This window comes from Sylvia atricapilla, chromosome 3, assembly GCF_009819655.1.
Source record: "Sylvia atricapilla isolate bSylAtr1 chromosome 3, bSylAtr1.pri, whole genome shotgun sequence".
In the NCBI taxonomy this organism is placed as follows: Eukaryota; Metazoa; Chordata; class Aves; order Passeriformes; family Sylviidae; genus Sylvia; species Sylvia atricapilla.
This window is the reverse complement of record NC_089142.1, coordinates 29,245,329-29,389,507: the sequence shown is the minus strand read 5'-3', so window position 1 is coordinate 29,389,507 and position 144,179 is coordinate 29,245,329. Positions and strand designations below refer to the sequence as shown.

The 144,179-nt window shown below is 39.7% G+C and overlaps 2 protein-coding genes across 9 annotated transcripts; one reads left to right on the top strand and one right to left on the bottom strand.

The window, feature by feature from the left end:
- The first annotated feature begins 31,895 nt into the window (after positions 1-31,895).
- Positions 31,896-50,731, top strand: B3GAT2 (beta-1,3-glucuronyltransferase 2). Its single transcript, XM_066315014.1, has 4 exons — positions 31,896-32,450; positions 43,493-43,637; positions 50,079-50,227; positions 50,307-50,731. The coding sequence occupies exons 1-4, from the start codon at positions 31,911-31,913 to the stop codon at positions 50,391-50,393; spliced, it is 921 nt and encodes a 306-aa protein (XP_066171111.1). The 5' UTR covers positions 31,896-31,910; the 3' UTR covers positions 50,394-50,731.
- A 129-nt stretch (positions 50,732-50,860) lies between these two features.
- Positions 50,861-143,967, bottom strand: SMAP1 (small ArfGAP 1). Of its 8 annotated transcripts, none has more exons than XM_066315008.1 (11): positions 143,522-143,967; positions 116,208-116,341; positions 115,426-115,511; positions 112,340-112,415; positions 99,321-99,395; positions 95,120-95,200; positions 73,235-73,313; positions 63,899-64,026; positions 55,182-55,350; positions 54,215-54,546; positions 50,861-51,845 (listed from the first exon to the last, which is right to left on the bottom strand). In XM_066315008.1, exons 1-11 carry the CDS (start codon positions 143,637-143,639, stop codon positions 51,711-51,713), a joined length of 1,413 nt encoding a protein of 470 aa, XP_066171105.1. In that variant the 5' UTR covers positions 143,640-143,967; the 3' UTR covers positions 50,861-51,710. The 8 variants fall into 8 exon arrangements, with proteins under 8 accessions (XP_066171105.1, XP_066171104.1, XP_066171103.1 ...); XM_066315007.1 differs by having other exon boundaries at positions 95,120-95,203; positions 143,522-143,964; XM_066315006.1 differs by having other exon boundaries at positions 73,235-73,319; positions 143,522-143,765.
- Positions 143,968-144,179: the final 212 nt, after the last annotated feature.

Below are 144,179 nucleotides of genomic sequence, written 5' to 3'. Positions count from 1 at the left end.
CACTTTTTTTTAGTACAAATTCTCCACACTGGTCTTTAAAGGACATTGCCCTTCATTCCACTGATGTTTATCACACTGTTTGCCTCTTTGGGTCAGGCATTTTCTTCTGCCCAATATCCTTATCTTCTCATATCGAGGATGCCTCCCCACCTTCTTGTCACTCACAAACTTCAGAAAAAACTCTCTTACTATTAGTTTTAAGGATCGTTCATGAACCACTCTCACAACTTCATATCACTATAGTACATATGTTTTGCCATGTTAATTGACACTTTATTTAGTTAGATATTTCCTAATTTTTTTAAGAAAAGCATCAATATTTTATTCTGTTCCTTAAAGAGTGATAATTGCTTTATGTCTGAGGTTATTTTATATCTAGGTCAATACAGCAGTTTATCCTCCCTGTTCTCCTTAGCATTAGCACTTTCCCTCTTTATACTGTCCAGCCTCTCATCTTCTGTACTTCCATTACAGATTGTCACACTGTTGTTTATGTGATTTTTCCCTATTTTTTACATTAGCTCCTCAGGCGTGGAGATAAAATAAGTCCCTTCCAGCTCCCTTCTTTTCCAAGTTAAAATTCTTATCATCATTTATGCCAGCCTTGAGCCAAGAGGATAGTGCCTCAACTAACAGGCAGCTTTCTAGTGATACACACTCAGCATATTTTTGTGAGTAAAAGACATAAAAATGGACCCAAGTGAAGTGGGGTTTTTTGTTTGGTCGTTTGTTGTTTTTTGGTTGGTTTTTTTTCAATTCTGGGCACACACCCTAGGAAGACTTTGAAATCTGTACCATTCCCCTGTGTAGCACTGTAAACATGACAACACTACAGTATTTAATTCGCCTATGAATCAAGTGACTCTCAGTCCTGATAAAGCTTTTTTGCGACAGCATTAAAGGGAGTTTGAGGGGATGCAAGAAGAGAGGAGCAGTATTTATAACACTCATAAAATCAAAAGAAACCCTTTGAATTTTCAGACAGATGAACAAGACCCCTGTGAAACTCTAGGGTTACCCATGTGTCAGTGGTGGGGCTGGCCCAGGCTGCCAACACCAAGTAAAATGGGTGTGAATGTGGATGGCAAAGAGAGAGGAGCCAGCCTTGGGTGACAGCATCAAGTCCTGCACAGCTGCATGTGCCAGGGAGTAAGAGGCTCTGGCCAAACCTGGTGGGCGGAAGCAAAGTAGCACCTTTGCCTCTGTTATTTGCCTTAAGTAACTACTATGCTATCCCATCACTGCGACTATTGAGAGAAGAGAGAGAATATGTGAAAGAACCATAAACCTCACATGCTGTGTTGCAGACACAACTGCCTTTTGTTTGTACATATAGCCACTGTTACTCTTCAGCTAACAAATTTGATTTGTGGCCCTTAATATCTTCAAAGTAATGCTCTTGCTAATGGTAGTCATGTTATTGATTTTCATAGGGGCATTTTACTCCATATGAATCCATTGCTTTTAAGATAATTAATCACGCATCGCTAACTTAACTGCAATGGCAGTTTTAATGTGAATGTTCAAGTAGTGCTTCACTTCAGGGTTTGTCAACAGCTACCATCTGAAGACAATTTCAAAGCCTTAAGAAACTGCTTAATATAGTTATTGGATGCTTACCAGTTCATAAGAGCCTGCCCCAGCTGCCTTATATATTTTATGCAGAACAAAATCTTCTAATTAAGTAGATGAAAGAAAAGAATTAACATCCCACCTAGGGGACTGAACATACATGATTATTAAGCACTATAAAAAAAATTAAAAAGGCTTGCCCAGCTCAGGAAAAAAGGGATTAAAAATGAGCTGAATTGGAGAGCAAACCATCACTACACTGCAATAGGGAAATGAAAGAGTTCAGACAGACCTAATACCACAAGTGATACTGCACGGATGTGCTGAAAGTGAGATATAAGATTTTTTTTTTTTTGAAGCAACTCTGTGTGCTTTTTAATTTCCTGAATCCACTTTCATTTCCCTTTTTGGGATACCATTATGTAGATTTTGTCAAAGGGCCCCACACAGCTTCCTATGGGTGCGGTGATCCCACATCCCACCCCCACGTCTGACTTCTCCAATCCCCATTAGAAAAAAAGGCCTCCATTGTAAGTCCAGGTCCAACAACTAAACAGGGCAAATGTGTGTTCCCCTGACCTTCTACAAAGAGTCTTAGCAGCTCCTGCTCTGAGCCTCTGAGACTTCTACTGCTTCAACAGCAATGTTTGCTGTTTCATCAGTGGTAGGCATGTTGCCTGCACCATCACACCGACCTCCACCCTTCTCCCAAGCCCTGTGCATAGGCTGTATGGCTGGGAAGCAGAGGGGTGATGAACAGAAACACAGCAGTGTCTGCAACCAAACATAGGCACACTTATAAAAGAGCTACCTGCCAATGCCTTTGGGATGGGGACCACTGGAAAGAGGTATTTTCATTTCATGTTTAATGTGACGAACTTAATGACAGAAATTACAGATGTGGTTTGTCCATCCCAACTTCCATTACCTCCAGCTTTCATGGCCTGCCTGCAGAAAGAGTTACCTTCATCAGGGTTTTTTCCAGCTTCTCCACAAACAAATATAAGTCTTTGGCCACACCAAGAGGCTTGCTTGTTTTTTGATGGGCAACACGCACATGAGGGATGTGCTCTTGCATACTCAAACTCACACACAGGGAGGGAAGTAGCTGTCATTTCAGTATCAGAAGGATAGTCAGAACCAGAGTTAGTCCATGCTAGACTGGGCTGAGACACTCACAAGTTTGAGAGTAGAGATCTTCAACAAACTTAAACAAAAGAGGCAAAAACTTGGAATAATTTTTGAAGAAAAACTAATTAAATCTTTGAAGATGGATGGAAGAGCAATGCAACATATGTGTCAGATGAGCCTAACATCTTTCTTAGAAACTTTAATTGATATTCTTAACTATTATTACTATGCAATACTAAGACCAAAATTTAATTTATCTAAACATCTGTGAAACATCTGCTATACAGCCACACATGAGATAATTTTATTTTGAGCAAAACAAGTACAAGCCATGTAGTGTAAGGATGCTTGAAGGGAGGATGTCAACGTGATGGGCTGGAAGAAGATGATGAGCAAAGTTTTTCAGGAACTGGATCTGTTTAATTTTAGCAATACTAATAGTATGAAAGATGGACAACTGGTAACAAAACTTGCTGAGTATACTGTCCTCAGTATGGAGGAAACTGAGAGAGGGGAGGGAGTTACAAGGACAGAAGGAATCCCAATGGAGTAACACAACACACAAGGACATGCACTTCAGCAGTAGTAATAAAAATGTGCACTGCAATCTGAGAGTTCCTTGGCTGGCAACAAACACACAAGACAATCTGTGGATGTGTGTGGATGCACATGAGTACTTACATAAACATGTACACTTGTACATAAACACAAGCACATGTGTATTCACACGTCTCCACCACTTGCAGTCATGAAAAAGGCAAGGGAAAGATTGTAGTGACTCCAGCAAAACACGCACTAGCCTTGGGGTCTCACACAGTTCCAGCCACCTACACACAAGAAGCTGAATTTAAAGTGGACTAGCCATAGGAGAGAGATTTTAGGATGAACAGAGATACTCACTGTGTTTAGTAGAGAGGACTAGGACAACTTGGTTTGTTTCACTGAGCAAGACCTGCACGAAGGACAAGGCTCCTCTACCTCAGATGAGTGAACTCTGGAAAGGGAAAAGCTATTTCAGATAAAATACAACATTGGTACAACAAAACAACAAAAGACACAAACTAAACAGGAAAAAATAAGATTGGAAATCAGGAGGTTGTTTCTGACCACTGGAGCCAGCAAAAGCCACAAAGTGAAGTCAAGGCAGACTCAAGGGAGGAGACAATGCAGAGAACCTATCTGGATTGTACACATAGGAATGTCATGGGCTCAGCAGCCCACTGCAGATGATTTAGTGGTTATAGCTGGTAATGTCTAGGTGAAGAGTGCTTCATTCTGTGATGATACCAAGGTAAATTTCAAGTGACCCCAATTCCATTGCAAACATCTCATGCAGGTCTATCATCCATAAATCAGTTAGCATATTAAAATACATTACAGGAAGAAATCTGTTGCCTGGGGCCTTGAATAAGGCTTTTAAATGTACTCTCTTTAGTCTTGTTGCTGCCTGTTTGAAATATACAAACAAATAATCAGTATATTGATTATTTCTATTTTATAGTCAAAATGTAAAATACCTCTTTCAAGTACCCTTGTTTATTAATTTCTATTAATTTCTATTCTCTAAAGAGAATTAGATAACTAATAAAATCTATACTTACTATTTAACAATTGTATTTAAGAAAAGTCTTGAGGACTCCACAGCAAACACTACATAAAATTACAAAGAGATAAAGGAAGCATAAATAGCACTCTGTTGTAAGGGGCACTAGTGTTTTCTTCAATATTAGGGAAATAATTAGGGTATCTTACCCAACTCTTTATCAGTGTGGATAATAGTACAATATCCCTGTTGTATTTGAAGCACATAAAGTCATCCAGAAACCGCAAACTCTTCTTTCAGATCAACCTTCTTGGACAGAAAGAGCTGTACAAGAATAACACTAAGGACTGTTTATCACACTGAGTGTGTCTAGCCCTCTAAAATATTTTCCTTCTGTTGTGAGCATGAGTGACCTAATTCTTTTAGCAATTCTTATTTATTATGATTTAGTACTGTTTTAGCAGGGTTGGTGAAGAAGCTCCAGTTTTACTTCCAAGAATGGGAATATAATCAGAACCACTATTTTCAACAGAAAAAAAAATCAAATCAAGTCTGTTTCCTTCATGTGAGTTATCCGTGACTGGATTCAAATGTCATTCTTTCACCTTTATTCAAAATTTTCTAGGGATTTCAGTAGATCTGTTTCAGATCAAGGAATTCTGAGTGGTAATTTCACCTCTTTCATGGGGGCGTCTTGACACAAAACAATGGCAGTATTCTTCTGCAGGCAGAGGAATAAATGGTACCTTCTAAATGCAGAAGGAGTACCTAAAAAGTCTTTATGCCAATAAAAGCCTAAACACACCCTTACACAACTATTTAACTATTTATTCCTAAATTACATTATTCTTCTCATTCTTATTCTTCTTATCATTATCATTATATTCACAGAAAATAAAATATTTTTTAAAAGAGGAAATTATTTTCATTTAATAACCACACTTTTATATACATATATATATATATATATATATATATATATATATATGTGAGTGTGTGCATGTGTGTGTGTTCAGTATCTTCCCAGTGTGTGTAGAGATGCATGATTCAATGGAGTCAATTTTCCCTGAGAGGTAACTTCTGGCTCTGTGGCAGCTAGTAACAACACTGTGTTCTGGAGTGTTACTACAATTACAGCTCTGAAGAAATCATGATAAAGAAAGTTAAGATTTTTGTATATATTTACAAAATCTACTTATCTCTGTGGGTAACATATCCTCAGGTACAGAAGGAAATGTCTTCAGTGCATTAATATTGATAGTATAATTTGTGTCTTAGAATTATGAATGCAGGATGTTAAAAAAAAATCTTTAGTACTAGGATGTGGTATGTTGCTTCAAAGATAATCCTCCAGGGATAAATCCCAAATGTCAGCTTTATAAAGCTTCACACAGCACATAAACATAAGAGCAGGAGGGCTGCAGGGAGTGGGGTAAAGAAGTTGCATTGTAATATAAGTTTGTATTGCATTGTAATATATGTCTGCAAACATTAGTCTTACCTAATTTTGTTGATTTATTTAGACTTTGCATTTTGCATTTATTTAGACTTTTACATCTTTTAAAGTGTTGAAGAAGTTGACACAAGACTTGGTTCCATCTGGTTTGGTCTATAAAACTGGAAATGTGAGTGCACATGAAATATAACAAGGGACCCAAAAGAGATTGTTTTCCATCCTCAACCTTTTTTTTTTTTTTTCTCTCTCTAAAGGACAATTCAATGCTGTCTGAGCTGGAGAACAGTGAACTCCTGCAGTCATAAGGATCTTCTCACATCCAAAAATATCACTACTGCTACTTATTTTTCTCTACAATTCCCTGTTTTCCTGTTGATCAAGCTGTGCTGCAGAGCCACCGGAGAAAAGTGCCACAGCTGGCTAAATTTGGACCACTTGCTGTTCTTCAGATGGTAAAAAAAAAGGGAAAAATGTGCTCCCAAATTACTGTTTCTTTTTCCATGTCCTGGTCAAATGCAAACAGCTGCACACTGAGAGTCACAACATTATTGTGCACTATTATAGACTAACAGGAGATGCTGAGATCAGCTCCAGCATAGCCCCAAGGAGGCTCACTCGGCAGCACACAGGGTGTGACTGCACAAAGCACTCCATCCCCCAGCATCACTGGGAACACTCTTGGCTGTTTTTGGGCAGAGACTCAGACCCAACAGCTGAAATCTCTAAGAATGAAGTAAAAAAACCCTCAAAATATCAATATATAATATCAAGCTGAAGAGGCACTGACACAGTTTGGAAAGCAGCAGAGGAGGAAAGCATTTCAGAGAAACTGCATGGAAAAAAATGATAGACAAAAGCAGAACACTGTCCTGAAAACGTTTTGGGGGAAAAAATTAAGAATACAAAGAGGAGAAAAGGCACAGAAATATTAGATTGAAAGCAAATAAGCATATCTAGAAATAAAGATTAATACTATCTAAACAGCAAGTATATCACCACAGGGGAGAGAAACAGTCACAACAAACCCCCAGTTTTCTAGGAAGCTGCATTCAGAGAGGATCTGAAGCTTATATAGCCTTCCAGGCCAGGGCCTTATAACAAACCACCAGCTGAACATTTTAGCTGTATTGCAAACTCTTCTAACAGAGCAAATCAAAGGATCCATATCTCTAAAGGTTTTGCCATCGGTAAGTCAACTGGGAGGACTCTGGGCTGGAGCAGACAGGGAGACCTGCTCAGCACCCCCTGCCAGAAGTAGAGCCCCTCCTAGCAGAGGCAGCAGGCCAGGAAAGCAAGGAGTATCAGCTGATGAGCCTCCAGCACTCAGAAACAAGGGCAGTGTCAGCCGTGAGCTGCTCCAGTTCACACAGGGACAAGCAGCCATGGAAGCCCAGGGGCACATCCCCAGCTGGGGTGCCCCACAGCACCCCCATTTAAGTAGCTTTTTTGGATACCGAAAACCACCTGAGCTTGAGTAGCTGATGCTGGTAGCACTAACCAGGGCAATGACTATGCGGATTCATCAATAACGAAGGAATGACAAAGAGACCCCAGGTAGATGACTTGGAGCAAGGGGAGGAAGAGTGACCTTGTTGGGGCACTGCCAGGCATCACCCCACAGCATTCCCAGCAGCACACAGCCCATGTCCCAGAGCATGGGGTGGCACAGGGGGTACTCCTCAGGGTGCACATGGGGCCATATGGGACACTGCCCTGGGCAGGGTGAGGCTGCAGCTCTGGTGTGGGCACGGCAGGTGCACCCTCTGCTCCACATGGGCACCTGCATCCACACACAAAGCATGGGGATGTGATGCACGCTGCTTGGGAGGGGGGCTCTTAAATGTTGGGGCTATAAGGGCATGCTTAGAAATCTGCAGGCATTTATTAACATTTTGTAAGTGTCTAGTGCTGTGGTTTATATGACATGCCACTGACAACAGGTTAAATATGCACTGCCATTAAATCAATAAATTGCTTTAATTTCAGTTGAGCTTAAACCACATAAGCTGACCAGTTTTTCCATGCAGTAGGGCTGCATGTGCCACCGGTGCTATATGAAGCCAGGACTGTTTTCACCATAGTAGGAGCACTAATTGTGACACTGGGAACACCAACTTCCACATGCAATTTTAGCATCTAACCTACCTTCCAATGTTCTCCTGATGGTGATGACTAGAACGGAGCTGTGCACAGTGCTCTTCATGTCATGTTCAAGGGTAATTCTTTCATAGCTTAGGTTTCAAAGAGACATTTTGTCTCTTTCCAGTTTCCTGGAGCAGCTGCACAGTATTGGATTATTTCAGATAAAAGTTTCAGTAGTGAGTAAATGAACTTGTGATTCTTAATGACAGCTGAGAGAGCTCACATCTTTGCTACTGTCATCGTGTTGCTGGACCGTGACTGAAGAAACAACCACAGTTTGATCTGTTGGCGAAATGCAGTGAAATGTAGAGTAACAGGGACTCTGTGCATATTGTCAAGGTACCTAAAATAGATGTGAGGCAGCCCTCACTCTCTGCTGACTGCTGGACAGCTAAAACTCTGATCCAAAGCAGGACATCTTCTAGATCATGAAATTATAATTTTCATACCCAAAAGTGTGAAAGAACACTGCCCGGTTCCCATTATGCAGCTCTATAGACTGCTGATGATGACACTCTCCTGGGTAAATGTCAGTGTAAGCTCTGCATTGTGGACATATTTCAATGATGTTCTTGAGTATATTACTTAGGGAATTTAGGAAAAAGATAACAAAAGAAGAATTTCAGGTCTCACAATGTTATGTTTCTGGTCAGGTTTCAGAAAAAGAATCCCAAATCCCAGTAGCTGGTGATGAAAATCTCCACTACACACCTAAATAAAATAAACAGGCAAAATCTGTGCTCCAGATCTGCACATGTTTGTCTGAGCAAACCATCACAATTGATCTACACATAGAAAAACAGCAATCAGAAGACTATATCTCATTGAATACCTTATGAATATTTCTACTGCATTAAAAAAAAAAAAAAAAAAAAAAAAAAAAAAAAAAAAAAAAAGAGAGAGAGAAGCTTGTTTTGCTAACTGAATTCTATCAGAGGAAAATTATGTATTTCTCAGGGCCACTATGAATTGACTGGAAAACTACCAGCATCCACCCAACATACGGTTTTATGTGGAATTGAAAAGTATGCCACATTCTCCATTCTGCTTCCCAGTTCAACAGTGAATTGCCCTAGTCTGTTAACTACAAACACGAAATGTACTTCCATGTCTCTTGTGAATTGGGAGCTGCTCTTTTTGAGCGGTGACCCCAGAACACCCCACATGGTCCCAGCATGGATCGACTGGCTCCTTTGGACCAGAGGTGCTCCCGGTGGCATTTCACAGATCAAAGCTTGCCAGCTGCAACGGCTGACTTCCTATTCTATGGAAAGAGCAGTTGGAAAATCAATAGTTCTTTGCTGATTAATAACCGATTTTTCCACTGACCAAAACGTAGCATTGGCCCCACTGTAGCAGGCAGCACAGGTCACGCATGGCTGCAGCTCCACTTTTAATGTGATGGAACTGAAAATTCCTTCCTTCCTTCCTTCCTTCCTTCCTTCCTTCCTTCCTTCCTTCCTTCCTTCCTTCCTTCCTTCCTTCCTTCCTTCCTTCCTTCCTTCCTTCCTTCCTTCCTTCCTTCCTTCCTTCCTTCCTTCCTTCCTTCCTTCCTTCCTTCCTTCCTTCCTTCCTTCCTTCCTTCCTTCCTTCCTTCCTTCCTTCCTTCCTTCCCTTCCTTATTTCCTAACTTCCTAACTTCCTCCTTTCCTCCCTTCCTCACCTCGCCACTTCCATTCCCGCAACAGGGTTCCAGGAGCGCGGGGATTGCAGGACTTGCAGGACTTGCAGGAATTGCAGGACTTGCAGGACTTGCAGGAATTGCAGGAAATGCAGGAATTGCAGGAATGCCGCAGCTCCCCCGCCCCGCCGGCCCCGCCGCAGCCGCCAGGTGGCGCTGCCGCCCGCCCTTTGCGGCGCGCCCCGGGGCTGAGGGAGCCCGGTTCGGCCCGGCCCGGTTCGGCCGCTCGCTGCAGGGCCCCTCCATGGTGCCCTTGCAGACAGCGTTTTACTTCGAGCCATTTTATTTATGTTCCCATCTGTTTCATCTCGCTGCAGGCATCTCGCGGTCAGGCCGCCGGGGAGGTGGCCAAGGGAAGAGGATGGTGCGGCAGATAGTGCTGAAGACCTCGGGTCTGGCGATGCGGGCTCTGACGCTCCGTGTACTGTCTGAAAAGTGGGGACTGGTGCTTCTCTTTGATCACAGCAGCCCCAAGGGCCTGGCAAGGACTCTCCAAGAGCTCCGGCGGCCCGCGGCTCGGGGCTGGTGTGCTCAGGGGCCAGAGACTCCTCGGGCAGGGGCCGTACGGAGCTCCGCGCTCGGCAGGGCTCCTGGCAGCGTTTCCCTCGCCCGCTTTAGGAGCAGCCTGCCGCGCTCACACAGCCGGGCACACCGAGGCCGAGGGCTGCACTCACCGCCGCTCCGTCCGGCTCCAGGGCGTCCGGCCGTGATGGGCAGCCGGGGCAAATGGCTCACAGGGGTTAAAGGCTGTTAGAACATCTAGTCGAATATTTATTTGTTATGAGCTCTTTAATTTGCTGAGGGTTTCTTCTTCTGAACTCTAAATATGTCCCTTGCTAAAGTATGTTTTCTTGCAAGGTATCCCAGCATGGACAACCAGAAATGGAGTGTTGTCAACCCACATTTATCAATCCACATCAACGTAAGCTTATTCAGCTTTGCCATTTCAGACATGCTTCATTTTCCATTGATTTTGTTAAATTTTATCCACCTGCCCGTAGTTCCTATAACACCTTTTCCCAGTAGTTCAAAGACCTCTTTAGCACCCGGATTTTTCTTCTCATGAAGGTGTTTATACGACAGTCTGGATCTTTCTCATAACCCCATCAGCTGGAAGGCTTGTCCTGTGCTAAGACACAAGGCCTGTCCTTCTCGAGCCTTGTTTCGGCTTCATGAGGCCTTCTCCACTTCTTACAATTTTTCAGTAAAAATGAATGTGACTGCCCTCACTTCTTGCAAACATTGTTAGCATGTAATATGCCAAAAGGAAACATACACCGGGATGTAAAATCAAAGGTCCTGATTCCTGTTTACACTGGACATTCGAGACCTTTAACTAACTCTGGCAAATTACTTTTCCTTTAGATCCAATGTACAGCTCCTCTAAAATGTTGGTGTTGGAAAGGGGCCAGGCTGTAAATAAGAGTCGACTCTCAATTATTTTTATTGACTGAATACCAAACGACTGACCGTAGCTCTAGGGTTACTGCACTTTTGCTCCTTTGCAGTATTAGACTGACACTCACATACCAAGAGTCATCTGTGCACACATCTTAGAATTTTTATAGTGAAATACAAAGATTTATTTCCGTCTTGTCTTATTTAGTGAGAGCAAAGGTGCAGTTCCTGAGGGAGCTGCTGCTCTGTGTTAGATTGGGTATGGGAGACCTGACCGACTTCTCTCCAGCTCTACCTTGGCATAACTTCTTTCACCCCTTCAGTGTATACACAGGCCTGATTTATGTCAGCATTAATAAAATAAGAATCAGATCTGCTGCTTGTGCCCTAAATTTCCATTACCCCGACCACCTGCTAAGACATCCTTGCTTCTGCATTCAGAAATTTCCTTTGTTCCCTTTCAATACGCCATTAGTAACAGCTAAATAGGGGGGCTGAAAGGCGATAAATACATCTGCATTTCTAAGCATGGCTGATGCTTTCTTTCCTTAAAATTACTAACATGTGGCATCCATTTGCCTGAGTCATTAATTCCCCTTTTACGGAGACTGCCTCTGTTATTTTTATGCTTTGTCCTTGATGTTTGCTTACACTGTCCCTGTTTTCCATGTCAGAGAGCACAAGGTGCTGTACCCCATTAAGGATGACTAATACACAGAGAGAGAGGAAAAAAGAGAAAGATTAAACTAGAAAGAAATACATACTAAAACCATCACAGAGTACTTAACTGAAAAACCCTGCTGCTCACATGAAAGTAGTCTGGGAAAGAAGACTATTAGAAAATGAATGCACATGACTGAGGTGGAAATACAATTAAACCACCAGAGTAAAATAACAGAAAATGTAGTAGTAAGGTTAATAATAAACTCACATCATGAAAGCACGAAGTGTAGAGGGGAAATTGCACTGCCAGTCATCATCTCTTTATTAGGAAACTCATTAAAACCAGAGCAGTACCACTCCTTTTAATGGAAAATTTGGATGGGCATGAGCAACACACGACTGGTAAGAAGCAGCCATGTCCATGAGAGCTCTACACAGATGTAAAGAAAGGATGATCCTGCTGCAGATGCTAATGCAATATTTTCATTAATTGGTTTATGTACTTATGGTGCATGTGCATCAGAAGCACAGCTTATTGCTCACTACTACTCCCTTGGCTTCCTTTTATCTCATTCTGCCTCACCTACCTTGAAATTTAAAGCCCTATATTTCAATTTCATGACACGACAATCTGTAGCAAAATCTTTGCTCCTCTCTGCTTCAATCATCCCAGCTCATCTGATTCCTGCTTCACCAGTACTCAGCTCTCTTCATATTGCCTGTCCCAGTTTCATGGTTGGCACTCCAAAATCCTCTCCTTAAATTTATTTTCCCCTGCCTCTGCCTTTACTTAGAAGCTAACCCCATGCACTTGGCTCCTTGTGTGGCTGGTTCACCTTGTGTCAGGAGTTGGGGATGTTAATAGACTGGAGAAATCAGGAATCTTGTGGTGGGCAAGAAGGGGATTAGGGATGGGAATATGCATAAATGTGGCTGCCTGCATAGCTTTTCCCCAATATAAAAGTCAACAACAGTGAAATAAAAATTTTGATGAAGACAACACATTTATGAAAACATTTCAGGTCTGTTTTTTATTAAAAGCGAAAGCTCTGTCAATACAATTTGCTGAGGCTCAGAGACCTTTAAATAATTAGAATAACTCTTCTGCATCTAATTTGAAAAGTGCAATGGTTGCCAAAATAGATGTTGTTTTTGTGTATTCCTCTGTGGGTATATATTATAAGCACACATCAAATATGCATTCATATTGGGAGCTTGTAATCCTTAGCTGTAATTCTCCAACTACAAATTCCCAAGCTAAGGATACCAGTGCAAAATTTCACGATATTTTTTTTTTAAATTTTTTACCATTATAGTGTTTTAAAACAATATAGCTACAGTGCCAAATGACAAGTCATCTTCAAATTGCTTTAAACCCAAATGTAAGGCAACCAGGGAGGCTTAAAAATACAGAGTTGAGGCTGAGCGCACCATTTCCAATGACCTTCCTAGCCCTTCCAAAACCTTGTTCAATGCTGTGAAAAACTGCATCTGCTTTGAGTAGATTCTCACATTCTATGCACTTTCTAGATGTAGAAAACTACTGTCTCCATATTTATCTGCTGTACCGTTCTGTACTTTCAGATGGTGAATAATGACATGAGCTTATCCATGGCCACATGCTTTGAAGTGTTCAAGCATGACCTCACTGGTTACAGCCAGCTACACTCCGAGGTGTATCTTCTCCAGTGTGGCCTCATCCCTAGCCCACATCCCTTCAAAGGTGCAACTGCTGCAGCACAGATATTTCGGGTGTCCTGTTCCCACATTGGCTCATGCAGCGGTCAGTCTCTTCAACTCAAGCTCTCACCGAATTCCAGTCTGTCCAGTACAGCAGCACAGAAACAAAAATGATGCCCTGGCTATCAGCCAGCCCAGGCTGTTATCAAAATGTTCCCAAGCACAGCAGAATAAGATGATAAGCAGCACAGCAGCACAGCAAGCAGTGGAAGCAGAAAGCAGCCACTAACGAGCACTCAGCTCTGATACACAGTCAGGCATGTGAGCCTCATGGCAAGCACAGAAGCCTGCCCATTAATAGCTAAACGGCAAGAACAGCTACAAATTCAATCCAGCACATTCTAATCAAATATGTCATTATCGTGGGCACTTTGAGCCCCATGTTGGGCACCAAAAAGAAATGTTGTGGTTTAAGCCCCAGCCAGCAACTAAGTTCCACACAGCTGCTCAGTCTGCCCCCTCACCTCAGTGGGATGGGGGAAACAATTGGAAGAGTAGAAATGAGAAAAGTCATGGGTTGAGATAATGACAGTTTAACAGGTAAAGCAAAAGCCACACACGGCAAAGCAAAACCAGGAATTCATCCACCACTTCCCATGGGCAGGCAGGTGTTCAGACATCCCCAGGAATCAGGGCTCCATCATGTGTAACAGTGACTTTGGAAGATAAACCCCCATCCCTCTAAAAGTCCTCTCACACCTTTTTCTTTCCACTTTATATATAATGGAATATATATATATATATTTTTCTTTCCAGCTTTATATACTACTTCATATATAGCATGACATCTTGTGTAGGGTATGGAATATCCCTTTGGTATATTCTAACTTTTTATGCACTCCCAGCGTCCTCACTGCTGGGGTGGAGTCAGAAAAGGCCTCGACACTGTGCAAGCACCACTTGGCACTAATGAAAACATCCCTGTTTTGTCAACTCTGATTTCAGCACAAATCCAAAACATAGCCCTATTACAGGCTGCTGTAAAGAAAATGAACTCTACCCCAGCCAAAACCAGCACAACACTTTGAAGAGGGGTCCCATTTATATATATATATATATATATGCAGGTACTATCTATATGTGAATGGAACACTGCATTCAATATGAAAATGGGTAACTTAACAATGGACAGCGGGGTTGAATGCACCCTCAGCAAGTTTGAAGATGATGCCATGTTGAGTAGTGCAGTTGGCTCACTGCATGGAAGGATGGCACCAGAGGGACCTTGACAGGCTTGAGAGGTAGCCCATGGAAACCTCATGAAGTTCAACAACAGCAACTACAAGGATGTTTCATCATTGGAATTGCTCAAGGCCAGGCTGCATGGGGCTTTGAGCAATGCAGTCTAGTGGAAGGTGTCCCTTTTCATAGCAGGAGGGCTGGATCCTTGAAGATCCCTTCCAACCCAAACCATTCTATGAACAGCAGATGTGTAATACTCTCCAGTTGCATTTCCTGTCCTGAAGAGTGACAGAATCTGAGTATAAGGATGCGGAAATCCAGCTGGAGCTGTGACCTCCCCAGTGCTTTCACCTCCATCCCTGAGCAGGCTGCTGAGGGAGCATGGACTTGCACACCCCACTGGTGGCCCAGCCCCAGCACAACAGGTCTGGTGAGGCGGCTGCCAAAGGTTAAAAAAACAGCCAGAGCCAAGAGAAAAATGAGGGAGAAGAAATTAATGAAAGTGGAACTGTCTAATGTTTCATAGTATCTTATTTTTCATGTGGGGGATACTTATACAGGAGGGGTGAGGGTAAGCGGCAGCTTTGTTTCCAAGAGCTGCCTTTTGCTCCAGCTGTTTTTTGGACCTGCCACTGGCAGGATTTGGTCTTGCATGCTGTTTTCTCTTTTGATTTTAACTCGCTGTGCCCTGGGGGAGCCTTGGAGAGCTGCATCCCTTCCCCCTGCCTGCCTTTATTGCTGATTTTCTCTGTTTTCCTTCAAATTGTTTTCTCTGCTGCTGCAATGGGTTTTCACACTTTGAATTTCTTTCTAAGGTTTTCAAGGCTGCGATGGCCTCCAGTAAGAGATCCCTGAAAGCAAATGAGTTTGTGTCAACCAAATGAGTTTTTATCAATCAAACCTGGACAAAAGGAAGTGTAATTAACACTTAAAGTCATCAACACACAGTTCATAGCCTGTGGTGGTAAAGCCAGGCTTTTGGTCTTCAGATCATCATAGGGCTTTGCTGTAGGGCTGACCTAAATGAGCCCCCTCACAGAGTACATAGATGCCATCAAGTTGTGTTCACCACGAGGGTCCTGGTACCAGCAGTGGCCCCTGCAGTTAGGGCTGTGGTCACACTCCTCTGCTGTGCTCCTGGCCAGCCTGGCCCCTCAAAAGGCTGGTCACAGAGAAATGGGCAGGGATGTGAAGGCACAGGGTGCAAGTGAATGATACCTCCTCTTAAACACACTGGAGACATGTGGGCTGTCTCCCAAGAGAAACACTAGAAATATTCGTTCATAAACTAAGGGAAAGAACTAAAATGGCTGGAGAAAGCAGACTCCATATTTTATTTAATACCTTATTTATCAGTGAAATCTCAGTTTTAGAAAGAGAGAAATGCAAAGTCAGCATCTCCACAGCCTGGGAGAGGTCTGGACAACAGTTCCCATCCTACCAGATGGGAGCACCAGATGATAAGAAACCCCTTTCTCTTCCCTCTCTGGCGCTGTGATTCCTGCCATCACTGCCATCCACCCACTGGCATGACTACAGTCAGCCTATAGAAATCTCAATTTCTTTCCTCCCTTTCAGTCCTCCCTGGCATGACTTGTATGTGTCCTCATGGACAGGACATGCTTCTGGAAGGTGACAAAGGTAGACTTAAGGCATCTCAGCTAGGTTTGGACTGGAGGAGCTATTCAAAGAGATGCAAGAGCAAAACAGGTTCATTGAATCCTGGAACTGGCACATGGGCATGCATCCCCACTTTAGGTGTCAGCAAGGTGGTGCTGAAGCTCTAGAGAAAGGTTTGTGGGTGGCACTGGGTAACAAAATTGAGGTTAGGAGAATCAGACCTTCCATAAATGCTAACAGTAAAAAAAGGGGAAGAATCCCTAGTGTGCATTTCAATTGACTGTATGGTAGCATAGCCTCTACATTTATTTCTCCTTCAGTTAAGCTTCAGTTTTAGGAGAAACACTTAAAAACATGTAAATAAGAAGTGACAGAATGCAGACCTTAAGCACGTACTCTGATAACCTAAAATAAGCTTTTAATAGAGGGGAAAGTAATCCTCTGACAGAGAATAAACCTTAGGGAGAAAAGATATGCAAAAACTGACATTCAATGGAGACAGAAAAGGGTATTCCTTTGGGATTGAAATAGGATCCAGAAATTATACTTTAGACAAACAAACAACAACAACAACAACAAAAAAAAAACAACAAACGAGCACCTCCCAAACCTAAATTGTGCTACTATTTGCAGTCCCTGAACAGCCCCATCTTCCCTCTCCTGCGGTGGGTGAAGTTCTCACTGTATAGCCTTCTTAACTATGAAATTTAAATTACTTAACTATAAATTGCTTTCCAAACAGTAGCACCTTGTATTTTAGTCAAAGTCACTGGTGATATTTCTAGGTTTCCTAGAAATGCATTCAGAAAGGCTTCTATTGATTCAGACCTTCACACAGATCTATTATTCTCAGCAAAATTCTCCAGGGAGTGAAATTTATTTTTCAGTCCATGCTCATGCCAAACAATCCTGCACCAGTCAGATAGGGCATTTGACGAAAGTGGCTTGGAGAAGATAGAGACATAGAGAAATTAATGTAAGAAAATTGTGTTATTCTGGATGTTTAATTTGATTTTATTCCTCCTGGTTTCACCCCTAGACCTTTTTCTGCTGCAAGGCTGGAATGAGTAACTGAGCCTGACTATGGCACACAGTGGAGATGTGAATTATTCCGGCCCCAGCCAAGCAGTGAACCTGGTGCAGGTGTAGAAGTCTGTCTGCATTTATGGACTAACAAATCATGTAAGGCCAAACCCTCTGCAAGTTGATGCAGGTAGTCTCTCAATTACTTGAGAGAGGTCTCAGCTGTTGGAGGAAAGAGTAGAGTTCCGAGGAGCTGCAGGGGACAGAAGGACCTACAGAAGAGGGAGCTCTTTGCCAGATTCTGCTGAAGCTGGGGGAGAAGAAAATGGGCTTGCTCAGGACCCACTTGCCTGTTTGTTTTTTTTTTTGTAAGGCTGGTAGGACTGTTCTTGCTTAGGTGCAGATGGATTTTAAATTTGGGGTTAATAAAATTCTATTGTCCTTTTATGCTCTGCACTAAACAAGAGCACTGAGCACCACTTTCTTTTGGGAAGGTTTGATAATGATTTTCTCAGGAAAACAAGAACACGGAATTGCAAAGGATGAAGCTTCCCCTTGGGAAGGTGTCCCTTAAGCAAGGCTGTGTGTCTGTCTGAGTGCTCTGCACTCAGGTATCACCTCTTGGGTCACCAGCAATGACAAAGCAAAGGGCAGCACAGCTGGGACCAGCACTCCAGCCCTGTCTGAGGAACACCCCTTGGGCATGGGCTCACTGAAGGACGTGAGAGGCAAGAAGAAGGCAAACTTTTGGGGTTTATCTCTGAATGTTTCGTTTTTCTATGTCTGGGGAAGAGTTGCTTATCAAGGGGAGGCAGTTAAATAATTTGGTCTCCTGGGTTTCTGGGCTGTACTCTGAGCCAGTGCTGTATAATCCTTTTAGGGGTTACCAGGTAGGTAATTTAACCTCATGCAATCTTCTGCAAAGAAGCCTCCTGTCAGAAAAGTGGTATCACTGTCCTGAAACTTACTTTACTTAATTTTTAAGCTTTGAAATCTGAGAGACTGGACAACCTTTATTTCTGGGGTTCTTTATCTGCTTATTAAATATTTCATGTGTTCCTTATATCATCTTAGTGTCTGCTTCTTTTTTCTTTGTTTTCTTTAAATTCTGATGGTAAGAAATCACACAAGTTTTATTTCCAGAAAGCCATAAGCAGCTGAAGAAAAGGTTTAATAATCAAAATGCCTGGTTTATTGCATTTCTGTCTAGAGCAGCAGTCTCTAGAAGGTATATAAAGCACGCAGCTCCTTTTTTGAGGAGAAAAGGTCTGTTAAACACACACACGAAAGAAGCCTATTTAGCATTGAGGGAAGTATCTTAGTTTTCTGTAAGAGCTTAAAAACTTCTCAAGCTTCTACTAGTTTTCTACCTCTGTGCTGAAGTCACTTATTGTCTCTGAAATTTGATAATGCTGTGACTGAAGCTTCTTTATGTGCAACCAATGCTGTGAGACCTTCATCCTGGTGCATTCTGTGCCTTCTTGTTTCCTGAAAAGAAATAGTGAGCAAGTGAGGACAAATGCCTGTATTTACCCTGTAGTTGTATGAATGACACAATAGGAATGTTACATGGAAGGCTTTGCACAAACAGTGGCTGAGAGTCTGACACAGTTAAAGTCAGTGGAAATGCCTCCACCAAGCTACCAAATAGCAAAAATTTCATTTAGAAATTAAAATTACTCTTGGCATCTGACCTGACATTGTGAATATGCACCTGTATGGAGAGCCTGTGCATGAACAAAAGGAGCATGCCCAGGTGGTGTTTTGCATCTATCAGAGAAAAAACCTCTGGCATATGAAGGAGGATCTTTGTTTCAAAATAAAAAAATACTGCATAAAAAAAATGTAGAAGACTAATATTTACACCAGTCACAAAAAACCTTGCAAGAACATGACGAATCTGGGAAAAATAGGGATGACCATTGCTATGTGATGCATCCAAGAAGAAATATTAACTGATTTTCAAAAGTATTTTAATTTTGCTTTCTGCCTGGGCAAACTTCATTCATGCACACTATAAATACAGGTAGAAGTGAAGGCAATGAATTATGAGGAGAGAAAGGACTAGCAAACTCAGCTCTTAAAATAATATATATAATTTAATACTTAATCCTTTGAAGGATTCTGAGAAAGAGAAATAATTCAAACTTTAAATAGTGATCTAAAAAAACTATTCTCATGGAATGAATTTGGTGACTGTGACTCCATCTCTACATTGCAATCTAGTTATAATAGTGAAATGAACATATTTATCAGACAGAGCTCAGGGTGGAATTCAAAATCACTGAATTGTGTTTGTTCATGGGGGTCTGCATTGTACATGAGGTTTTACTGAAAAATCTACTTTAATATGCATACTATTTTAAAAGCAGTATGACTGATGGACACTCCATGGAGTTTCTTTTTTTCCTTTATTAATCACAAAATGAAGTTAATTTTGACCAGGTACATCCATGAAGTTAATTTCAACAAGAGCACAGAATAGATTAGCTATACAGGCTAGCTGCATTCATGTGAGCTGGTTCTGAGGAAATTTCTCCAGGAGTATTTCAGGATTTATCCTGAGCAACCTCTCAGCTGTTAATGATCATTTCTGAAAAGTGAAGGTGGACAGGGAGTTTTTTTACTGTGAAAAGTGAAAAAAACCCCTATATTTAGAGCAAGGCTAGAAAGAAATCTATGGGACATACAGTGATGGATGAGTTTACCTTCAGTACCTAGAAATGCTCTCACTGAGAAGTCACTTAATAACCAACAAAACAGAAAATATACAGGTTTTTAAAGAGCAAATCACACGATACCATCCTAAAAAATCTAAAACACGGATAGAAATCTAGCAAAACCTTGAGGAACCACAGACAGAACAGGCTTTTGACAATTCCACACAATGTTTTCAGAAGCAAGCTGAAGAAAAATGATCCAGATAAAATTATGAGGTGTATGTACAGCTGATTGCAAATTACTGTTTGAGTTTGTCATTCGGTGCATTATTTTAAATGTGATGAGTTAAGAGGTAGGGCCCTGTAGAATTTTGTCCTGATGTGTTCATTCTTTTTTGCTGCAGAAAAAGATTCAGAAGATGACAATAGATTGCAACTGGTGCTAAATATAGTGCTGCTGCAAGACATTCAAATGCCCTTTTGGGATGCATTAACAGGTATAAAATATAAGAACTTGTTCTTTTACTCAGCTTGGCATTAGTGACCTCAGCTGGAAAACGGTGTCCATTTTTGGGTTGGGTATTTTTAGAAGAATGTAGCTCCATGGATCACAGAGCTCAGAGGTGAGCAACATGTATCATAAGGCATGTGACTTCTTGGGAATGGCTAAAAGAATTGAACCTGTAGTCTAGAAAGACAAGGATGGTGTGAATTTTCATGTGCATGAAATATGTGCTCTTTCTCCAAAATCATCAGGAAAACAAGTAATCTCATTTGCTGAGGGAAGGTAATATCTATTAGACCTTGTCCTTTTAATTGATAGGGCAGCTGAGCATCGGTTACTGCAGAGGTGACCAGCATCCTCTACACTGAATGTTTTCAAGAGCAGGGGAGGATGGTGTGCATCTGTTCAATTTTGCCTTCAGGACGGAGATAGACTAAATGAGGGATGCTTGTTCTGATGACCATCCATAGATTGCTAGGATAGTTTTCCCAGTGTGTTACCAGAAGCTAGAAGCCAGTGAGACCTGGCTGAACCTTTGGGAGTGCCAGCTTCTGACCAGCTCACAGTTGTATGAAAAGAGCTCTGATATGGTGGGTAAATGTCAAATTCCCTGACCAAGGAAGGACCAGAGCCATTTAAGAAGGGTGATGGTTGGGAGCAGGCTATGGCCAGTGCTGCTTGTCTGCACAGAGCTCATTCTTTCCTCAAGGATCACCTTGAATGAGTCACAAAGCTGGCAGCAGAATACACCTAAATCTGCAAGAGGAGGTGATAAGCAGATGTTCCTGGTCTCAAGATATTTATACTGAGATCTTGGGATACCTGGTGGCACATGAGCCTAGAGTTCAGTTGTCCATAGCAGGCTATAGAATTGAGATCAATTTATCCCCCACTAGCTAAAACCATGTGGGAATCACTAGATGAAACGATTTCTTGAGGTCCTTTTCAACCTTACACTGCAGAGAAATCTATGAAGTAGTGGAATAATTTCACTCCTCTTTGGAATAACAACAGGACTAAACATGGAATAACAACAACAACAACAAAAAAAAATAGATTAAAAATTATCCAGTATTGATAGAGCAAGACTTTTCTTTTTAGACTATACATAACAGAATATCAATGGAGATTTGGAAGAGCTGGTATGCTAAACTCAGCCATTTGAGAATTATACTGTACATCTCTTCTTTAGTGAAGAATTCAGTCAAATAGCTGAACTATGTTAAGCTGGATTACTTGAGAACTACAAACAGTAATTTGAGAGGAAGGTTGTGACAGATACAACTTTGCTTTGTTTTCACAAAAAGGAGGAAATGCTTTTTTCTGCTCAAATGCCAAAACTGGTTAAGGATTTCTGAAAGAACAATATTCCTTAAAACATAAAATTCCACCTGCCAGGGAAGAAAAAAAAAACTCCAAAGTTTCTGCATATAGTATCTCAGTGATATGTACTGAATTGCAAGCTGCAGGGCAAGAAATCTGTTTGGAAATAGCTGATTTTCATGCTTTGGGACTTCACGTCTCTGAACGCTTTGGTATCATTATACTGGCATGTAGGATTGGATGAGGGTATATTTTTATTTGGGACTGGCTTCTTGTGCCTATCAGAGAAGTCCCCTAGCATGCCAACATCTGGCACAGACCTGTGCTCTGAAGGAGTGTGGCATAAAGGAGGAACTGATCTGTCTGACAATATGCCCCAAGTGCCGTCTAAAGTTACAGCCCTACGTGCAAGTCCTGCAGAGCACAGCAGGGGTGGCCCATCCCTAAGGCAGGATTGTGCTTTCCAGCCCCAATAAATTGCTCCAACTGCTACCACATTCCTTTATACAGTACTCGCCCTTAAAAAGATAAGAAATCAAAGTGTTCGAACATGGTGAATAGGAGTGTAAGCTGTTTACATAATCACTGTTTACATTCTGTTAGAGGTGACAAAATCATCATGCAAAAAAACTGTCAGTGTTGATAAAGACCATATCAGTAAACAGCAGATTAAGCAGGACACAGAGAGCCTTACAGACCAATTATACATAATTTGCCATGGACATGGTTTGAGAAAGAAATGCACACAATGACTTAGAGAAAATTGCTTAGCTTGGCCGCATCCTTATTAACAAAACAAAAGTGCCTGAGGGCAAATTGTCCTTGGAAAAATAACTCCTGGGAATAATAGCTTGTCCTCATCCTTTGCCTAGTGATGAAGAAGAGCCTTTTCTTCCCATTCCCCACCCCCTGAAGCTATCCTGACCCTTTTCATGTTTACCTGAGCCACAGTTTCTGAGAAATCCTTTCATCCTTGGAAATCCAGAATCTGCATCACCAATCTTCAGGCCTTCAGCAGCTCTTATGGGGGATCTGTGCAGGAATTTTCTCCTACAGTTCATCCCAGGTACCACAGGCTTGGGAGATTGTGAGAGCTCTTCCATCCCTGGTCTGCTGTTTCTTCCAGTGCACATTCCTGCATGCTGACTAAAGTATTACTCTCACTTTTCCTGCACTGATGCATCAACTGCAGGCCCAAAGGCAAATCGAATCATCAGGGAAGTGAGTGTATGAGCATATCAGCAGCCTACAGAAAATGTCTCTGCTGCTGTATTTTATCCTAGCTTTTCGTGAAAAATGTTCCACCACACCTTCTGTGGTGATCCTGTGGGGAATTTGTTGAACACATTGCATATGTTTATTTCATATGTTTATGAAATACATTTATCATATTTTATAAATGCATTTCATATATTTAAGATGGTCAGCTTACAACAAGTTTTCAAAATCAGAACTTTTTGAGGAGGAGAAAGGTGATTACTTGTTTTCCACAGTTTGCAGGTACTGAAAAGGGGAGTTTAGAAAACCTTTAAAATTCCATTAAATTAACACAAATATTAAAGATAGATTTTCAAAAATTATAGCCTAAATAGGACTGAATTAATCTTTCCTAAAGATATTAACTATGATCTATTGGCTAACAGTCTTTAAAATTAATAAGAAAAGAACAGGCCAGGAATAGGAAAAAATCTTTTAAGGAGTAGTTGGATGTGCTGAAATTACTTAAATTGCTCTTCCTGTTAAAACATCGCAGAAATCACTGAACATTTTGTGAGTCTGTGAGGAAAGAAGAAAAGTCTAAGGAAAAAGGACATGAACAAGAACAACCCTGAGAAACACCTTGGAAAGGAGGGAGTAGGATTACTACAGAACACCTGGCTGTAGAAGAGTACCATAGAAATGGACCAAAAACAGATAACAAAAAGAATGTAACTCTTCCAAATATCATATGAAAGGCATGGATGCTAAATATTGTCCTTGACATGGCAATGGTAAGATCTTGATCAGAGCAATATTTATTGTATTGAAGTCCACATTTTAAGAAATACACAGATGTGGCAAAAAGACCTTTACTGATTGTGAATTTAAAAAATAATTTGAGGGGAAAAAAAGCAGAAATGAAGGGGAGGTATTGGTGCAAGTTATCTAACATGTTGCTACAAATGGGAGAGTGGTCAGCTATTTTTGATTTGCAAGGAGACAGTAACCAATGAACATGCAGTAGCAGTAAGGCTTGTGTAAAATATTAGAACTTTCTTACCATCAGCACAGTTAGGTACTGCAGCAGGGTATGGCTGGATTATCATCATGGGAAGTTTAGACAGTTGCTCCTGGCTTGAGACCAGTGATTGGTCTACATTCCCTTTTGTGTCTGGCATCTTTACAATTTGTTTCTTCCTAGCAACATACCTTGATTTTTAAAGCAATTCAGTGTGTGCCACATTCAAATTCCAGCTGCAAGCTCTTTGGGTTTTTTTGGCCATATGCTTTCAAGCACAGAGCAGTGTGTTGTGCTTGACAAGCTGGAATGCTCCAGGGACATCCTGCTGGGACGAAAAGAAATACTGGGAAGGTGAGTGAAGGGGGAAGAAACAATATATTATTTCTGTGGCTCGGAGGCAGTGCTACAAATACCACCAACACCAAGCCTGTTCCTCAGTGCTGCTAAGCCCCGCTAATCTGGAGCTGTGTGTGAGCTCAGTGCAAGGCTACTGTGCAACTTTTATATTTACAGTACCATGGCCATTGCTATAGGGTTCAATGAGAATGTCAGCGTGGGAGAAGATGCCATGAACAGATGGAAAGGCAGCAGTAATCCACAGACATATTGACAAGGCATGCAGGCCAACTGGGTGCTGACCAAGACCAGCTGGCCTTCTTTTTCATCTAGAGTATTTGAGAGGAAAAAAGAGGCAGAGTTTCAAGTAACAGTCCCAGCTCATGACTTTCTTGGTGTTGACATAGTGTGATCCTTTTTTCATGGCCTTTCTTATCAAAGAAAAGGATGCCATCTTCACTGCCTTAGAAGCACCACCATTCACCATCTGCACCAGGAGGCAGCAAAATCCTTTTTCTTTTTTGTATTAGATCTGTACAGGCAAGCCTGTCTAGAGGAGAAAAATGTGAGCTTAGGGAGGAGATGATTTGAAAAGGTACCTGTTCTTCCCTAGCCATAATAAATCCTTGGCTGTTTTGGGACTGTGGGGTTTTTGGACAAAGATCACACCTTGGTATATGCCTCTTCACATTGCCTGCCTAATGTCTCCCAGGATCTGATACAATTACTTATACAACTCACATAAGAGTATAAGATAAAGAGATATCCCCAGTTTTGCCAGCAAGCTCCCCAAACTTCAGGTTTGGGGAGGCAGGTGTATGCCCTAGGTCTTTGAAATGCTGTGACAGCGTCCAACTGCTCAAACATTACAGTGCCATAAATCACTCAGAGATGCCATAAATCAGTTATCACCTCAGAGATACATCCTTAACACCCATTTTTAACATACATCTTTATAAAAAACAGAGCAGTGTCAGCCAGTTATTTCTGTATGAGAAGGGCCAACCCAGAATTAAATATTATGTTATGAAATCTAACCAAGACAAGAAACTTTCCTATCTGCGGGTTCACAATATGAGGTGTCACCCGGCTGCCTTGCAAGAGAGTTTGCAAGCCCTGTCATATAATACCCACTTACCATGGTGATTGCAGGCTGTCTCAGAGTTACTGCTGTCAGCCCAGATCCGGTTTTGAACAGCGAGATAGAAGATAACAGGTTCATGCAGCACTGATTTAGTCTTCAGGTAGGGAGAATCACACTTGCTGAGAAGTTTGCTTGCATCTGGCAGTACTGGTTTAAGTCCGTGCCTGGTTATGCCAAAACTATTCATTCTGTTAATAAAGCCTCAAGTACATCTGAAACATAAAGACATGGGAGGTTCCTTTATGATTTCAAGAGAAACTGGAGCAGAATCTTTGACTTCTCAAGGTCAAAAAACAAATTAAACCAAGCCAAAACACAAATCATCAACTTGAGGTCCTTAGAAAAAATCACAACACGCTGAAGGAAAACATTTTCTTCATTAGTAGTTCCATAGTTTATCCTGAAACTGTTCCTCCTTTGAGGGCATTTCAGTAAGTTGCTCTTTGAAACCCAAAGAAAAATTTGTATGCCTAAACACTCGTCTGCTTGCATTGTTTTTTACTGTATCATGTAGTCCACCAGAAGATATGTCTCCTTACAAGCTCGCTTGAGATGCACTAGGACACTGGTGCTACAACAACATTACCTCATTAATATAACATTACATTGCAAACAAAACATGGAATAAAACATTCAACCCTCTTCATACGAAGACCAAGGGTCAAGTAGCCCTTTTCACCCATACAGCTTTTAACTTTCATCTCTTCATACCCAGGGGCTACTCAAAATATAAGCAAACTGAGTAGGTACCAGGACACAAGGAGAGCTCAGGGGCTTCTGATAGGAGTTATGTGAACAGAGGGGAGGGGAAGACAAACAGCATAAGAATGGTCCTCTTCAATATTATCAAAAAAGGCAGACTTAAAAGAAGATGAAAAGTTTGCATTTCTGCTAATATTCTTATAGCCTTGGGGAGAGGAGAGGGAGGGAACATTGGGGGGATGGGTTGTGCATTAATTTTCGAGGTTGGAAATACTTTATTTTTTGTGTAATTATGTTGCCCCTGAGGATCATCTCTGGGCATCACATTTTGCTCAGCCCCACGAACCTTTGCCACTTGAACAAATGCTGCAGTTGTGAGATGTCACCTGGATTGTGGCTCAGTGCCAGCTAGAAGGTCACTGGCACAGGTTTCAAACGTGTTTGCTGTCAGCAGATGTTTGGTGAGAGCACTGATTTCCATCCATACCTATGCCTGCAGGACCACCTCTGAGCAGGTTATTTGTACATCCATTTCTCACCTCTTCCCGTCCTCATCACCAGAGCCCATGTCACAGAAGGATAATTGAATCTTTTCAGTTCAGGATTCAGCTCTGCACTTCAAACTTACTTTTCATTGTGTATAAAAGGTTTATTTTCATTTAAACCAAAAATGTTTAGTTTTGTGATGGCTTCCCTCAAGCTGTGCTTAGCCCTGTTCACTCTGCACATGCCCCTAACAGTGTGTCACACCCTGTCCTGCCTGCCTCACCCTGCTCTTTCCCTGCATGGCATTTCAGAGCTCGGGGTGGGGGGGGGGGGCAGGTGTGGCACCTTGCTCGTACCAACCACACAGATCCAAACGGGCATTTGCAGCTCTTCTTTCCAGGAATCTGTCACTGGTTGCTATAGTGATAAACAAGTTGGCTTATTAGGAAAAGGAACAAAGAACTAGAGAGAATTATTTCAAAATGGCCTACATGCATAGATAAACATGCAGTCTGATTTCTCATTGTCAGCTTGGGCAGTTGGCTTCCTGTTTCTGGAGCAACATGGACCACTTATATGTTATTTTAGCAAGTCCAGCCCAGTCTCCACTGCCTGTGTTTTCTGACACATGGTGTCCTGTGTGAGGGTGTGGGGCTTTCTCTTCTGAGCTGGATGATTAAACTTCTCAGGGCTCCCAGAACTGGATAGTATAGGAAAATGTGCTCTCTTAGAAAAACTGTTAGGTGGTCTAATGAGGCTGAAATAAGTGTAAAGGAGCAGAAGAGGACAGAAGAAATTATGCTTTTGCTGTATCTGTGCTGCATCTTCATTTTTTTGTACCTTTTTTGCCCCTTGCTGATGCCAAGATATCTCTATGCACACACTTAGAGTGGTGATCTGTGCCTGTCAGATGGCAGAACATCACCTTCTCTGTAGGATGCCTGGCTTAGACATTGGTCTTTTGGGCCTTCACTAATGTGTAATAAATCTGTTCTCATTTGGATCCCTGGACACACTGTGTTATCCACTATGATTCCACTGAGATCAGGCTTGTGCCCTTGAGTGTGTAGTACACAGTGGATGCTCTCTGATACTCCTGTGGGATGCAGCCTCAATGCCTTTTTTTTTTTTTTTTTTTTTTTTTTTTTTTTTTTGGCTACTTACACTTTTTGATTGACTGAGCAATGCCAACAGGTGTAACTGCAAACACTAGAAACTACACTGCCTATATTTCATTCAGACAGGCAGGCTACTCTTTTGCCTGCTGTGATTTGAGTCACCTGGCATCTGGATTTACCCATCACAGAAACCAGGTTGATGAGTGCCCTTTGCATGCCAGAGCTAATTACCCACCTCCAGTCACAAGCAGTCACTGCTTTTGAAAGAAAAATATGAAACAGCCCAATGAAATGAACCATCCTTGGGTTTAATCTATTCAATTACAGCCATGTGAAATAGAAACTATTTCTCTGCGGTGTTTCATCCACTAGGTAAAAATAATTGCACATTTTTATACGTTTATCCAACTGATTTTGCTTCTGCTTCCCACGGCACTGTAATAGTTGTATCAGCTGCAGAACCTATGAAACAATAAATTTTAATAGCTTTATTTCAAATGCTATCTTATAACTCAGACCAACTTTCCAATAAATTGGAAAAAAAAAGCCCCGAACAACACAGTTTTTAATATACCTAGCTTTAGCAAATCCTGGTGTTCAGAAACTGGGGAAATTCAAATGGAGCAAGCAAAATGCTTGGCCAGCTTGTCTCTTGCCAGGCACACCCAGCTGAGAGGCTGGATGGGAGTGCTGGGTTGCAGAAGTCTCTACACAGAGCTGCCTGATGGGTGGATGGATGACCCTGAGCCAGGAGGGGGAGAAAGGCAAAAAGAGCTGAATTGCTTTAAGAATGGTGGAAAGCTACACCTACTGCACAGCTAAAGCAACTCTCCTGCCACGTCTATCCTTGTCTACAGACATTGGAAAGACTGAAAGCAATGAAGAAGAAAGGAGCCAGGGCACACAATTGGTGGCTAGCATTACACAACCCCTTGTGACTGCATCCAGTCAGCATCTGCTGTGTGCTCCTGTTTGAAACAGGAAGCCTCCGTGGGCCTGTAGAGAGCGTTCCTAGGGATGGGATTTCTTTTGTATGAGTGTGCATATGCACACTTGCACACATGGGCTGCTTTCTATTACTCTTAAGCATTCTCCTGGCAGAGTCAGGCATCCTCTGCTCATAAGAAGCTCAAGAAACTGAGGCAGAGGCAGCTCTTTTTGAAAACAACTGAAAAATTACTTGCCAAGTCCTGACACATCTCTGAAAAAAAATCTTTGGAGAACGGGGGCAGCAATCACAACACCATAATAGATGAGCCAAGCCATAAACTACTGCAAACAAACAATTCTGGACCAGACCCTAAAGAGAAATGCCAGCCCACACACTCTGATACTACCCAGAATATGCACTGTGCTGCATACTACGTGTGAAACCATAGGAACAGCCTGAGTCACACAGTGATTGGTACCATCCATCACAAGTTAGAAACTCGTCCTTTGTTTCAGAGTTGCACCTGAGGCCTCAAATCAAATGTGACAATTTTTATAATAACCAGTGCTAAGGTGCTCAGCTGAAAAAACTATCTCTGTAGAAAGTTTGCTCCCACCAATGGAGTGGTAATTTGATTGGGTTCTCCCAATTTCCAGAGGAAGATCATTCTGCTTTGCTTATCAAGAACCAAATAATATTTAATAAATAGCAGTTGGCTTGTATGTAGTGCCTTCACTATATTTTACCATTCCATCTAAAATAATCTGCACATGAAGCTAACAGAAAACGCTGCTGCATTATTTGGTATCACACCTGATGTATCTGGCTCGTGACCTCCGAGCCTCTTCTGTGGCACCTGAAAATGTTACAATGGTTCTGAGGGGAAAATGAAGTCGTTGCAATTTGTTATCGAATAACCACCTGTCTCATATTGCTGTTACAGCAGCAGTGATAGGAGTAAAGGCAGTAAGTGTTTGTTGGCAAATGTAGAGAGACAGAGTTACCAGCTTTCAGGAACACAATTAAAGAGATGGAAGATCACCAGACAGTTCATTGGGATACCTCCCTGGTGCTTACTGTTTGTGCTTCTTCCTAAACTGCTGCAATTACATTCAGCCATTCCTGTTGCTGCCTTTACTAAGGTCTTATAACCATAAACTGTTAAGTATCCTCTATAGGCTCTGAATACAACACACAAGTTAACTAAAGATAGTATTTCTGGATGAAAGGTAATATAAAGGGAAAAACAGTATTTTTAAAATATTTTAGTATGTTTGACTATAAAGAGTGCCTATTAAACACATCCATTTGTAACCCTTCGTTTCTAGGTTCTGTCCCAATAAGTTTTTAAGAATCCTGACATGGCATCATAGAGCATCAAAAAGTGGCAAGCTTAGAATTAACTTCTCCAAATTATTGCTGACTTGCAAATGAGAACAAACAGTATTTTCTTGGTATGTTGCTTTGATACAACATGTTTGCATTATTTGAACAAATTATCTCTGTAAATAGAATTGTACTGGAAATGAGACAACAATGGTGTGCTCAGTCACCGGAGAGACAGACTTTAGGTGATTGTCCTCTAGATAAACTGTATCAGCATAAAACTGGCAACTGTAATTTTGTGTCTGAGATGTTCTTGATTCAAATATATTGAACTATTTATGCTTGCTCCATTCCTCCATATTATTTCATTATCACATAACAACCCTTCCACTCCTCCACTAAACATGCTAACTCTAATTAGCTCTCTGCTACACAGATGTTTCTTCATTCAGATGTTCAGTGCCTGGCCAGGTGTCGCACTCACTTTTCTCATAAATTTCGGCTTACATTACATCAGTTCGATGTCCTCTACGTGTGTGTCCTTTTGAATAACAAATCGATTGGGGATAGATATGAATGACAGATAGACAGAGTGTCCACATTATCTACATTTGCTATACACATGCAAATGTGAAGGATGAATATAAAACGGGCAAGAAAGCAGTGGTGTAAGCCCAGGAGGCTGGCATTCAGGCATTCCTGACTTCTGCAAGCCATGCTATTTCTACCAAAAATCAAAGTATCAATGACAAGCCATTCTATTGCCTATCTCAAATAACTCGGAAGCCAGTGAGAACATCATTCGAGCTCTGCGTTTTAAAGAGAGAATCGTGGAGAATTCAGTAATTTGCAAACTCCACTGCTATGCTTCTGTGTTCTTATGCAGCATGAAGTTTAAAAGCATAATTCAAGCCGTAAGGAAGTGTTTAGTTATGACAGCAGGGAGTGTTGAAAAATGCATCGGAAACTTCCCCGTAAGGAGAGGATTTGTAAGAGGTTTTAGATTGCGCATTTCACGTGTGTTGCAGCACCTGATGAATGCCTTTTGCTCAAAATAAAGACAGGTGGGTTATTACGGAATTGTGATATACGTATGCTTTTTAACAAGGAGCTCTCAAGTCCGTGTGATCTCCGGGGAGCCCGCACGCCCGAACAACGGGGAGATGCGGCGCAGGGAGCGCGGGCGGTGCGGGGCGGGAGGCGGCACCGAGGGGAGCTGCGGAAAACCGCCGCCTTATTTACAACTTCTTACTTCGGTAGGAAGAAAGCCCAAAACTCAAACCGAAGCAGAAATGAAGCGAGCGGCTCTCCGCGGCTCCGAGGGGTAAGTACTCGGGCACTGACCCGTCCGCCTACCCCAGCCCTGCCCATCGGCCGGCCGGGGCTGTCCCGGGGAAGGTGTCCCACCCACTGCCCGAAGTTGTCGCCCGTGACGGCGAGAAGCAGCACCCCGTCGCCACCCGAGTCCCGGTCCCCGCCGGCCGGAGCCCGGCGCCTGCCCCGAGGGCACGGAGCGCGGAGCTGCCCGAGCCGCCGCCCCCTCCCCGCGGCGCCCGGGGCCGACACCGGAGCGGGGCGGGGCGGCACCCCCGGCCCCCGCCCGCGGGGACCCTCCCTCCCGCCTCCCCGCCCGCCCTCCCCTCCCCGCCCCCGCGCACCGCCAGAGCCGCCCGGGGAAGCGGAGGAGAAGGAGCGGCTCCCCAGAGCCCCCCGCCGAGCCCCGGTCCGGCGATGCCGCGGGTGAAGCGGGAGGAGGAAGAGGAGGAGGAAGGGCGGCCGCTCGCGGAATAGAGGCTCGGCGGGAGCGGGGCAGGCGGCTGCCCCGCCGGGCTGCCGCAGGCACCGCGGGGCTCCCCGACCCGAGCCGCGGGAGGGAAGGAGCGCCCGGCGCCCGCCCCGGCCGCCGCCGCCCGGGCGCCCCGCGGGCAGCGCGCTGGGGCAGCCCCGCCGCGCCCGTCTATGGGGCGGCGCTGAGCGGCGGCGCGGCGGGAGGGCGCCGGGGGCAGCATGAAGTCCCTGCTCTTCAGCCGCTTCCTCCTGCTGCTGCCCTGGGTGCTCATCGTCATCATCGTGCTGGACATCGACAGCAGCCGGGCGCCGCTGCCCGCGCTGTCCCCCCGCGGCGGGGCCGAGGGCGGTAGCGGCGGGGCGCGGCCGCCCGCCCCGCGGCGGCGGCCCGAGGCCGCGCTGCCCACCATCTATGCCATCACGCCCACCTACAGCCGCCCGGTGCAGAAGGCCGAGCTCACCCGCCTGGCCAACACCTTCCGGCAGGTGTCGCGGCTCCACTGGATCCTGGTGGAGGACGCGGCGGCGCGCAGCGAGCTGGTGACCCGCTTCGTGGCGGGCGCCGGGCTGCCCTGCACGCACCTGCACGTCCCCACGCCGCGCCGCTACAAGCGCCCGGGGCTGCCCCGCGCCACCGAGCAGCGCAACGCCGGCCTGGCCTGGCTGCGGCAGCGGCACCAGCACCTGCCGCCCCCGCAGCCCGGGGTGCTCTTCTTCGCCGACGACGACAACACCTACAGCCTGGAGCTGTTCCAGGAGGTGCGTGCGGGACGGGGGGGCGCGCTCGGCCGCCATGCTCCGCCGCGTCCCCATCCCCGCTCCCCGCCTCCCCTCGGGCTCCCGCCGCTCCCCGTCCTCCGGCTCCCGTGCGGGGCTGTGCCCCATCCCCGCTTTGCGGCGTGCTCGGTGCCCCTTACCCAAAAACTCGGGGCATGGGGGAATCAAGCCCGCTCCCGGCCCGGAGACCTTGCAGCGCCCGTCCCTCACCCCGGGGCTGCCTCTGTGTGACCACCGCTCTCTTGATTTTAAGTTTCTTGTCTCTCCTCTCCATACTCCCCCAACTTTTTGCTGCTGTTTTCTCACTGCGAGGCAAGTTTAAGGTTTATGTAAGGGATCCCATGTTTTTGTTAAAATTGGGTTGAAAAGTGCTCTTTGGTTTGGTTTTTTGTCGGCTTCATCCCTCTCCCTGTAGGGCAAACTCGCATCAGGAGTCGCCATCCTTCACAGTTTTTTCCTTGGCGCTAATGAATTAAGCCAGAGCCGGCTTCTTCACGTGGAGTTGCCTTTTTGAAGCCTTTCCCTCTTAAAAGCAGCAAATTGCTTGTGTAACTACCGAACGCCCTTTCAGGAGTCTCTTTTGTGGAGGGATCTGTTTTTGTCTTCGTTGCCTCCCCTTGGTGAAGGGTTTTGTTTCATTCTGGTGGGAACTGGCAAGCGCTCGGGGCAGAGGGTATCCAGCTTTCTTTCTGGGTACTCCCTCGCAGGAAGGAGGGTGTTTAATACGTGGACATAAAACACGTAGAAGAAACATCATGTACATCTTCGTTGACAGCTAGGAGAGTAACCTTGGCAGGGAAATGAGGGAGGGAAACGGAAAAGAAAGTTGGCAGGGCAGGACTTGAGGCGTGCTGCGGTCTGTGTGATGTGCCGGTGGACAGAGTTGCAGCTCGGGGTGAACTCGCTGCCGCTGCCTGCCGAGCTGTGCTCGTCCTCGCGTGCTTTACAGTCAGTGAGCTTAAGTGAACGTGATACACAGAAACGTGAAGCACATCCAATTCCCTGGAGAAAGCTGGTTTCAAAACTCTTGGGTTCGTTTGTGTTTAGGTTCATAATGCACCCCTTTCCATTTCCAGTGCGTGGGCAGGTGCAGGGTCCCCATTCAGCAGAGATGCCCTACTTCTTTTGCCCTCTTGGTATTCAGCATTAAAGCTGCTAATTTAGGGACCTTTGCCTAGAGGCTAAACCTTTGTTGCAATTGATTTTTAAAAATCCTCATAGCTGTGCTCAGTGCATTATAATGCAGAGTAATTTCACATACCCATCTTTGATGTTATGGGAGTGCTCACGTGTATTTCTAGAAATAAGGCTAATTTGACTGAATCTTAGGGATTCTGTTAATTGAAACAGAAAATACACTTAGGCACAATGAGTAATGTGCCACAAAAAGATATTTGGAGACAAATACCTATTGTTTGTTAGGGTTGTTATGTTTTTGGTTGTTGAGTATCAACATTTAGGGACAAGCTGAAGAAGGGTATTGGCTGGTGTTTCTCTTGGGTGCTCCATAGCTATTGAAAAAGAAGTCTGGTCACAGTTATTCTTTTAAAATTTTTATCATCATTCTGTTGATCATATCATTGTTGATCATATTTCCACTACATTTTCTGTAGTGATCCTGTGGGGAATTTGTTGAACACATTTCGTGTGTTTTATGAAATACGTTTATCATATTTTATAAACGTATTTCATATATATTTAATATATATTTCATGTATTTAAGATTGCTGTGAATTATGAAACAGAAAAGTACAAATTGCCTCTCTAATTAGCTAGGAAATTGAGGAAAGTGGTGGGATAAAGCCGTCTGAAGAGTTAACCTTGAAAATTACAAACACAACAGGCAACCAGTGTTTCCTCTTGCTAACAAGAGTTGTAACCTCCAGCACCAGCCTCTGCAACCCCTCAGCTTCCCCTTCCCCTGCGTTCAGCGCTGGGAAAGAGCTGGTTGTTCTGAGCTTTGTGCTCACAGGCAGACACACATGCATGAATGAGTTTTCCTGAGAAATGGGGAGCTTGGAAAGCTCAGTTACAGGAGCAGAGAAGGAGCTTTTGCTTCAGTTGCTGCTGCAAGTTCCTGCGACTGTGTTTTGGGGTCACTAACGAGCTGTTGGCAGGGTCTCCGGTAGTAACACAAGGAATGCCTTGCCGACCTGGCAAAGTTAAGGGAAGTCCTTTGGCAGGCTTTGCCAACGGGATGCATCTTTATGTGTGGGAGGTTACATTTAGAGTGAGCCAGGAGCCTGACTTTTCAGTCGAGGCACTGCTAGAGAGTTGGTTGCTTTCTGACTCCGTGGAAGCAAATCTGTGTATTCATGGATTCTGGCTTGACAGCTCTGTGGTAAATCCTGATCTCTCCTTCAGGAATTGATTGATTTATGAGCATAAATTATACTTGTCTTCTCCAAGCATGAAGCGAACAGCTTCAGAATGCATTGTTTGCAGATGAAATCTGGTAGTAATTCCTTTTAGGAAAATGGTAACTATACCTGAGAGGAAGTTTTTTCAGTTTGTTGCCCTGCCAGGAACAATTCTGCAGACCAGCAGTTGCTTTCCCAAAGGAGGTCTGATAAACTGCAGTCTCCTCACTAGGAGGGAGTAGTTTAAATGCAGGAGAATGAGACAGGAGCTCTGAATTCTCATCCTAGCACCACACTGTGCTGGCTGTGTGACTTTCAGCGTGTCACTGACACAGGCACAGGGGTGTGGAGGCCCCACAGTGCCAGCAGTAGGTCTGTCCTCTTTGTAATGGCTTGCTGCTGAGTCAAAACTGATTTCAGTAGCAGCAGTGAGGCCTCAGGGAGATGGGAACCGAGGCTAGTTAGGACTGTAAAGCCAGCATGAGAGGAACGTTTGTGTTAGGGATGTGTTTTGCTCAGAGGTCAAACAGGCAAGGCTGCAGAGCAGAAGGCGAGCAAGGGAACTGCACAGTGTGCAGGATTGTGTTTAAGGCAGCTCTTACCTGTGGGTTTCCCTGCTGCCCTTAGTGGAGACGGAGCCTTTTGACAAAGCAAGATCAGCAAAGGCTTTACTGTGTGTTGTAGTGTATAAAGCATGAGGCCATGATCAAAAAGGAGCATACTTGGACGTGGAATGCCATGGGGTACTTCTGAGAGCTTTTGATGAAGAAATTCTAATCTCTGTCCAAAGTACTTCTGCCTGGTGCTTATAGGAATGAGTACTTTATATTTGATGTGGAGTGAGCTGGGCTCAGTAGACCTAGGCTAAGTGTGTTTCATGGAAATAAAAAAAAAAAAAAAAAAAACCAAACCAAAACAAACCCAGCCTACAGTAGTCTAGAAAATGTCACCTTCTATGGTGAATCTGGAACCACTGGGTGCTGTTTATAATTATCTTTTTTTCCCAAGACTTAAAATGGCATGTGGGTGGATAGGTCCATTTTTGACTGGTGAAACTATATCCTCAAAGTCAAATTGGGCAGGGTCTAAATAGTTTTAGTTGTCCATTCTAGAATAAGGTGGAGGGCCTGGTTTGCCTTTCTGCTGCTACAGCATTTGCTCAGTTTAGCTTTTTTTTTAGGAAAGGTTCACCTCCATGTAAAGGCTGCAGGGAAGGAACCAACCTGTTCAGTGACTGTGAAATTCTTTTGAGTCCTATAGGGGGCTGCAGCAATGATGAAGAAATATTTCCAGGAGTAGAGGTGTGGCTTTTGAGTTACTCCCAAGTCTTTCTGCTTGGGAGTGTAGTGGTGGTCAGGTGAAAAATCATGCTTTTACTTTAATGCCTGTGGTTCTGGCATATTGTATTTTGTCATTTATTATTTTGGGATCCAGATCTCAGAGATAATTTATGTATTTTCTGCTCAGGTATGGTCTGTTCATCTGAAGGTGTCCTTGTGTATGTCTCCATCAAAAACAAGTCTGCTTTCCAAAAATACCTGCTATGTTACAAGTCAGCCTGCATTCATAAAAAAGTCACTGAGAGGCCTGTAATTCCAACTATTATATTTAAGATGTTTTACAAATGTTTCTACATGACTCACCATAGCTTCTATTTTTTACCATAGGCTGTTCATTTTGGAGTGACTCTTACAGTTTCTGGTGCATTTGTGCTTCATCTTACTCCTGAATGCAAGTTATTGTAATATTGTGACTGATGCCTAGCAACTGCTGATTTCGTATTTTTAAACTTCCAGAGAAAAAAATCTTAGATAATACTGGCATTCCACCTTCACAGAGAGACTTTGACAGCAGGATTAACCTGAGCACTGGAAACTGAAGATAGACAGCTAAGTTCCACTTCCCTTAACTCTTCACAGAATTCCTGTGTTTCTATGTGTCAGGCATTTTTTCTGCTCTTTCCATAGTTTGAGTAGGTGGCCAAAGGCCATCACTTCTGTGGTCCGTGTTTGGATATGTATGTAAATTGTTGATTGTACAGGCTGCCCTGAAACCTTTGTAGGTGATGGGTGAGCAGCATGAGGAGTACAAGAAGAGGAGTAAAGGTCTTCTGTATCTGTCTGAAAGTGAGTTTGCTGCACTCAAAACCACCGAGTTTTAGAGATTCCTGTCTAGGTTATTTCTGCCACTTTTGCTTGTGTTTTGTTCAGACACCCGAACTGAGATATATGTGAAATTCAAATGCTCGTATCTAAAACCGTGTTCTCCCTCCCTGTCTCCCCCAGGCTTCTGGTCATCAATGTCCAGAATTTCACAGCAATGTTTGCGTGCAAGTGTGGCACATTCCATTGCCCTGTCTGAGTGCAAGAAGAGGATTTGCAGACTGGGTCTCCTAGAGAAATCCACACTCTAAGGTGTGATTTGGATACAGCTTTGCAGCATGGAATTCAGAGTAGTTCACAGCCATAATTGCCGTTTCTAAAGGGTAAAAAAACCCAAGCTAGACATTTAGTAGCTTAGCAGTGAGTGCTATTGCCCACTGAGCTGTGGACCAGAATCCAGTTTGCTGTAGCTGTTGCCTGCACAGGAGTGCCCTGAATATGATGGTAGAGTTGAAGCTGGAAAGGAGGTATGAGAGGACAGAACTCATCCTGCCCTCCGTCAGTTGAGGTAGTCTTTACAGGTAGCTCAAGATTCAGAGAGCCCCAAATTCCGACTGAAAGGATTTTTTTGTATCCCTGCCCTTCCCTATCGAAAGTATGTATGAAGGTGGCAGATATTCTAATGGCTTTTAACAGCCATTTCAGTAGCCTAAAAAAAGTATTCCTTGTTATTAAAAATAGAACAGAAATACTCACATGTCACATAGACTTCAGTTTTCCTGTGATCATCTTTGTAAAATATTTTGAGGGGAACTCAAAAAAAGCATTATAGAAGAGGTGAATATTTACTATTTATTCCAGCTTTGACTGGGGAAGGGTTAGTGTTCCTTCAATAACACATAACTATCCTATTCTTTATACACAGTATTAAGCTAACTTCTGTGTGTTTTTAATGGATCCATAAACAATCTTCATGCAGAAGATTTAAAAGTAGTATAAGTGAATATCTGTATTTGAAAACATGAAAATCTTTTGTCGAATCTCTTGGAGCTGGTTGGAAAAATCAGATTTTTTTATAATAGTCTTAAAAATAACATTCAGTAGTCTAGACAGAATTAAATATTAGCTGGCAGTCATTGGTTATTTTCTTCAGAATAAAAAGTGATCCAAATATGAGTTAGCAGTGCATTAAATACCTTTCTAGTATATAAATGATTTAGGAGTACATGACAGATTTTAAATGCACACTGACATTTTTCTTCCACAAAGACATGTTATACCTATGCTAAAGAGGCTGGATTAGAAAAGAATGCCAGAGAATGAAATAGCTTAAAAATGAGAGGAAACAGTGACCCAAAAAAAAAAAAAAAAAAAAAAAAAGGGGGCAGCTATTTCAAACAGATTTATGCTTGGTTACAAAATATCAAGTACTCTCTGTTTCAGCACTGGCAGCAGCAGCCTTACCTGTGAAACTGATGCTGTTACTGTGAAATTAATTACACACGGTCAGCAGCTCTTCAGAGGTACAGTGAACACAAGCCAGTAGAATGATAGGGAGAAGAACGAGACAAACCAGTAAACAGAAGGGCCCAGAAGTAAAATGAGTAGCAAATGTGTTGGAAGTTGTCCCAATCCACAGAAATTGGCTGCTAACTGCTTTAGTTAAATTTGGTACTGTTTTCTTCTGCAGGGAAACAATATTGACATTTTTGCCCAAGGATGCTGGTATAATTTAGAAACATTAATCATGGTACCTTATCTATAAAATGTTGCTGGAGAAAAGGGGGAATTAATCTGTGCTCCCTCTGCAATCTGTAGATTGTGTACAAATCAGCGGAGGGGGTTTAAAGAAGATGCTTGGAAAGAAAGCTTTCTAGCAGGGAGGATGGTGAAGCAGATCATCCGTGAGAACTGTAGAGGAGGCTACATCAATGAATGACAATTTTTTTGATTTGTTGATCCCTTCTACAAGTGTTCCCCTGGAGAATACCCTTCACAGTCAAATTTGCCAACAAGCTTGCCTTTTGAAGTTCCTAACCCCTAAGCATCCCAGTCCCTGAACGACAAATGCCACAGGCACAGGTTTTCAGTGCCTCATTGAAATGTTGGTAAGTGGGGGCAGGGGCTCTGTCCAAAGCCTCAGCAAACAGTAAAAGGCACAGCATCGCTGCTGAGCTGTCCGGCTGAGTCGAAGTGCTCTCACATTACCTTTTGTTGAAGCAGACTTTGGCTTTAAATGGCCTATGAGTAATGCAGAGAACTGTGTGAGAACTGACAGGGAACCTGGCCGTGCTTATGCTTTAACCCATAAAATATTGGCCTGAGGAAATGCTGTAGCGAAGGAGCTCAAGATCCTGTCTTTGGTAATAAATCAGAATTTTGCATAGAAATCTGCTGGAATATCACTGGGGTGGGCAGGGTTGTGGGGTAGGATGGTGAGCTTGGATGTGAACCTGTAGCCTGGCCAGGATTGACCACAAATCACACAGGGGTTGAAATAATGGGGAGAAAAAAAGCTTACAAGGTGTGGGAGCAGGTTTACCCTCACAGAGGGCTTTTAATCCCAAGCAGAAACACAATGACATCACGCTGCAAAAAACACCAGGATGGTTGTTCCAGTATGGAAGCTTTTTCACTGTAGGAAGTACAGCCATGTTTCCTTTTCTCTGTCATTTGCCTTCATTCCCCTTGGGCTTCTATATTTTGTTACTGGCTTGATATCTTCCCTCCCCATCAGTCCAGTGCATCCCATTAAGCTGCTTTTTTTGATTGACTAATGAGATGCTAAATTTAGCAATGCTTTTATCACTCTCTTTTATTGCTCAACTCCATTTCCTGCATTTCACTTGCCATTCTTCGGTGATTACTCTGCAGTTACTGTATTTACTGATGTATGCCCATCACCTCACTGGTATTTTTCCCTTAGATTGTTGCTCATCTCTCCTGCCATTTCCTTGCCCCCTCCTTCCCAGTTCTCCTCCCCTTCCTACTTCATTCAGGTTTGTTCTACCATCTTCCCCACTCAGTACATCACTTTCAAAAAGTAAATGGAGGACGAAAGCACTTCTTTCTACCTTAAGAGCTGTCCAAGCCAGGCAGGATGAATCCTGCCAGTGGGGTCCTACCTCTGCTCTTTAACTACAGAAGTCTAACTAGGACAGAGCAGATGCTTAACTTGAGAGAGTGAAGTGTAAGTAAGGTGAATATCATTCATGTAAGCTACCAGGACTTAAAATGCTGAGTGTTAACACAGCGTGTGCTACTGCTGTCATTACAATGACAGACAGAAGAGTCATTTAGGAAGCTGTTTGTAAGTCCTAGGATTTTTGGCAGTTGTTTAACCCACAGCACTAAAGCTATTCAGAATTAGCACATTTTTGAATCCCTTTTGTGTGTCCCGATGATTAGCAGCATAAAATTCCAGGTGCAAGCTGGCCTTTTAATCCAAATAATAGCTTTTTCCCCGTCCTACATAAATACAGCCTTCACATATCAGTATGTTAACTGCAGTAATGCTATTCTCAGAAGATTAAAAGAAATATTCCTACTTTCATCTGCCTAGCATATCCCAAGGCTGCGAGGTATTTCAGAATTAGCATAAATACTCGTCTAGATGTGCTCTTTCAGCTTTTACTTGAAGGAATTGCTGTATTCTTGACACCTGCTTATTTTGTTCTTCAAAAATGTAACCTGTGAGAATAAAGTCACCCAAGGACAAAAGTAGGAGCTCTGTAAGGGGTTACTTGCTTCTGATGTGTGGTGGCTTCACTGACATAACTCACAGACACTGAACCAAGATTATTAATTTAAAACTTCTTGGGTCATTTCATGCTGGTTTTATGAGGTCAGTGAGATACTTTTCATTGACAAGGTATTCCAACACACTGTGTATCGTAGACTATTAATGTAAATCCATCTGGTTCTGCCAGCATAGATGCTGAGGCCACGCAGTTCATTTTGCAGTACAGCTGCCCAAACTTCTACTGTGGACATAGGCAGGGCATGAGCGGACTGTGCTCTGGCTGCTCTCTTGCAGTCAGAGTGTGCCTGGCCTTGTCTTGTGGCATTTTGAGTTTAGGCACAGGATGGCCAAAGTACTGCAATTCTGAACACTAATAATTTGTCCAGGTATCCACACCCTCCAGGAGGCACCATGTCTGTTTATCCTGTGGTATTTACTGGTGTAGCACAGTTGGGTGAATTTAGCTTGATGCTGCTGTGTAGACATGCCCAACAGGATGTTTCCCTGTGTCCATGTCTGGTATGTTTGGATGTTAATATAAATATGCTGTTAGCAAAATAAGCAAAAGAGATGTGTCATTAAAACCAGAGCTAAAAATCTTCCTGAGAAGCTTTGGAGGATTTCCACATCCAAATAGTTAATTGCTAACTTCAACTTTCCAACCTCTCCCACTCCTCTGTGTAGGAAATGCAAACTTAAGCAGGGAGAACAGTTTCAGATAAATATGTTTATCAATAACCTTAGAAAGATTCATGACAGTCTCTCACTGGCAATTAACCAGGCAATGGCTTGGAGAGAATCCTTATCACAAGAATTCCCTATATTGCCAGCTGAATACATACCCTGCTCTTACGCTATGGGCTGCTGCTACTGAGTGAGATGTTCTAGCTTGGTGCAATAGTCATTAAGGTGGAAGAGAGGAATTTTTGATAAACAAATCTGAAGAGACACAAATAATTGGAGGGAGAGATGGTGCATGTCTCTGTGCCTACATTTTTTGTGGATTTTTAAATATGTATTTTATACTTTATATGAAGGTTCTAAGAATCTGCTAATGTTTCTAGCTTAGAAATGTGAACCATGCTAACGTGATGTCTTTGTTTTTTTCTAGTGCAGCTCCTGTGAGTCTTGATGATATGCATGATAAATCTTTCACCTTGGCAGAGAGAGAAGGAAGTGTTTAATATTTAACCAAGGTTGTCTTTTACTTCAGCATCCATCAATAGGGGACTGCAGTTACAAATATGTAAAACTGTGTTTGTTTTTGCTGAGAGGAGTGCTTGGAAGGAAAAAGGGATAACCTTTCCCCAAGGAATAACTTTCAATTACAACAGAAGACGAGACTGTTTTTAGAATAGATCAAATTAAGCCCACATTACACTGAACTAGTGTAATACTTGTTTAAATAGAACCATATTTAAAGCACAGTAGTTAAATCAGTGGCTTTTGAACCAATGTGGCTAAGCTTTGCAAGTCGCTGTGTTGGTGCACTGGCTTGCTCAAGTTCTCACACTCTCCCATGGGGAGCAGTGTGTCAAGGTTTATGTCATATTATCTCCTGTTTACTGAAGAAAATGGAGCACTGAACCAGTTATCTGAAGTCACTAAGTAAGACTCAGTCTTTATGGTTACAAAAGACCTCCAAGATCTAGTCCAGCCTTTGCCTGAACACCACATCAATTAAACCAGACCACTAAGTGCCATATCCAGTTCACTGAACTCTTCCAGGGATGGTCACTTTATCACTTCTCTGGGTAGCCCACTCCGATACCCGACAACGCTTTCAGTGAAGAATCTTTTCCTGATGCCAACCTGAACCTTCTCTGGCACAGCCTGAGGCTGTTTCCTAATGTTTCCTGGGAGAAGAGGCTGACCCCGTTTGGCTCCACCCTGCTTTCAGACACTTGTAGAGTGATAAGGTCGCCCTGACCCTGCTTTCCTCCAGGTTAAACACCTCCAGCTCCCTCAGCTGCTCCTTATATGTCTCACTTTCTAGACTCTTCCCCAGTTTTGCTGCCCTTTTCTGGACATGCCCCAGCATCCCCCTGCCCTTCTTTAAGTGACTTGCTGTGATGCACACTTCTTGCTGCAGCCATTTTTTCATACCTATGGCTCCTTCTATGCTAGATAAGGATCACATTTCCAGTTTTGCATTTAGTTAATTTACACCACTGGGAAAAACTGCTGCTGGTGATAATAAGCATTCTTCTTGGCCTGCTTTTTGCCCTTAGAAATTTAGCAGAGCTTTTAAAGGGAAAAAAACAGAAGTTAAAAAGACTTAGCCCTAGCAATCTTTTTCCATGAATCCTTAATAGATCTGAGCTGCATCTCAGGTCTGCTGCAGCAGAAGGAAAGAGTTGTGTGTCATAATTTCCTCTATTCAATGCATTTTTAACAAGTCTCAAACTAATTGTACTCATCCTAGTGAAGTGTGTATTAATCATTATTATAATATTTTCTCTCACTGTGTTTCTACAGTATCCCAGCAATCTGTAGATATCAGCCCACTGCCAGAACGCTGTAGTCTTGCGGATAAAAAAGATCTGCTACGCCTTCAAAACCCCAAACAAACAAGAACAAACCCCCCTGTATTTTCAGCTTTAAAACAAACCTCTTGGTATAAAAGATACTATGAAAAGGGTATTCGAAGTAGAATTGAGATGCCTACGGACTAAAGCGCTGGAGATTTCACAGAAAATGAGCGGGCACATGCAGCTCTTGGGCTGCACTGTGTAAGCTCGGACAGCCTTTGGATTGCTGGTCTGGGTGATTGCTGTGGGCTCCAGGAGCGCTCGGTGACGCTGTGCCCGCCTCTTGCAGATGCGGACGACGCGCAAGGTGTCGGTGTGGCCCGTGGGGCTGGTGGGAGGCCGGCGGTACGAGCGCCCCGTGGTGGAGAACGGCAAAGTCGTCGGCTGGTACACGGGCTGGAGAGCTGACAGGCCCTTTGCTATTGACATGGCAGGTGAGCAGCACTGGGCATACCTGAATGTTTGCATTTCTCAATTTAAGCAGCTGCTTTAACTTCTGAAGTGCGAACACTGCAGCCCTTTGGCACTAACTATCCTGGAAGTCTAAGCTTGTACATCTTGTCTAATTAATTTGCTGCTTGGTGGTATCTGAACTTACTATAATTTTTTATTTTTATGTGGCAACTTGGCTTTTATGTTGTATGAATTGTCTGTCTGAAACAAGTTAATTGTAAATTAATTCATCCAAGCAATTCTTGCAAGGAGTCCCTGCCTGTCATTTTGTCATCAATCTAAACCAGGCACTACAAATACAGACCTTCTTAGACCTCAGGTTGTAAAATGCTACTTGATCATGAAATTATTCATGTTGCACTGCTTATTCGGAATGACAGTGATAACTGTAGATGGATATAGTTTGAAACACTGGGCTTAGGGGAAAAATCACTGACAGCTGTCGCCTGGTAGATGAAGGCAGAAAAGCTTCAAAATGGATCCAGTCAATCTCCTGCAGTGAAGTTTGCACACCACACAGCTCTGCCTTGCTGACAGTCCATGCTTAGACAATCTTTTGTATACATTCATGACTGCCACATGAATCACTGCGGTGCACAGGTCCAGTTTCTGATACAGCAGAAGCTGTTTCCCTGCAAATGATATGGTATTTGCACTTAGACATCTTCTGTACTTGGGAGGGAGGAGCAGAAGTAGGGATACAAGGGCAAGAATGGGGTAGAAAAAGCCACTTTTAAAAAATTCTGATTACCCCTATGTTTTGAGAGAGGGAAAAGGACAGTGTACAGTCCTTTCTCATCACAATAGAGTACTGTTATATTAACTGAAATTATTGATAAAAATCTGTACAGTATTTACAGTCCAACTGGTTAAAAAGAGTAGATAAAGGAGGACGAATGGTTGTTGTCACCTCTAAGACAAAAAGGTTATCAGGTGAATTTTTCTGCATTGTAGAAGCATTTCAATTCAGTAGTACGACCTGGCATAACAATAAGCATTTAGGTGTTCACATAAAGGCATTCCTCAGGGGTGAAGCAGGTATTCAATGCCCAAAACCACGCAGTGTGTCGAGGACTGCAGCTGTGCAGTTTAGCACTCCCTGTGGATTTACAGATACATATTGATACTGTACTCTAGAAGGGATTACTGATGGTATTATAAAGGTGAGAGCATGGTTCATAATTCATTAGCTGGAGGCAGAATGCCATTACACAACATTGGCCAAGGGACTCTAACCCAGACATGAAGATATACTTGGAAAGTTCTTAAGTTGTTTACCTTGCACATGCTGGCTCAATCACTGGCATGAGAGAAAAGCAGCTCCATTAGGAGCATTACCTGCTTGTGCTTTGACCAAAGTCATGTAAGGGGGGGGGGGGGGGGGGGTCACAGAGACAAGAAAACGTGCAAAACTTTTAGAGTACAGGAAGTTATTGCATGACCACAAAAAAAGAGTTACTACTTTGTGAGAGAACTTCTGTTAGTCTTCAAAAAATACTGAAGACATTGAATTTCATTTTTAATTTCAGCAAGGAGAGAAATGGATGCAGTGTAGACTGCTAAAAAAAAATTATGTGAAATTTGCATCTTCATTCCCCTCAGGAATACAGTGGCAAGGCACAAACAGAACAGAATTGCAAATCCAGACGTCCACAGGCATCTGAGCAGGTGCAGGCTACAGGATGCATGTCAGCATGGAGTTTCCTACCCTTGCCCTTCTCTCCTGACTTCCCAACACACCTCCAGGGACTTGCTACCAAACCTAAGTCCATGCTGTGGTCCATTGCTGGCATTTTTCCATACACAAGCAACTTAGGTTATATTGAATGCTGCACATAAGGAAGATCAAGGATCTCTTTTAACAATATTGCCGTGCAAACAGTGTAGGTGCATACAGTAATACTGATACAGAGACGTATCAGCTGTCTACAGTTAATGTTCTCTGCTCATGTCCCAGTGCACTGGTTAAGGAGGCTCCCTTTAGTTCAGTGAATGATCTTTCACAGTGATTTTCACAAGAATTTGATCACGATGCTGGGTATGAACAGAGTGATGGCTTAAAAGGTCTGGGATCACTGATTTAACTTGTGGCTGTTCAGAGGAAGCACATCCTTGACTTTAACCACATAAGCTCCATATTCTAGACAGCAAAATACAAGATACTGCCAGTGGAGACAGGTCCTGCTGATTTCAGTGGGCTCAGCTCAAAGACCCTAGCTGGCCAACCTCCCCAGATTCTTTGAAACACACTTGCACATGGCAATCACATTCATTAAACACTGGTTGTTTATTCTGAGAAATTTGTGGCTGACATTGCTATTCTCCAATGCTGAAATGGATTCAGAAAGCAGAGTAGCCATTTCCTGTCTTGCTTCTTGCCTGGCAACCAACACACCATACAAATTAGTTCAGGTATTTCCAAAGTTCTGCTTCAGTTTTAACTCAAGAGTTGTTCTAGAGTTTGACACAGACTTACTGTCAGGGAAGAAAAGTGAGAGAGAAGGTGGAAAGCAAAATGTGACACTCATTCTTAGGTAGGCACAGACTTATTTAGTATGGATCTGATTTGAAGTCTTCTATATTAAATGTTGTTTTACTTCTGGCCTGTTCCTAGTACCAGAATTTTCCATCACTTTAGAAAAAAGTTAGATTGTAATTCTCCCCATGTTGTTGAAGAAGGCAGATGCTTGCTTTGCATTAGCATTCCAGGAGCTACTTCAGTCACAGAGATTAATAGGTGACTGTAAATCAATGGGCAGCAGACTTTGGACTTGGGGTCCAGAGCTCATGCACTGTGCCCCAGGCACCTCTGCTAGGGCCTCAACCACCTTTTTATATTACATTTTTTTAGAATTTTGCTATAGTCATGAGATCTTCAGTACATCTCATCTTTCTTAGGGTTCCCTGAGCAAAATGCCAGTCTATTCACAACACTGAAAAACATGGCATATTTTGACTGAATCTGGAAGAGCCACTGCTGCCAGTCACATACAAAAAAAAAGTTTCAAGTGGCTATGGCAGCCAGCACTGAAAACCCAAACCAAAATAAAACACCAATCTCCCCTCCCATCCAAGGATAAATACTATTTTAAACACTGAGTTTATAATCAAGTGCCTCTTTCCTGGTGAATTAATGTCAACAGATGCCTTTGTTCCTAACTACAAAACCTCCTGGTTAGACATCTCTGCCTTATTGCAACCCAAAAAGTACACCACAGGGAGAACACAGCTTGAAAGCCACAGAGGCCAAGCCAAAGGTGGAACCTTGATCTATGGGGAAACCAGCACATCTGTTTGAACATCTGCACTGAGCATTAGCAGTTATACACTCCAGAAGTGATAAACACTCAAGTTTCCAGCTTTCCTTCAAACAGCATCCAGGAAGCAATTGCATTAACCATAGCAAAATCTTTAAACCCTGGCTTAGGTTTAACTGGATGAAGAAAAATAGTTCTGCCTTTTAACAGAAGCCATGGATCTAACACAAGGTGTGAATTAACAGAAACAGCTTTCATTGAAAGAAGAACAGATGTAATATCTGTATATCTCCCAGGTATCTTGTCCTCCCACAAATTAATTCCTATCTAGGTGGCTCTTCAGCCAATTAGATTTAATTTACAACCTTGCATTAAACACCAAAAAACCTCCGAAACACCTCTTCACACTCCAGCTATGAAATTGTCTTGGGGCATTTCATGTGATGTTAAGCCCAGTGTGACCTTGTAGGAATAATGACTAAGTAAAATAACTGTATGCATGTAAGCACTGTTCAGTTATGCTACACTGGAGACAGTAATCCCAGATAAATCCCTGTTTAGTGATAGAATTCAAAACAACACTGTCTTTTTATCTATTAGCACAGGATCAACTGAGAGAAATAATTATTGCCAGTCTGGTCAAAACCTGAGCTATTTCTGACTCCAAAATTATACATCTGATAGTCAACTTAAAGTTGTCACTAGAAAGTGGTTTTCTTTCAAGTCCATTTAACAAAATGTCACACATGTGAAAATAAAGCTGTTATAAAGCAGAGCTGAAGAACTAGAGAGCCAGGAGATAAGTCTCCTTGAATTATTTTATCTCTTTAAGTTGCTGCTTTATTGGATTATTTTAACAAAGTCTGCATGGACCCTGACTGAGGAAACAAACCTCAGGCCAGTCACTGCACAGTAGTCTATGTCCTTGCCACCTGCAAGACTCAGTTTATAATTTAACTTTTACTCAATGCCTGAGCTTTGACAGCACCCTCAAATGACAATTTGCAATAGCATGGCAGCAAGGGCACTTGTCCCATGCAGGAACGACAGCCCACTTGAACATCTGTACGTAGGAAAAATCCACCCTCAGAGCTCAATGCAGTTATCTCACCAGAGTGAGAAAGCCTTGCAGCAAGAGAAATTATGATAAATTAATGTTTGGATAAGTACAGTCTGTGGGTCCAGGAAGCCACACTGACACTGCAAAGATAAACAGCAGAAAATCTGCATCTCCTGCTAAGAATGGGATTCTTGCTGTGCACCAAAATCTAGGACACTGATTTTGGTGTTTACTTAATTTTCTTCTTTATGCATGGGCAGCTTTATTCTTAAATATGTTCAAAAAGAAAGAGCAGCTCACACAGCTGATCAGAGTTCCAAAAATGTCTTCCCATGAAAAAGAACTTTTTTTTTTTTTTTTTTTTGTGCTCACAATTATTAATGCCCAGTTGCATCCAAAATTTACAGTTTGTTTTATTTGGGGAAAAAAGGCCAACAAAACCTAACCAAAACCACTTAACTGAAGCAGACCATTTTGTTCATCAGTACTAGGTCTCCAGCCCCCCTTCAAGGTGCAGCAAGCTGGCTGTACATACTGTCTGTAGCTGAGGGAGTTTGAACTCTCACCCTCAGCTCTTCCCAAATGATTGCACTTGCCTACCAAGAGCACTGGGATAGAGCCCACCTTGTGCTCCATCATGGCCAGGCTACAAGCAGTGAGAAGTAAGACTGCACTGCAGGGTGTGGGTAAGTCCTGTCCATGCAGACACCTATTCTCTACCTCAGGCAGGACAGGATGTATAAAGCTACATAAAAGATATAATGTATAAATGCTTTCTGTGTCCATCAGTGAACTGAGACCTCAGTTTACATCCAACCCATAGTCTTCATCAGGGTCCAAATCCTGACTGAAAACAAAACAAACTTTCTGGTGTCTTCCTTTGCTTTCCAACAAGCAAGAGCATGATAAAATGGTTTCAGCGTGCCTTTTTTCACATGTGATGTAGTAATTAATTCCTTATATTTTCCGCTTCAAAAGGCTCCTGTAAAAGTCACAGATACTTTCAAGGAAAACATAGTAACAAGACATTTCTACTAAAAAAAGGGGTCAGAACTACATTAAATTCTAGAAAGTTATGGTCAATTTTAAACTGATAAAATTTTAATAGTGGCATTAGAATTAAATGTTCTTGGAGTTTTCCAGAACTGATGTCAAAGCTGTTACTACTTGTGTCATAAAAGGACATCTGGAACCACTCTGAACTGATGAAGAAAGGACTTCTTTGGTAGGCTTGGCAATCAGACAAAAGGAGTTAGTTACAAATGTAATTTTTCTTTACAAGTCTATCAGTGGAGTTTTTGAGTCATAGTTAAAGAAGCATACATATGACTGAGCACTGCTGAGGGAAAACGGGCGAGTTCTATAAATAGAGATTCATGGGAGCTCCTTCAGAGAAGGTGAGTTTGTTCAAACCAGCAATTTCTCAAGTTTGCAGTCTCCTTTCAAGGAACCTGATGCATGTTAGTAGAGGAAAGAATTGCAGAGAGGTGTGTACACTTAATAAATCCGTTGAGCCGTGCTGTGCCAGGCTCAGACCAATGGAGACTGCCTGGCAGACCACTGGTGCTAAAAGTCATTCCCATGACAGAGCATTAGTATGATTTGTCTTTCCTCAACAAGGATGTTAAAAATCTACAGGCTAAAGCTATCTAAATATCACAGTTGTAACATATTTTAACCTTTTTTCCCAACCTTCACCTTGAAGTGTGGAACGGTTTGTACAGTATAAATTTCATACATTTTATTTTACTTATAACTGAGTTTTATTTCTTAATTAAAAGTAGAAAGGAAGACTAACCCAAGATTTTAGCAATTTACCTGACTTTTCAGGCAAGAAAGCATATATTACCTACATGATGGGAAATAGATTAAATGCATTGAAAATATGGCGCAATTAAAACAATCTGATTGTATCTTAAGGGCAAAACAAAACAAAACAATACAATGTAGGATGTACAAAGCTACCAAATACTGTCTACCCACCTAATCAAATGTACACATTTTAAAAAAGAACATGGGAGATTTCTAGGCATAAGTATAACTGCACAAAAATATAAGGCTTAAAGGTTTTTCTCAACCCTTTTCCCTTTCTCTCTCTCCCCAAGGATTTGCTGTGAGTCTTCAAGTGATCCTGTCGCATCCCAAAGCCGTATTCAAGCGTCGTGGTTCTCAACCAGGAATGCAAGAATCTGATTTTCTGAAACAGATAACAACAGTGGAGGAACTGGAGCCTAAAGCAAACAACTGCACAAAGGTACCGACTGCCACACTTTGTGAAAAGCTCTTGTGTCATCCCTGTAGATGACTTTACTGACACACAGGGTATTTTCCAGGTTCTTGTATGGCACACCCGAACAGAGAAAGTGAATCTAGCTAACGAGCCAAAGTACCACCTGGACACAGTCAATATCGAGGTATGACCTGGGGGGACAGTCCCACAGCAAGAGCAGGACAACAGATGCAGCAGCGTGTGTTCCAGTTCGGACAGCTAAAATCATCTGCTTCTGCCTGAGACCTGACGGACTTCTGTGGAAACAAAAGGAAGCTTTCAGAGACTCTAATAAGCAAATCAAGTGGGTGTGCTTTGTTCTAACTTGTCTGCATGCATTTCTGAACTCTCAGCTTAATAAACTGACACTTACCTTTGTTTTAATGCTGTTTCCACATAGAGAAACATGGCTGCAATGGAGTATTTTCAAAATCATTATTTATGTATATACTTTTTGTATTTATCCAGCTTAATGGTGTAATTATAAACTGATTTTAACTCACAAACTGTTGGTCTAAATATCTGTATAAATGGATCCTCCAAACTGAACATGTTTTACTTCATTAAAAGTAGCGGTCAAATAGGTCATACAATAATGAAATAAAAAACTCACAATCATTTACGGATTTATCCTTTTAATATAGGGAAATAACATTTTATCATTACGAGGCACCATAAAATGTAAACACAATCACTGTCATAAACCTGGATCTCTCTGCAAGACAAAATATATCTGTTCACACTGAGTTACCTTGAATGCATATTGTGCTGTCAGTTCTCAGTTTAACACTGTGCGCCTGTCTCCCGAGCTGGGTCGGAGACTTTACCACAGGAAACTCAAATGCATCAAATGCTCATCTTTAAAAGAATAAACTACTGATTTGTAGAATGACAGTAACATCCAGGTTTATCTTTCTTTCAATAACCACATTCCTTGTTATGCACACCATAACAACATCACAGTGAAATGTATGATGAAACAAAATTTGTTTGATACACTAGAAAACATTGCTCAGTGATACATTTACATTCTATTTATATAATGATTAAACATTTGTTCATACAGTACCTTCTACAGGATTACTGGGTAATTCTGGGGGGGTTGGGGTTCATGTTTTTGGATATTACTAACATGATAGCTACATCCCTTATATGCAAACATTTGATCTAGAATTTTGAGGGAAAAAATCAGTATGTGGTTAAGCAGCTTCTTAATATGGTCTATGAAATCATATGCATTGTATGAAAATGCTTCCAATGATGTATAAATATATTGTTGATCTGCTTTTCACTACATCGAATTTAAATCAATATAGACCACAACACGGTCAGTCAGTTATATTCTTAATCTGAACAGCTGGGGAAAAAGAAAAAGAATATATATGTACATGGAAGGAACAGCAAAAGTAAATGTATTTGAACAAGGAATGTTAGGTGGCTGTTCTGGGAAAGATTTCTATTGCAACTTTCATTTCCACAGTTGTGTGCTGAGAGTCTGGCCAGAGGAGCTTCCAGTCCATCCTGCGGCTGTGCTGGGGGGCTGGCCAAAGCCCATCACGTTGCTGGAACTGCTGAGGTTCATTCCAGCCATTTGCTGATTCATCTGCAAAGCACACACACACACACACACACACACACACACAGGAGCCTGGTTAGCACTGGCACTGAAACACAGCAAGCTGCTAGCCAAAAACAGTCCTGCCTCCAACCAGCCACCCAGTTACACGTACATTTCCCTAAAAATATTTTTCAATAAATAAAAATACCGACTCCATCTAAGTTTCTAAGCTTTTTCTCACACTACCAGCTTTTGTAGAGCCCTTCAACCACCAATATACATCAGCTGATGGGCTGCAGCATTTGGTGTATGTGTCACATGAGAATTGACAACATGTGAAAGAGGCGGCCAGTGTGGCTGGTTGGTAAAAGTTTGCTTTCACTGTCTGAAAGCTAACGAACAAAATTGTAGCAACTGCAGCAAAGAAAGACCAAAGCCAGTAATAGTCTTGTCTGCACTTGCAGCTCCAGATTTTTTTTTCTAGCAACATTTCTCTGAAGACTTCATAATCTTGACTACACCAGTTTTTACAGAAATTGTCCATTTAGGTGACAATCAACAAAAAATGATGTGGATTTATAAACTTGGGTATTATCTAACCATCATTGCTAAAGAATCTCAAGATACTGTAATTTCTTAAAAACGAGTAAATTAATCCATGTGAATTTCCTTAAAAACGAGTAAATTAATCCACATGAAATTAAATTCACATGGATTTAACATCTAGTTAAAGGTGGAAAGAATTAAAAATTCAGCACATTCACTTCAGGACTGTTGCAAAATTATTTATAGTCTTTACAAATATCTAGTCACTGTAATTTTAAGTGCTCAATGTCAAAATGAGTTTGAGAGCAAAAGAGCATTTGGAGCAATTAATAATTAGAGCAATGAATAGAGCTGTTGGACGAGTAACATTTGATTCAACTTAAAGGCAGCACTAGGTAAGACTCAAAGCTCATTTAAACATGAGCAAAGAATACCAGGTTGCAAAATGAAACTGAAACATTGAAAATATACTTAAAAACTGAAAATTATTTAAAATTAAAAATTTACTTGAAACTGCAAACTAGTATTTCAAGGTAAAATTAAGTTCTGTGTGCTTTCACACAGAACTGTGTATCTGCAGAAAACAAGCCACCACTGAATCTGGAAATAAAAAAAAGCTGATGAAAACATGCTTTACCCAGTGATTCATCTCTTCTGGAGTAAAATTCTTAAGCAGTAGACTATATAAAACACATTAGTCTGGTAAAGCAAGCTCTCCCCCTTTCAGCTAGAGTCAGAGTTCTGCAGACTGTAAAATGTCATCACACTGACATCTGATGTGTAAGGGGTACAGGAACATGTGAAGAACTTGTTCTAGGAGCCAACTTTTAACATGTAATTGATAAGAGGCAAGATTTTAATTTCAAAGCTGATATGGGTCTTTTTAAAGCTAGATACCTTGGAAATGACTGCCACCAGTATATCTACAGATTTTTTTGATCTGACATTTTGAAATTCTCACCTTTAAGAATTATTTTTCAAAGCAGAATGACAGCCTGTATTTTCAAACAGGGGCTGTTTTATCCATGTAGCAAATGCTGTTTACCTTCAAAAATGTTTACACAGTAATACAGAGCACAACAGTAGAAATTTGTATCATCCCAATTAAGTCAGTCACTAAGATTCTCCTGCTGCATTACTAAGTACACAGCATGGAATTATTGTTTCGTTATCATAACGCAAACAATAGTATGAAAAAAATAGTTGCTATCATCCATGCTGAACTCTAAGGGAGTAATTTTGGTCTGATCCCTCTGCCTCACTCTGTCCCAATAAACACTCAAATACCCAATTTCAAGATGTTTCCTTGGAAAATGTACATATACAGCACTACATGTACATTAACCCTTCTAGAGAACTTTTAAAACATGTTTAAAAAATAGGATGGAAATTCTACAAATAAATAACAGATGCACCTAAGCAAATTATCTACAGGAAAATGTTAAGAGCACAAAGCATTTAGCACGCCACCAAAACATCCTGAAATCTGTGAATGAAGGCATTAATTGGTAATGGCTATCCTCAAGCAGTTAAATTCCACTTTTAGCTATAAGGCTGTGTTTACATTTCAGAACTTTATAAATCTAGCTGAGCTAAGTTTTTTACCTGGCTGGCTCTGATGACAAGATGAGAAGAGCTATGGAAGCAGAGAACTAAGTTTGGTCTACCTTGGAAAAATTATTCTCTGCTTTCGTAGTAATCTTTCATTGAAATATTCACTGGTTTGTTAACATGTACCTCTGAGCAGTTCACAGTCCAGAAGTCTTTAACTTGGCTGCAACTGACCTTACTCCTATAGTCACACATTTTGTATCTGAAAAGCATCATCCTTCCTAAAGCACTCTTGTCTGGGAATGGCCAGTCTTTACCTGAGAGAGGTTCCATTGAGCTTGTTGGTTTTGTTGCAATCCATACTTGTTTTGTGATGGTGTGACCATCTGTCCCACCATTCCACCTTGAGGTCCAACGACAGTTTGAGGAAGTCCCATCACACCAGTTGGTGCAGTACCAGTAAATCCATTGGGCATTCCCACTCCTACCATCACACCTGTGCTTTGTCCCATGACTGGCACTGATTGTCCCATCATGTTTCCCATCATCCCAGTTGCTGCTGGCACAGGAACTCCCATGGCTGGAAAGCCTTGAAAGTGAGTTGATGGTTGTGTGGTAAATGGCATAGAAGACGACCCCATGAACATACCTGTACCAGAGAAGAGAAGATTTCAGCAGAAGTGTCTTGTGATTTTCCTCCCCCATCCCATAAGTCAGAAGTGCAGCAAAATAATTGTAAGGATAACTTTGTCCATCTGTATGTCAGTGCTGCCAACTTAGCTTCTGGTAAAAGCAAAAAATTGCTTTAAAACTCTCAAAGGAAAGGGACTCACCACAAGATTAACTGCCAAGAAATGTTTGGAATTCCTGTGGTGAACCAGAATCTTTCAACTGCTGTACTGGAGGTCTTTGTGTTCACACAAACACAGCTAAACCAAAGCTCTGATAGTTCTGTAGGGATCTTGACAGCCTTCTGGCTGCACACTGGTCTCAGAAGCTCACTGATGAATTACATGGCAGAAGCAGACTTCACAAATCTTTCAGTAAATTGTACACTTGATAATTTGAACAGTTATAAATAAATTAAAATCCCATATATGTTTTTCCTCGGCATCCATATTACATTTCAGTAATTCTTCTCAGTTTTATAAAAAGCTGAGAATAAAACCCTTCCTTTGAATATAGTTAGCAGGTATCCAACCTCAGCTTTATACTTGTTGAAGAAAACTTTTCTAGATAAAGATTAAAATAGGACTCCACAGAAACCTTCCCAACATTATTTACCCGGAGCATTTTGCTGCTGCATTGTTCCTGTGCCATACAGTGATAAAATGGAGTCTTTGGAGAGTTGTTTCTTCGCTGACTCTTCGGATTTTATTGTTTGCTCAGTAAATAGATCAAGATCCCCGGCTGCTCCAGACAAGGTAGCAGCTGCTGGTTTAGTGGAAGTGCTCTGGGAAATAAAAGACAAGACAGACTACTGAAAGAAACCAGCAAAAGATGATGTTAAATATTTACTGTATGGCCTTGCCCCTCAACTTAATAAAACCTCATTAATTTACAGAAACTAAATTTAAGTGAATGAGAATTTAAAAGTATGTGGTATGACTAAACACAGAAAGAAGCAGTGCAGGCATTATGGAAAGATCATCAGACCAGATGGAGGTTACAAAACGAAGAAAACTAAATCCTCAGCCAGCCTCAGGGTGTACACATACAGATTATTCATTCCTGTTGCTTCTACATTTTTCATCAGTGAGAAGCATAAATCAAGAACTAGAGTTAAATTATGAAAAATAATTAGGAAATCAATAAGGAGATTAAAATTCACATCTCATTAATCCTCTCATAGGCAGAATAGATTAGAGAAGAGCTAAAACAAAAGATCAGGCGCTTTGAAATGTATCTTTGGAGAAAAGGCAAAATTTAGGTTATTTACCAAAATTTCTAAAATACACTTTATAGTTGGCTTAGAGTTCTTTAAGCACATTTCACTTATTGAGAAAGCATGATTATCTAAAACTTACAGCAATCTACAACTGAGAAACTAAAATACAGGGAGGCTGGCAGGCTTTGTACTGTTCTTGCAATAGAATGTTTTGTAAACAAATTACATCCAGGTGTCTCTCAGTGCTGTTACATTGCTGCTCATACCCATACAGTTCCATATGGGGGCTTTCTCAGGGAACGAGGCAACACATACATTCTTGTTATATTCCTTAAAAGACACAACTCACCCTGTTACCAGTGGGAACTTTTAATGCAAATCAACTGCATGCACAGTGAAACAGAGCCAGGACTGCAAATCATACTTAAACTATGGCCTTATTTTAGTCCAGCTAAATGATCCCCAACTGCTCAGCATACACCTGCTGCACCCACAGCTTGCGTGAGTTTCAACTGTTTTCCACACTGAACGAAATTCTTTGGAATACCACTGTCAATGAATTCAACATGTAACCAGGTCTGTTTATTGAGATCCCACACCCAAATTTATCAGATAGACAACAGGACACCACAAAATACACAGATATGGATCACCCCTATAACACTCCTTGAACTATCTCCTATCTGCTGCTTTTGTTGGTGTGCTGCTGACTTAAGCCCTGAAGAGTTCACTACGGTCACACTGGATTTGTTACAAACACCACAATACCAATCCTTAATATGCAGCTTCAAAAACCACATGAAGTGTGTGACTTCTGATGTGCTAAAACCTCTAGCATAAGGCACTGTCATAGATTAGGGGACAAAAAAACCCAACAAACCACAGAACAATTCTGTTACCAGCTAAATTGACCAGAAACCAGCAAGAGAAGTGAGTGCATATTCACATAGTTGACGGTGAAAAATTTCCAAAACTGCTGTAGAAAGGGAAGAGAAAAAACCAAAAAATGGACACTTTCTGGAAAGTGAAAAATCTGCATTTATACTACAGACAATTTGGGCCAAAGTCAGTAGGACGTAGGGGGCAACCAAGAGTGGGGTGACAGCACTACAGAGGGAAAGCAAACAGAAAAAGACCTGTGAAACCTGTCTGGCCAGTGTACAATTAAATTATCAATTTCTTTCCATAGATACTAAAAATGTTTCTCCCTCTTCCTTTTCACAATAACTTCTGATTGCAAAGCAAATCAATTTTTATATAAGTGGGTAGTTAGAAGCCCTCTCTATTTGAAACAATTCTTTATCAGTGGGACATAACCAGTCTCTAAAAACACCAGATATAACAGTCCATTCAGGTAAAAGCCCATCCTGAGCAGCAGTACTTGTTTTCCTGTGCATACACCCAGGCAGGCCCATGACTGAACTGTTCCCTGCTGACACGATCTCCCGTGGTGCCCGCCCAGGACAGCTCCTGTGCAACAGCCGTGCATGGCCGCAGGGAGGAGGACACAGGAGCAGTGCAAGTGGGGACTTCCCCTCTGCTGCCTGCAGGCAGCAAGGAAGGGGTTTGCTTTCCTCTAGAAGGCAGAGCTGGAAACATGAAGGTCTGATCATGTTATGTTTACAACCTAAGATTAAACGTTCCTTTAATGTCTCTTCATTCAGTTTGGTTTTGGAAGATCCTCAAAGGAGCCAAAGCACCGGACAAGCACTCCCTGAAGTGTTCATCAGCTGAATAAATGGAAGGTAATGCAAAATACATGGCAAGAAAACAGCAAGTGGCATCCAAGTTAAAAAACAACCAACGCTGACATGATTTTTGTATCTCTAACATTGTCATGCTACCCAAGACCTCTGTAAAAACACACCTGGTATTCATATAATCATTTTCCTACACACAGTACTCTCAGACAGTCATTATGTTAAACCTAAATGCTCATCAGGTGCTTAAGGATCATACTGATAAGGAGTTTCATGATATTAGTGCAAGAGAATTTTTCCTACAAACTGAAAGAGAGGTGGTAACAGAGGAAAAGAAAAAGGGAAGTGGACAGTGAGACGTGGAGTTGAGAGAAGGACTGCAGGAGACGAAAAAGCACATGTGCACTTTCCTGCTACCTGCACGTCTCCGGCTGTTAGCTAGGAAAGCAGAGGATGGCCTGTAGAAAAGCCAGGCTTCTACTGTTTTCCATTTGTGGAAAATGGAAATATGGCTATTTATCACACAACACAACATTTTCAATTTCTCTCTCCTGACTGGAAGAGCTACCTGCAGACAGAATACACAGCCTAGCACATAATTATTCTTATGTAAGCAATGTACTAAGTATTTTAAAGTCTTAAATTCTTATTAAGGTCTTAAATTCTGCATACAATGCTTACTCTTTTTATCTTTGCATTGTAAATAGACTTGATGTTTATTTCAATTCTTCCTGGTTTTGATTTTGCAAATTTCATTTTTAGACATCTACCCAGTTCCATTAAAAATAATCAACTGTTATTTCCTGGTAATAACTGATGAGGAAATGAGCACTCAACTATATTCAGTTCACAGAGAAAAACACTAAGAAATCTCATTTGTCCTCTTTCTTTTAGGCATTATCAGCAACATCTAAAAAAGTCAGAATAAGATTTCTATCACTTTCTCAGACCATATCCAAGAATATAATTAACCTTACAATAAATTAAAAATTCAATTTTATTTTTTGATGCATATCCAGTACTCACGACAAGCAATAAGCCTTTTCTCTGCAATCATCCTTGTTCAGGCTTGAAAATATTTATTTTCTCTGCAGTCCCATTACTAACTCCTTCTTCAGATTTCCCTTCTCTAAAACTCAAAATAAATTTCTGTTTCTCTAGACTCTGTTCAGCTGACTCCTTCTGATTCTGGAGTATGATGCCAGCTCTTTCACTGTGCTGCACCTAAGGCATTTAAAGTACCTTTAATATAGTAGTCAATTACTATTTAATAGTAAATATAAGGAGACCATAATCATGGGTTCATAAATGGTTTGGGTTGAAGAACCATTAAAAATCATTACATACGAAGAGACCTTAAAAATCATCAAGTTCAAACCCCCTGACATGGGCAGGTCACCTTTCACCAGATCAGGTTGCTCAGAGTCCTGTCCAGTCTGGCCTTGAACACTGCCAAAGATGGGGGAATCCACAACTTCTCTGGGCCATCTGTTTCAGAGTCTCACCACCCAAACAGTAAAGAACTTATTCTTAGTATTTAATCTAAATCTACCCTTGTTCAGTTGGAAGCCATTTTCCCTTGTCCTGTCATTAGACTCCCTGAAAAAAAAGTCCTTCCCAGTCTTTCCTGTAGTTCGCCTTCAAATACTGAAAGGTCACTGTAAGGTGTATCCAGAGCCTTCTCTCTTCTCCAGGTTGAACAACCCCAACTGTCTCAGCTTCACTTCACAGGATCAGTGCTCCATCCCTATGAGCATCTTTGTGGCCCCCTCTGGACCTGCTCCAACAGGTCCACATCCTTCCTATGTTGGGAGCCCCAGAGCTGGATGCAGCACTGCAGGTGGGGATCTCATGAGAGTGGACCAGAGTCAGGGAACCCACCTCCCTTGACCCGCAGGTCAAACTTCTCCTGATGCAGCCCAGGATACTGTTGGGTTTCCAGGCTGAAAGTGCACTTTGCTAGCTCACACGCAGACCTGCATCCATCAGCACCCCCAAGTTCTTCTGTGCAGGGCTGCTCTCAACCCACTTATTGCCCAGCCTATAGGCACTGGAGCAACAGAATTGTTCTAACTCCATTTGAAGGAATGAAAGTTTTGCTTTCGCATACCTGAAAATACAGACAGGGTAAAATAAATATGAACAGAAGCTATAAACATTTCAACTGATTATACTGGAATAAGACTAAATAGCTCTCCAGTAAGACACTGCTTAAATAATACTCATGATAAAGCAAACTTCTGAAACAACACATTTTTACATAAGATCTGAGGACTTTGACACATTAACATCACCAAAACTGATTAATAAGTTGAAGTTTGTCTGCCAATCTATGGCAACCATACTAGGTACACACACCTGACCTCAGGGAAAAATGAGTATTTATGAACATCTCTTTATCTAAAATATGCCACCAAAGTTTTTCAGATATGAATCATTGAAAAACATATTCCATTTCTATGAAAATATGCTTTTGTAGCCACTGAACTGATTCTCAGCTCCCAATACAGCACAATTCAAATCAGACCCACACAGACACACACGTACACACAAAATCCAAAAAAGTTTAAACTGACTGGATTTTAGTATCCTCCTTGGAGAAAGACTTATATTTAATATTTCACTGTATTAATACTTCCAAACTTCCAATACTCCCCTTCTCTTCCTTTCTACAAATTTCACTGAAGAATGAAGATCACACTTTTGCTGGAAGACATATCATACAAAATTTGAAATTAACATCTGGCTAAAACAATTTAGGAAGTTGTTTTACCTATAGGTAAAAATGATAGACCTTTGCTCAGTTCCTATACAATATTTGGCAGCAAACCCTATTCTAACACCTACAATTTAGCTATGTCCACTTCACTTGAAAAAACATGATTAAACATATGAAATGTTCTTCTTTCCTTTCTGTGCCCATGAATAATGCATAATTTATTGCACATGCCTTTTATCTAGTTCTACTGTAGGAGGTGCTTAAGGCTACTCTTCTTAAACCCCCTTGAGTCTGCTATTAGGCAAAGTTCTATTAAAAAAAACCTACTCTGCCACATATTGTTCTTTACCAGTCCTTTACATATTCAGCAGTTTACATTAGCATCCAGCTATACAGAACAGTGGGAAGAAACATTTCAAATGTTTCTGAAAACTGTGAAAAGACATACATCTGAAAACAGAGTCTAAGTGCTTATGGTCATCAATGCTCAAGTAACATTTGAAAAAGGAGAAACAAATGCTTTTGTCTTCACTTGAAAAACATGTCTTGTCTATGACAATGGACATAAATCCTAGGTTTTGCAGACATCATGATGTTTCAGTCTCATAATAAAACATTCAAGCAGACATTTCTGTGCTCCACAGTGCCATAAAACAGAGTTTAAATGCTGTCTTTCAGGTTAAAATGAAAAAGAAAAGCAATCTTGTGAAAACTCAAGGGCCATACAGATCAGTTTGAGGAGCACCAATAAATTCCCTTCTTTTTCAGAAGAAAAGCTTGCAAATCCCACTGTGGCACCTCAGACACGTCTACAACGCAGAACATAGTAGTAAATATCTTAGTGAGAAAGCAAGCCACACAATTTCACATTTAATCCCCTTCTTCTACTTAACTTTTTAAATTTTCAATACATTCTGTTAATAGATATTTGAACAAGTTCAAGTTAAGGTTTGGCCATGGACTTCTACTTTAAATTTTCCAATTTCAAGCATAGGAACTGAATGTTAGGGCTACTCAACTGCTGATCTGAATTCATGCCCACTTCCCCATTTACAGTCTTGTACAAAATAATTTCACATTATAATAACACCTCTTATTTACTTCAAGAAATTTAAACAGACCAAGTCCTTAAACCCTCTCATAATAAGGCACCCTGTATTCTCCTAACTCTTCTCTGAATCCCATACAACTTTTATCCATGTTGCAAGGTGAAATATCTTACAAAATACTCATAGCACTGCCAGATGAGAGGCAACTCCTGCCCAGCCTCAGTTCCCAGACCACCATCCTGAAACAGAATGCATGCAAGGTCTTGATAATCCTGAAGAAAAACGGATTAATATTCTCTTTGCCCCACTTTAGCAAGTAACCCACGTAATCACCATCAGAAAACTGTCTTCTGCTACCTACCCATGTTCCTGTTTCTTATCTGTAGAGATTATCTGATTACACTTCATTTTCTTTGAGATTACTGATTAAAAATGGAAGATAATCAAGAATTAAATCTTGCAATACACCATAAGGATCGTGTGCTTGATAAAAAAATTGCTTGCTGAGAGTTCTGTTTGTTCTTCCTGATTACAGAACTCAGAAGAAAGAAAAATGTCACTACAAATCTGGACAGGTTAGTTTACAGCAAGTGAATACATTCATGCTTTCTAGTATATAAACAAGGTGATACTCACCAGATATTGAGAATAGTGTTGTCCTTTCTACCACTGTTTAATCAATTTAGTAAGTACCATACTTAGTCTAGGAACTAGCACGAAGATGAACAATATGTCAAAATATTCCTCTTATAAGAAGTCCAGTGACCAAATCTTTATTATAGAAATGCATTTAAAATGTTATATATACATATAATTCAGTATGCTTTACCAACTACTCCATTATTTAACCCATCACTAATCATCATCACCTAGGGTATCACCTTTCACCTTGCACTTTTTCACTCTTAAATATTTAGCCTTCTTTTGGATTTCCTGCATTCTACAGCTAAATAATTCTTTAACCAGCAGATCACATCATATGTCCATGGAACAGAAATAAAAGGAGGCTTTTCTCTTCTTTCTCGGGCGGCTCTTTTCTCCTGGGCATGCAGTAACTACATACAGAAGCTATCACTTACAGCTTCAGAATGGCTGGAAAGGGGGAAAACCAGAATTCAGTGCTACCCATTATGTACAGTACTACCACTGGCCCGTTTATTTTGAGGCCAAGTGAAACCTTCACGATTCTACATTTGAATTTACTCAATCTACACCCAAATGTAATAAATTAAAAACTCAGAGAAGGTAGAAAGGGGTTACTGCTTTTCACATGTAGCTCTACAGGGATCAATTTTGACATAAGACAGTAGAATGGCAGACAACAAGCACTCAAATACTGGTACTTTGACCAAAAACTTCTACAAGAGATAGGAAAATCTACACTGACAATTTCCTCTGCAATTTTAGCTAACATATCCAAATCTAAATGCAAATATACATGTTATTTCACTCACTGTTTATAGGTAGCTCAATGCATGGTGGGAAGTTTGCTCTATCTGTAGCATTATGTTTAATAAAAAATGTGGTTTTAGTCTCTGAAACCCTGTCTAGCATGTTGCACAAAGTCAGCCCTCAGCAGCAAGCAGGGAAAGGGAGAGCAAAGGATAACAAATAAAATCTGTATGCTTTGAGGCACTCAGAACCTCCTTTCATCATTATCCCTTCCATTGTACATCCCATGAAAACTAAAAGATGAAGAGAAACAAGTAGAGATCGCATGTCCCAAAATCATAAATTCAAGAATACACACAATTCCTTCTGGTTCAGCAGAGTGGGACAGAAGGCCCTATACAAAAGTAAGCTTCTAAATGACCTGCCCCAGATGAGGATGTTAGCCCACCACTACTCCAAAATGTCCCCCTCAGAAGCTAGTCTGGGTTAAGGAAACCTGCACATGTCCATCACCAACACCTTGCTCTTTGAGTCAGACAGCTACTTTAGGAGAGCTGCAGCTTCAAGCAGTTTCTTTGTGTGTCTCAAAGCTGCCTTTCCAGCCTACAATAGGCATGGTGTTGGGTTTGCTTCCAAATAGTGGCTATAAGAAAGAGCAGGCCAGGTGCAGTAGTTATGCTACTCTCGCTTGAGGAAAACAAGACACACAAGTTCCAAGATGAGACAAAAGACAGATCAGCCCAGGTAGCAGTATTCAGTATTCTTGATACCCATTCTTGATTTTGAGTATGAAAACTTAGATCCCAAATTTTTAGCAGGTCTAAGAGAGAAGCATCTGCTGCAGCCTTTCCTAAATATCAGCATCACAAAGCAATAAGAGATCTTAAAAAGGATGACTTGATGCCCAATAACCTCAGAACATAAAAGTTATATTCAGCAATACCTATTAAAAAAGAACAAGACAAAAGAATATAAATGGAAAGAAAATATTACTACCATCACCAGGTTAAAAAAGATTTAGCTGGATAACCAGAAGGAAAGACCACACCATCTACTTTTATATCCAAGCAGTGCAGAAGCTTGAAGAGGTGAGAAAAATACCAGTGTTACAGTTTAAGTATCTCCAGTCATCTTAGATATGTTGAGAACTGTGCATTTCTTCTGTGTGAATGAACAATTCCCTGAAGGAAAATACACATGTGCATGCACATACTTACACACAGATATAACTAAATACAGTCATTAAATTTTACCTGAGCAGGAGGTACTGCAGCTGCTGGTAAAGGATTAGAGATCATTGGCCCAAAGATATCCAGGTCATCATTCAGTGCTGTGACAGCAGAAGTGCCTCCATTTGTAACAGATGCTTCAGCTGGACCATCTAAAAAAGCAAGAGAATCACTTTTAAAGTGAAAATTATTAATATCTTAACACCATGAGAATAATTGAAGCTGTCTATTCCCTCCTACCCTGCCCTCACCAAAGATGTGCTCAATTTCTGAGTTATTTTTCAGACTGTGATATAGTTCAGATTTTGTAAAGACTTCTTTCCTGAAGAAGATGGCGCATTAATGTCCTTCAGAAAAAACCAAACAAAAACCAACCAATTACAAAAAACTCACTTAAAAGTTCCCTAAGGGCAACAACATCAACAACAGTACATACTAGTCATTTTTCAAGAGTTTCTGCACACCAACCTTTTAAGTAAGATTTTAAATAGGCATCTTACTGAGGAAGTCCAAATTTGGTAGCCATGTATCAGACAAAATACACTCATTTGTGCTCTGGAATTAAAATTTGCATTTTAGAATCCATGAAGTTATTCCTGATATACTAATTTACTCAAGAGTACATAAATAAACTTTGCATTAGGGAAAAAAGTCCATTCTTCCCCCTATTAAAAGTACTTTGCACAGACTTTATTCTATACTTCCATATGAACACACCTGCCAGGCACATTGAGCTAACTATTCATAAGAACCTACAGCTCTTGCTCTGACCCTTGGTGCCTGTAAGCCCGTTTAATACATGAACACATTTACTGATCTAGGTGAAAGTTGACGCATGCACAACAAAAAAAGAATTACGCTGTAAAGAGAATTTGCAAAGTACTTCAAAAGATACAGGGACAAAAATACCACGAAAGTTTTTAACGAACAGAGCAACCATTTCTCTTTTGATTTCAAGCTGATCAAGAAAAAGTGGTAAGAATTGGCTAATAAGTTTATACCTAAGCATATCACAAGTGGGTTGCCATCATGTAGAGCTTGACAAATACAAAGGTTACTCCAGATTCTGCTGAACTTTATAATGACTGAATAGTCCTAACAGCAAGATTAAGAAAGCTTTCATAGGCAACAGAAGAAGTTAAGTCTAAAATTAACCAATCTCAATGCAGAGACCTCTCTAGTAGAACAAACTAGCTGAATTAAGTCAAAACCTTCTCTACAAAAGAAAGACTGCCATGACTAGCAAGCTGTTTATACATCATAGGAGGGTCAGTACTCCAAAAACCCTACAGTACACTGAAAACAATACACTGCTACTAACATCATAAGACTGCATTATGAAATAATCTACTCAGAAGATCATTACCCACAGATGCTGTGCTGTTTTTGGCTGGGATAGAGTTAATGTCCCTCTCAGTAGCCAGTATGGGGCTGTGTTTTGGATTTATGCTGGAAACCAGGTTGATGAGACAGGGATGTTTTCACTATTGCCAGGCAGTGCTTGCACAGTGTGGAGGCCTTTTCTGCTCCCTATTCCACCCCATCCATGAGGAGGCTGGGGGTGCACAAGGAGTTGTGAGGAGACACAGCCAGGACAGGTGATGCCAACTACCAAAGGGATATTCCACACCCTACACATGATGTCATGCTCAGTATATAAAGCAGTGGGAAGAAGGAGGAGGAGGAAGACCTTTGGAGTGATGGCATTTGTCTTCCCAAGTCACGGTTACACATGACAGAGCCCCAACTTCCTGGGGATGTCTGAACACTTGCCTGCCCATGGGAAGCGGGGGATGAATTCCTAGTTTTGCTTTGCTTACATGCACAGCTTTTTGCTTTACCTGTTAAAACTATTTTTGTCTCAACCAACAAGTTTTCTCACTTTTACCCTCCTCATTCTCTTCCCCATCCCATGGAGAGAGTGAGCAAGTGGCTGTGTGGGGCTTAACTGCCAGCTGGAGTCCAACCATAACAGATGCCTTGTCATTTCTGTCCACCTTCCTTGAGGGCAAAGTGGCCATGGGAATCCTACTAGATCTTCTATGCTGAATAAAAAGTGGGCAACTTGAGGAAATGTGAAGTAGCCATCTCAGTCAGTTTTATTGCTCTTCTGTGATTGGACTTTGCTAGGGGACTGCAGTTGCAATGGGTCTGAAAAGCAAAGTTACAAACTCAGCTATGATTATGACAGCTACTTACACCTTAATGCAAAGGTCTCCTCCTTCCCTTACTTCTGGTAAATGGAAACCAGTGAACAGCAAAATGACCATATGTATAATCTGCTGCACCATTTGATGCACATTACTGCTTTGAGATGTGTGTAAATATATGCACTGGCCATTTAAGCATAAGCTTCTTTTGAGGTCATTCTGCAGACATATCATCTGTCTGTTCCAAAAACATCTCCCCAAAGGTTCACTGTTTCAGATAAATTTAGGAATGAACTGTGCATAATTTTCAAGCAAAAGGAGTGTCAGGAATTAATAATTTAATGTTCTAATTTTCTCAGTCAGGCACATGTATTAAAAAAAAAAATTCTTATCATATTCCAAAGTAGTTTAGGTTCCCTGAATGTAAAGGCATTTAACATAGAAGACTGAAAATTTAAATGCAATAATTTACTGAAACAAGCATTTCACATATTTAGGACATTCATGATAGAACCCTTTTGAAAAAATACAGTATTTTTCAAGTATTTAATATGATGCTTATAAACTAATATTATGAAAACCCAGATTTTTGCTAGATTTGTTCTGTAAGAATGTTATTTGGTAATACACATGCCTTTCATGTCTTACTGAATAAATACCTCCCTGTCTCCACTGGTGCAGAAACGAGACATTTTGAATTACTGTTTACAATACTGTTTTAAGCCTGTATGAATTATATTAACAGATGTTCCTGTTTTACTGATTTCTCAAAATGTAATAGTTGGAATACTGTATCTATTAAAAAGAGACTCCAAAAACCTTCCCCCTTCCCTACTGAAAGAACTAAGTTTCAGAATATAGAAAAAACCTAACAGCATCTTCACTCCAGTTTATTACTTGTAGCAATATTTAAATTTAAATGTATTTGCATGCAGGCATGTACAGTCTTGTTTTTCAACATAATAATTCAGAGTTCTTATACAGAGATTATGGATAGTCTCAACTTCAACACATCAGGTCATGGATTTGGATGTATTTCCTCCTTTCCCTTCTCATTTTAATATATTTCTGTAATACAATAAAGATACTTCAGCAGATTTACTCAGTTTTAATTTATTCTAAGTATATCACTGTTCATTCAACCTGTGCCACCTACCATTAAAACCCGATTAGAAGAGGTGGTGTGTATGACAGAAGGAAACACAGCTGTGGCCTTTCCAGGGAACAGGTGAACGTCAGATTAAGTTACATGGGTCTCTCAGAGTATTTTGAGGAATTTATAGCTTCAATCATCTCAGGATTACTTCGAAGCAATTAGCTTTTGATAAACAGTACTTCCATTGCTTTTCTGGAGAATGCATTCACAGCTAGGAATGAAATGTTAGATGCAGCAAAACCCACGGCAATGAGAGCAAATTCAAGGCAGAGCATCCATGCTCAGAAAAGGGAATGTAAAGAGTCAAAAATGCTGTTCTTCACCCTTGCTCCTACGTGTGGTTCCAAAACTTCTCTTCATACAGTTTATGGCAATATTACACATAACAGCTGACTGCTGTCTGCCACACTGTAACAGCAGATGATGCTTCTGATTTCAGATTAGGAAGTATTGTTTCAGTTTGATAGCAGAAACAAAAACTATGTACCAGGATGTATTTAATTACATAGTGAAGGGTTCTAGTAAAGTTTATCTTTACAGGTTTTTTTTCTGTATAGATTTTATTAATCCCTGACATGACAATTTCCAATTCAGTGCTGCCTTCTGTTATTCATATACATCATACCTTTCATATACATCATCAATTCTTGGTATATTTATCTGCACCAATAGTGAGAAAGACCAGCAGAAGGCCTTCAAAGGGACAGCAGGAGAGGAAATAGCGAAAAAGCAGATCTGGTCCTAAACTCTGCATTTCTGAAATTCATTTTTTATGTACCAAACTGTTTACAAGAACTTTGTTACTAAGCAGCCATGTATTTTTATATATAAAATCATTTATGACGGCCATACCAAGACTTTCAATAGAAAGAATATGCACAGGATTATTTTTTACACCAAATTACTAGAAAGGCAGAACTGAGAGAAAAAGGTCAATAGTTCCAACAAAAATCTGGGGGCAAAGATTCAAACAAGGTCTGTCTGTCAGGTCAAACTTTATTAGTAAAACTTTATTTACTGTTAAAACCTTTGCAGGGAGGAGAAAGCATTCACACACACACACATATATATTCTTTATCATGCATCTGAAAATAAAATGTGGAAAGCCAGAAAGCTAGTAATTCCTCAAGTGGTTGTAAATGTTTTCCTTTTGGGTAGATATATTGCTTGCCTAAGCATAATCTGAACATTGCAGCAATACTATAAATGTTAACATATTTACAAGCTCAAGAAGTGGGGCCATGCAAACCTCATGAGGTTCAACCAGGCCGAGTGCAAAGTCCTGCACTGGGTCAGGGCAATCCATGCTAAAAATTCAGGCTGGAGGACAATGGACTGAGAACAGCCCTGCAGAGCAGGGCCTATGAATCCTGGAGGATGAAAATCTGGACATCAGCAGGCAATGTGCTCTTCCAGCCCAGAAGCTCAACTGTATTCTGGGCTGCGTCCAAAGCAGCACAGCCAGCAGGTCGAGGGAAGGGATTCTACTTCTCTGTTCCACTCAGGTGAGACCCCACCTAGAATGCTGCATCCAGCAAAGGGGTCTCCAGCACAGAAAAGACATGGAGCTGTTGCAGCAGGTCTAGAGAAAAGGCCATGAAGGTGATCAGAGGGATTTCTCCTATAACGAAAGTCTGAGATAGCTGGGGCTGTTCAGCCTGGAGAAGAGAGGACTCCAGGGAGACCCTATTGTGGCTTTCCTAAAGAAAAGATCGGGACAGACTTTTTATTAGGGTCTGTAGTGATACAACAAGGGATAATGGCTCTAAATTAAATCAGGATAGATTCAGACTACGTACAAGAAAGAAATTTCTCACAATGAGGGTTGTGAAAGGTTGCCCTGAGAGATGGTATCTGCCCCTTCCCTGCAAATATGCAAGGCCAGGTTTGGATGGGGCTCTGAGTAACCTGATCTAGTTGAAGATGTTCCAGCTTACAGGAAGGGGTTGGACTAGACTTTAAAGGTCCCTTCCAACTCAAACTATTCTATGATTCTAGGAGTCTATGATCTATATTTGCATATATGATATTTATGTATTTATGAATGTATCTTTACTATTTCTTAAAGGCAGCTTTCCAACTTAGGACCAATCATACTGCTTTGGTACTTACTCAACAGTCCTGACAAAAGTACATTTCTCAGTTATGCAACATTCAGCCACATTTCAAACTGTGATTAACCTCTCAAAACTTCAGAGAACTCTTTCAGAGAGTATTTCCCATGCAGAAGAAGATAAGCAGCTTTTAGAATATCATATTTTACCACTAACCATGCCAGATGAATGCCCCACACATCAAATTTGGTAAGTAACAACATGATAAATCTGCTTTCTTCTACTTATTCATTGTAACTCCAGTGGTTAATCCAGAATATGCAATTGTTTATTTTAAGAAGGGCACATCTAAACATGGCAAATGATGCAGACTATGTAAAGTGCAGTCCTTTCTGGTAATTCTGTAAGGTAATATAACTCAAAAGTACTCTTTCCCCTCTTTTTCCCCTCTATATGTCAAAGTAATTTCTAAGCGGCATACCTTGGCAAACACAGTGATCACAAACTGCCTATGTAACATTCAAATATTCCATGGACATTTGCACATAGCTTTCACACCCTTTTTTACAAAATATTATGAAATCATTTACATTAACCTGGCATGAGTGGAGACATCTACCCTGTAAGAAAAAACAAAACAAAACAAGAGCACAGAGCACAAGGTTAACACCAGAGATGAAAATACAGCACCACCAATCGTTTAAGTGCTGAAGAACTGTGGTTTACACACTGTGACTTTCAAACTGAACACTGTTTCCTATAATTATCCTATTAAAAATTAATTTTATAAAATCCTGTATTATTGATTTTAGTGTCAATTTTAGGTCTCCACATTTTCAACAGGGCATTCTTCCAGCATGGGTAAGATCCAAATAATTGTAGAGATGACTAAAAAAGCAGCTTTATGCTTGGCCTACAGAAACAGGCTGTTATTTCCCACTGCTTGGGAAGAGAGGGAAAGAATTTGGGGTTGCACAGCAAGAATACTAACACTGCTGCTTGTAGACAGCATAACAATATTTAGTTTGTACATGTCCATCTGCTCACCTTTCTGTATGTGCAGTTCTGAATTAAAATCTATTCTGAATCAAAAAGCCAAAACCCTTCAATGTTGTTGCATCATCAAAAAGCAAGTACCTAAATAGTATCTCAGTAACAACCCCTTGATCAGGAAATCAAGGAAACCACACAAAGCTATTTAAAAGGGCTCAGAACAAACACAAACGTGATGTACAGTCACTGAGCATATTATGCCTCTTCTTCTACTAAAAGATTTAAAGATACAATTCACCAAAAGGCATATTTTCTTGAAAATTCTACAATTTGTAAAGAAAAGTGAAAGAAAGTTTCCTTTTAGAAAATTGCCCAGCTACAATTTTCATAGGATAAGTGCTATCTAAGGAAGTTTACCTTCTGATGAAGTCACTACTGCAAAACCAACTGAGACAAAAATAACAGTGACCCAGAGACTAACACCATACCCAAAGCTAGTAGTGAGGGTTACTCAAGAAAATACTTTGCAAAGAAGCTGGGCTGCTCTGAAAGTCAAAGTTATTCTAGCATGAATTCTGATCCATTAAAATTACTTAACCTGCTATCACAAGTGATTCTGAGCTGCCCTACTAAAAGCTAGTACCATTCTTCACTTGCAGAAATGAAGTCCTAAGAGAATGAATCCTCATTAGAAACATGTCTGCTCAGTAAGAAGAACGAACTAAGCAATCATATCCATTTTAATATTATTTGATATGACATATCAAACATTTTAATCAGCAGTGCATCACTGCAGCAAAAAAAGGTGAGTGAAATTCTGGGATGCATCCACAGGGGTGTTACTTGCTGACGCAAATATGTCATCATCCCACTCAACTCAGCATTTCCCAGGCTTCACCTGCAGCCTGTGTCCAGTTCTGGCCCCTGCAATTCAAGCCAGACACAGACTGGAGAGGGTCTAAAGGAGAGGCATGAAGATGGCCAAAGGGCTGCTCTGTGAGAAAAGAGTGAAGGAGGTCAGTCTTTTGTCCCTGGTGAAGGGAAGGCTCAGGAAGACTCTCATCCCAGTATGCCAGTACTTAAAGGGCAGCTGTGAAGAGGACACAGTCTCTCTCTTCACAACACACGGAGCACATAGGGAAGACAGAGGGCAACAGGTACAAGTTTGTCAACATAAGAAAGAGATTTTTTTACTGTGAGATCAATTACTAGAACAACTCCATAGATGTGGCAGAGTTTCCATCACTGTAGGTTTGCAGGCTGTGCCCAGATAGGATGCTAGATAATCTCTATGCTCCCCTTCCCATGGACTCCTTGGACTAGAAGGTCATTTGAGGTTCCCTTCCAACCCAGACTACTCTACATCTATGGTTCTATGATGCATTGAGTTGATGTGACCTCTCTTTTAATACTATCTGAAGTCTTCTATTGCAGGTGCTAATTAAAAGACAACTCTTCAAGTAAAATATGCAGGTCTGCTCTCATTAACACATATCTCATTTGCAGCTCAGTGGATTCTAACTGGCTTATTATACTGCTTTTCAATTTGTTATTTAAAAGATCTTTAAGCATTCCCTCCTCTAAAATTATGGGGTTTTAACATACATATTATAAACTTTGCCCTTTTTATATCTCACTGAAGAAGCAGAGCTGTTGAACAGCAATACTATTTTCATTGCACATTACATCTCAAGTTAGCCAATGTAATCTGAGTTCATTATTGTATTGTAAAACATTGTTACCAAGATACTTTTCACATCGTGACCAAAAGAACACAGAAGCCTAGCAATCTCAAAATCACATATTGATTAAATTTTAGTTTTTAATTAGGTTGTTGTTCTGCTAAAGGAAAATAAAGGAGAATCAGCTTTCCATCAAGTCTAAATTACTTTTTTTTAATAGGCTCATTCTACATTCATTCTATGGTGTTAATTAAGATTTGCATGGCTATAGTAGCAATTACTTGGAATGAGATATGGACAACATACACATAACCCATGCAAAAATGGTACTTTACAGTTAGCTCTACATCAGAGGGAAAAAAACATGCATTTTGGATGAGAGTGTGAATTTTAAAACAGAGAAAACGTTTACTGTTTTGTCACATTCATACCTTGAAACAAAAAATTTGTTAAAAACCAAAACATTTTTCTACAAAGTGAAGTTTATAGAATTACATTTAAGACTTATTAGCCTCCTTCAATATAATTATGTAGAAAATTAAGAGTAACCACTACACTGATAGAAAGTGAACACTCTTGAGATCCACTCACAACTTGTAGATTTTCCTAACACTGGATTTTAAAAGGAAAGAAAAACACTGTAATATTTCATTCTTCCATTTCCATTTTCAGATTCAATCAAATGGAAAAAACACATTTAGAGAAACACTAGATAAATGAAAGACATATTTTATGAGAATGGCATATACACAACAGTATAGGCAGACAGTGTCAATTAAATTATTTTACTAGAAACTCTTTTATTTACAGGACAAACCCATAGTTACCTGCCAGTCAGAAAAAACAAATAGGTAGATTAGATAAAAATGAATTATGGTTGCAGTCAGTACAGAATACTGAAAGGCCCACTATATTGAGTTTTACAAGGTGTTAGTCAGTTGCAGTCTGACAGTTTACTGTTCTTTTAACTAATACAGGAATTGTATGATATGTATTTTACAGATACATAATTCAGATGACCTCAGCATTTTCATTAAGAAGTACACTTGTACCATAAACAATGAAATACTACAACCTGCAAGGCCTTTGAAGATCACTTTGATAACATCCCCTTCCCACAGGATCTCATTACTCTCCCTAGCAAAACATAAGTACTGATAAACCTACGTCCCACTGATATTTTCCTTTATAGTTTTAAATTCAAGCATGCAATCTATGGTTTTCAAATTAATCTTTCAGCAATCACAGAAAAAATAAAAGTATATCTATTAAAACATAAAATTACATATCTATGTTTGATTTAAAACCAATTACATATTGCTTACCAAGTCCTAAAAGGTCAATAGTGGGTTCTGATGACTTTTTTGGACTTGCTTTAGTTTCTGATTGCTGATCCTCTTTCTTCTGTGGCTTGTAAAGGAAAAAAAAAATAAACACAAGTAACATGTCTGAAAAGATCCAGTGCTTAAAAAATTCTCCTTAAAGATGCTGTTTCAGTATCATAAGTAAAAGTCCTTTTCCATATTTGTTTATCATAATGAATTTGATTTGTAACGAAATACGTGGCAGTTCTAGTCAAAAGGGACAATGCACATAACTGTAAAAACACATTGTTGTACTTTCACTGATACGTAGTAAATTTTAAAATAAATCTAAGTTTGAGGATAGTTTAAAATAAACTGAAGTCTTAAACTGAACCACTGCATATCCTGCAGTAGGAAAAAAGCTGTCTATAATTTATCAACTCATTTCAGCAACCAAACTACACAGTTCAGCAGCATTAAAGAGAAAAAATAAAGTTTTTGAACGCTTAAATGTAAAAATTAGAAACATACTAATGACATCAATTTGCCTTTCTGCAAAGGACATCTGCAGAACAAAGCAGAATTTACAGATGCTGAGCACCAATGCACACAACCTGAGTTCATGACCTTTTTCTTTATAAACCTGAACGCTAATAACAGCATTCTTCTCTTTCTGAAAAGGGAACTCTTAGTCTTTTCTTGCCTAGAGACTTCAAAATATATGATGGTATTGATGTGAAATTTGATTATGAAAATTACTTCATAAATCTGTTTACAGTTCTTCTCACATCAGTATCAGGTTGATCCCCTGAATCCTCCAAAACATCGATTTCTAAAATGAATATCAACTGGTTAATAGTAGTGACATATGCACTTCTTCATGTGCATTTAATATGCCTTTTGCTCCATACTTATCACAAAAACCTGCAGTGGACTGGTTGATCAATGAGTACAGCCTTTAACTAGAAGAGATTACCCAATAACAGTGGCAGGACAGTGGACTGACACTAACAGAATCTACTTCACTCACACTTTATCACATACATAACATGGCTTTCACAGGGTCACTGAGGCTCCTGAGGTTGCTGAAGTCATTGAATCTTAGTATTTAGCATTAGGAAAGCTTTAAAGTTCAAAAGAATCGTATAAAGATCTGTTTTAAGTAAGCCTTCACTTCCTCTCCTGCAAAAGGGGGAAAAAGAGTAAGGAGCTTGGTGTTTGTAAAGAGCAGTGAGGAAAACTCAAGAGTATTCAAAGGCAGCCCAAGTGAACAGAAGCCTGTTACACTACAGACACTCCTCCTGCATGAGCAAATCCCCACTGAAAACCTCCAACAAAGAGCTCCAATTAACCAAACTCCATTCCTGCAGCTACTGCAAATAGGTATCATCACAAATAATCTGACCTTTGCTAATCTCTCAGAGAAATACTTGCTCCCTCTTGCCAAAAATCCTTAGGTTGAATTTACATATCTTGCTCAAGATCCAGCTGTTTGGGAAACAGCCTGATGAAAAAACAGTTCACAAATTCCCTGGTCTATTATAACTTCCTTTGTATTATAGTAACGCTGTATTATAACTTTCAACACTGCGTTTACAATCTCAAGCATAGCACATCGATTCCAAATGCTCAAAAAAAAGTAAAATTTTTGAAAGTAAACCATGACAGCATATCAAGAATTTTTTAGAAGTGACAATTCAAAATTAAGTTTTCTGCAACTGACCATTATCTCAGTAAATATGCCATAAACCAAAAAAAATATTATTGTAAACATGAATCAGAATTAGCAGTGAGTACTTCAGAACAGAATGGGTCATAAAACCTTGAACATTTGAGTTTTCTCCATCTCTGTAAGAAACACTGTGGGTCACAGAAGCTGTAAAAAGAAGCATTTCTGACATGGTCCTTTATTTCATGTAACTGGCTTTTTTCCCTTTTGCTTAAACAGCTTAAAAATTCTGAATATAGAATGTGTTCTTTCAACTGAAAAGAAAAACTGTTAGAATTATATTAAATGTGCAAATTTTCATTACACTGTATTAGATTTCTGATAACTACCTAAAACCACAAGTTTGAAATAATTTGAAGCTTGACAGGTTAGTCTTCAATGCAAACTTTTCACAGAAGTCAAACACTTCTGCATACATTAGTAAGAACTAAAGAGTTCAAATAGCACTTTCCATTATTTGGTACTTATTACTGTGGCAAATTAATCTCATTATCTGGATTTTTATCTCCCATAAAACTATGGGAGGAATAATCTATCTAAGTCCTCTGCTTTGTCAAGTAAACATTTTCAATAAATAGTAAATGCATATTTCTGTTTCATCACTCTCTAAATAAGAAAGGCAATGAAGACACAAGCCATAAAAATATGAATTTCTATAAAAATATTATCCCTTAAGATGCTCTTTTCCAATATTGTAACTATTATTTCTTGATCAAGTTTCTGCCCTATTTTGCTCCCCTTGCCAGTACGTAAACTATTAGATTTTAAAGTTACTTCATAGTTAATTACTTTAAGAAAAGCTGCAAAATTATTTTCAAGCTCATTAGTACATCAAATATTTCTAGCCATTAATACTGCATTTGTTTCCTTGGTGAAGATTTTCTCCTTAAAGCACTACTCAACATTTTTTGCAGCTACACAGTTTTCACCAATACTGTAACCTTCAGTCTGAAAAATGAAAAAACACATCAGTTACCTAACATTTACCAATAATTCATCTAACAACAGACACACAAAGCAATCAGGAACAGAAGATCTTCCTCTTTATTTTTACCTGCAAAATTATTTTGTTCCCCCCAATCTCTCACCATAACAAGCATCATTTCCTGGAATTTCCTATCCTCCTGAGATTTCAATCAATTCCGTAATTTGGTATGCCTTCATTTCTCTTTAAGATGCTTCATGGCACATAGGAGGGCTTTTGTGCAAATTCAGAAGACATTTGTTTGGTGCTTAAGGTCTACCATGATTCAGAGAGAGACAGGGACTTCTCTGAAGTCACCTGCACTTAGGTATAAATTAGGTAAGGCTGGCACCATTAGGATGAATAAGAAACTTGACACACACAATTACTCTTTAAGAACACCTAAATGACCCTCACTGCCATGCTGCTTCTTGAGTCTTGTTCTCTGTCCAGTCCCATGGATTCTGCACTGTGGTCCAGCTGACGTAGGTTCAACAAAAAGCAATGTCTGCAGAGATCATGCCATATTTCTGGGTCAAGGAGAGAACCTCAAGAAGCCTCTTCCAGCTCATATAATTCTGGCATAAACAAGGTATTGAAATTTTTGGATAAGAACAAAAAGGAAGCCACACTGGAGTCACTAGGAGATTTTATTTCATAAAGAGAAATGCGATGTTTAATTTCTTTTTAGCAGTTTTGCCCCAATAGGACTCAGTTATGACCTAGCTTTATGTAGAGAGTGGCCTTTCAAGATGTTAAGTACTGCACTCAGTGAGCACAGAAGTGTGCAACAGGAAAAAATCCTGCATAACAAGGCAGTGACATTTCTTAAACTTGCTGCTTAATTTAGTGTTGTGTTTCATCTAAAAAAATACCACATTTTGTAGAGATGCAAGGTAGCATGACAAATGCTTGGGAGTCTTGCTGCACTAAGATTGATCTCAGTTTCTATTACTAGTCTCCTTGACTCCCACAGCAATTATTTTTAAGTATTGACACCAGTACTAGATAACTTATTCCTTGTTATGCCCTTTGGAATAAGACTGCATTAAAAATAGGAGACTCAGCAGCATCAGGTAAACTAAAAATAGCATTAAGAATCTGATATGAAAAGGCAAGTAGAAGGAACAGGTACACAATTTTGTGCATTTATTTTCAAGTGGAGCCTTCAAGGTTACTGGGGCTACTACTTTTTTATTACATTCAAGACTGTCTTAGTAATATATGTGGGCTTAGTGAATGAAGTACATGGTTATAGCGATTTCTAGATATATTTACTTCAGGTCATGTATTAACAGCTTCTCATTCAAAATCATTTTTATGCTGCTAGTACATTCTTCTGAAATACTGTCCTTGCAAACAGCAGAACATCAAGACATCTTTGATATGCAGGCCTTACATGGCCATTTTTCACAGCTGTCACTAATGGCCACTACATTACCCTTCAGGGTTCTTCTCATGTTGGAGACCTACTGAAAGCAGGCAGTGTCCACTGCCTTCAATTATTCTGAGATTATTGAAAACAGTTTGTTCACAAATATTACTGAAAGAAACTGAAGGTAGAACAATCTTCCAGGAAGTTGATTCTTTTACATCCTTCACATGATCAACTTATTTTCTAGCATGACTTGCAATTTTTTTCCTTAAAAAACTGAGTCCTTGTTATAAAAAGAGCCACAAAGCCTAGTTTAAATTACTCCTCATTCAGTAGGTATTAGATACCTTGGCCAAATTAAAGAGGCATACAAAGAATTAACCTTGCAACCCCTTACAAATATATTAATTCATAAAGCACATCTTTTCAGTACAGGAGCAACATACTCATTACTCAGATCCAGTATGGGCACTATAAATTTTTGCAGTCCTGCAGATGACAGGTAACTGGGATACAATAATCTTTCATTGTTTTATTTTCCAATGCTGTCCTTTTAACCTTCCACTCTTCTTATGCTCTTGTGTCACTCCTTTCTTTAGGAGCAAGAAGCAAGACCCAGGGAACAACTGGTTGCTCGATCTCACCTCAGTACCTAGGAAGGCAATGGAACAACTAACCTGGAAACCAGTTCCAGGCACATGAAGGACAAGAACATTAATGGGAGGAATCAGCATGGCTTTATCAAGAGGAAGTCATGCTTGACCAAACCAACAACTTTTAACAGTGTCATGACTGGCTAAGCAGACAAGGGCAGAGCATCACAGAGTGTCTTCCTTTACTTCAGCAAGGTTTTTTGATGGCATTGATAACTGATAAAGATGCCATCATGGAAACAATTCCACCTTCAAGCTCCTGCTCTCATTTAATTCTTCATATCCAGTGATGAATGACTCCCAATTTTATACCCAAATCAAGTGATGTCTTAATCCTGTCTGCCATACATCTACAAAACAATAATGTGACAGTATGGTGCTAATACCACATCTGTAAGTAGTCCTTACACAAGAAGATTTGCCATCTTTCAGTATCTAAAAAGCAAATATTTAAAAATATTTATAAACTCCTGGTAACTTTACCTCTTCCAAAATGAACAACTGAGAAATTATATCCACACATAAGAAGCAGCATCTTTTTTTCTATTTAACTAAAATGGAAATGCAGAAATGAGTATTTGGACCTTCACTTAATTTCCCACACAGTGTCATTGTAAATCAACTGGCTTGAAATTACTAGACAGAAATTTATGTGCTGGTAATCTCCATATACCTCCACAGCACACCTTGGCCAGCTGTATTGTTCTGTGCTAAGAAACCATCGCAAACAAAATCCAAAAGCACGCAACAGTGAAGAAGACCAGGTCACTTCTAACTTCTCTGATTTTGAAGCAACCAAGTGCAAAAGACTACTTTAATCTCACTGAGATGATGCCTTCATTAGTGGAAGCTGCACCAGCCAGTCTTTCTATTATTCATAGAGATACTGTCTATGATTTAATTCATCTTGCTCATTTCCCTACCATTAGAAAATGGCTGGGTTAGTCACTTATCAATCTTGTTCATTTACCCAATATCAGCTCTAAGATTTAAAGGTAATTTCCAGTCTACCCGATTTTGATAGAAAAGCTACAAAAAATTTGTACCAAAGTTTTGAGGTTTATTCTCAGTTCTGGCTACATCCTTAAAGATGAAAAGAATACTATTGTCAAAAACTTCCCAATTTACACAGAATGAGAAAGTTTTCCATTCCATCATGAAGGAGCATCTTTTAACTCAGCAACCTGCATTTAATGTTGCATTACTGTGCTACCCTCCTTTATTCCTTCTTTACTAATTTTGTGCAACAATAGAAGTTATCTGAGGTTTAATTTTTAAAAAATGGGTAAGAACACCAGGTCAGGCTAGGTTAAAAAAAAAAAAAAAAAAAATATCTCTGCTATGTCTCAAATTAAAAAAGAAAGCTCTATTTTATAGAAATCAATATTGGCCTTTATTGAGCTCTCACAATGTATTGCCCTCAATATACTACTAGTTACACAATTCTAGTTCAATTTAATTTATGTGAAATACTTTTCTTGTGTTAAATGAAACCAAATAAATCAGCAAGTAACAGCGGTAACTACTTTATTCACACCTTAAGTTCTAGAGTTGATTTTACAGACTTGTTTCTCTCTCTTATATGTTACTCTAAAGCAAATTATTAGTGAATAAAGATGTTTCTTTGACAAGCACAAGGGAACTAATAGGCACTTTATACTGTATATTTTTCAAACTAATTGCCTGTATGGGTCTGGCTGGGATGGAGTTCATATTCTTCACAGCAGTCAATACAATGCTATACTTTGGATTTGTGGCTACAACACCATTGATAACACACCAGTGTTTTGGCTATTGCTGAGTGGTGATACTTTGATAACTGCATCATTTTAGTTTTGATAACTTTGCACACTTATATTTCTTGGGCTTTTTTTGCTAATTTAAGCAAGCCAGCCTCCAAGAACCTTATTAAGTACATTCAAGGACTACACTCACACACAGACATACAGGTACACTTAGAGTCAGCAGTACTTCCCTTTTGGTAGATTTTCTTTACAACCACTTACTCTTCCCTTTTTCTGGCACTCTATAGACTTTGTTAAACAGATGCAAGGAGCATGAGTCAAGTGAATCAACCTATACACAAACCTCATCCAGCAAGTAACAGTGAATTCCCAATTTGAGTTTTTCTCCTGAAGCTCAGTGTACACAAGCCTCAAAGATGTCAGTCTGAGTATTACAGTTTTGCAGTTGACTCATCCAAAAGTTAAATTCCAAGCCCCTGGAATGGGCAGCAATGCTTTCTCACAGAAACCTGGACTGCAAGTCTGCAGGAGATGGGACTGTGAAGAAAACTGAGTAACACCTGAAGCATAAGTCACATACTGTAGGAAGTCCAGTGTGTCAGTGGGGTATTCCATCAAATTTTCTTCAGCCAGCTATTTTTGGAGATAACCATTAAATCAGTGATTCATTCTGCCTCAGAAAAAAAGAAAAAAAAAATGAAAGCATTGCCAAGTCAATTCTGCTCCTTCCTCTGTACAAAGATTATAGTACAGCACATAGGATGTTGCCTATCAGGGATATGGTTATATATGGACAAGACAAAAAGGAGAATCAGTACCATGACACTGTCACAATCTAATAAATTCACATACATAACAGGATGCTAAGAGGTCAATAGCTGCTGCAACTGATGTTCCTCTACTGCAAAACAAGCTTGTCCTTTCCCAGCTTTCAGCACTGTGCCCAAACACATCTGGCTATTTGGTGCACAAGATGGGCAGAGAAAGATAAGAGGGAAGTAGAAAGCTTTACACCAGCTTGTTTGGTTGACAGAACAAACAACATACATGAGGTCTTCTGATAAGCGTTACACTTTGAATGATAAAACAGTAAAAATATTCAGGTCTAGCATCAAATAAATTGTTTTGCAGTCAAACCCATCGCCTTTTTAAAATTACTACTGTAGTAAAATAGGAAAATAATACAAGTTTGTTAAATGAGTAAGGACACTGGTATCCTTTCACAACATTGTTTAATATGATCGTACATTCCAGGGTCTATGGTCTGAGTTTATGGGCTACTTCTCTGCACATCCCTGTTCCCCAGAACACTCTCCTCTGACAGGCAGCTGAGGGCATTTTGGACTGGAATTGACAGTGGTGAACAAATCTTTTTGGTAAAGTGTGGTTCAGAAGTGCCAGCACACAGTGAAAACACTGTGACTATTTTTCTTTATAAATAGGAGATTCAAGTTTTCTGCTTCTGTAACCTTATGCAAGTTATCATCATATGTACTCATTTTAAGGGTTCAACAGTTCTAAAAGACATGACACCCAGTAAAAACATAAACCACACCAAATACTTTTAAAACAAGCAGAATTTTGCCAAATTCACTACTGCAAGATGATAATGTAAATAATTTAGCAGATTTCAACACCAGCATTTAGGATTATCATTGACTTTATTCTCATTTACACTGTGTGAGAGCATTTAAAGGGGTAACATACATAGTGCAGGACATCAGCCACATGAATAACAGCTCTGCAGTAGAAAAACACAACAGTCAAAGCAGTCGTAAGTTGCTAATCTAAAAACCTCTCCTACTCTCAAGCAAGATATCAGTCACTGTCAAAAATCTGATTCATCAGCTGTGCAGTTCACTTATCCGCTCCCGTTTTCCTTCACATTTTTTCCTCAATTTTCCACTTTAATGAAAAATTCATATGAATCTAGAACTCAGTCTGTTTAAAACACATCTGATTGCCAATGTATTTCTATGTCATATTTGCTACCTTAACTATAAGAAGCCTTATGAAAGCTGAAGATACATCAAATAATTTTGTGAAAAGCACTTCTAGCTTACTTGAAAGCAATTTCCAGTTTACTTACTAGAGTTCATATACGCTTCTATGGTTACTGAACAAAAACTCTCCTTTAAGCTTAATACAGGAACTGTATGCCTTGTGCATAAAGCAGCTAGAATCCTTCCCTCTTCATTACCTGCTTGCAATAAAACTTGCAGGAGAGCATAAACATTTGAGAATTGCCATATGAGAAAATAATGTTAGTAATTTACTATATCTTGCAATAGGTTTATAGGTATGATTTTTCCTGACACTTACACTCTAAAAAGTTTAGTCTGTATCCATTTAGAGCATTACTCACATAGGCACATCCTAGAATTTTTAAAGAATATTTTTATAGCTTTTATACCTGACCTGAAAATAAGTTAAAACCAATCTTTTAATAATATTTAATTTAAATGTCATTAAAGATGAAACGTGTTATTTTGTTTACCCTCCTATAACAAACCAGCATTTGCTTTTTCAGACTTGCAACTAAAGATTAAGAAATTTAGAAATCAGACCAACTCTTCAGAACTGAGGATACTGTTACCAAGTGATGAACTCCTATTTTGTCTAACTAGCAAAAAAGCCAGAAAACCATTGTACATATTGAAACATAAGTAAATATGGCGGTATCATTGTGAAGTTATATAGTCTACAGCAATTCTGCAAACTCTGATGCATTTCTAATCAAGAGAAAAACCCCTGCATGTCAACAACAACAAAAAAGCCACCATTATTATGAATCAAACTGGAATTACCTTGAACCAAAGAGCCGAGCCAAGGGGAAAATGTAGATTTATTATTTAAGACTCTATTGTGATTATTTCAGTGAGTCATTCACAGAAACTGAACTACTCACACTTACCTAGGTAAGTCTATTTAAGGCATTCACACTAAGCAAACAAAAAAACCCAATCTGGCTCTAGTTGTTGTTAAATATAATTCTGTACACATGAAGGTCCTTCAGTCAAAACGCATACCCAAAGGAAAACTTTTTTAAGTGGTCCTTGATCTACTTCTTCACTTTAAAAACCTGGGTATTCATTCGATTTTTCATTAGATTTTTCACAGTTAGAGCAAGATACTTGAGCAAGATTATGTAAAATGCATTATATCTTTAGTCATTTGAATTAAAAACTTCATGGCAGAAATAACAGACCCTGCATCATAATTTTATTCCATTAATATGATTTTATCTGGGTCTAGGCTAATACACTAATAATTTCTATGAAAATGGATTAAGACTATTCCTTTGTTCTTACTTATTGACCAAGTAGTACTAACATTGCTTTTTAACTGAATTTAAAATGTTAGCTCAGATCTCATTTACTTTAGTCAATGTATTCCAAGAAGGCTTAAAACCTTTTGTCTTGTACTTAGCTCAATTGGTTTAGCTCCTTTCTAATACATCAATCTCAGAGGCCCTCTTACCTTGCTCAAAACGACGTATGAACCACATAGAAGTACAATTTCCTAAAATTAAGTTGGCTTTCATTTTAAACTTACTGCTGAGACTACAGCAAAGTATCAGAGATATTATTATTCTTATATTCATACATTAAATTTATATAATAACAGCCACATTTGAAATAATAGTTCTATGCATTCAGATTCAAATATATTAGGTTCTTAAAGTGGAAAAGTTCAGAATAGGGTCTCAAAAAAAGAGGAAAAGGTCTTTTTTCCTAAGTTTGATACTTGAAAAAAGCATCAAAAGTAGCAAGATAACTGCTAGGTAATGGTCGAAACAAAATGTAGCAGGCTGAAACTGAGCTAGGGATGGCAAGACTGCAGAACAGGAGAAGCACACTCTGAGTGCAGAGATGTTCAAGTTTTCCAGAGATTCTGGGGGCAAAGACTTGAGCAGAGTTTCCTGCAGCTGTAAATCTTTGAAATTACTGCATTTGAGCCTAAAAGCAAGGACCTGTTTACAAGGGCACAAAAGGCAGAGAAAAGGCTGTTTATCAACCCTTTTCCTATTTTGTATTATCTTGTCATGGAACTTGATGTAGATAAAATGGAAGAATTCTGCTTTTAATCCAATAAAATCTGGGGTTTGCATCTTATAGAAGAAATCACTATGAAGCAGAAAGCCTAGACAGATCCATCTTACAGCTAATCCAGTGTCGCATGATGAGATCTATAAACTGGCTTAGGGTCAAAGTATTTTAATGCATCTCAGTTTGCAAGCTGTGAAACGAAATAAACATGGTTTCTATTTTTGTAAGCTATTTTAAATACACCTTCAGTTTTCAAATCACATATTATGGCCATGTGAACTCAGCTTACACATTTCTACTCAATTTCTATTGAACTCATTAGCCTCAGCAAGATTACAATAATGCAGCTAATATTAGTTCTAGTTCCCCATTAAACTATTTCCTTTTATAACTTTCCTTTCAAAAACCATTCAATTAAAACATAATACAACAACATTGTACCAAATCAGAGCTAAAGGGTATTTATTTGTCATTCCTTCTTCATATATTTCTAGACAAGAGTGAGCTGTTTCAGGCATGGCAACTGACTGAGGTCATAGTAAAAAAACAATCAAAGAAATGTTTTCTATCCCTATTCATGAAGGTACGTATGCTTCTCAGTCTTTTTCTTAACTATAAGAAACATGCCTTTTTTTTCTGAAAAATGCTTTTTATGTGAAACTTTATTGAATATCAAGACCCTGCACCCTTAGGTGAAACTTCCTTCAATATAAAGACCGCACACCAGCAATTAGCTCACACCTTAGAACTTTCCAGGTGCTTGTATCTTACTCAGTAAGATACAGTTAGCCCAGCAAGAAATGTGCTGCCTGCTAACACACAGGAGTGTGATCACAGTATGTCTCCAGCAGCTGGTGTCAGACATGTTGCCTTTGCAAATAGTTGGCTTCTTAGATATTTATCTCTGCAGATGCTGACCCTCAAATTCCTCAGGCCTGCAGCCTCTTTCAAGTGGCCAGCAGCATCCTCTTACCCCACTTGTCCAGTAGCTGAAGTTTGCAAGTGTTCACACACATGCACAGAAGAAACAAGGCGCTCTTGCTCAACAGTTGCAAATAGCATTTGGCAAGAACACAGAATAGCCTGCAGAGATCAAGCGAAGGTTCAGACAATCCCTACAGCCCAGCAACCTGCACAACTACCAGCACATAGGTGACTGCCCCTTTTTATCCACCTCCTCCTGCTTCCTCATGATTGCTACACCCCAGTCCACCTTGATTTCCATATTCCCCCGGTTTGGTCTCTGTCACCTAAACATCCCATAATAAGCTGTGTATGGTTTTATCCGTCCCATTCCCAAATTCTTTTCTCTCTGCATCCCACGACAAGTCCTATACCCTATATTATGCAATCACCCCTTACAGGCCTGCTATTCCTGGGGGAGAATCTTTTTCCTTGACCCACCTCACTACGTTCCTTCCATGTACTAGAAGGAGATCACTCTCTCTTTTTACTGATTAGATTACTCCACTTCACCCCCTGTTGTTGTTCATCTGATTCTTACAGTCTTTATGATCAGTCTTACAGTCATCACACTGAATAGTGTTTGATATAAACAATCTCTGAGCTAGGACACTTTACTTCTAGTGTTGGACTCATACTCTGCGCTAGTATCGTTTCTATCATTATCACAAACAGTGTACTAAAAACACTGTGAAGTCTAAGAATACTATTTCTCTAGAGATACATTTGAAAAAGCCTCTCAGTTAGCTCCACAGAAATTCAGTCTTCTCAGTGACAGCTAATCAGACTGAAATAGCCCCATAGGTTTATTTTTCTTACTTCTATATCAGCTTGTTGCTTTCTTTAACTACTAGAGAAGTTAGGAGAGAGCTGACTAGTACTCTATCATCCTCACATACATATACATAATGCTGTTTCACAAATGCAGAACTTAGTGAGAGGGAGAAATGTTTAATAAATACTTACACATCATTAGCTACATTAGCTTCTTCTGGCAGTCAAGATACTTTTTCCTCAATTTTGTTCTTATTTCAAAGTTAATCACTTTGAAACAATTACTTTAAAAGCTAAGTAATTTTACCTATCATATGCAATATTGAAATAGATTTCTCTTTACTTGGGCAAGCTCTATTTTCTGTATCTTCATCCTTCATACAATCATAATCTTAAACATGAACTGTCAATAAGCACTGCAGCCTCCATCCTAACTGGAAATAAGTCAAGCTTCTTTCTGTTTCTAATTCTCCAGTTTAAATAAATGTGAACCTGTATGAAATTTCTGTGTATTCTGAAATAAAATATTTAAACCATCATTACAAAATGTAAAAGTCTTTTACAGCTTCTATCTTTACAGCTTCAAAGCCTTTTATCTTCACAGCTTCAAAGACGCCAAAGTTTTAAAACTGGCCCTTCAGAGTGATATTATAAGGCCTCTGATTTGCTTGTTCAGTCATCCATTTCAACATTTATGCTAAGATTCATCTCAACATGTTTAATTTACACTATAATAATCCACTTTTAAACCAAGGATACCTACTTATAGTGTAAACTGAGGGTTAAACAGGTAAGACAAAAAAATCTTAATGTTCTCTCGAGCAGAAGTCACCCTCATTACTACACAGTGTAAAATACACTTTCTGCCCAGAGCCAAGCCTGCAGTACCTTACTCTGACATGAAGTACAATATTCTCGAGTTGAGAGACAATACTTGCTGAGTAGAGAAGCAGAACAGATTTATTTTGCAACAGTACAGAGTCATGCCTGGTGACCTCAGAAGTACCCCATTTTCTTCTAGCTGCACGTACCAATTGTATAAAAGAAAAATTTCAAGGAAAACTGACACACAAGCTCATCCAGTTGCAATTCTTTTTTCAACAGAGCCAAGAGGTAATTCATTGCTGATGGGTTAACATTTCTGACTGATATATGTAAGGAATTTAGCATTTAAGAGTTGCCAGTTATTTGAACATCTAGGCAACTAGTAACTTAATTTTGCATCATAGTTACCATCTGACAAAATTACCCAGAGTGAGAAACTTGTCCATTTCCTTCAATTTGTGTTGAAAGACCCTGCTTCTATCTTCTCTTGTTTCTACCTCTACTACAGCTACAGTGCTATTTTCCAACTACCTTTAACTTTGTGAAGACATAATTATGAAGGCCAGAGTCATAAAAGATTCCATGCAACAGTTGTAGTGCCAAAAGCAACTACTGCAATGCAATAAATTCAACAGTACAAATAAATACTCCTTTTTACAAAAAGATGCACAATCAATACCAAATGTCAACTACAAATTTAAACTGGAAGACACACAAAGCTGTTGCATGACACTGGAAGATTGCTGAAACATCTTATGACATAATATTATTTTTTATTATTATTTTCATCATCCATTTAAAGCTTAAGCTCATGTTGTAGATTTAATATTACCAGTGATATCTAAAATGATTTTTTATGAAAAGTAAGTCAGTATCTTTACTCTGCAGTGAGATTTGCACATCTGACAGGATTTCCTACTACGCCATTGCCCTATCTTGATGGTCACACACCAGAGTGAGATTAAGCACGTCCTAGCTTAAGCATGGTAAAATGAAACAGAACACACAAAAGCACTGGATTGCTTTGCCCATGCTCCAATACTTGCATTATTTTAGGAAAACAAAGAAAGCCTATTACTCAAAACAAGATAAGATTATTATTTTGAGCAACATTATTTAAATAAAAGTCTTTCTCCTCTTATCAGCTTCATCATATCCAATCCTTATTCTTCTTTACATTCAGTTCCATGTACCAGTACCACTTAGGTAAATGCATCATGCATTTTGTTCCTGCACATTTGATTGACTGTACATAATCTTCTAACTAGTATTGTAATTTTTATAAAACTTTTGAAATTAAAATGTATATTTGCAGTTTTAATCATGCATGGTCCCGTGGTTTCAAATGTCTCAGAATGTCTTTTTTCTAAAGACAGCATCCAGCAATGAGTAGGGCTGATTTAGTACATGCTTGTTTGAATGTGTCCACCTAATTTTGTTCAATATACAAATAAGCACATGTAATGTTGTCTTAATTGTCTCAAAGTCATCAGGAAAAAACATGAAGCTTGTCACAAGCTGAAAATGCCATCTGTTAATAATAAGTGTTATCAACTGAAACCCAAGGCAGTATTATGTTTTGAACCTGCATGGAGCAAAAGTGCAACAGAGGATCAATTACAAGTAAGCAAACTTAAACCAACTTCCTGTTAAAAACAGTTTGGTAACGTCAACAAAGGCAAATTTAACCAAAGCAGCCCCTACTGTAGCTTTTTCTCATTGTTTTTAGATTATACTTTTAAGGAATTTTTTTAAATTGCTTTAAAATACTGTTCTGCTGCAGACCAGAGTTGAGAGTACCAAGCTGATACAGCAAATACACACTGGGCTGAAGAAAAAAAAAACATACCCTTCCTGAATGCTGACTCTTTTTCCAGCATTAAAAAGATAAAACCTTTTTTTTTTTTTTTCTGACAAAAAAGGGGTTTCTTTCATTGCTTCTACCTGCAATATCTATTTCTTAATTTCTTTGTCTACAACTGCAAATACGTAATAAGAACCATGACAGATTAATTTCATTAAGTAAGACTATTTTTCATGGCAGTCCTCAAAAAGAAGAAGTCCTTTGTTACCTGCAAAAGACATGAATAGCACTGTTTCGGGAAGAATCTAATTTGATTTGCTTTCCTCCAGATTAGCATTAAAAACAACCAAAGAACCTCAAATAATCTGATCTCTTCCGTAAGACTGAGAAGGTATGATTAGAAATGTAAAACCAGGCTGGGAGAGGTCCATAGACCATAAAATGCAGACTGAGAGGACAAGAAGCCTTAAAACTCTTCACTCTTTGTGGGGGTAGGAGGAAGATCTTATCACATACTCCTAAATCCTGAGCTTTAATTCTTATATGCTTAGTCTGAATTTATGAAAACAAGTACAAAGAGCATAAATAAGACTATGGATTCAACCAGAGAGCAAAACAGGTTTCTATTTTTCTGTTCCCATGATATACATGATTTTTTAAAATTCCAATCTAAAGTAATATTTCATTTTATATAAAAAGCAAAAGAAAAAGGTGTCTTTAAAAGAAATCAGGCAAATAATGCTAAGACATCTAGGGAAATATTATTATCAACTGTTCAAGTGATTTAGCAAATTATCAACAATCAAGTATAAAACCAGAGAAAACATTTAGAATATTTATTATGGGATTCTGCATTTAAATTATAATTCAGGTCAAAATTTGTGAATTCTATTATTCCTGTAAGTTAAAAGTGAACACTTAAAGAGATCACTTTCACCAAACTGGTGTTTAGGTGGACACCAAATATTCTGCAGGCTTTTATTTCTTCCATGCATTCTTACAGGGCTATTCAGTTTTAAAGATCTGAAGAACACTAAAGCACTATTTGCTCCAACTCACATCTTCCTTGTACAAAATCATTATGATGATAACTTAGAAATACTTTGGATAAACAAATTACATCTCAGAGAAATAAAGGGGACTGATAGTTTCTCTTGCCTTAATTGTCCAGGCAGGTTGATTTTTCTGGGAGTTTTAGCTTTCTTTGGGGAAAAACAAATACACCATTCTAACAAGCTACGTTAAGTTCTTCCTATTTGGTTAAATGAGTATTTGACATACTGTTTTTCCTATATGAAGGGGAAAAGCTGCTAGTGTGACTTGCTCCCACTTTTGAGGGGTTCTCCACTACGTTTTAAATGCAAAAAACCCCAATGTCTGCACCTCTGGAACAGAGGCCATCTCGTGCTGCCTGATACCAGCTGACTGAGAGGCAGCAGCTCACTGTTACTGCCAAGTTTAATGTGCCAATTTAGTCCCATTTTGGGGAAGAAAAACAGCATTTGATATACTACCATTGAAAAATAACCTCCAACTGACCCATTCATGTCGCTTGAAATAACTTGATACAAACACAAGAGCCAGTTTCAAATTCAAAATGCAACATAATAAAACAAACTCACAGTGTCATACTGAATTCAATTAATCAAGTATAACTGCTGCAGTCCTTCAGAACCATTCATCATCCTGATATGTTCAGCAGAACGAAAAAATCCTTGAGTGTTGATAATAGTTTGCAAATGCACAAGTACTTAGTGAAAAAAAAAAAAAAAAAAAAAAAAAAGTAGTTTGTTCTTTATATCCTAACCATTTAACTTTACTGTCCCAGTATAACACAATCTTGTCTTAAAGGGGTTTACTTACATAACTTAGATGGTCCTCAACATGCAGAATTTTACAGCAAAAACATCACAATATTTTCATGACACTGCTCAACTTATGTGAAACCTCTAAACTAAACAGTGGAGAAAGCTACACAGCACGGAACCCAAACACTTCCAAGTCTATGACACTGAATGACACAGACTTAGCTGAACTTTCTAACTTTGGATATTAGAAATATGTACCACGTTTTCCATGGACAGTTTTCCAAATAACTTCTGGCTTAATTCTGGGTTGTTAGCACGGTTGCACACCATGTTTTCTTTATTAAAAATTAGACTACATAAAAAGTTGAACCCTACAAAAAATCTGAAAGTTTAGGCACATCAGTCTTCTTCTTCTATACTCTAGGAACACTCCAGAGTCTCACAGTGTCATACCTAGTGATGCCTTTTTTATTTGAATTTGTACTGCAGAAGTACATAAACAAGTATGTCTTCAAAAACTAAACAGTCCTGATTGCTCTGAAATTCAAGAAGTCATTCATACAGCTCAGTCCAATCTCTCTGTTCTAAATAGGGCAAAGCAAATGCCTTTACTAAATGAAATCTTATTCCTTATACTCTTTGATTGCTTGTAAACAGTATTCCTCAGTTCACTCTGCAGGTCTTGTTTATCCTGGGGGCACACAGTCTCCCAGTTCACACACTGGCCATGTCCCAGCCATGCCCCTGATTACTCAGCCCGAATGACCCAAATGCACCTCATCCACTTTTCTGTGCTTCCTTTCAGTGGAAAACAGGTACAAGGCAGATGGAGTGCACACAAAGCCTGCTCCAACTTGCTGCATGAAGAATAGCATGGGGCATACCTAAAGTGCCCCTCCATGCTCCAAGAAAAAATTTCACCTAAACTATCTACACAGGTTACATTTTATTTCAGAAAATTACTAATAGGCTTTCAGAGTTCTCTCACACAAAAGTAGAATACTTATGCTACATATTCTTTCCTAAATCACCAAATAATTTTAAATTGAACACATCTAACTACTCAAGAATTAACAAAAATTCTACTCATGATAGAAATAAAAAAGAATTTCAGTGGTTTACTCTGCTCCTGAACAAAGAACTCATTCAGTCAGCTTAAGCAGAAAAGAAAGGAAAGGGGAAAAAAGGAATCATGCAGATTTGGGAAATTTCACTACCTTCAGCTGTGCAGAAGACTAATCAATAAGAAGGGAAAGCTCCTCAACAGCTGATGAAAGGGCAGGCAGGATGATGAAGTTTAAAAACGGCTAGCAAAAATCTAGCTGTTTTTTCCTGCCTATAAATTAAAGATTTTCTTGTGTAACTACGAACAAAAACATGTTTGGTGTTCAAACAACAGACTTTCTTCCCCTCCCCACTAATAAAACACACTCTTACAACATGAGACTTACTTTTTAGGCAATTTAAAATCTCTTAATTGTTGGTACAAAAGACGTAAACTTGTTTTCACTACATGACAGTCTGCCTTATGCTATTACCCTGCTGCTGGCCCATAGGAAACATTAGGAAGCACACAATTAGCTCAGTTTGATTATTTATTCCTGCAATTCAAGATAATTTTTATACTGCTAGAATTTGTGCTTCCATTGCTTGCAAACAAGCTGGGCTTTGAGCGAACGCGTCAGCTTCAAATAACCTGGCCCCAGTTTTTTATGTCATGAAAAACTAAGTAATAATTGTTACAGCAGTTTTCTTGCAGTATTTTCCCTGTTTCTTCAAAGTAACTGTAAGGATTAGGGTTTTTTTTAGGCAGAACCACTAAGGAAACTTAGGATCTACAATTGTAGAAATAGCACAGGGAGAGAGGGAGGAAAGATCCTGGGTAACTTATGCAAGTTTCTTAACTTTCTTCAGTTATACTGAAAAAAAGGTTACAGCTGCCAATAGCTTGGCAATGTCACGTGTCCTATTAAGAGTTTTGCACATCTGATGTGAAACATCTCATTGCTGGCTGCTTCCAATATAATGCTAATCACTGGACTAGACTCAATCAGTAGCTGACATAGTAAGATCTTGTTGCATTACAAATTACCCAGTAATCTCATCAGACTAAGTGAACAGCCCAGAAAAGCAGAGTCAAACAAGTATCCTTGCTACTCACTATTCTACAGTAGATCTCTCTGATCTTGAGCAAATTCTACACTGCATCTGAACTCTCCTATGTGAATTCTCACAATAAAATATTTCCCCCAAAACCCACTTCAAGCACCTGATGATTCTTTACTGAAAAGCAACTTCAGTAAGAAAACTCACTATTATTAAATCAGTTAAAAGACGATGTTCTTTGTTTATCAAAGCATGACAATCAACAAAGTACATTTTATGCCATAATTACCTGACACATTAATGCAATATTGGGATCAGAAGCTTATTAAATCAAAGCTAGAAGCTTTCAGTAATATTTGAAAATGCAAAAGAAATTATGCTAGAAATTCAGCTTGCTAAAGGCTAAGGATCAGTTATTAGGACAGGATTAGTTAGTGATAAGAGAAACTCTCAAATGGATGTAGGAGCAAATTAGTCAGCTCTATGAAGCAGAGATATGAACATGAGAATTGAATGTGAACATTTTAAATTTTTAGGATACATATTCTTGTTTTAAGAGCTAAGAAATTTCATCTCAACAGAAGATAAAATGAAGGTCACTAGGAAGTGAAGACTTGCAGGAATACATGACACTTAAGAATAGATCTGAAGTTTTCTCTAGATTCATCTTTTTACCAGTTAAAGTCCTCTGATTTTTTCTGTTTTGATTCTTCTATAGGATAGCTAAAGCACTGCTTGAATTACCTTAATCGAAAGGAAGTCTCAAAATTGTGACAGAACTGCCAACTGCTTGCTCATATCTTTTTAATTCATTAACTTTGCAAGCCTGGAATATCTAGACTGGAGAAAACCATGCCTGCAGTAAAGGCAACCAGTGACTTTACATATGAAGTGTGCAGATTTCTCACATTGTTTTCTCCTCCATGAACTGGGAAAAATAACCATCTACTGCTTGATGTGGTTGCTGAAAACACAACAGATAGTATGGTCATGATGCCTGCACTCCCTGCTGATTCAAGAGGCAATATTTTAAAAGATCATCTAGCCAGTCTCTACCTGGATGTGAAATATATTATTACTGAAATACTAATGTTTATCAGCTCCCTAAAGCAGAATCACACCACGAAAGAACCAACGTATTATTCCATGTATGAAAATAAAACCTTGTGGTTTTCTACCTCACCAACACAACAGCAGAAACAAATATATGATATAGCTCTCTTTCATTTGGGCTACAGAAAGCAACTAGACTTTTAAAATACATAAAGTTAACAGTCCAAAAGCAGTTTATTTTAAATGAATGATCCTTTAAAAGCCCAAGCTTGAAGAATGTCTTAAATTAAAAAGATGACACACAGATGAGTTCCATTTGAGCAGTCAGTGCTGATACATTAATAATGAAATAAAATATGCTGCAGTACTTCAAACATTTTGCAGCTGTTACAACAGCATGATTATCTAATACAGATATATTTACCAAATTTCACATTTTGTAGTACAAGCATTTAAAATCAAAATAGTTCTTTTTATTTGCCTAATCATAAACTGGTAATCTAATGACTTTTTAAATGTAAATCTAATCAGTGGCATTAGAATTGTTTTTTTTACTTCAAGTGGTAGGATAATCTCTCAGCTGTAACTATGCTCTGCTGTCACTTCCCCTCACTTAACCAAACATTCCCCGGCAAATAACAAAGTGCATGTATCCTTACAAAGGGAAACCCTCTCTCCCAGACCAAAAGTAGATCTTTGGACTCTAGAAAGTTAACATTTCCAAACCACAGCAATGTTTTTAGCCTCTATGACTGAAGTATATTATTATAAGGACCAAAATCAATCATTTAACTTGGCTGGACACCCTCATAAAGCTTCAATAATCAACAATTCTAATGTTTTTATTGTCATCCATAAACTTACTTTAATCTTGTACCATATCAATGACAATATCCCAGTGAAGCCTCACAATTTGTTACAACAAAATCTGCTTCTGCACAAACTCATTCCAAACTTGCTTTCTAATTTAAGAAAAATGACATTTGTATTGGGGAAGGGCTTTGTTTCCCTCCTTCAAGTATGCATGCATATATTTTTGTATCTTTTTTTTAATGTAAAATGAAAAAATTCTCTATTTGAAAACGGAATTAGAAATACATATGCAATCATAGTCTGTGAATACACAACATTTCTCATAATTGTGACACAGCACTATCAGGGAATACACTGACAGGTGGTGCCTCCAATGCATTCTCCAGACACACCACAGACCTGAACTTAGTAATGGATTCACAAGATTGGAGAGACAACATCTGTATTAAAAGGAATTAATATATTTAATACTAAAATTACTCATTTCATTTTTGTTTAGTATTAACTCTCTGCAGAAGTGCACATGGAATTTTAATTGTACCTACATTGCTAAGCCTGCTCATTATGCTTTAACATAGCACCTTAAGTTGTTTGCTTGTCATGCTGTGTGGCACAATCTTAGTTGCAAATTTTCAAGTTACTTAGAGTTACTAATTAAATTCTATAGATTATACATTTATGTTTAAAATTGATTCATTTATGAAAGACAGTATTAGATTATAATACAGGACTCAACCAAACTGACCATTTTCTGTGCAAGAATAGCAGTGGTCCATGACCCTGAGGTGAGCTCAGCTGGTCAGGGCATGGTGCCACCAACACCAAGGTTGGGGGTTCAATCCCCATATGGGCTGTGCTCTCCATACTTGGACTTGATGACCCTTGTGGATCCCTTCCAGCTCAAGACTATTCTGTGATCTTAAAAACCTCAATTAGATTTATGGTCTGAACCTGAACTTTAAGAAAGTTTAACAGATTTCCCCCTTGATCTAAGCACATTCCTCATTATTTGGTCAACCAAACTTTGTAGGCAAGCAAGAGCACAAACAAACAATTCATGTAGATTAACCAAATTACAACTCATATACATATACACTCATGTGTATATATATATATATATATATATATATATATATATATATATATATATATACATACACACATTAATTTTTTTCCCAAGTCTCTGAACATATCTAATACTTTGTGCCATTTTTAAATAACTGGGAAAAAAAAAAGTGGCATTACCTTTTCAGATGTTAACTGTTTTGATGGTTTTTCTGATTCTCTCTCCCTCTTTTTCTCTTCTTTCTTTTTTTCTTTTTCCTTCTGCTAAAAGAAAAAGAATTTAGCTAGTACTCAACCTGCAAACATATTGAATGTCTACAGCCATACAGAATATAAACAGAGATCTTTGGTTACTCCATTTTAAATAAGAGTTTATGTTTCTATCTGCTCTCCTTCCTGAAGTGACTAACTTTGCTCAAGTACTAATACTAAAAATATTATGATTATAGATTAAATTCAAGCAATTCACTTTTTCACCTGCTCATTTGCTTTTCTGCTTAATAAGCAGAAGGAAAAAAAAACCAGTATTGCTTCCAAAGCTAAGCAGAGCTGAAGAGAAAGAAATATCTACAAGTATCTTTGTTAACTCTGATAACCTCTGCCACTGAGGGTGGGTATCAGCTTCTTTGACCAAAGAACTAGACTAAGGTAAATTGCATGCTGCTTTCTGCAGAAAGGTACTATTTTTTAAAAGCTCATCTAGCAGTCTTAAAAAACACTCCTGAATGTAAAAATGTTGCTTCCAGCCATATGACAGGCCAGCCAAATTATGAGACATTATGTTGTTCCAGAAAGTGAAAATATAAAGATCCCTTTACTTTGAACATATCATAATGACACTACAGAAATTTCTTCCCTGTAGTTTCTAGTGAATGAATGTGCCAAATTACTGACCCACCTGACTGAAGCAAAGCATAAAATATTCCTGAAGGAATAACATGAAGATACATACTATCTAGGTTAGCAATTGCTTTGACAAAGTGCTAGTCTGCCTTCATTTACCTCGTACAACTACAGCACAGTACTAGTGAGTATATTTGAACACTAAATGGATGAAACAAGGGTTTGCCATCTGTAATAAAGACAATGAAACAGTAGCTCCTAAATGTTCTTTCAGTCATTACACTTGTACCCTTTTGTTCAAAGCTTCAAAACAGCCTTGTTTCAGAAAACACTACTGTTTACAAGTTTCCCAATATTAGGAGGAAGGTTGAGAGTCTAGATCTGTTCATGCAGCTCCAGTATTAAAAATAAAACAGTTAATAGTTTGTGTCAGTAAGAAATGCTTGTGGAGGTTTTTTAAACACATTTACTTAGTTCTAACTTAGTTCTAACACTCAGATGAAGGGGTTTTCTTGCTGGTGGGTTTTCTAGGGTTTTTTTTTATGGAGGTGACCAGGCACAGGGGGATCCAATCACATTCTTCAAAACTTCCAGTAATCCCTTTTCAACCTTTCATGATATTTATCAGAGGGATTGGGGCTACTCTAGTCCCAATTAAACCATGTGAATTATTTCATCAGGCATTAACCTGAACACTCACTTCCCAGAAAATGACACTATCACACTAAGCATCAGCTTACAAGCACCAGAAAGCAATGACCACAGTCATGAAACCCCAGTAAGGGAATCTGGAACATCTGTTTTGATGAAAAGAAATAGACACCTACTTAGATTTCACTGAATATAAGAACACAAAAGTGAACACAGTGGTCCAAACTAGAGGCCTTACTAATACTGTATCTCACCTGCAGTAGTGAAAGGTGTTCAAGAAATGTCTGTATGACTGGGAAAAGTATAGAGCAGTATTATATTTTGAGGTCACATAATAATCTGAGACTTGTAGTCTTATTGAACTAGGATTACAAATGCATAGCTATGCCTTTCAGTGAAGCTCAGCCTTTCTTCCATTACTGTTTCACTGACCCTAGTACCAACCTGCATCCTAAAATACACACAAATTACACTGTCAGAACAACAACTTTTCAAAAAAGTCTTTCATTTTCTGTTCCCACATCCCATTCCAATCTTCTCAAGTTGAATAATTTAAATAAACATAATCTTCTCTGCTGCTGAAACTTAGACAACTGCATCAAAAGAAGTGTCACCAGCAGGTCAAGGGACATGATCCTCCTCCTCTGCTCTCTCACAAACCCTTCCTCTGCAGTTGGGGCCCCCAACATCAGAAGGACATGGATCCACTGCAGCCCAGAGAAGGGCCACAAAAATGGCTGGGGGCTGGAACACCTCTCTCCGAAGACAGGCAGAGAAAATTGGAGTTCTTTGAGTCTGGAGAAGAAAGAGGACTTCAGGGACACTTCATAGCAGTCTTCCCATAGTAGTACCTAAAGGGGGCTTCAGGAACAATGGGAAAGGACTCTTTCAGGACAGTGACAGGAGAAGGGGGAATGGCTTTAAACTGAAAGACGGCAGGTTTAGATTAGATACTAGGAAGCATTTCTTTACTGTGAGGATGGTGAGGCACTGGAACAAATTGCCCAGAGAGGCTATGGATGCCCCATCCCTGGAAGGGATTCAAGGCCAGGCTGGATGAGGTTTTGAGCAACCTAGTCTAGTGGATGGTGTCCCTGTCCATAGCAGTGGGTTGGAATTACAAGATCTTAAAGGGCCCTTCCAACTCAAACCATTCTATGACTCTACATACAACTCTATGATTTGATTTCTCTCATCCTGGGAAAGGTTGTTTGAAGTGTCATGTAAGTACTCTTACTTTTCAATCACAGTACCCTAAATTTCCTTGAATATGTTCAAGTGAAAGCAGAGTTAAGGTTTTGCATTTTTTCAGTATATCCTGATTTCCAGTTTGACTTCAACATTTTTTTAAAGTATGTTGTGTCAAGGAAACCTCACTTCTGGAGCAAAAAGTATACGGAAACATTTATTTTTCAAGACTTCAAGAACAAGGAGGGTTTGTAGGAAGTTTCATATGACAAACACTCCATAAAGGTGATCAAATATAAACATATGCCTCTTGTTGCCCCTAACAAATCTCTGAAAGCTTAAGAGTGAGTATATTAAGACTTAAACTGTTCACCCATGCTTCTACCTCCACACCTCAGAGAAACAGTCTTGATTCCCAACAGCTTTATTTTCATTCATTTAATTTTCACTGTGGACTTGAAAACCCTCAAGTCCTTCATCTTCACACTTCTTGATTTCAATAGTCAAGTTTTCTGTGTCAGCTCCATTAGATAAAAATGAATTCAGACTAAATAAAAACATTTCTTATATGTTGCATGCATGCCAGAACTCCAACTCAAGTGTTTCATTACTTGCAGAAGCAGTCAAAAAGCACTATGAAGATAATAAAATTAAATTGACTTTATAATGGTCTTAAATTCTAAGCAAAAATTATTAAATTTTTTCCAAGTTTCATTTCTTATAACATGCCATACTAGTTATTCAGAAGAATTTTCAAATGTGAATATACCAACAGAGGTGGATAAGAAAGTAAAGACAAGTTTCATTCTTAGTGACTGCTGCTGCTCCTGGTACAACTTAGAACACATGACAAATTCAACAAGGCTTGTGGTCCTAGTCCATGTGACACTGTCATTTAAATTTTAATTAATGTTTAAATATAGCTGAACTAAAATTATTTATAATTTCTATCCAAATTTTCTGTATTTAGAAGGAAAAAGCATGATTGATATTCACATCATAAATTATTTCATAAACTGTATAGTCTCAATTTAGAGTGAAGCATCCAAAAGAACCTAAGACTGGACATTCACATTCTAAAAATGCATTTTATTATTGCTGCAAATTGTGACACTTACTGAAAGCTGATATAAATGATGCCTCATCTACTACTTGCTTGTGTGTTATGTTTTTCAAAGACCCATCTAAACAGTAAAGACCCATCTAATGTGTTATCACACACACATTTCCTAGCCAGAAGAGATACTGAAACCAGTATGAGTCAAATTAATTCTGTATTTATCTCCAAGGAGAATTAACTAAATGGCTGGAACAATACTGATAATTTAGAATCTGGAACAAGCAAGTAATACAAAAAAAGATATCAGAAATTATTCCTGATATGATTCCAAGACAGTATCACTCATGCCCATTAGCTGGGAATTAAGTGGGTTTTCCACTGTTTTGTGACACTAAATCAGAAGATAATCAGAATTTTGACATATAAACACCAAGAGGTAACAACCACACTCATACTTTGCAGTTCTATTGGCTCTTTTTATTTAGCTAGTCCAAGAAAAAAGGAGAGACGTATTTCAAATGTCTGAAGTATTAACAGCAAGTCAAACTCTCAAGTTACCTCAGTGAAATTACTCTATAGAGATGTAAACATTTGTGCAAAGCAGTAACCTGATAAGAGTTACACCCAAAACCAATATACCTCTGCTTTGCTCTTCTCAGCAGCAGCTTGCAGAGAAGGAGAAGATGCCAAAGGCTGAGCAGCATCAGATGATATCTGTACAAAACAGAGGAAAGAAATGAGAAAGAAAATAAGCAAGAACAGCTGGGAAGGGAAGCAGCGGAGGCCACTAAGAGACATAATTTTCCTTCCCCCGTTTTTTTTTTTTCCAATAATCTTGCTGGTAGTGGTTGCAAAACATCAAAGAAACGTAAAGAAGAGACAAAGAGTTTGAGGTTTTTTCTGAGTACAATATTTAAAGGAAATGTTTCAGGTAGGAAAAGTGTGACATAATGAAATTTACTAGGACAGAATATAAGGAAATGAACCTGGATAAGATCATATCAAAGGCCTAAGAAAAATAATTAGGTTTCATCCATTGTTCAATTTTTATCCAGTGTAACACTATTGAAATATTAATGTCCTGAAGCATGAAGGCAGACTGTCCCAGAGGTGGGGGAGAGAAGACAGTGCCTTTGTTCTTGTTCAATGTAACAGAATATTCTTATTAAGAGGAATGCAAAATAACTCTGAAAGTTATACATTAATTAAAGTTCTAATTAACTCTTCTCTAAGAGCACTCCAACTACATAAAGAGATTAGGGTTAATATAAAGCCACATCTTAACAGCAGGTTGAAGGATCTCAGAAAATTGACACTTCTTTTCTAGGAACTGGTATATAAAATTGCTATTAACACCACCAGACTTCCAGAATTCTCCAAAAGGTGCAGGTTAAATATGCAACAGATACAGTTTGCTCAAAAACCCAGGATTTTTCTAAAAGCATTTTCATACACCTTCCTATCCAATTTTTTTATGCATAGCTGATCACTTTAATGGAAACATTATCTTTCTGTTGCCCTTATTATAAAAATGCAACTGAAATACATTTTCCAAATATGTAGAAGATCTTCAGAGGTATAAAGCTGACACTTCTACACTGTTTTGTATCACCTCTATTATCTAGAAGGAAAACTTAGAAACAAATGGAGCTATAACAGAGTAAGTCATTATGCTGGACCAAAATAAGCAATTTAAATGACATGTTTTCACTTATTTTAAAAAAAGTAGCTTGCACTACATGGACAGAAAAGCTGATAAACAGCCTCATCATATCTCATGTCTAAATACCACATATTTCTTACAGAAAACTCTACCAGTTTCTTTATTTATACAGCTGGAATATTAACAGAATTTATATATTTAGTATTTTTACAAAGTCAGAAACTATGCCTATGCTGGAAGGTGGTCAGAGCTGCAGGAAAGATATTTATAAGGTTTAATTTTAAAACCAAATTTTACCTGTAGAAATGTGAAACAGAATTCTCATTTGTAAATTCACTGTTTTAAAATCCTTGGGTTATTAGCAGGGTTATGGATACACCTGCTGCAACGATGCAGTTTCACAAACAGTAGCATTCTGTTGCTATAGGAACATTGGGATCCTGTTTATTCCAACTGCACCATATTGTAACGAAACAATGTTGGAAAAATTATTAGGTAACTACACAATATATTGAACTACATACTCTAACATCATTCTTCTGAGTTTTTAACTGAATAAAAATGTGTAAAATTCTGAAAATGAATCATCTTAGGTATACATTCAAGCTGCTAACAAGTGGGATTTTTGGTTTGTGTTTGGAGTTCTTTTCATTCTTTTGTATACTTCAGACTTTAGGAGAATTTAAACTTGATATCTCTCACAGGTGAACAGCAGGTAAGAGCCATTTGCCACACAGAATAAGGAAAACAGAGTTTCATTTGGGGGTTAGGGGGAAAATCAGCACTGCAGGTGTTTGTCAATTTCCATCTTCTCATAATTGTTCTCAATCTTCAAATCCTCTTCATAATACAAAGGATTATCTAACCTAGAAGAAGGTAATCCTATGAAGGCCTGAAAGCAATTACTATAGTTTTGCCAATCAAGTAATGGAATCACAGGACCAATGTAGAAGTGTAATGCAAGCCATAAACATGAGACAGAGTGAAAAAGCAGTCTCTGTCTAGCCTGGGATATGGAACAAGATGTACAAGTTGAGAAATGCCCAAGCATAACGTTTAAAGACAACCAGCATCACTACAACCACTTCAGGCAAAAAAGAGCACTTGAAAGCACACTTCACACATTCAACTAAGCAAGAGAACAAAAGACATATGACTGAAGCTAATCTTTAAGAGAAAACACACTACAATGCATAAAGAACAATTTAAGTTTATGTAATGAAAGCAACAGTACAAGTTTGAGCTACTGAACAGCTTTATCACCACTGCATCGTGTTGAATTTGTTATCTACCAGGCTGCACCAGATAAGAAAAGCTGAATGAAAAAATCAAATTAAACCAAGTGGCTAGACAAAGCTAAACATGTAAATATTGTCTACCTAGAATTTTGCAAAGACTTTGACATCATTTTCCAGAGCATTCTCCTGGAGGAACTTGCTGCTCATGGCTTAGATAGGTGCACTATTCTCTGGGTACACACAAGCTGGGTGGCTGGGCCCAGAGAGCAGTAGTGAATGGAGTCACAACCAAAGAGTGGCCAGTCACTAGTGGGGTTCCCCAGGGGTTTATTACTGGGGCCAGTCCTGTTTAATATCTTTCTTTATCCAGATCCTGGATGAGGGGATGGGGTGCACCTTAATTCATTTTACAGATATTACCAAGCTGGGCAGGAGGACTGATATGCTGAAGGACAGGAAGGCTCCACAGAGGGATCTGGACAGGCTTGATCAATGGTCCAAGGCCAATAGTACAAGGTTCAACATGGTGAAGGAAGTTCAGGTCTTGCACTTGAGACTCTAGGGGATGAGTGGCTGGAAAATTCCCCTGGGGAAAAAAGGATCTGGCAATGCTGGTTGACAGCCACCTAAATTTCTCCATCAAAATCCAAAAAGCAATTTCCAGTCCTATTCCAGAATTCAAGTGGAAAAGCACACACTGATCTACTCTGACAACACGCTTGCTCTATGCTCTGGAAAGCACTCACCCAAGACATCTTTGACTATTGACACCTTAAAGTATCAAACAAAACCAGTGGTGACCTCTGTAACTAATCATACATACTGCTAGAAAAAAAAAAAAAAAAGCTGCATGATTGTGTGCATTACCAATGTAATGCAGAATGAGTACCAGCATATGAATACATCATTTTAACTTAGGAGTAGATACATCTTTTGATTAAGAAATTAATTCAGAATTGCCTAAAACAAAGAATGATGGCAAGGAGCTCTTTCTTAAGTTTTCACATTTCTCATTTTTTCACAAAATTTTGATTGCATTTCAGACCAGAAGATTTGCAGTCATTTAATTTTTATTAATTCTTGAATCTCCTTCCATTGTTTGTGCTTTGTGACTCCTTTTTAGAAAGATGATACAACAAAAATAATAATTTTGCATATTGAAATTCAATACTCTCTTTTAAGCATCTGGTACCTTTAGTGCTGAGCAAGAAATTATATATACATGCAACAGTACTGTAAGATTTCCGCTTCAACTGCACTCTGTGAGAAACCCTTTGGTTCATTAAAAAATTTAACAACAGAAAAGAAAGAATATAGTCCTGTTCCCAGCCCTTTTTATATAAAAATATGTTACCTGTCCCCATTTTCCTCCCTAAAACATTTCTGTATTATCTGATAAGTTATTACTTAGTGGTGTCACTACCCAAATACATGCTCAGTTAACAGTTCATGCAAAAGCAAGAATACAAACAGTAGTTGGCCCAATGTCTTGATGTAGTCTGTTGACAAGACTACTACTCCAAGTAAAAAAAAGTAAGCTTTAAACAAGAACTAAATGGAGTTATCAGCAAACACAACATAAAAAACTAAGAATAATTTTACTTTAGCTTGTACTGACATGTTTCTGATGCTACATAACAGTCATACAAACACTATAAGTCATTAAGGTGTACGTATCTTATTAAAGTTGATTATTAAGTTTTCATGTGCTTTTATTTGTAGTTTTTCCAAAATCCTGCATTGATGTAATGCATGTCATTATTTAGCCTTTTATAAAAAAAGGATTCAAGTTGAAGCTTTATAAGCCTACACTAAGCTTCCATTTAAATATGGAATGCAGGGTGCTATCATGCAGAAGATTCAAGACATTAAAGAATGAGCACGTTATCAAACCACTCAGGAAGTCTGCAGCTGAACCAAATACAAAAGTGCCCTCGAGTGGCCAGTTTATACACACACAATATGCTGGGAAATAGCCTAAATGAAGAGGACTATCCTATTCCATTCTATTTCATTTGACAGGTTTTACGTTTAGCTGCTAGATATGTTTTTCTTATTTCAGCAGACTTCTGACTTTATTACTATGTATCTCCAAAAAATGTTGAGAATACTAAAATAAGAAATTTATCCTAAAGCAGTAGCAATTATAGACTGCTAGTAGATAGATATAAACACACAAATCAACTGCTTGACATTTTTTAAAGAGGTCTATTCTTGAAATACTGAAAGAAGCATAAGAATACTAGCGTACTATTAAAAACACCTATGAATTTTTGGAAGTTCTTAAGGCTAACTAGCAAGGCATTTTTTAAATTACTAAAATGTCTCCCTGTGCTAGGTTGGGTTGAGGTAGAATTAATTTTCTTCACAGTACTAGTAAAGGGCTGCATTTTGGATTTGTGCTGAATGCAAGGTTGATTAACTATAGAGATGTTTTTGTTATTGCTGGGCAGGGCTTACACAGAGCAAAGGCCTTTTCTCCTTTTCACAGTGCAGAAGTTGGGGCTGCATGGGAGGCTGGGAGGAGAGACAGCCTAGACAGACGACCCAAACTGAGACCAAAGGGATATTCCAAATCACATCACATCATGCTCAGTATAGAAGGTGTAGGGAAGAAGGAGGAAGGGGGACATTTAGAGTGATGCCATTTGTCTTCCCGAGTCACTATTACACATGAGATGGCTGAACACCTGCTTGCCCTTGGGAAGCAATGAATTAATTCCTTGTTTTGCTTTGCTTGTGTGCATGGCTTTTGTTTTCCCTGTTAAGCTGTCTTTATCTCAACCCAAGTTTTCTGGCTTTTACCCTTTTCAATTTTCTTCCCAAGCCTGCTGGTGGCAGAGTGAGCGAGCAGCTGCATAGCACTTGGCTGCTGACAAGGGTGAAATAAAAACACTCCTCTATTCTATGCTGTAACACTGGACTCTTATGGACACCCATAAGAGACATTCAGAGTCCCATGTTGCACAAAACAGAGCAGTGGTCGGCTATGAAAGAAGCCAGTACTGCTCTTCTGTCAATATCATGAACACACTCAGCACTCCTCCACCTCTTCAGAGTTACCATCCTAATTACAGAAATAGAGGAAACTTATGAATAAGCCAGTTGTAGTCCTGAACATGTGCAGAGCTATAGGTATTTGTAACATTTACATCAGAGACACAATTATACACTGTTCTAGGAAATACAGATATATTTAACAGACTTGAGAACAAAATATTTTTTTCCCAACTCTAACCCAGAACACCCTCACCTACTGTTGCCCAGTTTTTTTTAGATTATTTATCTTCTCCTTTCAATAATCACCTCTGTGAGATATTACAAAGAGTCACCATGGCTTAGTTAAATGCTGACACTGGATAAACAAAACAGATGCATTTAATGTCTTACTGAATTGACCTCCATTTCTCCTGTCCAGCCTAACCACTGCTTTCTGCATTCGTTCCAGGGAAAATTGTCTTTAGTGAGAATTTCCCTGCACTTCAGAACAATACCGTCTTTTCCCCTAAGTGGCGTGCTCTGCTGCATGCAAGATCATTTACATTTTCACAATCCATGTTAAATTGGTAAGGTAGGGACTAGAGATTTCATCTTTGGCAAAGTTTTGCTTACTTGGACATAGCAACTTGTAGCTATGTGGCTCAGCTATGTGAAGTACTCCTTGAAGTACTTTTGGAAGTGGGGAAAACAAGACCCTCCACGTGGGAGCTACTGCAAATGCAGCTGGCTTACTGAAAATCCAGTCTGGCTTCTCCAGCTCCTTCATTTATTCCACTGCTTGGCACAGTGATGCTGAAGGGCTGTTACTTACACTCAGGCACTGATATTGGAGCAAACACTATTTAACTTCTTCAGTAACAAGCCATGCAGTGGGGCAGAGTACAGGTTTGGAAAGGGTACAAACAGGAAAAGTGGTTCATGCATTATAGAGGTGTACTGCCATTCAGAGCACCACTAAAAGAATGGGCCATCAGGAATCACCTGACATTCAAAGGAAAGCGCCAAGTCCTGCACCCAGGGAGGAATAACTCCATACTCCATGCACCAATATTGGTTCAGTATCAAGTGGATGGAAAGCAGATTTGCAGGAAAGGACCTGGAGGACAAGCTGGACATGCGCATGCACAATGGAAAATTCTGGGTTCACAAGTACAAGAGAGACAAGGGTACACAGAAGCAAGTCCAGCAAAGACACACTAAGATGATTAAAGGACTAAAGCATCTTTCAGACAAGGAAAGGCTTAGTGAGTTCAGATTCTTTAGTCTGGATGAAAGAAAATAGGGGTGGGGAATGAGCAGGGAACAAAGACTAAGGCAGATAGACTGTTGCCTGTGACATCCAGAAACAGGACCAAGATGCACTGAACATAAACTGAAACACAGGAAAACTCCATTGAAATATAAGAATAAATTTATTTCTTTTACTGTGGAGGTGGTTGAATATTGGAACAGGTTGCCCAGAGAAGTCATGGAGTTTCCAGCCCTGGAGACATTCAAATGCACTGTACATGAGACTCAAGGGTTGCTTCCAACCCCAGGTATTCTGCAAATAATATAATTTAACCCATTCTAACAAAATTATCTTGAAAATAATTTACCCTTCTTTCCCTATCCCTGCCTTCATGTCATAATTCTCATAGGGTACTTCAGTGCTTCCTATCAGTTGATTCCAAAGCTTTTCATAGACCACAAAAAAACGCCAGTAGGTTTACTGCACTTTTGGGAGGGGTCCTGGTAACCACTCCCTTCACAGTAACGACTGAATGCTTTTGAATGCTAGCCACTGTAAACTGAAATGTTCATGTGCCATTTCATACCCCAATTTGTACATTTTAAGATGCCTACCTAACATATTTTAGTGCAGTAAATGTATTACAGATTTAACCTCCTTAAGATAACTTTTTGTGAAGTGTGCCATCACAGTCTCTAAATGCACATCACATTTTAGCCAGTTGCCTAAGTTCATACTTCTTAAATTATACACAATGTCTTAGGAAAACATGAAAAATGTAGACCCATGATTCTTTTTCTTCAGTGAACTTAAGAGTTACATGAAACTTCTGCTCCATACATAATTCACACCCTTTCTTAAATACAGAAACTTAATTTCCTATTCTCTAAACATCGTCAGGATGTGATAATATATTCCCACTTCATGTAATGGAATGGATTGTACCAGATCATAATTTTTGAGACTTAAAGTATTTGAAATCTACTTCAGCTGAGTCATCATCCACCGTGAATAAGACAATTCCTATATGCATTCTCCTATATACTTATTTTTATTAAAAGCTGAAGTGATTGTTTATGATAATATTCACATAGCTAACCTTTATCCTCACTCAACACAGTGAGCTCACTGCTCTTCCTCATTACTTGTATGACATAAGGGTCATTACATTAGATAAAAAAATAAACAATAGTCAAAGAAAGATTTTTTTACAGGTTTTATTTTACATGAAAGAGGATGTACTTTTTTTTTTGTTTTTGGAGAAAGTATGACTTGAGACTGCTTCAAACTTGATTTCCTGAATCTCCATGCAACTTTAGGGATTTTTTTAACTTAGCAGCATGCAGATAGGGTCAAATTCAATTATTAGGGTTGTGAACAGAAAAAACTTCTTTAGTGCAGTCCTGTGCCTCAAGGAGTAACCCCAGCAGTTCTTACTGCATATTCTAGACAGACATAATTTTTTCTGGAAACTTTTTTCTAAAAATTACATATTTCCTCTTTATTTACTGATAAACTATAATCACTACTTCAAAGCTGAAGTCCTCTAGGCCAGTAATTTTGGAAGATTCTTACTAACTCCACAAAACCTAAAACAAGCAGGATTTGCCACTTCTCTTGGCCACTGAATCTAAGATCGTAAGCCTCACTAGCAATTCTCCTCCACATAACGAGTTACCTAGCTCTGGTAAGTATTGGGGACTTAATACAGTGGTTTTCAGCCAGGATGAATACTCTATTCAGACATTACTTTCATAAAACCCCACACTCCAGAGCATTTCTCCACAGTTCATATTTGCCTCACTTATATTTACTGCAACCATTCTGAATAAATCCATCAAGTCATTTATTTAAGCATACAAGTTCAGATTCTTGGGGAAAAGTGTTTGTATAATTGTAAGCTGTGCTCTTTTAAGAGTGTTTCAGGACACAATAAACTAAAGGAGCATAAGCAGGTTCATGAGAGTCCAAAGCAAACAAAAGACTAAACTGTCTTCAGGACCAAGATGATTATAGACAAAACTGTTCTGCGCGCATTACCCTTTAATTCTAGGATTGCTGTATACAAAAAACCCCTATGGTGAACATGAAAGGATTGACATATGCTTGAAAATGATGATCAAGTCAATTTTGTAGAATGATATTCCTGGTTTGATGTCTGTACTACCTGAAGGACAGTTTTACCATTCAAAATCACCTCTTGCTACTTGACCTATGGCAACTGTCTGTTGCTAACTATAGAAGCAATGCAAGCTCCCACTTGCATTTTAGAAGTTTTCAAGAATAAATGAAGTCAAACAGCACAGCATATTGCACAGGAAACTGTTCTTATTACTTTATCTTAGATGCCACATTTATAAAGATGCCTTAATTGTTTCACTGCTATGTGAAGTTTGATTTATTGGATTCTAAGCTATACTTTACACCATCCATGGCTTATGTATGCCTAAAAATCAAGAATGAGGTCTGCCAGAAAATTAATTCCAGGACATCAGTATTATGCTGAAGATACTTAAAATATGTTTACTTGCTAACAGCTATTGCTGCTCCTAAGCTGATATTCAAAGAACAAAACCAGTTCTTTCCAATAAACAATACCACATCACACGTATTATTCACAGGATAAACATACATACATTTCTTCTGGGTATCAGCCTCTCAGGTCTTTCTCTAAATTGGCCACAATCATGCACTGGGTCTAAGCAAGAAAATGAGAGTAACTATTTACTGATAACCTGTTGGGAGTCCAGGGCATTCCTCTGGGCACCCTGGAAGGCCACAGACCTCAGCAGAGAGGTCTGCGACCAGAGCAAGAAGGTTTGAGATCTGCATGGGGGGTTGTAGTAGACTTTGGCACAGAGCCCAGAAGGATATTGTCTTTGACTTCAGCCCATGGGAACGGCTTCCAACATTGAGAGAAGAATTACAAACCACAAAGGTGTGAAAACAGTAGTTTATCCTAGCACAGGGTGGAAAATTGTAGTTTTGGGTTTTTAGAATGTAGGTGAATGGGGGACAAGATGGAGGAATTAGGGTGGTGCCCTGGGTGGTGGTTCTTCTCCCTTGGCATCCATCTTGATGGTGGCACAAAGTAGTTTAGGGAGATTGGGTCAGAGTAGAGTTGACCCCTTTAGTATAGGTGATAAGCATTGGCACATAATAGTAAATAGGTGATATGTAGTTTTCTGTATAAAAAGGCTGCAATGTCCCACTGCAGGGGGAGTTGCCTTGTGTCCTCACTGCTGTTCAGATCTCGGCTGGACGCAGAGAACATTGTGAGATATGAAATAATAAACAACACGAGATATCTTGAAAAACAAGACCTTGAAGACTCTGCTTCTTTCTTGCAACGTGGCTCAGGGCTTTCAGAGGCAAAAACTCTTAACCACCTAAATTCTCAGGTGAAGAATCAAAAACTGAGAATAACCCACTTAAAACAGCTGAGTAAACTGTACCACACCTTTAGTCCTGAATAGTGATGCATCTCATCAGAACAAGCATCTCATTTTTCCAAAAATGACGGATCAGAAAACTCCAAGATAATATCCATTTTAGTAGATTTAAAAGATTTTTAAAGTCAAGTTGTTTTCAGTCAGCATTAGATTATTCTAATGTATATTTGATATCTACTTAAATGCATTATTCTATTAAAAACGTAACTAGCCAATATAATCACAGATGCTTTTTTTGCCCACAGCTTTATCCTTCATCACTTTTCAGTGTCCATGAAGAAAAAAAGTTTTCCTATTTGCCTATTTTTAGTCTGCATGTTTGATGGCACTACTGGCCTCTGCACTACCCAATTTTGTTATAATGCAACTCTAAAAATCAAACTTAGTAATACAACAGTCTTGTTAGAAAACAAAAGATCTTCTATGCTTAAGAATAATAAAATAAAAAGTTTTGCAACCAAAGACATTTGTAACTCATTGTAACTAATGAATCCTGAGAGTCAAAAACTGAACATTGACATATACTCCAGGGCTTCAAGACGCAGAATACATTCACATAGATAACCTTGAAAAGCTCATGAACCCACCAAAATCACACTAGAAGAAATATTGTACTGCATGTTTTAAAATAATCTATTTAAAACAACTTTTATGCTACAGGAAGCTTTTACCGCAAGCAACTTGCAACAGTAGGTGAAATCTGGGAAAGCCCCTTAAATCTTCACATGCCACCACCGTGTGTGTGTGAAATTACCACATTAAGGAAAGTGACCCTTAGGCATTGCAACCCTCTTTGTGCACTTCTGCATCACCTCCTTATACCTAGGAGGGATTCATTTTACCAAAAGACAATATATGTATGCACTTCTAACTTAAATTAGTCTTAATCCAAGCTGAAGGCATTTCCATTTCAAAGGTGGTAACCAAAGTGTGCTAAAAAGCTCATGTGTCTCACCAAGAATACTAATTTGATTAAAATAAGGTACAAGATGCTCTTTGCAAAAGTATGGTAAAGAAATTTTCCAGAAGAGCTAGTCATGGTATAGCACTGACACCCCATGAGAACAGTTCACAAGAACTGTCTTCATTCACTATTATTCATCTAAGTATTGTACCAGCAACTGCTTTGATGCTAACAAAACATTTCATGGGGGCTGAAGGCATCAAACTCCCCCTTTCTCCACAGCTGCCCCTCAATTCCCAGGGAATTTCAGCCACCTTCTAGCAGGGTAGAAAGAGGGAAAGTGGCTCAGATGTCATTAGGACTGCAAAACAAAAGCTTTAAAAACTTTGCAGTTTTCAAAAGGAAAACTGCATTCCTTTCTTATTCCATACTCCTCAAACTTCCCAAAGAGCCCCAAGTGCTGGAAGCATACAGTAATCTCCCCTCTTCCCTGCCAACAGTACCCAAAAGCAGAAATGCAGAGTACCAGACAAGCAGAAAGGAGGCTCAGCTTCACCTTTTCTTCTTCTTCCTTGTCAGGCCCAGGTCCAGTAGACAGACAATCACTGAACACCAGTTGCTACAGGTAAACTGAGCTGGGCCAGGGCCAGAGCCAGGGAGGACAAGCAGCAGAAGCATGAGACAATGACTGTAGGTGCTACACTAGTCCAGCTCATTTACTATCATGTACTTTTAGGATCTGCCATAACTGTGGCTACAGATTGTCCACCTCAAACCTGATGCCACAGGGTCTTGAAGAAACACAGGTGACTCTGAATGTGCACGACTCATCTATTGCTAAAATATTGTACAATCAGATTTTACTCCCAAAGAGATTATGCCATTTACACTAGTCAGTGAAAGAAAAGCCCAAGTAGGAAGAAAGCCCACAGCAGTAACATGTATCTCTTCAGCTTCTCTAGATTCTATCCTTGCTGCTGTGGCACACTGATTTATATTACTCTGCAATACGATAAAGCAAAATCTGATTACCCCTTCAAACATATTAAGGCAGGAGTGAACTGCTACGTTAGAGATCAAGGTTCTCTGCTTAGAAAGATCTTGACTGTCTTTAGAACTTCTTTAAGAAGTGTAATTTTAAACTCTTCTTCCTACTTTCAATTTTGGAATTAAAGTAAAAAAGGGTAACCAACTTGTAATTTAAGCCACAATCATATTTTACTATCTTAAGAGAAGCAATTTTCCCCTATTTCATCAGTACTTAATGAAGTACCCTTCTGTATTTTCCAGTCGTGCCTTTTTTTCACCCTTCTAAAATGAAACCATCACTCAAAGATCGATTTTCTCAAATAGGAAATGCAGCATAAACTTCCATGCTTTACACCTGCACTTGCATTTGTCCCTGTCAAAGCTCACTGCCTATTAAGGCAGAGTAGTAAAGCTACATGCTAGGCCATACTTAAATAAAGCAGGTACTGAGCTGTGTATGTTTAAGCATAAATACAACTATATAAAGAAAATCGTATGAACTAGATGATGTATCTCAGATACAGATGTATCAAAAAGCAAAGAAACAAAACCTAACAAGACACTGAACTTCAGTAAAGGTTCAAATTCTCAAAACTCCTTTGCCAGAGAAGCACTCACCAACTTACTGTAGTGAACACACAGGTACAGGATTTAACAGCAGGCTCATCATACTGCCTGTGTTTGCTACTACAGTGCACCTCACCACAAGCAATTGTCTGGAATTCAGCAAAACAAAGACTCAAAACACCCTAGGATTTCTCACTGAGGTTTACAGAGAATGAGGGAAGACCATGTCACCAGAAATAATAATCCTATCTTACCCCTGTAACATGGAAAAAGATAAATAAAAGACTTGAACTATACTGTTAAAGAACTACCCAATAAGTGAAAAATATAAAGGGTCATAAATAAGCGACCTGTTGAATCACAATGCTTTGCTGATGTAAATGTAATAAACAATGTAGGTAAAATTTATGGAACCTAGGAATAGTCTTCAAAAGATAGAGAAGAAAGCACTTAGCTCTGAGTCAAAAGATTTCCAACTGTAAGACATTTTAACATGCATAATATTTGCTACATTTCTCTTACACAGCTTTCAAAAAAAAAAGTGACAGAATTCTTGGTTTAAGTGTTTACTTACATTGAAGGCATTAACTGCATTTTTATCATAATACTTCTTCTTTTCATATTTATCCCTGATGAAAAATTCCACAGCTCTGGAAGTAGCTAGTTTAAGGAAAATATGTATTCACATAAATAGTAACATCAACTTAAAAGCTCATTGGTTATTCAAATTAAAAAAAACTACACCTGATTCATCTCATTTTGTATTTTTAAAACAGCAGAACAAACCACTCCACACAGAACAACTGTTGCTGCGGTGCCCAAAGTAAGCTTCTTTCTACTACACAAAATTAATCAGTTTAATCTCTGAAGAAAACAATATGAGAAAGATAGAATACAAGTAACTCAGTGTTCCACAATTAGGACCTGGTATTTATAAACACCATGGCTGTAGTACTGAAAACACTTAAACAGTGGTACTCATATATGGTAAATAATTATAGTTTACCATCCCAACTTGGGGAAAAAATACTTTCTCTTCATAAAAAAGGTGAATAGTATGTACCTGTTCTCTGATTTGCACATTACACTATTTATCAAATGCTGATCATAAATACTTCACTAAGTCCTCCATGGGAGTCTCCTGTTAAAACAAACATCCCTGTGGAAGGGAAAAAGAGCCCAAATAACTAGTGATAAAGAGATATTGAAACAAAGATGAGAATAGCAGCAAGCATATTGCTGTAGAAAACCAGAACTGACAACTCAGTAGCTCAAATGCAAAAAGAAAGCCAATTGTTTTCCTCAATTATTCTCTCAACTTCATAAAGCAGCTCATCCAAAGCAGTTTGAATACTTTAATTTTAGTAAAGCTGACTCACTAGGATCTGAAGAATAAAATTTAACTACTTTGTCCAGCAACGCGATTATCCATCCAAAAACTGATATTGCAACTGTGGAAGCTCCAAGTCACTGCCTCAAACTTCCAAAGCAATTTTTCTTCAATCGATGGAAAGATAATCTTAGGACACAGTACGTGGAGCTAAGGGTAACACTGAATTCAGAGCATTCATTTCCTTCATTCTGTTCATCAAATTATATTGTCAAAAATCATAGTTTCAAAATGTACACAAGTGTCACCTGAAGGTAGTTTCATAAAAGTTACAAAAATCAAAACACTACTTTCTACCTCTTTCCAAATATATATAAATTGTAAATGGCATCCCGAGCACTTTGAAGGTACAACTATTTTAGTACTAATAGTGCAAAAAAATTATTCACTGTTGTTGGAAAAAAATATTTTTGAACAGGAAACTAAAGCTGCCATATGAAGAAAAAAATCAGTGTTCCTTAAAGTCAGCTTCTACACTATAGCATCCCTGCCAAGTACAAGGGAAGGAAAAAAAATGCTTGGAAAGGTCAACCTTGTGATTAAGAAGCAGAAATGAGGAGGGATCTTCAGCAGGAGATTTTGGGCAGATCCCACATACACATTTGTCCCGTGTCTCTGCTTTACTAACTTAAAACTAGAAGTATATTATAGTGCTACAGGAAGTTAAACACTAATATAGGTGAACATATACAAAACTGACCATCACACGCAATATATTTTCAATGTTTATCCAAAAGAATGTTCAGAATACAAGAATATTCACAAGCAGAACACTGATGACATACTAAGCTGATTTTGTAGTGACACAATGGGCAAAGAAAAAAGGAAAAAAACATCAGTAACACAACAGCTTGTCATGAATGCCAAGTAGGTAAGTAGCTGCCAAAGTTATGAGATAACTGAGAAATAAATCAGAAAATGTTGGAATCGCCTCTCCTCACAGCACAGTATTAATAAAGAAAACACAGGCAATGAAATATATTCAGTTGACTAAGTCCACCAGTTAGAAGCTAACAACCATTCAAAAGGGTATGTAATAAATTCAAGGCAGATATTGTGAAAAAAAAATATCTTGAAAGTCTAAAAATTAGGGGTTTGGTCTGACCTGACAACAAATGCATAAAGTATTATTACTTGCAGCAGCACCAGTGAATTTAAGTTAGCTGCAGCAAAAACAAACAAACAAAAAAATCTTCAAGATCCATTTTTGAGTAAGTTTTAGTCAAAATATTTTAATCATATGGCTAAAAAAAATTCTAGAATATTACAGATGGAATACTATGATGCTACCTGGTTCCAGTTACTTTCTTCTTATGAGGATGTATGTTTAATTCAAAAGCTACTACAATATGAAAAAGGTATCTGTTTTGCTCAAGCGCATTTTATAATGAGGATTCTAACCCTTCCAAAAAATAAAACTTCTGCCATAACATATCATAGAGTGCAGTATCTAATAAAGACAAGAACCAGAATCACCTTTGTATATAGCAAATTTAGATCAAGTTACAACTAAGTCTGCTTATCAGCTCCTGTAGCTGGGGAAAGACTCAGCTCACTTAAGAGTAGGTGTTAAGGATCTCATTATAATTGAAGAGTTACAGTAAGATCAGGTGAAGCAAATCCTACCCACAGAGTAACTTCACTAAATCAAGAAAAAAACACAGATCTAAATTAATGCCATTACATATTATCCTAGTGATTCAGTACATGTATTTAGTAAGAAAAGTTATTTGCTGCCAGCAGACGTTTTTTCTTCCAACCCTTCCCATCCAGGTACACAGTGATAATCACACACAAACACAACTAGTGGCCCTCAGAGAGCTTGGATTTATTTACGTATTCTCATGCTAGTCACCTAGAGAAAGAAATCCATACTTCACTGGAGTAAGATACAATGGCTTATTTTACTTTACCATGCAGCTGATCAAATGCTTCTAAACTTCAGATGGCAGTTACTCAAGATAAAGAAAATATTCAAGGACTCTCCAGTATCACTCTAACTTCCTACATACAGGGAATTTACGAAGTCACCTCTTCTGAAAGCAAAAATAAATGGTGCTTGCCAAATCTCATTACAAAGTAGATTTGCTATGACTGAAGTAATTTAAATCTTTTCTCAACTGTTTTCAACTTCCACTGTCATTTCATATACAACAATATCAATGAAATGAATAACATAAGCTGACAAATGTAGCAGTTCCTTGAAACAGTCATAAGATCTCAATTGCATTAAAAGTCATTTCAATGTGAAAGCAAAACAAAAAGGATACTGATCTGTTTGAGGTCTTCGAAAGTTCTCTGGCAGATTAGCTTCATAGAGTAGTCTTGCTTTAGTATTTCCCATTTCCTGCATGCACTAGGGAAAAGTGGTAGAACACAGTTAGTTCATGTCCATAAATACTTGAAACTCTGAAACAGTCAGAATGCTACTGGAGTGCTTAAATGACACTGCAAGTTTTTAACTTAGAGACCCCCTAGTTGCCATACGTCTTGGGAGGTTATGACCATGGCACAGGAGGGCTGCCTGCCCCGACTAGACGGACAAAGCTAGCAACATTGATGCTGTCTGCAGTGTTAACTAACCCATCCAGGGACAGCTCTGATCCCTCAGGATGGCTCTTCAGACAAGGAAGAGAACAAGTAATAAAATTTGCCAAATGGCTAGAAGAGGCTTTGGACTGAAGCATACCTGGAAGAGTCAGTGCTTGATACACCAAAAGAACACAACCAGGTATCACAGAGATATGTTAGTGGTACTGCCCTGTTCCTTACTAAAAAGGCTTATAACACTTTTTCTACACATACAACCAAGAAGTAACTTTCAGAGCCCCTGGGGCAAGGTAGAATATTTCTAAAATGATACAGGAATGAGAGTAAACCAACTTCTGAAGGGAGTTTTATGAACTTAGGCTCATTACATTAGAAGTATGAGACATGCAAAAGCTAAAAGGATTGTAAAACATGCAAGTAGGGCATTATGATAAATGCAAATCCTTTCAGAAGTACCCCTGGCACCCGTTCCAAACTAGAAACATATCTGAAGATATTTTACCTGTATTTGTTCTGGTGTCCATTGATCCAGGTTGACAGACTTGACCCTTGATATATGAACTCCAAGATTTCGATGTATTCCAGCACATCTGATGCAGATAAAAACACCAGTGTTCCAAGAAGCCCATCTTGGTCCTAAAATGAATGGGAAATAAATAAATTATTTTCAAAATTCCATATACTGTGAGGATTTTCTCCAGCATAATTCTGTATCAGCAATGTGAATGAGCAGGCTTGAATAAAGCCTCACCTCTGCTTCTCTAGAATAGTTACCACTTTTAAAATTGTTAACACTGGAAATTGTTATTCACAGATTTCTACTTCTAAATAATGCCACAAAACATTAACTAGTCAAATTTATCTAGAAAGTTGTATGTTGTGTCCACCTCCGAAACAACAAATGAACTTTAGAAAGTTGGCTTACTAGCAACGAGATTTTTGCTTGCATCTTGAGTAACTTTTATGGCTATGCCTCAAATGAAGCATCAACAGAAACCAGTAGAAGCTGCTCCTTTTTCTCCATTTAAAAGCTTCTTAGGACATGCATCTGTACTTAACTTGGAATTAAATGCAGGGCAATCTTGTATTAATGCAACAAATACCTCATACAGCACAGACTCTACAACAGTAGCATGCAAGCTCTCAGGAAATGATTACACAGAGATTTGCAAAACCAACTGATAACAATATCCAGCTAAGAATGGTGGAAAACTGAGTATGTTCAGTATCCTTGATTTCTAAACTACCATTCACAGCCAAATGGATTTTCTAACAGAATCAGGCTGATTTATTAACCACTACTATGTTTCAACTGTGCTGGCATGTTGAGACAGTTAAAGTATGCTGGCCTGAATTTTCATGGTGACACTGAGGATTTTTCACTTGAAGCTACTATTCATTCCCTAATTAAACACATTTATATCATTTTATTCCAGCCCTGTACATCGTCCATCTAGTTCTGAGCTCTAAGGAGTTTCAAAAGCAAAAAGGCATATTGAAGAGCTGGAAAACATTTCAAGCAGTTATTTTCTGCTTTTGTATGACAGATGTGTACCTAGACCACTTCTGCAACTGCAGTCATTTGCATTTCAATATCAATATATTGTATGAACACTTTCCTGGGACCTACAAAAGAGCTTCATGCTTCCCTCTCCTGATCTTTAGCTTAGGACTGTGTTGGTGTGACCCGGCAAACACCCAGAGCTGCTCACTCACTGTCCTCTCCTACAGAACAGGGAGAAAAGAGCAGCAAGGTGAGAAGACTTGCAGACTGAGATAACAATTTTATTAAGTGAAGCAAAACTGCACGCAAAGGGGAGGAAAAAAGAAAATAAGGGATTTCTTTCATACTTCCCATGGCCAGGCAGCTGTCCAGCCATTTCCTAGAAAGCTGTGCCTCAGCACCCACAAAACTTGTTTCAAACACCACCATAACCAAAATTGTCCTTTCTTCCTTTCCTTGAGCATCTGTTGCTTGAGCAATTAATCACATGGCATAGAATGGTCAGTTAGGGTCAGCAAACATCACAGGTGGGATTCCTGCCCAACCCACCACTCAGCCTTTAAACTCTGGAGAACAGAACAAAGAAAGAAAAGCTCTGATATTGTTCAAGCAATAGCCAAAATAAGGAAGCAGGAGAAATCCTTTCAGTTAGACTTCATTCCTTAGAATTGGTATTTGAAAATCCGAAGACACATCCACAGATCCCCACATTTGCTGCAAGAAGCATAACTCTTACTAGTGGAAATACTGGCAATATTTTGGGTAATCACCTTGCTTTTAATTTATCTTGTTCAATATCTCAAAAAGTCAGAGCACTTCACATCCACTGCTTGACCTTTAAGACCATAATCATTAAAATAACTGGCAGTTTTCAAAGTAAGTGCTACTATCATAAAATTGGATCTCAAGGGTCAAAAGACCTAGGAATTACTCACCAAAACTAATACATCTTTTCCCACATGGCAGTTTGACATTACAACTACTACTAGTCGGATAAGAATGGTCAGACTGTTTGTACCGTGTCTTAAATACCTCAACAATTAGCAACCTATTGATCTGCCTTTTTATTTCACCCTATAAAACAGTACAGATACAAAATACTCACGCTTACACTTGGTAGATTTATATTACAGGAAGGCCCCACTTAAAATTTATGCTACTTTTATTTAGTTTTAGCCCTCCAGGACAGAGTTTTGCACGTCATTTGCCTCAACCTATTAATCAAGTTTCAGCTAAAATAGTGCACCAGAAAAAAAAATTAAAAAAACTCCCATCTTAGCCACTCCACTAGGGTAGATCAAGCACCGCAGTTTAAGGAAAAGATTAATCTAGCCATAACAGTTTTAAAACAGGTAAGGTAAAGTTTTGTGTACCCAACAGCTTATCCAGTTTTTCCCCTTAAGTATAACCCACGTGTCCTTTAAAAACTGGAGCCAGTTTTGATCAGGTTACTACAAGGACAGAAGGTGTTTAACTGTACTATCTGTATGCTCTCCAAGTTTTTATCCCTATAGGGCGTTTACACGACCACTATGAACATTTTACCGTGGATGAGTTTATACACTACACATCACATGAGTTTCCTGTTCTTCGGGTACTGCCACAGCTGTGAGACCCCAGATAGGCAAATCCTACATTAATGACAGAAGACTGGAACCAGGACTTGACACGAATGAAGTTTAAATAAATTAAGAGAGATTATCAACCTTTTAGTTAAAATATTACACTTGAAACTTGGTTAACAAAAAGTAAGACAACTTTTGAAGATGTTGATGGTTTTCTCCTGGAAAAGAACAGTTTTGTATTTCCCCAAAAGCTCACATTTCATTAATTTGTACTTATTTATGACATAAATTTGGGAAATCAAATATATCTAAGCAATGAAGGAACAAATTAAACAGTGGAACAACAGGCAAACCTGAGGCCAGACAAAAATATTCATGTGTAACATCTGAATTTAGTTTCAAGTAATGACAGTATGCAATATTAAACACTTCAAATGAAAAATGTTTTCATCAATCCAAGTCAATCATAATCACAGTTAAGCACCAGGCAAGAGAAGTCAGAAAATATTTTCTGTGTATTTTCTGTATCAAACCACCTATGCTTGACTCAACCAAATAGTCAACTGAAGTCTAGGCTGCAAACCTTTCTGTGTGGAAAAATGTTTAACAGTAATTCAGAGTGATTCAATAAACAACTTACAGTTTTGTCAATTCTGTATGAGGTCAGGGTCCTTATTCCTGTACACAGGAATAATTTTGCACTAATAGAAATATTTAGAGGTTTCTTTTTGCTGGGTCTTTAAAGATACCAAATGTATCTTCAGAAAATTTCTCAAGACTAACCTGGTTTAACTGCTGTACACATTTTTGCCAGCCAGTTAAGAAAATGGATATTTGGCTTTAGAAATGAAGACCGGACATCAAGAATCTTGATGACTGCTATTTTCTACTATTTGAAACACTGTTACATGTCATTAGTAATGCTATCTTACCTACCAAGAACTGCACTATAAACTGCAACTTCAGTCAGCCAATAATTACATGAAACACTTGTCGTGTTTGACGTAAGTTTTAATAGAATTGTAATTTTGTTCTTCTGAAAGACATTCAAATTTTTACTAGAAGTGCCAACGTGTTCTTCAGAAGCTTGCTGCACAATTCCAGTATAAAAATACACTTGAAGTTACTACTTCAGTCATCTAGGATATAGATAACTGCTTGAAAATACTTTTAGTCTCTTTCATCCTTTACTGCAGTTAATTTTAGGAAAAAAAAAGACTGAAAATGACCAGTAGTATTTATACTATACTATACACTAGAATACTGTGAAGTCCCTGGAACACTGCTCAGCTGAACAAAAGAAAAATCTTCAGCAACCCTAAGACAGATTGCAGCTTCCAAGATAAGAATCAATTTTTTTTTCTTCGTTCTAAACTTTCTTTTCCATATTTCTATACATCATCTACTGGTTAGACCTAAATTCCCATTTCAGTTCTTAGCAGGTGGCTGTGAAGGTGCATGCTGTCTTCCATACACAATTTAAGGAATCCTTAATATGATGACATTATTTTTTAGGCCCACAAGGTTTATTGTGTGTATTTAGTCTTACTGACAACTGTAATTTAGATGCCTTCATAAAAAGGAGTGATTAATTTTGACTGGCATTTTAAACACAGCAAAAGTGCAAGTTTCTTGTAAGAGCTAAACAGAAAGGTGGATTTGAGCCATCAAATAGCTTCACAAAAATTAATTTGGAGTCTTGGCTACTACATGTTAAATTGAAACCACAAAGCAACATTTCCCAATACTGGGCTTGGCTGAGATGGAGTTAATTTGCTGCTCTGCAGCTCCTATGGAGATGTGCTTTGGATTTGTGACCAAAACAGTGCTGGTAACAGTAATGCTTTGGCTACAGCTGGACAGTGCTTGCACAGAGTCAAGGATTGCTTTTCCATCCCTATCCAGCAGGTAAGGAGTGGGCAAGAGGCCAGGAGGGGAGTCAGGGACATCAGACCCCAACTGACCAAAGGGACATCCCAAATATACATTAGAATTCAATCAGGTGCATAGAAACAGCACTAACTTTGACATATTCATGGTACTTAGGGAGTCTTTTATTAGAGACCATCTGGGCTCTAAGAAATCTATGTGTAGCTACCAAGAAGCAATGTAGCCTGTTATACCTGTAAGTGTTCAGAGGTTTTAGATAACTCATGAATTTAAGAAAAAACCTGGAGAGTTTATTTCCAGTTACAGTAGACTTCCGTGGCAGTATAGTCATTGTACAGAACCAACATTCTCCCTGCTCACAGAAATATCTACAGCTACTAAAAAACTGTGAACATTTCAAAAACCAACTCCAGCTGTTTAAAACTTAAGCAATAAAGAGCTTGAAAGCAATTTACATAATTTTAGATAGAAGTCTTCAGATAAGTTGATTTCAAGCCAATTTTTAAATTGCTGAAAAAAGTTATCCAATCTCACATGCCACTCTTTCATTTTAAAGTGCACATCAAAGTGTGAATTTTGTGAAAAAGGCATCATTTTTACATATTCTCTGGTGAGGCAAAAGCTTTTCTCTCAATATATTTCAAAATCTTTGCCACTTTTCCCTCACACTTTTCTTTTCTCAGGATATAATTTTTGATGACAGATTTGTCCTTCATATTATTTTAACTGGACTCATACCTCACATGTGCTTAACGTTTGTGCACATACTCGCAAATACCACTTTCTTCTCTGTCCCCATTAACTCACTCAGTAAGGACCATGTGCTCTGCTCCACTATTTTAGAAAGAAGCTGGCTGAAGAAGCCACAATAAAAATTCACACATTACTGACAAACTCTCCTAATGCACTTCTACGTGATACAACTACCCAATTGTGAATACAGCTGACATACATCTTTGGGCAAGAATAATGACAGGAATTCTAATGCTGAAGCTGGCATAGTGCATTTTCAAAGGAAACAAAATACAAAGTACATTAGGGTTTGTATGCCCAAGATTTAAGCTTTACTCCAGCTGCTCAAGTTTCGTTCTCATCAGCACACACGTAGTACTGCATCAGGTACAAAACAAGACTTACGCAATATGGTTCACTTAAAACGCTGCGGAAAAAGTACTTTTATGAGCATTACAAAAATGTGATAGCCTCATATACTAACTGTACATGAATACAGTGTGAAATATTGCTTTAGCCCTTTATTTGGTTAGTTTAAAAAAAATCTTTTAACTGTTTAAACATCTCAACACTCCATCCTCTACTCAGCTTCCACCTGCAGTAAGAAATAAGTGAGAAATGTTATACACTATCAAGCAAGACTGAGCTGAACTAGGAGAACCTGTCACACAAACATGCTAGGAAAAAAAAAGGAAATTAAAAAAAGCAAGCAGTGGAGATCAAAACCTAAAAAGAGGCAAACGAAAATGAATATATTTGAATATGACATAACTAGGAGACATTCACAATGGAGCAAGAATAAGATCACTGCAGATTTGACTATGATGTCAAATGATGATAGTTGCTTCCCTTATTACACCAATTCAGTGTTTCCTTCTCTCCGTCAGTCCACCACCATCTGTTCAGTTTACTGTAACTGCAATTAATATTGAAACACTCCTTTTACTCAATACAGGTGCTGACCCCTCTCACGAAACATCTTAAGTTACAGAGAGAGCACAGAGGTCTGAATTGAGGTGAAAAAAGCAAGCATGAAGCCTTTCAATTTTACATGTGTTGTCAAAGGGAAGGACAACTGTTTTATAGCTCAGCAAACAATTCTGAATCCTTTGCAATATGTGCATAAAACCAGCTTGCCAGGAAACGAGTAAGTTTTGAGACAAAGTTTTAAATGAAAAAAGCTTGTCAAAATTAGCTTTAAATAAGATTTGTATGATAGAGGCACATAAACACAAAGTTAGTTTTCACTTTACATTTTTGCAGTTACAGTTAGAAACTCTACAAAGGAAGCCAAGTATCACATGTAACAGAGTACTAACTTTGCATCTCTAATATTGTCTGTAGCAAACTTATCTTGGGCCAGCATACTTAAAGACTTCTGACAGAATACAATTCCTTTTTTTCTCAACAGCACCCTGCCTGTCCTTTACTCACAAAGCACAGTGCAGTTGCTTTAATTCTCATTTTTTTCTCCGAAATCCTGCTGTTGTTTGACAGGCTTGATTTGGCAAAGAACTGGCTCCATCTTGTGGAACAGAGAATTAACTACAGGAAAATCTACACACTTGACTCAGGGAGTGGCTGACACTCAGCTCCCAAAAGCTATCACTTTTGGCCAAAGAAAGTCTAAGCCACTGCATCAATCCAAGCATACCCATGCAGTGCTCTCTCTCTTTGCATTACTTCCATACCCAATTCGTATTGCTCATGTGTTCTGCTACTCAACATTTCAATCAAGTTAGGAAAGAATGTATTTCGAAAACATCTGTAACTTCTTAAGCTGAGATACAAATAAGGATTGTGAACAGGAGATAAGCACCCTAACATAGCAGGTAGAGAGAAAAGAAGGAATACAAGTAAGCAGCAGTTGTATTTTATGTAATTCAATTCAATAGAAGAAGATCAGAGTCAACACAAAATAGTCCCTTCTCCAAAGACTACTCAGGGAAGAACAAAAGAACAAGGCAGAACTTACAGAGATTTCTCCAAGCTTCTCTCCTCAAAACATAACACACTGGAGACAGTGATTAAATCAAAATTAAATGCTCCAAACAAATAACTTCCTATCATATATTTTCAGTCAAATCCTGCTGTTTCAAAGACCACCTCTTGCTAATTTCATTGGTGGTTGCTTAATTTTTCATACAAAAGGTAGATCCCACCATCTCCATTTCTGATTCACAGATGTCTGGGCTGGATGGGGTGGGGGGATTTAAACAAATCCTTCAAGACCGCAGCACTCATCCACCCCCAGCATAAAAAGCTTAATTACAATGTTAATGTCCACTGAAACAGACTTTGTGAATTAAGCAAATCTTTGAAAGAATGAAAGATCTTCCATAAAGATCATGAAGCAAAGGAAATCATGCAAAAAACCACAACACAAAAATCTTTATTCTATGAAATGTTCTTCAAGGCCCTTGAACCTTAAGTCTTTCGAGACTACTGACAAAGGACTATTTACTTGTCACTTGATCCAACGAACTAGTTTCTGATTAAACAGAACAAATAGCCTGAAGCATGTTCTCACTACTCTCCACATTAAGCATAATTTCCTTTACAGTAGAAGAGGCTTCCTTGCTTTCTTTCCATACCTACAGCTGGGAAAACCATACAAGCTCAGTCATTGCGTGCTTTTAAGGTGTCAAAGTATGCAGTAAAATACTGTTTAAGATGAACAAAGGCAACAAAGGGCATAAATGGTAGTTGTTAGATTCTCTCACAGCTGGCTTAGTAAGCCTGTGTTCAAAGAGTCAAGGCTGGAATTTGAGAAGTTAAAATTTACCACATTTAGAAAGGTATGACAGGAGTTCAAACAAGAACTGTTTGTAACAGGCTGTTTTCATATTTTTAAATAAAATCAAACTCAATAGCATGAAGGTGCACTGAAGGCAGACAACTCAAGTACACTGTTTCAGAGCCCAGCTTTAGAGCAACTAGATTCATATGATTCAAGGTATACTGCAGGAACAGTGGGAAGACAAGCCTTAGAGGCATTGCTTCGCTATTTTTAGCCAGTGACTGGTAGGTGGTAAAGAGCTTCATGGGCAGAATTCTTCCAAGTCTGTCTTTTGGTTTGGATAACCATTTTTCATGAAAGCCATCAAAAAGCCCATTAATGCAGACTTATTCATAACTCCAAATAGGCTCTGACAAATGAAACTCTTCCCCTGCACAACCATGTCCCACCCCTTAAGTCAGAGAGAGAAATATGTATCAGTTTCAATCATTCCTTCAGCTTACTTATCCACTTGCTTCTGTCACATCAAAAATTCTTAAAAGCATTACAAAGAAATTTCAAGAGTTGTATCAAGCCTCAACCAGAAAAGAGGCACAGTGACATGAATGTTCCTTCAATTCCATGTTTAAGCCACAAAATCAAGTGGCTGGCTTCCTAAGAACTTTAATTCTGGAATATATCCAAGTAATTCTAAACAGCAGAAGCTTTAAACAGAAAATTAAATGTGGAATATGAAAGTGCAGTTTGTGAATCAGAGGACTGGTTGGTTACATTAGCTATCGGAGATACACAGGTAATGTCAGTTTATTCTTGAAATGAACAGGTCTTTTTCTTGCCTAACAGCCATTTGGCACAAGCAATCTTGTAAGGTGACAAAAAGAAAGAATTTTTTTGCTTTATAACATACACTGGGTTACTAAAAATCTTTTTGACTGTGAGACAATATACTTTTGCAAAATAAAGCCATATTATCAAATATTAGGTGATTATAGGACATAAAAGCTAAGTTGTGAAATAAAATACAACATTTAGAGTTCACCATAAAGTTATATAGACAAATACATAGTTGATCCCTCCTCATGTAAATTACAAGAAAAAGGAGATTATGATGGATTTTTGGGATCTGCTCCCCAAAACATCACCAAGACCTCCTATTTATCTCAGAAATGAGATGACAGGATTTAAAAAGAACACCTACCTCATTAAAACACTTAATGAAAGTATCAGTTTAACTCAGTGTTTTGCAGTGAAACTTTCTTTAAAACCATCTCCCAAAGTTTGCATTCCTGACTTAGAAGTACTTCACACCTCAGATTTCACCCAGGTAAGCAGAATCCTAAGCAACTTATGGACTGTCAAGAGGGCAGCTCCTGACCCTTGGCTGGCAACCACGCCTTGAGAGCCTGAGCACGTGTCTGTGACTGTACTGGGAGAACACATGCAGAGTACACGGGACACAACCGTGTCCCTTTGGAAAGTAAAGTCAGTGCCCCAAGTACCAGAGACAACAGGGGTGCCAGCCCTGGTACATTCAATAAACCAACAGCTTCAGAAATAAAATTTCCATCTGGCTAAAGGGTAGCACTCCAATTTTATCCTGCCTGTTCACTCGTGAAGAGAAAAACTGCTTGTGTCAGAGTTCAGGCTGCAAGAATAAGGTGTGCAAGCTGTCATTTCCTGTTAGCAGAATTTGGTACTGCCTAAAAAAGACAAGGTTATGTAGCATATTACAGTATTAGCAGAAAGCTTCTGGAGCAGGTATAGACTGCAATTATTCCCTTGTCAGCAAGGAAATGCTAAAACATTTACTGTTTTAAAGATTACAATTTATATTCCTTTTATATGCAAAAATAAAAGGAAAATTAGGAACAGTGAGCTCTTACAAAATGTTTTCATAAGTTGATAGCTAACCATTAAGTAAAAGCACCACTGAAAACGAAAAGAAATGTATAAATCTATGCTACTCTATTAGGATGCAACAACACCTCTGCATACCCAGGCAAAGGATAAAGATTACATAAGCACCTGCTTCAAAAAACCCTTCAGTCAGTAATTGAAGTTCTTCCTTTAACTATGACAAAAACCTCAGAGTAAGATTTGTTTGCAAGACAGGCTTATAATGCAGCCTGTTTGTCATAAACAAGAATGAACCTTTTTCTACAAGAGACACTATCTAGCACTTGCATTAATCAGCTTCCCTTTATCATATTTCCTCAAATATACCTGAAGAGATCCTTAAGAAAACACTCCACAAACTATACAACCTCTGCGCAGTCCTCAGTGACTCCAGAGATGTGCTTTCTCATACATAACAAAGAAGGTAAATGCACCCCCATAACCCTTCCAACAAGAATCTAAATTTGAAAAAAGATGCAGAGAAACCAGATTCAAGCTTCTTTATCCAAGAGCCATAGAATCAGAGTCTTTAAGGCTGGAAAAGACATCTTAGATCTTTAAGTTCCACCATTAACCAAACACAGCCAAGTATCACCTGTTCTTTAGTACTTCCAGGGATGATGATTCAGGACTTCAGGTAGTGAAGCTGAGCAGCCTGTTCCAATGCCTGACTGACTTTTCAGCGAAAAAATCTTCCCCAAAATCTAATCTATACCTTCCCTGGCACAATTTGAGGCCATTTCCTCGTATCCTGTCTCTGGCTGCCTGGGAGAAAGAGGCAATCTCCACCTGCCTACCTCCTTTCAGGGAGTTGTTAAGAGTGATTAGGCCTCCTCCTATCCAGGCTAAACACCCCCAGCTCCCTCAGCTGCTCCTCACAGGACTTAAATTCCAGACCCTTCACCAGCTCTGCTGCCGTTCTCTGGAGTCACTCCAGAACCTCAATGTCCTTCTTGTAGTGAGGGGCCCAGAACTGGACACAGGATTTGAGTGTGCCAAGTGTGCTTGGCACCAGTGCCAAGCAAAGAGAGACAATCCTTGCCCTGCTCCTGCTGGCCACACTATTGCTGACACAGGCCAGGATGGCATTGGCCTTCTTGGCCACCTGGGCACACTCTGACTCACATTCAGCTGCTGTCAACCAGCACTCCTAGGTCTTCTTCCATCAGGCAACTTTCCAACTGCTCTGCCCCCAGCCTATGGCACTGCAGGGCGTTGCTGTGACCCAAGGACAGGACCCAGCTCTTCGCCTTGTTGAACCCCATACAACTGACCTCATCACATCAACAGAGCCTGTCGAGAACCTTCTGTGAAGCCTTCCTGCCTCCTTCCAGCAAATCAAACATCCCACCCAACTTAGCAGCATCTGTAAACTGACTGATGGTGCACTCAATCCACTCATCCAGATCATTGACAGAAACCTTTAACATGACTGGACCAAAGAGTGAGCCCTGGGGAACCCCACTAGTGACCAGATGGATGTGACTCCATTCACCACTCTCTGGGCCTGGCCACCCAGTCAGTTTACACTGGCTGAAAAGTGCTCCTGTTCAAGCCATGAGCAGGCAAAGTAAAATGCCAAATTTCAGGCTCTAGACAGTAGAAATGCACTGAAATCATCTATAATGACCAGCCAGATTCTTTTTGTACCAATCCTCTCTGCTATATTCATTAGTGTGAGGATGGAGCTAATTTTCTTCATAGAAAGCCCTATGGTGGTTTGTTTGGAATCTGTGACCAAACAGTGTCAATAACACACCAATGCTCTAGCTATTGCTGAGCAGTGCTTACATAACTTGAGGCCTTTTCTGCTCTTCAGACTGTCCTGCCAGTGATGAGGCTGGGGGTGGGCAAGTGACCAGAAGGGGACACAGCTGAGACATCTGACCTCATCTGACCAAAGGAGCATCACATACAACACTGTGCTCAGCAATAAAAGCTGGAGTAAAAAAGAGAAAGGAGGGGACATTTGGAAGGAGTAACTCCACGACTGTTACATGTGACAGAACCCTGCTTTCCGGGAGAAGGCTGAACACCCACCTGCTGCTGCTAAATACTGAATTAATTCCTTATTTTGCCCTGCTTGTGGGCACAGCTTTTGCTTTACCTGTCATTATCTCAACCCATGAGTTTTCTCACTCTTACTCTTCCGAGTGTCTCTGCCATCCCACTAGCATCCACATAATTCACTGCAGACACTCTTCTACGTTCCTCCTCTGTATACTGTCTCAATTCCTCTACAGGTTATGTAGATCAGATCAAGTAGATTTTTAGGCTGCACCATTCACCTCTCTTATGTACAGAGAGCCTATTGGCTCACCCCCAAACACTAATATACCACAGTTCTCAGGCACAGGAATGGCCTACCTCACAAATGCAACTCTGGTCTTGACCCCTAAGTTTATTGTAACAATATTATCAATCTTCAGAGCAGCACTTTCCGTGGACCTCAGGGTACTAAATTAACAGAAGGCCACGGGAAAAGAACAGGCTGAAGAGGACAGGCAGAATGCCTTTTGTCCACTAGAAGCTCCAGTGTCATAGACAAAAACCCTTCCCACAAATGCCCAGTACCTGCATGCCAGGGTAGCTACACCCCAAACACTGCACTCTGTCCAAGTCTTGGCAAATGGATCAACACCCCTCCCTGAAGCTGGGTTTGAGCCAATACACACAACAGAAGGTATCTATGCTCTGTGAGATAAATCTTTTGAAGAGCAGGTGTTAAAACAACTTCTAGATTTCCTCAGTCAGTGAGCAAAAAACCTATAATCTAGGCATAAATTATCTTCTTGAGGTCACTCAGATTAATTTGATGTTGAAATCAGATCAGGTCATTCTTCCCTTTTACTGGGCACTGGCGAGGTCACACCTTGGGTGCTGTGTCCAGTTCTGGGCCCCTCAGTTCAGGAAGGACATTGAGACACTTGAGCGCATCCAGAGGAGGCAACGAGGCTGTTGAGGGGCTTGGAGCACAAACCCTGTGAGGAACAACTGAGGGAGCTGGGGTTGTTTAGCCTGGAGAAGACTCAGAGGTGACCTTATCACTCTACAACTTCCTGAAGGGTGGTTATAGCCAGGTGGAGGATGGTCTCTTTCTCCAGGCAGCAAGTGACAGAAGGAGAGGACACAGTCTCAAGCTGCGCCACAGGAAATATAGGCTGGATATCAGGAAAAGGTTTTTTTACAGAAAGGGTAATAAAGTATTGGAATGGTCTACCTGGGGAGGTGATGGCTTCACCATCTCTGGATGTGTTTTAAGAAAAGACAAGATGTGGCATTTAGTGCCATGGTTTAGTTGACGTTAGGGTTGGGTTGGACTTAATGATCTTGGAGGCCTCTTCCCACCAAATGATTCTGTGATTAGATCATGCTGCTTAGGGCTTTGTTCAGTTGTTTTGAACAGCTCTAAAGTATATATTTCACCATGTCTGAGGAAAAAACTCAGTTCAGTATTTGAAAATTGTGGTTTTTAAACGACAAAGTAACTTATTTATGTCCAATTCAAATGCATCATGCTACACATTCAAGGCTTAAATGTGCTTTGCATTTTTCTAAAGGCATCATCTTGCTTTGCAAAACTATGTTAGTCTCTTGTGTGATGATATTCAATTAAATATAATTTAAACTAACACAGTTAAACATTCCAGCATGACAGAAAAGCAGCAATACTCAGACATCATTAGATCACCTACATGTGACTGAGAAAATAAAGAATAAATTTACTTTTAAGTAGTGTTCTTCGCAGCTGATTTAAGCAGATTTGGTTTCAAAAAAAATGAAGAGAAAGTTGAGAGGTTTTTTGTGCAAGTTCTTTTTCCAAAGTGATCTTCCGTACTTTGTGTAGAAAATAAGCTGTGGCTGTGCAGTATTTTTCCTCAAAATATCATTTTCTTTAGATGCCAGAAGAGAAATGGAATACAATACCAAAGCAGTCAGCTGCATTCAGTCTGGAATACAGAACTGTGAGCATGAGTTCCAAGGATTAAGGTTGCTTGAGAAGTTACCAATTCTCCAGATGTGCTCTCAAAACTCTGCAAGACCCTCAAGCATGAGATCTTGGACCTGTTGTATTTTTAAATTCTCATTTAAGACCAAACACTTGACAGAATCCTTTTGTTTTGTAAATATATTTTTGGAGCAATCTTCTTTAAGTGAGGACTCCATGAACACCCAAGCTGCACAGAAATTGCAGTGAACAAGGCAAGCGTCAAGGAGTAATTAGCATCATTTCTTTCAGAAGTTGCTTGCTCTATGCTGCAGAACACCTAAAAAATTGAACCAAGGCTTCACAGCCTTCATTGGTGAGAATGACAGTTACCTTGTACTTGGAACACACAAGAAACCCTCAGCAGTTGCATTTGGATTAACCTTGTCTGGTCAGCATGCACCCAAAAAGCGGAGAAAATAAGATGAAAAACCCCACGGTCAAGATAAAGGCAGTTTAATAATGAAAAGCAAAGGCCACGTGCAGAAGTAAGAAGAAAAATATTCTCCTATCAGCAGGTGATAACCACTTCCTGGGCAGCAATGTCTCAGTACAGAGTTGGTTGCTCTGGAAGACAAACACCCCAACGCTGAAACCTCCCCAACCCCATGCTTTCTCTTAGGCTGTAACAAGTGACCCAGTAAAAGCTATCTCTTGGGTTTGTTTGGGTCAGTTGTCCTGGCTCACAAACTTTTACCCACCTCCAGTCCAGCAGCCTTTGGTGGGAGTCTGAGGAGACAGCCTTGATGCTGCACTTGCACTGCTCAGCACCAGCTGAAACACACTGTGTCATCAACACCCCTCTAGAGCAGAGCACAGCCCCATGAGTGATGCTATGGAAAGTTAGCCCCCTCTCAGACAACACTGCTATAGCAGCTCAATGCACTTAACGTTGAGGATAACCTTGAGGATAACCCAGGTATCACTTGGCAATGAGAACACAGACCAAAGAGCCTGCACTCAGTGTCATACTAACACGTCTCTTTGGTTTCATCCCTCCTTAAGTGCCCAAGCACACTTCCTCTGAACATCTAAAGGGTGCACATAAAGTACCTGTACCATAATTAAAGGGACATTTCTGTCATTCTACAGATACCAGGCAACTTAACAAATACCCCATATATATGCCTTGTTGAGATAATCAGTTCCTATATTATAAAAGCATCATTACTTATCAATACATTGGCTGCTCCTATAAATTAATGTTATGAATGACAAATTTAAACCCAAATTACTTCAGCACACATTGCCAGGAGGTTATTTCAAATAATCATTCATTCCTGATTGTCCCTCACTACCATGTTTTGAATCCACCTACAAGTTCAGCTGCATTTGAAAATAGCAGATTACATGATTAATTACTTCTGTTGTCTTTTGTAGAATTTCTTAGAGGAGTACTACTGTCTTTAATTCTACCAATGAAGTCCTGTACTATGAAACTTTAATAATTTCCATTCAACTTCAGCAAAAATGCATTTATAGATTCTTGTACAGCAATCAACAGCTAAATGTGGACTACTGCACTCCTTTTCTCATCCATACAAGAAAGAAAGTTACCTACTCATTTTTTTTTCTTCTTTTTTAAACACAAAATCATAGCCTGTCACAGCTTTTAGAGAAATAACTCCTTTACCAAACCACACCTGCAAAGCCAGTTGCTTGGCAACATTCCCAACACATGGCTGTGCACAGCTCCACTCCAACAGGCACTGAGCTACAGTCTCTACCTCTTTTTCCTCTGTCATCCACCAAAAACACACACCTTTCCTGAAGAGAAAGGGTAATTGAGAGATTAAGGCTACTGAGACAAGCAGAACACAAAAACAACACTGATCAGCTTCCTGAGAAAACTTGCCACCAACTCCATAAGCTACAACACCAGCACTACCTATATCCACATCTACCACAGACTTGCAGCACAAAGATGTCCTCTGTTCCTCCAAGTTCTCCCTCTTCTTCAGATTGTTACCTAAGAGCAGAAAAGCATCTGGCTTCTCTGGTTAGAGGAAGACAAATCTCATCAATATTTTGGATAAGTAGGAAACAAGGCAGGAACTCAGGTTCTCCTGAGTGGGTTGTTTCATAGCATTGGGGAGGAGCTACTTGAGAATATGTACTCAGACAAGTTTATCATGTAATGGAAAGCAACAAGTGATCAAGACAAGATAGTGGACAATAACCAGGAATTAGCAATATATCACATAATCAGAGTCTACTGTAAACAAGTTGACTATAAATAGGCAGCCATTAAAATTTTAAATTTGCCTAGCTATGAGAGACAATAAAGCAGTTTTGTTCAAATGGATTATTGTGAAACCAAGACAAAAATGTTAAGAGTACTAATATCGCTCAAGCTCTCAGCAAACATTAAGCAAATAAGTGGCCAGAACAAAAGAAAACCAGGAATCTGCAGTAGTTTCTTTTTTGCCCCAGTCTTCCAGAGGAAATCATTATTAGTCATAACACAGGAGTTCAAACCAGTAGTTTTAAGATCCAGGGAAATTTCTGACACAAGGGACACTAGCTCTAAGCAACTTTCTACCGGCTCTACTGAGCAGTTAAAGTTGTAAAGGTATTCTCCTGGCTAGACTTAAACATGTCAGTCAAACACAAGGTATGAGTAACCCTTTTACCATAGCATTTCAATTCCCAGTTGCTTCAAATGGGTAGATTTGGTCCTTTTTGTCTCTGGATGCTCAAACAACAGCAAGACTTCTGTATTTCTTGAAAATTCAAAGCTCTACTACAGTCTGTATTTACAACTGTTTAATCACTTTCTCATAAAGGACTTCAACTTTAAACAAAGAATCTACTTTGCATTGACACAGACTGACACTTTTGCACACGGGGGAGAAAGAGGAAACAAATTACATGGTATCTGAAGCGGGACTCCATATCAGCTTGTAACTGATATAATAACTAAGATAATTCTGAAGTAGCAGAGACTGGAAGGGACCCTGGAAGATCAGCTTGTCCAAACCCTGGTGCTCAGAGGACAGAAAACACAGCAGGTTACTTAGGGCTGTTCCCAGGTGGATTTTTGTTGCTTCCACATTGGATGCTTCACAGACTCTCCAGGTAACCTGATCCTATTCAGCCTTTCTCGGAGTAAAAAAAAAAAAAAAAAAAAAAAAAAAAAAAAAAAAAAAAAAAAAACCCCACCAAAAAAACACCCACTTCTTATCTTTCAGTGGAATTTCCTTTGTTTTAATTTGAATTCATTGCCATTTGGTCCTATCACTAGATATCACACAAGTCAGCCTGCATCCTTACTTTCTGTCACCAGGTATTTATTATACACATGCATAAGAACCCCCCAGCAGCCTTCTCTCCTCCAGGTTAAACCTCAGGGCTTTCAGCCTCTACTTGACTGTAAGGCACACTGACCTTCCCTTTCATGCCACTTTGCTAGACTTGCTCCAGTCTGTCCCTGTTTCCTTGAGGATCTCAGAACAGGACAGCACTACAGATGCAGGCCCATCAGTGCTGACTAAAGGATCTCCGCCCCTCAGACACTGACCACTCTCCTTTGGAAATTCAGTCCAAGATGTTGTTTGCCTTCTCTGTGGCAAGGGTACATTACTGATTCATGACCCATTTTTGATCCACAGCATCTCTTCTGCACCACCAATACTCCTTCCCTACGGACAGAGCTTTGCACTTCCCTTTGTTGAACTTGATAACATTCCTGTTGGCTCATTTCTTCCACTTGTGCACTTGCCTGCACCTAAGTAGCAGCACATCCATCTGGTTTATCAACCACTCCTCCCAGTTTTGCATCCCATCAAGTTTGCCAAGGGAGGGGTCTATCCGGTCACACAAGTTTTTAATGAAGATGTTAAACAGTGCCGGCCTCAATAACAACCCTGAGCTACACTAAAAGGGACTGGCCTCACACTCAACTTTAGCATGTTGATCGTCACCCTGAGCCTGGCATTTTAGCCTCTAAGCTATTTCCAATCCACCTCACTGTGTCTTTATCCAGAAAGCATTTCATCAGCTTACCAAAGAAGAAGTCACAAGAGAGCTTCCAAAGCCTCGTGAAAGATCAAGGTAAGACAACACCCATTGTTCTCATGCACCAAACTGGTCATCTGGCTCGGTTCAGCATGGAAGGCTGTTATCACACAGACTGGTCATACATTACAGCCCCTTGATTAATCCATGCCAACTACTACCCATCATTTTTCTTCACGTGTTTTCAGGATTATTTGGTCTGTCACTTTTCCAGGAACAGAGGCAAGGCTGACTGACTCGCAGTTCTTTAGATGTTTCTTCTTGCCCTCTTCAGAGATAGTAAGGACATTTGCTCGAGTTCAGCCCCCAAAACCCACCCCCCAGTCACCATGACCTTAGTTAATGAGAGCCACCGCATAATTACCTTGGCTACCCTGTCTCCCTCCTGGCTGCATCCTGTTAAAGACCACAGACTCATGTACATCCAGTTTCTACAAGAGATCCCAAATCTGATCCTTCTCTACTAACTGAGAATACACTTTCCTTGCCTAGAATTGCTGAAAGCAAGCCTTACTAGTAAAGAACAAAGTGAAGATGACATTGAATGTCTCAGTTGTTTCCACATCCCTTATGAGCAGTCCTCCTCCCCATTCAGCAGCAGGCCTAAATTTTCTCCATTCTTTTTTTGGCCAGTTATCTGTAAATGCCTCTCTTGTAGCCATTCACATATACCTTGTAAGATCAAACTCCACATGGACATTGGCTTTCTGAGCTAGACACATTTGCATGCCTGAATTATGTCTCCAGGCTCTCCCTGGGCCACATGTTTCTGCTTCCACCTGTTATATGCTTCCTTTTTATGTCTGACCTTTTTCAGAAGCTCCTCATTGATTCAAGCAGGACCCATGATGCCTTTGTACCATATTTCCCATTCACTGCAATATGTCATGCTAGAGCTTAAAGTAATCAACCAGCTTTCCTGGCTCTCTCTGCTCAGAACCATCTTCCCAATGATTCTTCCAAGAAGATCCTTGAACAGAAGGAAGTGCTTCTTTCTGAAGATTATGTTTGTAATCAATCCTACTCTTCGCTTTGCAGCCTCCAGTTCAGATCCTGAACTCTTCTACCTCATGACCATTGCAGGCAAGACTTATTCCTAACCTTTACACTCTCAAGTGCATTGCTTTTTTTGCGAGAAACAGGTCCTCAATCAGTTGTATTGAGATACAGGCATCAACACATGCCAGAAGCTTCCTTGATTATTTATTCCCTGCTGTGCTTTCTCCCTAGAAAATAATAAGGATGGTCCAAGCACCCTATAAGCAAGAAAGTCTGTGAACATAAGGCTTGAGTTGTCTGAGGAAATACTCATTACTACTCCAGATGCATAAGCTCTCAACTGGCTCACCCAATCTCCAGGTAAAGCTGCAGGCAGCCCCATTGCTCTCACAGCAAACAGCAACTCCCCTTTACCACCATCCCAGCCTGCCCTTCCTAAGCACCTGCACTTACCCATTTCAGTCCTCCAGCTGTGAACTATCCCACTCAGCAATGCCAATAAAAATCATACCTCAGTCCTAACTCGTTCTACTCTGCCATAATATCTGAAAACAATTGGCTGACAGTACAGTGAAAATTGATTTAACTGGTCATGGGTTCATCAGCCAAACTCAGAACCACCTCAACATGAAAATAAGATACCACCAAACAACTCTACCTGTTCACAAGGCAAAGTCATTATGTCTTGGAGAATTTAGTTGGGGCCACAAGAGACACTGTGAAGCATCAAAGTTCCTAAAGTAAAGCTGAATCATGCTCAAATGAACCTTACTGAGCCAGTCAAAGAAATGTGACACCTGAGCTAAATCAACTGCTCTCTACTCCCTGAGTAATATCTGATAATAGACGCTCTGAAATCCTATAGGTTGAATGCATTAAAGAGGGAGTTTCCTTTCCAGGAGAGGGTAGGTACCTCCCTAAAAGTCTACTTATCACACAGAGATCTCTAATTGTTTCCTCTGTATCATGTACAAGGACCTCTTAAGGATCCAGCACAGTTGCTCTTTCTTCTTTACAGCATTGAGACCAAAAAGGGAAGATAGCATCGTTCCATTCTGAAGAAGGAAATTCAGAAACAAAGCAAAGACCAAGCAGCCAAGTGATATAAACAGCATCCTGCAGCAGCAGTTTTTTCACATCGCTGAGGAGTGGCAGAACTGCAGCTTCAGGACCACTTGAAGACACACACCTGTAGCCCTGACCAAAAGAACTAGGCCGTTTTACACTTTAAAAAGGCAAGATCATGGTCTCATCAATAGCAATAATCACTTTTCAGGAACTGTCCCATCCTTATGGTCTACACAACAGAAACAGCTTAGACCGCCAATAACTTCTGAACGTAGTGCAGCAAACTAAGCACATAAGGATTTCTGCACCTATATAATAAGCCTCAGAGAATCTAAAGATTTGCAACACAATAAAAAATAAAAGGAACAAGTCCTACAAATATTTCTATTAGTAGTCACAGAAATAATTAGGTTGAAAGGGACCTCTGGAGGTCACCTAGTCCAGCCTCTTGTCAAAGCAATGCTAAGTTCAAAGTTATGCCATGCTGCTTTGGGTCTCACCCAGTCAAGTTCATTTAAGTCCTGAAGAAGAGAGATTGCATCCACTTGGGTAAAGGCTTTCAACTTTGCAAACATCCATGTTCTATTACAAGCTAAACAAATTTTCTGTGACTTGTTTTAAAATGTTCTGCACTGTAAGGGTCAGGAGATGGAAACAACCCCCTTTCTTACAGGGGCCACTAGTGTCACCCAACACTCCAACACCCCATTAAGAAGTCCTAAGCTAAGGCTGCCATACTTTTTCCCCACCAAATGAGGTGTCTTAAGGGCTCCTTTCTTGGGGGAGACAATTATCCTTCTCAGGGCTGCAACAGCAACACATCCTTAAGTTTCTGTCTCATCCAACCAGTGTCAGCAACAGGGAAGAGCACGTGGAACAAGAGCACTGAGGCAGTTTTATTTAGTAGGAAGAAATCAGGAAAAAATCCTGGTTATATAGCCCCAAGAGAGACTGAAGTGAGTTTCTGGTCCCCAAGGGTTGCTGAAGGCACTATCTTTGACAAAAAGGGCAGAAAGTGTCAGCTAAGTACCAGATTATCACCAGGACTTCTAGTGATACAGTTCCTTAATATTACTAGAGTTTAAGATATATCATTCCACTTGCTAAGTTTAAGTAAGAACAACCCTGAATCAAAATGCTTTGCCTTCGTTATTCCTTATGGAAGGATATTGCAAAGCCTCACCGGACAGCCAGAGGCATCCAGTTGTATCTGTCAATTCATATTCCCATCTGTTACACTCACATGATCTTTACCAAGCTTATCTCGCAGAAGCAATGTGAACCCTGCAACAGAAACACAAATACCAGCTATTTCTTGTATCAAGAACAAATCCAAGTGATTTGTTCAAATGAACAATCTGAGTGACCTGCAGTAACACCTGATATTTGCAACAACTGCTACAGAATATCCATACAGCACCATCAGCTACTACTAAGCCAGCGCTTTGTGTTGAACTTCAGTATAGGCCTAGAAGTTGCACTGGACACGACATGTGACATTGACCTCCAGCATAATCCAACTGTGTTCTGTTTCCCCTAGAGTCCTCTCAGGGGTTTCTCCACCTTAGGAGGAAGACAGGGAAGATCTTCACCTGAGGAGGTAGAGCAGCCAGTGCCTTGCCCTAGTGTGAGCTCTGTCAATGAGCTGTCAAAAAGCTTTCTTACACTGACAGTGAAGCAAAAGCTGATGCCTTGCACAGGCTGAGGGCGGTGAGCTGTGAGAGTTACCCATCTGCTTCAGAAAGAAGTACACTATCTATTAGACTATACAGGCAAGATTAAGACAGTTAAAAGATCAGACATCAAACAAGTAAACAGCAAAGCAACTTCACAAAAAGTGATGATACACAAATATTTAAGCTGGTCTCTCAACCATAGGAAGAGATCGTATGCAAGACTTGAATGTCTACACACAAGAGTCTGAACAGCTGTAGGCATATCTGGAATATTGTAGATTTTTCTCCATAGCTAGTTTGCCCACTTACTTAAGTTAGATTTTTTCCTCCCCCACTGCTAAGAGATACCATGTTTGGGATTGGTTAGTTGTTAGGGAAGTTTTAGCTACGCAAACACTGGCACCACAATCTTTCCTGTCCAGTCGCTCTCCACACTCCCAAGTGCCTGTACCTGCCACTCTTAAGACAGAAGGCCAAATCTTCAGTCACATAGATATTCAATGACTCTACAGTACAATTATAAATACTCAAGTGTTTTCATTAATGTTATAACCAAATTAAACCAATTTTCATCTGTTTGTACAAGCAGGAGTTTCAATGTGCTTCTTTGTACCAGGATTTTGGTAACAGATCATTTAAACAGGCTTCAAGCACTATCAGGCATGAAGTCAAAAAACCACCCCAGAACTTTTCCTCTGATACAGAAATTAATTCAGCTCCTCTGAAGGCCCAAAACATCTATTTAATTGTTTATACTAAGGTCTGCAAGTTTCCAATTATGTTATTTTAACTTGATTACAGTTTAAAAAAATCTTAAGCAGTTGATTTACAACTCACATAATTGCCTTCTGGATAGGGAGATGAATTTACAGACTTCATTAGTCAATCCATTGGTATTAAGGACAGCATCCAAATACAAGCACAACAGACAGAAAAGGTATGTCAGAGAACATTCATATTGTTTTTAGTTAGAAGGGGACAAGATATTCTAAGCCAGCAAGCCTGTAAACTGAAGGCCATCAGTCTTGGTCTAGTGTGACTGTCTCTGTAAATAGGGAGCATAAGACCCTGATTACTCCTCCTAATGATGTTTGAAACTAATCTCCTTTTGCGCTTCATCACACACTTCAACTTCTAAGTACTTGATTCAGTATTTAATATCAGCATCCTAGCAACACTGGCCTTGCTGCCAAGCAATAAGAACACAAGTCTGGGAGACTTCTAGCATGTTATAAGTAGGTACTAACTACACAGAAATAGCAAATTATAGCCCCTATTGTCAAAGGGTCCCCAATTGATGTTAACAGCTTGAGGTATTTTTATTTTGGGTTCATTTGACAGACTTCGAAGAGGTGTTATTGCTTAAGGGATTCAAATATCAGTATTGAAACAATCTTAAAAATGCACTACCCTCCCTCTACAATGAAAAGTAAGAAAAATTCAAAGCTTTACAATAGCTTTCAGCATAGTCTACATACCTAATACAGCTTCTCCTAGATCCTTCCAATTCCTGCCAGCTTCACTTAGTTATACAAACAGAAGTATCACAAAGGAATTTCAGTTGCATCTCTCAAAACTTCAGGGTGGCTTAAGCTACTGTCAGCACACCCTACTATTTCCTACAAGTATTAGTAGTGTAACTTCCTCCCAGTAATATAACACTGGGAAGACATCTATTGCCTTATGCAGCTGTTCAGATAGGGATGTGAAGAACAGACAGTACACAGACAAGAACTGCCTTGTCAAATGTCATCCCAATCTCCTCACTCTTTCAAAAGTCTCAGTGATTGCAAAGACAGTTCCAGAACCTTTAATTTTCAGGCTTCTTCCCCACAGAAATATCATCTAGACTTTCAGACAGCTGCAAGATCTACAATTTGAAGGTGACATATGGCAACTACCGTATGGCTCTACAACAGGTAGTTTCCAACACATTTTAGCAGCAAAAGTCAGATTCATAGCAGCTATTTAAACAAGCAAAAGGCAAATACAGAATAAAACTCACTTCCAAAAACTGTTGCCAGGGTCAGCAATCCTAATTATTACTTAATGCTGCTCTGGCCGATGTGGCCTCAGCTGTATTCTTCACCTTACAAAGCCATTCAATTTACCTGGAGAAGTACACCACAGAGCAAAAGATGGATTTGTTCTTGATACAAGACTACTGCTAATGACAAAGATTATCTTGAAGATGACCATGAAATAGCTTTTCTAATTCTTACACAGAGCAAGCATGCAATAAATACTGAAAAAGTGCATGCTTTAAACTTTTTTGCAGGCAATGCATATGGTGGCCCTATATCTGGGCAAGGAAAGCTAACTCAGTAACTTAGGAGCAATAGGATAGCAATAAGATCCTGTAGCACCTTTTTTGATGCAAAAAATACAAGCCAGCAGAAAAGTCTCACTGATACAAAGGCAGAGTTCAAGAGTAGCATTACAGTAGATGCAATGAAAGTAATGAGTGGTAAATATGCTAACAGGACATTACATTTTTTAGGGTCAAAAGGGTATTTGTATTTCTTTAAATTATATCTAACTACTTGAGAATTCCCAGAGCCTCAAAGAATAGCAGTTAAAACAGATATACAGTATAATGTGCAAGATTTCCACAACCTTTGGATGTGACTATCTAAAAAGAAGCCTAGAGTAAATATAATACTTCAGGTTTAAGAGATCTCTAATATCTAGGATGAGAGAAAGGAATTAGTTTCAGTTAAGTGCCCATGCTGAACTGACAACTATTTGAAAGATCATACTGAAAATAATGTTTTTACATACTGCCAGAATAAGATCCAAGACAATTGCAACTCAGTTAAAACAACTAGAGTTAATCAGGAAGATGTTACCCCACAGCTGGGTGACAGAAAAAGAAACAAAACACAGAACTTGGAGGCATCTACTGAGCAACAGAAAGGAAAAGGACAGACAAAGGAGCAAAGCTCACACAAGAGAGGAAAGTAAAAGGAACTAAAGTGGGCAACATTTCAAAGAAAAAAGGAATACATTACATTAAGAAAACTAAAACCACACTGAACTAGGACTGACAAGAGAAGTACTAAACATTTTGTCACATTAATGACAAATGGCTTCATGTTAATTTCTGCAGAATCCAGGATGAAGAGGCTCTCCAGTGGAACTGACCACAGGGAACTCCAGACTAATAACAAACGTGACCAAGGATGAAAGAGATGCTGTCAGTGTTGCAAGAGGTGAAGGGAACCTCACAGGCTGGGGAATGCCAGACAGCTGGCAGGCTCTGGTTAGCTAACAGAGTCACGTTAATAGCTGCTGCCTCAGACAGCTCTGCATTCCAGGACTAGCAAAACTACAGCTTTGCCAGACAGCAGCAAGCCACGAGCCCTCAAACACAATGGATAAAACATGAAACACATTAGGAAAAAACAGCTGGCTGCAGCCTTTTCACTGCTTTTGGTAAATAAGTTTCCACAAAGACTACTATAATAAGCAAGAGTTCAACAGTGGCATTGCATGCTCATGACAAGCTTGATTTTCAGCTTAACTGATAATGTTTCCTTTTTCTGAGCTGTCTTCTGGAAGTATAGAGAAATCCAGACTTCAGGGTGTAGTGGAGGCATCTCAACATTGTTCACACAACTCTCCTTCCCAGAAGGAAACTTCCTAAACTTCAAGTAAGAAATCGCCACTGACTGTGTATATGGCCTCATCTCTGTCAAATACCTTCAGAAGAGCTGCAACTAAAGCAAGCTTGTCATTCCACACTCTTCCTTCTAACTATAAAAAAACCCCAAACATACACAGTCCAGGCAAAATCAGACACCACTACAAAGCTAATATGATGCAAGATTTAAAATAAAAATTGCTACAACAGGATGAAGTAAATGCAAATTAAACTTGAAGGGAAGAATAGAGTAAACAAAAAAGAAACCACCAAACCACAAGTCCCTCACATTGCATCACCCAGTATTTTCATGCCAGCTTTCCTGGGGACAGCATGAAAGCAAGCCATGCTTCTGGCATACAGAGAAACAGCAAAGGAGAAGTTGAGTAAAAGAGAAAAGAAAAAGCTTTCAAAAGTAACATCAGATTTTAGTAGGTACCTAAGTAAAATAGTCTACTAGAAATGTGAAAACTGAATTAATATGTACTAGCAGAAGACAGCCTGCTCAAGACACTGGTAGGTCTTCCGGAACCTTAACAGAAAAAAACCCCAAAATTCAAGATACACCAACGCTTGATCTTATGAAAGAAAGCGACAAAACAAAACAAAACAAAACAAAACAAAACAAAAAAAAAAAAAAAAGTGAATAAAAATACTTGTTAATATAAATATAAGAAAAAGAAAGCTGAAAGTGTCAGCACTGCTGGACTAAAAGGGCAAAAGATACCAAGCACTGAGAGCTACAGAGACTTACAAACACTTTGACTAGGCAAGAGTTAGAAAGAGAAAACTCGAAGACAGGACGGGCCATCGGAGAATTCCGGACTCTAATCCTGAGCAACACAGCCCTCAGGTCAATGCTATAGAACAACTCACATATGGAATTCCATCAGCAAGCAACACCAAGCAGCCTTCAGAACAGAAATACAAAGTGACAATAATACATAAAACATACAAATGTGCTTTCTCCAGTAAGTCCCTGGTTATGAAGAGTCATTTACATGGTAACCAGCTGTGAGCGGGCAAGAGGAGCTGTGTTAGGAACTGGCTAGGCAGAGTTATTTACAAAATATGAAGACCCATTATCTTTGGTGTAATCCATATCGTCTACTCCTAAGAGTTTGTATCAGGACAATACAAGTCCTCCTTCTTGTGCATGGCATGATTGTGTGCACAGTGAAAAAGAGTAGCACACACAGATGGGAAGACAATTTACAAACACAGCGCCATTTCTGGTTGCTCAAACTAAGCTCACTCACACTTCATCTCCACTTTATGTGGAGAAGAACTGAACAAGGCAGCTCTGGTATTAAACATACAGTGCAAACTCCCAATTGTTATTCAGGAAGCATTACACTTAATAACTTACTGTGCAGTCACCTTACCTAGAGTAAGATCTTAATAAATTGATTCTAGATGAAAGAGGGACGTGCTACAATTTTCCATTTGAAAGCCACAAAATCCAAGATAAATACACATGCAAAAATATGTCTGCTGTGCAGGAAAAAAAATATATACTAAAGCACTGTAAGATGTGCTAGTGATATAATCTTTAAAATTCCATTTATTGCCAAAGCCACATCTGTGACACATTTAACCACACACAGACATCCAAATTCACAGAGCCTGGCATTCTGACTGAGTCAGCATGGCAGGGTATATTGTTTTGGACACTCGACATGCAGCTCATCTGTCATTTACCCCTGGCATCGGCCAGTCCCTTCCCGAAGGCCACAGCCCGCTCCGGATCGATACCTGGCAGCGCAGGAAGCGGACGCGGCCGTGAAACTTCAGGAAAGGGCTGGGCCAGTCATTGCATAAAGCCCGGCTGGGGGTTCCGGGCCGGAGGACAAGGGGGCTGCAGCCCAGCCCACGGAGGAGCGGAACGCGGCTCACGGAAAGGTCAGGCTGTGTGCCCGCCCGCCCGCCCCGCCGCTGCCCCCGAGCCCGACCCCGCCGCCGCCCCCGGGCCCGCTGCCGGGAGGAGCCGCCCGCCGGTCCCGCCGTCCCTGCGGACGTGGCGCGGCCCCGCAGCCGCCCCGAGCCGGGACCCGCCGGGGCAGCGCCGCGCCCGGGCCGCGCCCCCCGCCCCGCGTACCCTTGGCCTCGCAGTCCGCGCAGTACTTGTTGTCCTCCTCCCGCAGCAGCTTGGCCAGGATGGCCTGGTGCTGCTCGTTCTGCTTCTGCGCCTTCTCCCGGCAGGAGCGGGTGGCCATGGCGGGGCTGGAGCGGGGCTGGAGCGGGGCCGGGATCGCTCCTGCCCTGGCGCGGCCACGGGAACCGGCGGCCGCGAGCGCCGACTTCCTCAACCGGAACTACTTGCGGACGCGGACGCCTCCGCCTCCCTCCCGCCCGCTACCGGGGTGGCGCGCGCGCACACGCCCACCCTGGCCGCGACAGTCCCTTATTCCGGCGGTGACAAAGAGTCCGCCGTGTCCCCAAGGCCGCGCCGCGATGTCGCCCCTATTCGGCACTTCCCAGAGAGCGAAACCGCTGTCCTGGCTTTAGAAGGGCACGGAGCGGTCCCGGGGACACGGGGGTCACCTGGCGACAGCAGCTGGTGTATCCATCCGCCGGCCCGTGACCCCGCCCCCCAGGTGGTGCCCGGGGCAAGGGCGGGGCCCGGCGCGAGCCGCCGCCCCTGTGCGCGCCCCGCCCCGCCAGGGGCTGAGGGAAGCGCCGGGCGTGCGGCCGGACACCCTGTGCTTGTGTTTACCAACCCGCCGGTAAAATACCCCAAACACAGCCAAGGCATC

Bases quoted from the DNA above. Each gene is read 5' to 3' on its own strand.
- SMAP1 (XM_066315005.1), bottom strand. From the start codon at position 143,639: ATGGCCACCCGCTCCTGCCGGGAGAAGGCGCAGAAGCAGAACGAGCAG. The intron at 115,512-116,207 runs GTAAAATATCTT...ACTTTTCCCTAG, and splicing joins GGACACCAGAACAAATACAG to TGCATGCAGGAAATGGGAAA. The intron at 99,396-112,339 runs GTAAGTAAACAC...TGTTTTGTACAG, and splicing joins ATGCAGTTAATGCCTTCAAT to ATATCATCTGATGCTGCTCA.
- B3GAT2 (XM_066315014.1), top strand. From the start codon at position 31,911: ATGAAGTCCCTGCTCTTCAGCCGCTTCCTCCTGCTGCTGCCCTGGGTG. The intron at 32,451-43,492 runs GTGCGTGCGGGA...CGCCTCTTGCAG, and splicing joins GCCTGGAGCTGTTCCAGGAG to ATGCGGACGACGCGCAAGGT. The intron at 43,638-50,078 runs GTGAGCAGCACT...TCTCTCCCCAAG, and splicing joins CTTTGCTATTGACATGGCAG to GATTTGCTGTGAGTCTTCAA.